Here is a 144,179-nt window from a genome sequence, read left to right as displayed (position 1 = left end):
AAAATTTAAAGATTAAGACAGATTTAGGATATAGGTACCAGACGGCAAATATTATGTTATACAGAGTTTATTAGATGAGCATGAGGGAAAAAGGAAAGGGAGAAGGTACCCCAGAGAGAGAGAGAGAGAGAAAAAAAAGAGAGAGAGGTAAAGAAGACAGGTAGAGAGGAGAGGTACAGAGAGAGAGCCATGTGGAGGGTCTGTCTTTTATATGGCCTTGGGCAGGGCCACGCCCCCGTGGCAGGTAAGCAGTAACGTCACAGGTAGGCAGCCTGAAGCAGAATCCTAACAAGTTCTCTCCTTAGGACCATTTGTTGCTCAGAGAGTGAATTCCACTCTCAGGCTGAGCGTCTGGTTGGCTCTCTTTTGGAGAATTTTGTTTTAATATTCATTTTTATTTTTAATTCTGAAGGTATGTGCATGTGTGTGCAATGCCTGCAGAAGTCAGAGGCACGGGATCCCTCTGGAGCTGGAGTTACGAGCAGTTGTGAGTGGCTGGTGTGGGTCCTGGGAACCTCGCCTCGCTGCGAGAGCAGTACCCACTCAGAACTACAAAGCCATCTCTCCAGCAACCTTTTCAAGAAAGTTTTTTAAAAAAATAAAATGTAATTGTATCTGAAAGTGAACAGGCTTTGAGAGGAAGTCTGTGGAGGCAAAGACAAGAGCCTTGGTTAGACTTCTGGCAGCTGCGGCCCTGGCCCCCAATACAAGTATCAGCAAGGAAGCCTGGGAGCTAGACTCTTCTGCGCATGTGCAGTGTACCATCTGAAGGCAATAGAATCACACTGTCTTGGAAGGAGACACTTAACCTCCGTGCACAGGGAGAGGGAAGCCCTACCAGCAGAGGTCACTGACATATCAGCTGGGAGTCTGCAGCAGCTCCTCTCTCATTTGTGCCTGAGTGGCTCCCTGCTCAGCACTTGGAAGGGAATGGGTCCAAAAGTGTGTGCACGCTGTCAGCAGATTTCCTCAGTGGGGCCCACCGTTGATACTGTCAACCTAAGGCTGTTTATTTTAACACTAACTTAATACTTAAAATAAGGCAGCCTTGGATTGTACCTCACCAAGTTTAACCTGGTCCCAGGACGTAGGTTTATGTGTTTCTAGCCTGGAACTGGAGGGAGTCACATACATTCAAATGGCTTGAATTTGTATACGGAGCCCCCTACTGAGTAAGAATGAACTCCGTGATGTGATGTGGGGTGGCACAGACACCAAAAAAGGTGTCCATCTGCGTCTGCGTTTTTCCTTTGCTAACTAGAATTGCATCCTTAGTACTCCTTGGGTAGGAAAGCCAAGGTAGATGTTTTAATGTTACTACCTTTAAGATTCCTGTTCATTCATCCTTTTCTTTTTAAAAGATTTCCTTATAGCCAGGCATGGTAGCACACACCTTTACTACCAGCGATCAGGAGGCAAAGGCAGAGGGATCTCTGTGAGTTCAAGGCCAGCCAACTCTACATAGCAAGTTCCAGGCCAGCCAGGGGTACGTGGTAAGACTCTGTCTCAAAGAGGGGGTGGAGATGGAGAGATGGCTTAATGGTTCCTAGTTACTTTTCTATTGTGTGAAGGTACACTATGGCCAAGGCAACTTAAAGAAGAAATTGTTTATTTGGAGGCTTGCTGACAGTTTTAGAGGGTTAGTCCATGACCATCATGCCAGGGAACATGGCAGCAGACAGGAAGACATGGCACCGGAGCAGTAGCTGAGAACTCACATGTTGAGTCAATAACCATGAGCAGAAAGAGCTAATTGGAAATGGCATGGGCTTTTGAAACCTCAAAGCCAAGCCCTAGTGACACACCCTCTCCAATAAGGCCACACCCTCCTAATCCTTCCCAAACAATTCCACCAACTGAGGACCAAGCCATTCAAACCTAGTAATCTATGGGGCCACTGACATTCAAGCCACTACAATGGTTAAAAGCACTTATTGCTTTTGTAGAAGACATGACTTTACCTCCCAGAATCCTAATTCCAGCTCCAGGTGGTCTGATGTCTTCTGACCTCTGCAGGTACTAGGACCATTCAGGGTGCCCATAGGCAGGCAAAACACTCATACACATAAAATAAAATAAAACACTTAGGCAGTTACTTCTTTTTTTATTATTTTTTTTTACTTTTTAAATTAAATAAAACATGTTCACGGTAGAGTGGAGATCTTGTATACAGCATGATAAATTTTAACACATATAAAACAAAATACTTGACCTCTTGGCATCCTCATTGTTGACTGAATATTAGTGAGGTGGCATAAATTGTCTTTTTTAAAAAATAAACTATCTTCCCAGCCAGTGACATCCATTCTACATGTTTTGATGTATATGCTCTTTTTTAAAAATAACTTATTTATTTTACTTGCATTGATGTTTTGCCTGCATGTATGTCTTTGAGAGGATATTGGATCCTCTGGAACTGGAGTTACAAGCAGTTGTGAGCTGCCATGTGGGTGTTGGGAATTGAACTCAGGGCCTCTAGGAGAACAGCAACTGTTCTTAACCACTGAGCCATCTCTCCAGCCTGTTGTATTTGCTCTGAAATCTCAGGCACAGTATCTTTTACCCCACACCTAGAGCAGTGGTCCCACCACAGTTGACACTGAATAATAAATCATTTTTAGACTCTAAGGGCTTCTGCTGGCCCTCTCTCCAGAGGATTCCAGCTTTGAGTGGAAGAGGAGGCTGTGACCCAAAGAGTCCATGGCCCATGGTGCACAGGATACCCAGCTGAGGGGACCCAGAGACCCCATCACCAACACACTGAGATCTGTTCACATGGAAGATGTTGATAGACCTTAGTCAGTGGAAGAGATAGAGGGAAGGAGGGAAGGTGGAGAGAGGAAGGAAGAGCGTGATCTCAGTTCTAAATCCTTCAGGAGAGAAAATGAATAGCAACATATAAGGCGCTGTTGTGGGGTAAGAGGCTGTTGACTTGGAGGAAAGGGGGCTTCTCTGGGCCTTTAGCTAGATGCTTCTCATTCACGTCGGTTTCCAGTTCCTCACCGCTGTAACAGGCAAGCCCTCTGGAGTGCAGCAACTTGCTTGCAACCCTAATAAACCACTGTGTCTATCAATGTTAGCTGAGGGGTTTGTTTTATATCTGACCCATTGAGGAAATGCTTGTATATCAGCTAGGGTGCCCTGGACAGTGAACCAGAGGAAAGGCCACAAGAGATCCCAAAGTGGGTGTTTTTCTGGAGTTATACAAGCCTTTAGATTCACCTCTCAACTCTCTCCTTCCTGTCTGCCGGCAGAGGATGGCCAACGCCAGTCCAAGCATTAGGTCCTCACCAAGACCAGCAGGAAGAAGAAAAGGGAAGCATTCTAGTGTGTTCTGCTTTCCTCAAAAGCCCTCAGTGATCCACAACAAACCAATCCTGGAAAGGCAGAAATGGATGGTCCTTAAAAGGTTGCCCTCAAGAATAACTACAAAGCCAGCACTCTGTGAGCCAGAACTGTAGGAAAAGGCATGAATTATGGGTGAATCAACATGTCTGCCCTGGAATCCCCACATTGACAAGGTCTTGGCCATCATCCAGGCCAATCCAAATTCATCTAAATAAATTAATCAAGCAACCCATTTCCACAGTAAAAAAATTGTATCCCAGCCACTGGTTAAGCAACCAAGAGCCCTGTGTGAAAAGTTCCGGTACCTTCTAGAAACTTGACAATGAGACTCTTCTTGCTCTGTTTACCACATACTCTTTGCAGCTAATGAAGAGACTTGACAAGTGTGCTTGGCCTCTTCCTGGGTAAAGGTCACAGGCAGGAGAAAGCAGCTTGTTATGTAGCTTAGCAGAACAGTCACTGTTTGTTCCTTTTCAATGGAACGCCACCGTCTAGGAGCAGAACTGAAGACCCTCCGGAACCTCTCTTGCTAGCCCCACCTCAAGCGCTCACCCACATGAGCTGGAAAAGTGACTGGGAAGAGCAGAGTGGGGGTGGACAATGACCCTGAACGTGGTTAAGGTGAGGGCAAAGGGTGACTTCCCAGGAAGTATGAAAAGTGTCACCTAAGAGGCTCCTCTACTAACAAGTGGCCTTTTCTTCCCACCCTTGCTCTGCAGTTATGTAACCCAGAGTCTACTCTGAAGCGGGGTGGGGTGGGGGTTAGGTCTGTGCATGTGTGTGAGTAGGAGGGGAGTGGCAGGGCCGAGGGTCCAGAACATGAATTGTACCTGTTATGACTGACTGCCCTGAGGGTCACTCTGGGTCCACAGGCTGCCACTCCTTCTGCTTCTTCCCATGGAATCAACAGCCTCCCCCACTTCAGACTGAAGCATGTTTATTTCCATAAGGAAAATGGAGAAACAGTCACAGAACAACAGAAAGACATCTATACTCAATGCTGTTACAGCTCCATAACAAAAAGACAACCCAATTAAAATGGAAATATCACTTAAATGAGGTGTATTGTACGTGCAGAGTATATGTGTCTATGTTCGTATGTGTGCACACACGCATATGTGCAGGGCATGTGATTGCTGTTGGCAGTCTTCTATTGTTCTTTACCTTGTGGTTGGTTTTGTTTTGTTTTGTTTTTTAATATGTTTTATTAATGTATTCATATTACATCTCAAAGGTTATCCCATCCCTTGTATCCTCCCTTTCCTCCCTCCCTCCCATTGTCCCCTTACTCCCTTCCCCTATGACTGTGACTGAGGGGGACCTCTTCCCTCTGTATATGCTCATAGGGTATCAAGTCTCTTCTTGGTAGCCTGCTATCCCTCCTCTGAGTGCCACCAGGTCTCCCCCTCCAGGGGGCATGGTCAAATATGGGGCACCAGAGTACGTGTGAAAGTCAGACCCCACTCTCCACTCAACTGTGGAGAATGTCCTGTCCCTTGTCTAGATCTGGGTAGGGGTTCAAAGTTTACTGCACCTATTGTCCTTGGCTGGTGCCATAGTTTGAGCAGGACCCCTGGGCCCAGATCTGCCCATCATAATGTTCTTCTTGTAGGTTTCTAGGACCCTCTGGATCCTTCTATTTCCCCATTCTCCCTTGCTTCTCTCACCTAGAGTCCCAGTAGGTTGTCCTCCTTCTGGTTGTTGTTGTTTTTTGAGACAGTGTCTCTCATTCAACCCAGAGCTCACCGATTCAGTTAGACTAGCTGCCTAATGAGCCCCAGGCATTCTCCTGCCTCAGCTTCCCCAGCACTAGGATGCAGATGTATCCCTGATTTTTTTTTTTTTTTTTTTGAATGCTGGGCATCCAGACTCAGATCCTCACGATTTGTGATAAGCACATTACTGACCAGGCCATCTCCCCAACACCTAATCTAAATCCACCCCCCCTCAAAAAGGTCTGCACAGAGATAATAAGCATGTGATGTTTAATATCATTTGCTATGACAATTTTCTTGAAATACAAATCAAAACTATGATAAGATGCTACCACATAACATTAGTGTGTGTGTGTGTGTGTGTGTGTGTGTGTGTGTGTGTGTGTGTGTGTGTGTGTTTAAGGACAGTATCAATGGCCAGAAAGAAGTTTAGGCAGTCAATCATAAACTTCTCTAAGTTTAAACCTTTGTGTATTGCTGGTAGAAACATTAGTGATAGATCTGCTTTGGAGACAGCCTAGCAGTTCCTCAGAAGATGAGACAAAGTTATCACATGACCCTGGGTCTCTGTCTGGAAATGTGTCTGTGTCTACACTTGCAATAATGGCCCAGAAATGTGAATAACCAGAATGTCCATCCACTAATGGAGAGGCAAGCTAAATATGTTATGTGTGTGTGATGGCAAAGCACCGGGAAATAACAACAGTCAGACGTGTAGCTCCAGTCAACTGTCAGTTCTTAGGTCTGAAGTTGTGTGGGAAGAGAGAAAGGGTGATGGAGAAAAGTGAAAGCGATTCCTGCTAACCATGGGATTTCTTTTGAAGGTAAGGAAAATACAAAATTTTGGTGATTTGGTATTCTAAATAAATAGTATAAAAAGTACATTACACAAGCCAGGTGTGGTGGCACATGCCTGTAATCCCAGCTCTTAGGAGGTAAAGGCAGATAGATCTCTGTGAGTTTGAGGACAGCCTGGTCTACAGAGTGAACAGGACAGCTACACAGAGAGATCCTGTCTTGAAAAACAAAACAAAACAAAATATTCCATTACACACTATAAATAGTGAATTGTGGTGCTGGGGAGATGACACAGCAGAGAAAGCGCTTGCTGTGCAATCCTAAAGACCAGAGTTCAGATCCCCAGAATCCACATGGCTACCTACCTGGAAACATCTGGAACCCATCAGGACCAACCATCTGGACTGCAAAAGCAAACTAACTACCCAGGCTAGATGAATCCAGGAGTTCTGACCCCAAATGAAAGAGCCGGCCTCTGTACATAAGAGGCAGAGCAATAGAGGGAGACAGGCAAGTCAGTGTCAGGCCTCCACATGTAGATACCATACACATGCCCAAAAGAAGAGCATATTTTAAATTATTCAGCAGGACTACAGGAATGGACAGTAGTCCTGGTCTTATGCATTCGTACTTGAATTTCTACCCATCTTATAAAGACTGAGGTAACCCACCTGGTTTCCACATGGCAAAAGGAGAGACTCCACTCCTGAAAACCAATCTATGACCTCCACGTGTGCACCTTGTAGAGGAATTTTAATTCAGAACATGGCTGCTCTGGTAAGAAATCACATCCAAAGACCTTCTAGGTCTGTGTAATCCAGCTGGAATACAAACACGTCTTTAATCCAGGAGACAGAGGCAAGCAGATCTCTGAATTCACAGTCAGTTTAGTACAGAGCAAGTCTGAGGTAAAGAAAAAGCTTAGGAGCTGGAGAGATGGCTCAGTGATTAAGAACACCATCTGCTCTTCCAGGGGTCCTGAGTTCAATTCCCGGCAACCACATGGTGGCTCACAACCATTTATAATGTGATCTGGTGCCCTCTTCTGGCCTGCAGGTGTACAGGCAGATGGAACACTCATACATTTAATAAATAAATAAACCTTAGAAAGAAAGAAAGAAAGAAAGAAAGAAAGAAAGAAAGAAAGAAAGAAAGAAAGAAAGAAAGAAAGAAAGAAAGAAAAGCTTAGGTCAAGGCATGGTGATACATACCTTTAATCCCAAACAATGAAGGTAAAGTCAGTCGGTAGAAGGAAGCACCCATGTTTGTAAGTGATGTTTAATTGAGTGGCAGAAAATGTGGCAAATCAGAGAAAGGTTTGACAGAATGAGATACACCCAAATCTCATGAGAACAGAGAGGAAAGGGAAGCTACTTAAGGGGGCAATGCAGAGAGAGAGAGAAGGCGGTTTTCCAGGAGAGTTTTACAGAGAGAGGTTGAAGGCAGAAGAAGCCAGAGAATGAGAAGGAGCCAGACGACGACTAGAGCAGATCGCTGGAGTTAGTCTGAGGCCAAGCAGAGCAATTCCGGAGTGAAGAGAGAGGCCAGGTTGAATAAGTCAGCTGGGAGAAGAGTTTGAGCCTGAACAGCTGAGTTGAACCAGCCAACCCCAAGCTCAGAAAGAACAAGTAAGGGGGAGCTTAATAATCAGTAATTCTCAAAGGCTGAAACATTCTAAGCCTAGGTTGGGTTGTATAGAGGCTAGAAGCTTCCGAGGCTAGAAGCTTCCTGGATGAGGCATAGGTTAGCAAACAGAGGCATTAAGCCTCAGAGACAACAATTGAAACAGGCGAATAAAAGTTCCTTTTACACACAAATACACACTAAAAGAGTAAACATAAGAAATGAAAATTGACAGCATGGTTTTCTCATTAAAATTACTTAATTTCATAGGGCAGCCATAAGAAAGATGCCCAAGCGCCCACTCCTGCCCGCAGTGGGCACCTCTATGATGAGTGAATATGTGATGGAGAGATGAGGAAGATGGAGGGCACAGATGGGAGAGAAAGCAAAGCCAAGTGGTTCGTGGACTATGGAAAGAGAACTGGAGACACACTGGGGATGAGGAACAGGCAGATATGAGGAGCCTGCACAACCTGGGGCCATGTCTGGGTCCTAGGCCTTAGTGTATCCAGGGTCTGTGCTGGATGTCTGTGGCTCATGTTGCCACCAAAGTCTATCCCGATGCCAGTGGCCTGGGCTGCTGCCTGAGACCATGTTGATGTCCGGGGCTTATGCTGACTCTAGGGGCAAAACTGATCTGAGTGGCCTATGCTGCGTCCTGAGGCCATGATGACATCTTAGCCCTGCAGCTGCTGGGGTGTGATGTCTGGGTCCATGGTCCTATCGAAGCAGGGGTCTGTGTTGATGCCTGAGGCCCATGTTACCACCAAAGGCCATGCGGATGTCCCTGGTCTGTACTTGCGCTTGAGACCACTCTGAGCACTGTGCTGAGCTGGCCCTACCCTCGCCTGCAGTGGGAGAGCTGGCTCCACCCCTCATCTGCTGTGTGGTGGTGTAATTGAAAGAGAACTGCCCTCCTACCTGCCCCTGCCACCTGTAGCAAGCAGGTGGGCTGGCCCCTAAGGCATGACAGTGGGTGAGCTGATCCTGTCACTCATTGGGTGCAGCACTTGAAGAACAGGCCTCTCTCCTTGCCTAGGCAGCACAGTAGATCGTGGTGTGGGCACAGGAGAGCCAGACCTGAGGGTGGGAGAGCAGGAGAGCAGTCCCTGCCCCTCACCTGGACAAAATGGGAGAGCTGGTCCTGATAGCACAAGTGCAGGTGAGCTGGCAGGCTGACCAACTCAGCTTCCACCCAGTCCCAGATCCAGGGCTCTGAGTTGGCCCACCCCATCTATGAATTGCTGAAGTGTGTGAAGGAGCTGGTCCTGCAGACTCAAAACTGCGGGATCTCCCCCACACAGGGTAGCAATGGGCTATCTGAGAAGAGTCCTGTGACGATCCAGTTTTAACAGTGTTTCAGAAGTCAGAGGCCTCAAGCCAGAGTGATGACTCATTGCGTTGAGCACTGCAGAGTCCATGGTGACATTTTGTTGTGGTGGTGGCTGGTTTGTTTTTTAATTTTGGTTTTTTCTTTTCAGGGTGCTGCAAGGGCAGAGGGCAGATATGAAGGAACAGGAAGATGAGTGATATTAGGATGCATGATGTGAAATTCACACACACACACACAAATCAATAAAAAGTTAAAGAAATTATTTCATTTCTCCAACAACATAAATAACATTCACAGATTATTGTGATGATTATAGACTTATGTTTAACCTCACTTTTTAATAATAAGTGTCTATTTTACCATGTCTATACTTTTTCTTTTTTTTTTTTTTTTTTTTTTGTTTTGTTTTGTCTTTTTGGTTTTGTTGTTGCTGTTTTGTTTTGTTTTTTAGATAGGTTCTGAATACGTAGTTCTGACTGGCCTGGAACTTGCATAACTGGCAATAAAAAAGATGTCTCCACAGATCCACCTGCCTCTGACTCCTGAGTGCTAGGAGTGTGCCACCACACCCAAATGCCCAGCTTTCTCACAGCTGTAAAGGAAGTTAGTATCCAACCTGGACCCACTTTCTCAGTCTGGAACATGGACTTGGGATGCACTTCTCTCCAACAACAGTTGAGATGCTACAGTCTACTGTACAATATGGGCTTAGCTAAGGAGCCTATGGGTTGTTTGTTTTTGTTTTGGGTTTTGGGTTTTATAGGCAGGGTTTCTCTGGATGGCCTAGAACTATCTATGTAGACCAGAATGGCCTCGAACTCACAGAGATCCACCTGCCTCTACCTCCCCAGTAATGGGACTAAAGACATGTACCATCACAACCCAGCTAAGTATTTTTAAGCCCATGTGTTGCCATTCCCACTTTTTGCCTTTACATTTTATACAGTGTCTAGTTTTCTGACATGAATTTAAAAGGCTTTGAATTCTAATTGTACTCAATGAGCCTGGTCTTCTTCCTGGTATATCTTGAGGAGATCTCCCCTGTTTGAACCAACCTTAATTGTCTTATGTTCAAGAATTTAGAAAATACTTGATGTGCATGCATGAGTGATTCACATTGAGTCTTTATAGTGCTTTACAGATCAAAGGAATGAGCCAGGCAGTGGTGGTGCACGTCTTTAATCTCGGCACTTGGGAGGCAGAGGCAGATGGAATGCGCCGTGAGTTCGAGGTCAGCCTGGTCTACAAAGCAAGTCCAGGACAGCCAAGGCTACACAGAGAAACCCTGTCTCAAAAAACAGAAGCAAAAACAAACAAACAAAAAAAGTAATGATATGTTTATAAGTGTAGTGGCCACTATTTATGTCAGCATTCTGTAGCTTCTTCAAATATGTGCTTTAAAATAAAAACAAACTTTGATGAACTGTTCTAAAGTCAATCAAAAAATCCCAATAATTATGCTTTAGGAAATGGCAAAGTGATCCAAATAGTTCATCTGGAAGGAGAGCAAAGAAAAATAGGTATGAAAATTTCTAAAAGAAATTGCAATAAGGAAGACTTGTATAATAAAAGATAGGAAATAAACTGGGTGTGGTGGTGCATGCCTTTGATTCCAGCACTCTGGATGCAGAGGCAGGCAGATATCTGAGTTTGAGGCCAGCCTAGTGTACATAAAGTTGCAGGACAGCCAGGGCTCTGTAGAGAGACCCTTTCTCAGAAGAACCTAAAACAACAAAAGTATGGAATAGTTAGCAGGGTTAAAACTGTATGTTATTATCTGAGCATGGTGGCACACCTTTCAACCCAGCACTCAGGAGGCAGAGGCAGGTGGATCTTTGTGAATTTGAGGCCATCCTGGTCTACAAAATCCAGGATACCTAAGGCTATATAGAGAAACCCTGTCTAGAAAAACCAAGCCAAACCAAACCAAAAAACCAAAAACAAAACAAAAAACTGTATGGTATTGGCACAATTATTCATAGGGGGCTTCATGGGACAAAATAAAAACCATAAATTTTTATTCGTGCATCTGATTTGTTTATTATAAAGGAAAGAACACAACCTGTGTGCTCTAGTTTTATTTCCATCCCTGTATGACCATGACTAAAATAGGAGGAAAGGGTTTATTATACTTACAAATTACAGTCTATCACTGAAGGAAGCCAGGGCAGGAACTCGAGTAAGAAGAGCAAAGGCAAGTACCTCAGAGCAAAGTTGTTCACTGGCTTGCTTCCTAGCTTGCGCTTAGCTAGCTTTCTTGCCTAGGGATGGGACCGCCTACAGTGGACTGAGCCCTCCTACATAATTAGCAGTCAAGAAGATAGTCCCACAGGCTTGCCTACAGGCCAATCTGATTCAGTCAATCCCCCAATTGAGGCTCCCTCAGATAACTCCGAGCTGAGTCATGTTTACAGCTGACGCTATCTAGAAGACCATGGAAAAGCAAATAGTCCATTAAGCAAAAGGTGTTGAGGTTGTACTTGGAGGAAATTTGTGATGCTTCTTTCAGTGATATACAGAAGTAAATTTCAAATGAATTAAGTTGCTTGGAAAAATTAAATCATGAAAACAAAATAAAACCAAGCACATATGTACTTGATATCTAGACAGGAAAGGAGAAGGTAGAAATTAGCGCAAAGAATGAGCCTGGTGTGGTGGCACATGTCTTTAGTCCTAGCACTTAGGAGGTAGAGGCAGGGGGAATCTCTGAGTTCAAGACCAGCCTGGTCTACAGAACAAGTTTCAGGACAGCCAGGAAATAAATTATCACAAAGAAAAAGGTTGATTATGGATACATAAAAGTTGGCTGTTTTTATTTTTAAAATACTACAAGCAGGGTGCGCGCACAAAGGGAGAGAGCTCTAAAGGCTAAGGGCGGGGGATGTAACTCAGTGGCCTAGTATGTACGTAGTATGGTTCAATCCCTAGAACCATACACAATTTCCCCCAGAGAGATCACCAAAATCAGGACCATAGGGAGATCCCGCTGCCAATATGGAACCAGTAACCAGAAAAAGGGAAGAAGAACAAAACAAATCCCAAACTACAAGACCTTTCAAAAGTTTAAAAGCCAGTCCAGAAATAAAGACAAACAAGCCAACAACTCCATTTTCTCATCACATGATAAAAGTCACATGCTAAGTCACAGCCTGAGGCAGAGATAACATCGTTTGAGTCAATGAGCATTTCTCTAAGGTAGACAAGATGGCTGAGGGACTGTTTAGAGATGGATGGACTGTGAAGTGCCATCACTCATGTCTAACCACGGTTCTACCAACTATTGTTTTCATAGTTTTTCAAGTGTAACGAATGTTTACAGTAGTAATTGCATGCCTCTGAAGTGACTGCTCAACAGTCTTACACCAGGGGAAATATGGGTGTTTCTACCACAAATATCAAGTGAGCCATACGTGGCACATAAGGTAATCTTACTACTATTTCATTCATTCCCTGCTGACTTTTGTGTAAGAGGTGTTTCAAAATTTAATGTGATTTATCTGAAAAGTGAGCATGAGGTAAAATAAAGCTGGTTTTTAAAAGAAAACTGTAAATTATGCAGCAAAAGCAAAGCCACAAATATATATTTTTTAAATGTTTTTCTGTTTTTTGAGTCAGGGTTTCTCTGTATAGCCCTGGTTATCCTGGACTTACTCTGTAGACCAGGTTGGCCTCGAACTCACAGAGATCTACCTTCTTCTGCCTCCCTGAGTGTTGAGATTGAAGGGATATGCCACCAAGCTCTGATGATATTAAAATTTTTTAAGGTCCGAAGAAGATTCTAGATGAAATTTTCAAGTGAGATTACATGTTTCTTCAAGAAGGGAAAATGTGATTGTATAAAAACCTGAATTTTCTGTTTGATCCAACAGGTGGCACTATGCTACACTAAGCCTCCGAGGGAGAAGAGCTAGCTAACTACCAAGAGACAGCACTTCCTGTCCAGGATGGGTAATCAGTTTGTAAACTCATTCTATTTACTTAAAAACGAACAGCAGGGTGCGGTGGCACACACCTGTAATCTTAACACTCTGGGAGGCAGAGGCAGGTGGATCTCTGTGGATTCAAGGCCAGTCTGGTCTACAAAATGAGTCCAGGACAGCTTAGGCTACATAGAGAAACCCTGTCTCAAATACATGCAAGAACAACAACACCCACAGGTCTCCACACAGGAAGGCACTTACTAAAGCCTTTGTGTTGTGAGTGGGCATCGCTCCTCCTAGAACCACATTCACTTATTCACCCACTTATTACTCTGTCAAGTTTATTGAGGGCTAACATGTCAGACTCAGGTGTGGTCCTGGAGGGACAGCAGAGAGGAAATTGATGATCCTGATTCTACGAACTCTGTGTTTTAGTGGGGAAAACATGAGCTACTGAAGGCTCATGTTAATGAAGTAATCACAATTTGTGGCGGTTCAAATGAAAAGTGCAAGCCAAAAGACAAAGTACAGCTAGCAAGACAGGATAGATCAAGACAGAAGAGCCGGGCAAATACAGCCCAAGTTCTGTGTAAGTGGGAAAGAAACTGTATAAAATGTTTAAAAGCCTGTCAGCGTATTACGAAATGTCTGTGACCCTCTGGAAGGAAAAAAATCACCCGTCTCTTCATGCTTATAGACTAGGTTAGATGCCAGCTTTCTCTCCCAACTGCCTTTGCTTCCTCTCTAGCCTTTCCTCCTCAACATGCAGGAATTCCACCAGAAGCTGCATGTTAGCCTGCATGCCAGGTTCAAATTTCCTGCGCATGACTGTGCTCTTGTTGGGTCTTTTCAACTCAAACGGTCTTAAAGTAGCCCTGCTGCCTCCTCATCCTGTTCCTCAGATCTCCAGAGCCTGCTCCAACTGCCTTCCAGTCCTGTCTCTCACAAGCCCTGTGGACAGAGATGGACACCTGCCACCACAGGAGACAACGGCCACCCCTCTTCCTGGCCTTTGCTCTGTGCATGTCTCAAGTGGATTTTGCACTTGTGTGTTAGTAATGTCCTCTCTCAAAGTCACTTCTTTTTTTTTTTTTTTTTTTTTTTTTTTTAGATGTTAAAAGCCATTTTTAAACATTTTATCCCTTTTCTTCTTTTCATGTGTATGTACGTAGTATGCCTGTGTACATACATATTCAACTATGTGGGGGAGGGGGCTCAAGGCTGATATCAGGAATCTTTCTCATCACTCTCCCTCCGTTCTTGCTCTTCCACCTTATTCTTTGAGGTGGGGTCTCTCAGCCAAACCGGAGTTTGCTGATAAGGCTAGTCTTGCCTTGCCCCAGGGATCCTGTCTTCATCTTTTCAGGACAGAACTAGTGAACCCTCTCACCCTCCTGGCGTTTACATGGCATTTTTACATGGGCGCTGCTGATTCAGATTCTTGCATGGTTGAGAACTGTAACTGCCAAGCCATCTCCACCACCTGTAAAGTTCCTTTCTTAATTTCTAAAAAAGAGTTATTTTGAGTCGGGTGTAGTGGCCCTTTAATCCCAGCACTTGGGAGGCAGAGGCAGGCGGATTGCTGTGAGTTCAAGGTCAGCCTGGTCTACAAAGTGAGTCCAGGACAGCCAAGGCTACACAGAGAAACCATGTCTGGAAAAAACATTTTAAAAATTATTTTTATTTTATGTGATTTGTTTTTTTGTTTTGTTTTGTTTTGTTTTTGTTTTTATTTGCCTGCATGTATTTCTGTGTGAAGGTGTCAGATCCCCTGGAACTGGAGTTACAGACAGTTGTGAGCTGCCATGTGGGTACTGGGAATTGAACCCAGGCCCTCTAGAAGAGCAGTCGGTGTTCTTAACCACTGAGCCATCGCTCCAACCCCAAAGTTAATTTTTTTAAACAACAGAAACGCTGATGATACCATAAATAGTGGTTCTTTTTAAACAGCAAAATACAAGATTATTATCCCTGTGTTATTCCTCCTTTATAAAGGCTTTGCTTTGCTAATCTTCTAAAACCGGACCTAAAGAAGTCTCTCTGGGAGGCAGAGGCAGGCAGATCGCTCTGAGTTCAAGGCCAGCCTAGTCTACAAGTCCAGAACAGCCAAGGCTACACAGAGAAACCCTGTCTTAAAAAACCAAAAAGAAGAAGAAGGAAAAGAAGCCAAAGAACCTGGTCTAACAGGGTTTGTGAGGAAATTTGCCCACACTGGAGAGACCCCTTGACTCAAGGCTCCAGACTTGAGAACAGCAAAGCACTCCTCCTCCTCTTTGTCAGCAGTGGCTCTGAGGGTTCTAGTTTCCTGTCTGGGGGATCTGTACTTCTTCCGGCCATTGCCTGGACAGATGTGGTCTACCCACAGGGCTGTGGTCTCAGCCTGCAAGCCTCGATGGAACATCTACACTAGAACATGATGTGTGGTAGGTAGATGGTAAACAGTAACGAGATGCATGGTGGCAAACAGTTTTGCAAAATCAGAATAGGTGGCCTCCTTCCTCATTTACCATATGCTGACCCTCCCTTACCCTTCTAGAAGTTTCCAGCTGCCTTGGTGATGCTTAGATTTGTTATAGAAGAAATACAAAGAAAGAGTAAATCGGAGCAGAGAAAGTTAAGATCTGGTGCTAAATAGAATTTTCAGACTTTTGTTGTTGTTATTGTTGTTTCTAAATAACTTAATCAGCGAGCTTTGTAGGAGAGAAAGTATGCTACAGAGTCACAGATTGCTTTTCCTTGCTTGTTGGCACCAGACTCAGTTAATCATGGAGATTTATGTCAGAAGTGCTGGAGCAGACAGTAAGAGAAAAGCCACCCTGCTGGTCCCTGTAAACGCCTTAGGAAGGGACAAAAAGAAAAGAGAGGTCACCATCTGAGGCGAGCATTGTCTCTCTTCTCTTGACCCTGCCTGTATCATGGGGAAGAGGGTGGAAGATCCCTGAAGGTGCCATCTTTGGGACCCTGGGAGGGAGGGGTTCCCCTGGTACGTTGCCTAGCCCCTAGGAGTGCCTACAAGGTTATTTAGGGAGAAGGGTTGAATACAAGGTCCTGGACACTCCCGAGGACCACAGTAGAAAAGTAGCTAAACTGACTGAGCTGAGAGCCAACAGGCTACCATGTGCCAGGGATCACGAGAGAAAGGTGAGTCACTAAGCAAGGTGGGGGCGGGCGCTCTGGGGGAGAGCCAGATGGAGGATGTGGGGTCAGAGTCTCAGCACTGAGTCATCGGGGAACACACGCACCAGGTCCTTCCAATGCAGGAAGGACCAGACCACAGGCACTAGAATCACAGCAGCAGCAGCAGGTGCAGGCAGAGAGTCCAGGGGCAGATGCAGACTCATGTGGGCAGGTGTAACACCGGGACCATCCAGAACACCCTGCTAGTGAAATTCAGCAAGGATATGGAAATTAGGAGTGGGGCCCAGGGAGCTAAGAATGTTGGCCATAGCTATCCCAAATCCAAACACCATCTCTTAAAAAAAAAAAAAAAAAGAGGAAGCAGATAACCAAAGACTGTTTTTATGTTTTTTTCACCTGACAAGATATTTACTTGATGTGATTATTTAAAATGTTTCTTTAGAATACCCGCCTCTATTGTGTGTTTGGAGATTCAGAAAGGAGGGAAACGGTTTTAGAAAAACAAAGATAGTATCCCATCTCTGCACATCTGTGAGTGGGGTGACAAGAAATCTGCAACCCTCCTCACACATGAGCTTTGCCAGCCCTTCCCACTCTCCTCTCCACTGCTAAATTGGGCACAACTTGGGCTGCATGATTCCTCCCATCCACCCACATGCGAGCGTGCAGAAGAGCTTAGAGGGTCCAGACCAGATCTTTGGGCTTTTAGGTGCCAAATTAAGGGAATAGGAAGGAGGCTAGAAATGGATAGATAGGCCTGGGTGGATTAGAATGGGTATCCACCTAAGGAGAGACAAAACTAGTGGTCACTGGTTCAGTTATTCCAGTAAGCTACACATGTATCCAAACTCCTATTTCTTTTCTGGCTACATACCCTGTCTTTTCTCTGAAACGCGGTCCTGTGTTTTGGAAACAAATACCAGCATCTCATCTATGAGGGCCACGATAACAGCCTGGCTTGCTTCCAAATCTCTACATTTCTCTATAGGGACACATCAAGTCAAGTGCCCCGAGGGTGGGGCACGCTGCCAGAGGACACTTGCCAGTGGGCTTGGCCCCAGCCCTGACCAACCAGCAAAAGCAGCTGTGGGCGTGGCCTATACTGCCCCTGGTGGAGACCTACCTCTTTCCTTCGCAACAACAAACAGCAAGCAGGTCTGCCCCTTGATGACTCCAGACAACGGTCCATCAGGTGATTTGTGAATGAACAACTTGGCCCTTGTGAGATGGAGTCACAGCATCAGCACATAACGTGCAAGAGTCAAAGGTGGGACCTAGAGGAGCTGCTTTGGGCCTCAATAGCTGACAGGTAGTGGCTTAGACAGAGAGAGGCAGTCTGTTCCCACCCCCACCCTCAGCGAAAGAACCGAAGGAACGCCGTCCACAGCTGGTATAGAAACTCAGTCAAGGCTCCTTTGACCTTTCTGTTGTGATCACAAGATGGCTGCTGAATTTCCAGGCTTGTGTTCTTATTTAACAAAGGGAGGTGTTGGGGCCAAAGGAGAACATGGTGACAGGCTTATGTATCCATCCTAGTGCAGACATCAAAGACTTTTGGAAGATCAAAGTGGACTCCCCCTCAAGTCTCACTGGGTCATATAACCAGCCCTAGCTCTGAGGAGACCTGAACAGATATGGGAGAAGTTTGGAGATGTTGGTTGCTTTGAGCATGACGTAAAAGTCACACAGCCTGGCATCTTAGACTAGTGTGGTCCTGACGGTGAAAGATGAGAAAACCCAAAGCTGAGAACTGATTTTTTTTTGACAAGGCTTTCAGGCCACACGGTACTACTTTGGACCTAGAAATGGAGGGGTGACCATTCTTGCCAGCTTTGCCGGCATCTGGGTGCCCCAGTGGGTTCTGAAACATGATGCTCTTGGCTTGCAACACAAAGCAGTGAGAGTCCGAGTCTGTGACAGAGGAAGCCGGAGCAGGGAAGGAAGAATAAAGCCACTCCATCCACCACACGCCATACAGCCGGGCCACAAGATGCCAACGGCAACCACATGAGCCCTCCCGGAAAGCAGGGTGGCAGGCGGCCACAAGATGGAAACCCTTGAATTCGCTTGTAGCCCCAGAGTGATAAGGATACCTGGATATTTCTTCATAAGTCTGAAAACAGCTTACAGCTTTGTACTCACCTCCCTATGTTCTGCAACAACCCACAAAAACGGAAGACATTTAGAGCTGAGCCATTGCTAACAACAGTACGTAGCCAGTGAGCCCTGGCCCTGCTCTGCCCTCTCAGCCAAAAATGAGTTGTTTATGCCACGCAGCCCAGCCCTGGGTGAGGCCTGTAAACCACACGTCTTGCCCCTTTTTTCCCTTTCTTTTTCCAAACCTGACTTCTGACACCTTGCCTCCCCCCATCCCCCCCTCCCCGGCACTCCCTATACTTTCATCAAAACTCTTGTTTGGCCCCTCGGCTTTGTGGTGAGGTCTGGTTTCTTTTTTTATCAACTTTAAGTTCAGAGTTCTGGCACATTGGTTAGCAGCTTCTCTAAGCACTCTACCTTATGCTTTTGTTTGTCCAGTCATTCTCTCTTCCTTCCCTCCGCCCCCCCCCCCCCCAGCAACAGGGTTTCTCTGTGAAGCCTTGGCTGTCCTGGACTCACTTTGTAGACCAGGCTGGCCTCGAACTCACAGAGATCTGCCTGCCTCGGCCTCCCTGAATGTCACCCATTCATTCTTAAAACATGCAGTTGATGCCTCCCACGGTCTGTTTCATTTTCCATGTCCTTGTGAGTCAAAGGCACAGAATTGCCCAGTTCTTGAGAACTGCACACACAGCTGAACAAAGAGGACCATGAGTTTGCTATGGGCACTGCAGGCGATGTCTGTATACACAGGGTATCATACTAGCCCTAAGGAAGAAGAGGCAGGTCTATGCACAGATTCAGAAAATGAGCCTTGGGGCAGTGAGAGCACCAAAATAGTTTCAGTTGAACATAGGCAATATCACTGAAAGACAAGCTGGGTGGACAGAACCCTCTGACTTCATGTATCCCCTCTCTCCCAATAAAACATTGATTTGGTCCAGACTACCTCGTAACACGCAATGCAGGTTACCTAGGGATGAAGGGCTTGTCTTTGGGCCCAGAGATATTAACCATGATCAGGCTAAGATAATTTGCATATTCAGAGTGATTGTGAGTGAATCTTAAGGATAAAATCCCAGCCAGTGTACTCTCCCATCAGATATAGGTGTTTTCAGCTACAGTAGCTACCTATGACAATGAAACAAAAGCCAAGAACATTAAAAAGATGCTGACTTCCCAGGGATACCCCAACCTCACTGATTGCCTTCTCTTTTCATCACCCCCCCCCCCCATAAAACGTGTCATCTTGGATCTGGAGAGATGGCTTATGCTGCTTTTGCAGAGAACCAGGTTTGGTACCCAGCAACCATATGGCAGCTCACAACCACTTTGTAACTCCCATTCCAAGAGACCCAACGCCCTCCTCTGGCCTTTGTGGGCACTGTATGCACTCACATATACAGAGGCAAAACATTTACACATGCAAAATAAAATAAAATTAAATTGTTTTCAAGGTCATCACCTTCATGTTGGTAGGCACATAGCTCAGTAGCTAAGTACGTTCACACTGTTGTGTGGCTTTTACCACTATCTTTCCATGTACAAATCTCTCTCTCTCTCTCTCTCTCTCTCTCTCTCTCTCTCTCTCTCTCTCTCTCTCTCTCTCTTTCTTGAGACAGGGTTTCTCTGTGTAGCCTTGGCTGTCCTGGACTCACTTTGTAAACCAGGCTGGCCTTGAATTCACAGCGATCCCCCTGCCTCTGCCTCCCAAGTGCTGGAATTAAAGAGGTGCGCCACCACGCCCAGCTCCATGTACCAATCTCAAACTCTACCCATCAGACACCGACTCCCTATTCCTTCCCTCCCCCAGTCTCTGGAGATCCCATTCTACTTTTCTCTGTGGGAACTTGAACCTCTTAGGTACCACACATAAGAAGAATGACAGTTTTGTGCTTTGTGACGAGCTTATTTTATCTAGCACGCCGTCATTGAAGTTCATCTATACTGTAGCATGTGTCAGAACTTCCTTTTTTTTTTTTTTTTTAAACAGTTGAGTAATGGTCCGTTGTATGTCTACACTACACTTTGTTTTTCCATTCATCTTTTAATGGGTGCTTGGTTGCTTCCACTTTTTCCGCCACTGTGAATGACAGTGCTGTGAAGATTAATGAACAAGTGTCTCTTCAAAATTCTATTATGCAGACGTGGTGAATTATACAATAGTTCTTTTTCTAATTTTTGGAGTAACGGTAAACATTTTTTTCTCTATGAAAAAAAGAGATATAATCATTTAAGACATTTCTGAACACTTTTCTGTTAGTTACAGCCCAGGTTGCCTAACTGTGCCCATGAGGGAATGAGACATAAAGGAAAGTTGTTCAGAGGGAATGGTGTAGACACAGGAGTGCCCTGCATAGAGACATTAGGCTCATCTAAGGGATGGCAGACAGCTTGTCAGCCAGACAGTACAAGGATGTACCATACTTTGCCTGGAGCAACTAAAACCCTTTCATAGTTCAGGTAAGAAATAACTGCTTTAAATGTCTTAGATAACTAAAAATCCCTTGGAGAGTCAATGAGTCAAAGAGTCAAACTTCAAAACTTACCAGCCAAGAACAATATCCAGTTTACACAGCCAGTGTGCACACTGTGGTCTGTGCAGGAAGAGGCCCACGGCTTTGCCTTTATTACCTGGGGTCTCCCTGAGACACCATACGAACTTCCCCTTCAGTGTAGCCTTCTCCAGCCCTGCCTTCTTCCTCATTCATCTTTCTGTGAATAGAAGTTTGGTTATGATTATGCATGCCATCTGTGAGCAAAACTTTAATCTTGACACAGCTTCTCCCAGGCTAAAAACGTGGGACAGAAATTCAGGGATATTCCACAAAACAACTGACATGAATCCATTAAGAATATCAAGCCTTGCCAGTCAATGGTGGCACACGCCTTTAACCCCAGCCAGCATTCAGGAGACAGAAGCAGGTGGAGCTCTGTGAGTTTGCGGCCAGCCAGGGATACACAAAGAAACCTTGTCTTGAAAAGAACAAAACAAAACAAACAAAAAAGAATGGCAAGCCTTGCCTAAGTAGGTGTTTCACCACTACTGCATGCACGACCCTAGAAGTTAGTGTGCAAGCTACCACAGAAGGATAGCCATCAAGCCAGCTACAAACCCTGCTGCCTGCAATGATGACCTGCCTGAAAGATACGCTGGTACAACAGTGGGGCTCAAATGTTGTAGGAGTAACTGTACAGGGATGTTAATTTAGAACATGGCTGCTCTGGCAAGCAATCACACCCAAAGACCTTCTAGGTCCGTGTGACTCGACTGGAATACAAACACACCTTTAATCCAGGAGACAGAGGCAAGCAGAGCTGGGCTCAAGGGAAGCCTGGCATAGAGCAAATTTCAGGTAAAGAAAAGCCTAGATGGGGGTACATGCCTTTAGTCCCAAACAATGAAGGGAAAGATGGTTTGTAGAAGGAAGCACCTATGTTTGAAAGTGATGTCTAGGTGAGTGGCAGAAAAAGTGATGAATCAGAGAAAGATTTGACAGAATAGCATACACCCAATGCTCAGGAGAAGAGAAAGAAAAGGGAAGATACTTAAGGAGTAAAGCACGGTGGTACATGCCTGTAATCCCAGCACTTGGGTGGCAGAGGCAGGTGGATCTGTGAGTTCGATGCTAGCCTGGTCTACAAAGAGAGTCCAGGACAGCCAGGGCTCTGTGTGACAGAGAAACTCTGTCTCAAAAAACAAACAAACAAACAAACAAGGGGGCAATGTAGAGAGAGGAGGCAGTGTTTACTGGGACAGGTTGTAGTGAGAGAACTTAGATGAAGATCCAATGAGCCAGAGAATGAGAAGGAGCCAGAAGATTAGAAAAGATTGCTGAGTCAGCCCCTGCAGCCACCACCACAGGCTGCAGCTTGGTGCCACCTGGGGGGGGGTTGTTGCTTGATGAGTCAAAAGACAGTGGCAGGTGGCCAGGAGCTCCTTGAGGCTGGGTGTCTCCATAGGGTCATGCTCCGTGAGGACGTTTCCACTGCTCCAAGGAGAACAGTGTTTAGAGTTCCTGGATAATCTGCCTTGTGAGGAGGAGCTGGCACTAACTTAATTCCATCTCTAGGTTTTCTGTAGGTACGTAAAGAAGAGTCTGACTTACCATACCCTCGAATGAAGGTTTTACTGCCAAGGATATCCTGGACCAAGAAATGAATGATCTTTCTTCCTCTAGTCATAAGGATGCTTTTTATGTCAAGGACCTTGGAGGCATCCATTCTAAAGAAGCATCTAAGATGGCTAAAAGCTCTTCCTTGTGTCTCTTCCTTTCATGCAGTCAAGTGTAATGACAGCGGAGCCATAGCGAACACTCTAGCAGCCATTATGACATGATTTGACTGTGCGAGCAAGACTGAAATATAGTTGGTGCAGGGGCTTGGGGTGCCTCCAGAGAGGGTTATCTATGCAAATCCTTGTAAACAAGTGTCTGAAACCAAGTATGCTGCCAGTAATGGAGTCCAGATGATGACTTTTGACAGTGAAACTGAGTTGATGAGCACATTCAAAGGCAAAGTTGGTTTTGCGGATTGCCGCTGAGGATTCCAAAGCAGTTTGTCGCCTCAGTGTTAAGTTTGGTGCCACACTCAAAACCGAAGGCTTCTCTTGAAATGGGTGAAAGAACTAAATATTGATGTCACTGGTGTCAGCTTCCATGTGAACAGTGGGGAGTACTGATCCTAAGACCTTCATGCAGGCTGTGTGGGATGCCTACTGTGTCTTTGACATGAGAACAGAAGTTGGTTTCAGCATGCATCTGCTTGAAATTGGTGGTGGCTTTCCTGGATCTGAGGATACGAAGCTTTAATTTGAAGAGATCACCAGTGTAATCAGCACAGCTCTGAACAAGTCCTTCTCATCAGACTCTGGAGTGAGAATCATGGCTGAGCTAGGAAGATACTATGTCACATCAGCTTTCAGGCTTGCAAGTCAATATCGTTGCCAAGAAAACCGTATGGAAGGAGCCAACAGGCTCTGACGATGAAGATGAGTCAAGTGAGCAAACCTTCATGTATTATGTGAATGGTGCAGTGTACGATCACTTAACTGAATTCTTTATGATCGTGTACATGTGAAGACCCTGCCGCAGAAGAGAGCCAAGCCATCCGAGAAGTATTCTTCACTCAGCATCTGGGGACCAACATGTGATGGCCTCAATCGGCTCGCCGAGTGCTGTAACCTGCCTGAGATGCTCATAGGTGACTGGATGCTCTTCAAGAACATGGGTACATACACCGTTGCTGCTGCTTCTACTTTCAATGGGTTCCAGAGGCTGACCATACTATGTAATGTCACGGCCAATGTGGCAACTCATGAAGCAGATCCAGAGCTATGGCTTCCTGCCGGAAGTGGAGGAGCAGGATGTTGGCACTCTACCCATGTCTTGTGCACAGGAGAGCGGGCTGGGCCATCATCCAGCAGCCTGTGCTTCCGCTAGTATCAATGTGTAGGTGCCATTCTTGTAGCTCTTACTGGGAAGCTTAGCTTGAATTAAGAGATTTGGGAGGACCATTTAACTCCATTCTTGCTAGCTTTAAAATGTCTTTGTAAGAGTAGGGTCGGCACCAATGCAGTATAGAAGGCTAGAAGATTGTTGTTTGTTTTCTTTTTTTTAAGAGAAAAAGAAATGGCATGTAGTTGGGTGGGTGGGGAGGTGGGGAAGATCTGGAAGGGACTGGGGGAGGGGAAAGTGTATTCAGAATACATTGTTTGAAAAAGTTTTTTTTTTTTTCAATTAAAAAAATGAAGCTCGAAAAGGACAAGGAAAAACATTGAGAAACTGTTCCAGATTCGAGGAAAACAAAGACACCCAGTGAAATGTCATTCAGATGCAGGGCTTTCTTTTTCTGTGAAGATGATTATCGAGTTAATAGAAAAGCGAATAAAGCCTGTGGATGGATTAGCTAGAGTGTCTTAGCAATATTGATTTTCTGACTTTGTGAATATACTAGGTGAGGTAAGAGAACTCTTTAGTTTCAGAAGCATATGCTATTTAGGGGTGGAGAGCCAGCTACTTCCAAAGGTTCTGGGACACAGAAAGAAAGAAAATGACAAAGCCAAAAAGAAAGGATTAGTGTTACTGAGTCAAGGGTGCATACATACATATATATAATTTCAGCTATATACATTCATATACACATATGTGTGTGTGTGTCTGAAATTATACTCAGATAGAAAACTCTTTAAAATAATACATTTCCAGGAGCTAAAGAGATGGCTCAGAGGTTAAGAGCACTGTCCGCTCTTCCAGTGGTCCTAAGTTCAATTCCTAGCAACCACATGGTGGCTCCCAACCATCTATAATGAAATCTGGTGGGCAGTCACCCATGCAGACAGAACATTGTATACATAATAAATAAATCTTTTAAAAGGTGATCATCCATTTCCTGGGGCTGCAGTGACGGCTTTGTGGGTAACACTCTTGCCGGGGAAAGCATGAAATCTGCAGGCTAGGTGTACAAGTGCACCCATAGACCTGGCTGTTTTGGAGGCAGAGACAGGGGAATCTGTGAGATTAGCTTTCTAACCAGTCCAGTCAAACTAGCAGACTCTGCATCCAACTAGATCTTGCCTCTGTAACTTAAGTGGAGAGCAGTAGACAAAGGCCCCTGTCAACCTCTGACCTCCACACAAAGGCACACACCTACAATATACTTCTGGACCTGAAAAATCAGATTCAGGTGCCTGAGGATGTCAGGACTCAGTGAGATTCTGGACTGACTTGCGGGGGGGGAGGGGAGTCAAGGCTTCTCCTCTGTCTTGTGAACTGACCACCTGGGTTCGGGCTATCAAACACCTACCTTTCTCAATGGGGTGACAGCAGGCCTCGTGATACCCCTGAAAGCTCGACCATTTGTCTGTCTTCTCCAGGAGCAGTAAGTTACTCAGCGTCTAGGCTCTAATGGTCTCCATAGCTCCTCGGATCTAGAGCCTTTTGGAGGAAGTGTCCCTCTGTGCAAATCTGCAGGGTGCAGGAGTGGCCTCGGATTCGATGTAGGATATACTGTGCCTTCCTGAATCGCTGGGTTCCAGCCTAATCAACTTCTCACGTCTCAACTTTCCTAGACTTTTCTCTTAGCCAGAAGTCAGACAGCGTCTCTGGGCAACCCACCGCCGTACCGCCTGACAGAACCTCCTTTGGTGGTGCTGTGCTTTCTTCTGATGTCTGGGGGTGGGGTGGGGTGGGAGATACGTGGCAAGGTGATCCTCTCCTCTTCACTTGCCTGCAAAAGAATAATGCTACAGCTGCCTCCTCTTCCCGGTGTGTGTGGAGGACCCCTGCAGGACTCTGAGGCCCACTCTGGGGCCAGTGTCATGTTGCTAGTCAGAGTAGATGAAACCAATGCATAGTTGCTCATTGTTTCTAGTTTTTCTTTTCATAGCTGTTATTTTATCAGTTGAAAGTGACGAGGAGAGTACACGGGGGGAGGTGTGAACATGTCATCATAATTCCAAAGGAAGGGAGCTGTAGGACACCTGAAGTCACTTTGATCAAAGGGCATATGCTACCTCATGTTCCAACATCCAGGCTTTTAACAATCTCCTCTAGGAGCTGAATGCATTTGAAGGTGTTTTAAATAGATAAGCTGGAGCTGGCCATTTTTGACCTGTTTCGACATGGCCTTGTTTGGTTCTGAAGTAAAATCTTAAAGGTTCTCTGAGTCTTTCATCACCTTCCACAACTTCAGCTTTGCTAAAAAGAAAACTACTGTCTGGATTTAGAGGTTGGGCGAATAACTTTAGCCCACAAGAATATTAAGATGACATGAATGGGGAAACCAGATCATCACTGATGAAAGAGATTTGGCTCCCAACCAGTCTAAGGAAGATAATTCCGCCTCCTTAGTGCCCAGCTCTATGGAAATGACCTACATTTAAATACCAAAAGTCAGCACACATCTCTTCTCCTGGCTTATCACAAAAACACCAATAACTGAGGGGACCAAGGGAGGTAGCCAACACATTTGACCCCAGTAGCCAGGAGGCAAGAACTCAGTGGTTCTCTGAGAGTTCCAGGCCAGCCAGGCCTCATAAGAAGACCCTGTCTCAGAAGTAAACTAATACAGACAGGAGAAATATCTAAGTGGTTACGGTTAAGAGCACTTGTTTTTGCAAAGGACCTGGGTTTGATCCCAACACCTGCATGGAGGCTAGCTAACAACTATCTATAACTTTAGTTCCAGGGCATCCAGTGTCTTCTTCTGACCTACAGGGGCACCAGCCACTCGTGTGGTGTACAGACATACATGCAGGCAATACGCCCATTAAACAATTTCAAAGTTAAAATAAATAAAACTTAAAATGTAGGGTCTAGGAGATAGTGCTCACAGGTCAGCTACCAGCTAGTGGGTGATTCAGAAATAGGCAGGAGCTGGCCAGCTCTAGAGATCATTTCTAGTGTCGGGATTTATTCATCTCATTAACAGAAAAGGTGATTTTCCTACATAATCCACCATGAAGGAGCTGATCCATGGCCTCGAAATGAATGAATGGGTTTAAAACTAGTAAAGAAATCAGAAAAGACAAAGTAGTGAATGGTTGTTCAGCAGGACAGAGGGGAGCAGAGATAGAGCGATAGCCTCTACACACATTCATTAACAGCATGGGGAAGGAAGTGGGCTGCAAGATCTCGTCTGGTGCAATGCTGTTCCTGTTACCAAACATGGTGAAGAAAGGACAGGAACTCGAGATGAATTCGGAACCCAGTGCAAGATCCATAGAGAAACGAGATGGGAACGCAGCCTGGCTGCTCGGATGGAAATCTTAGTCTGTAAAACTTGATTTCCCAAATGTTTTATATAAGAAAACAATGAATGACAAGTAAAGATTTCCTCAGCACCAGCTGGAAAAATTAATATCTTAAAAGTACTCATTCAGAAATGGAGTAATTACAAGTGACTTCTGATGGGGAAAAAAAAAAAAAGGGAATTTCAGGGTATTAGTCCAACAATGTGATCATTTTGAACTCTACAACAGAAAGATGTCCTGGGAGGAAAATTTAATGTTCCTTCAAGTAAAACTGTTTTTAATATCTTTAGTAACAGTTTAGTAATAGAGTTAATGAAAAGGAGGGAAATAAGAAGAGCCTTGTATAAACACCAATATTTTTCAAGGAAAAAAAGCTAGCTTTGGCTGTCTAATTAAAGGATGTTATTTAAGTCTTCAACTGTGACGCCTGCCATTTGGATGACCGAGATAACAAATTACAAATTAGAAATCTCAAAATAGGGAAGCTCCAAGTCTGCAAGGCAGAGGAAGTGAGTTAGTAGGTCACTCATTCATGCATCGAACACCCTGACATGGTTAGAATGAACGCAGGGGATGAAGCACACACCCCACCACCCCTCAACTCTCTCACAGTGCTGGAAGGGCTTCTTGTAAGACTGAACTCAAAAGAATCAATCAGTCCTATACTGACTCATGTGAGAACTATTGCCCTGACACAGGGTAGCTGGAATGGAAGCTGATTTGTACACTGGGCTGGCCTTGACCTCACAGACACCTGCCATGGCCTCCTAAGTGCTGGGTTTAAAAGCATGCGTCCCCATGCCTGGCTTAGGAAGCCACTCTTAACATTAGGCTGTTGGGGGAAAGTTGCTCAAAGTGACTGAGGTAAGAGGGGTGTGACGTAGGCTGGGTCCAGTCTCAGCCCTGAATACCTGGCTGAGGAATTTGAACTTTATTCATTAGTCGTCTTTAACACCCTTCATGACCTGAGCTGTACACTTGCTTGCTGACTGATAAGATGAACGAAGCCACTGATAGGGGGTTTGTTGTCTTTGGTTTGGTTTTTCCACACAAGTAAACAGGCTTCGTTTTTTGCTTTAGATCGAGACTAACAGGTGTGAAACGGGAATGATAGGGCTGGAAGGCCTATGTTACTCAAGCTCCTAGCAAGAGCATGAAGAGACATTCGTAAAACTAATCCTACCAGCTGCGTCACAGACACACCCTCAACATTTAATATCAACGACGATTCTTCAGAGGATTCTTCCATTCTGCGTTAGAGAAACACATGCAGAGGGTTAAACCCGCAGGCTGGTGCTGCTCTTAGCCTTTAGTCGGGAGCTTTGTTTTTGTTTTGTTTTTGCAGTGGCCAGAGGCTGATGTAGACATTCACAACTGGCCAAAGTGCTGAGAAGCACTAGGCCCTAGAGGAGCTGTCTATACCAACCACCTCTGAGGCTCAGAGAACTTCAAGGAAGCAGGAGCAGGAAGAATGGAAGAGCCGGAGGATAGGAAGGAGGGAGGAGAGCTGCGAAGGGCTGCCTTCTGGACTTGATGCGGCCTTTGTGCTCATGAACTCAGAGCAGCTGTGGTTGGTTACCTACACAAGATGAAACGGGTCAACATTCCAGGACAGGAGGAGGGGGAGGGGCTCACGAGAACCCTCCCCTCCCTGAGGAGCTGTAGGCAGTTAATGAATGGCTGGGGGGGGGATGGGAGTGGGGGAGGAAAGTCATGTTCTTCAGTGGTGCTGCCACTATTAAGTTGCTCCAATAAAGAAACCCTGACCCACAGTGCTAATTAAATTCACACACACACACACACACACACACACACACACACACACACACAGATGGGGACTTTTTGGGGGACAAAAGGGAGTCTAAGTAGGAGTAGGAGAGGGTTAAGGGAAGGTAATGGGAGTGAATATAATCAAAATACAGTGTATGAGTGTGTGTGAGTGAGTGTGTGTGTGTGTGTGTGTGTGTGTGTGTGTAAGTGAAGTTAGCAGAGAATAAATTTCAAGAAAACATTTTTAAAGATTTATTAATTATGTATCTTATGTATGCGGCTACTTTGTCTGCTTGTATGTCTGCATACCAGAAGAGGGCATCAGATCCTATCATAGATAGTTATAAGCTGCTGTGTGGGTGCTGGGAATTGAACTCAGGACCTTTGGAAGAGCAGCCAGTGTAACTAGCCATCTTTCCAACCCCAAGGGGGAAAAAAATTAAAGGAGCACTATTAAAAAAAAAACCTTAAAATATAATTATCAAATGTCATACATGTAAAAGGATGGGATCAGGTTCCATGCACGAACCTAAAAAGGCATGTCTTTTTAAAAAACTGTAATATATGGATACTCTTCAAATGGAGTTTTGGCTTTGTTTATAAAGATGTGCAATGACAGAATGGAAAGAAGGAGAGAAAGAAAAGAGGGTTCACCAGAGGGATGTGATAACTGGGGGTGCTATGAAGAAAAGATACAGGAAAGTAAGTCTCCAGGTCAGGGAGAGAGGAGGAGGGAAGGGCCAACCAACCAAAACTAAGGATATCTCAAAAAGCCACAAGCAAAGCAGATATTTGATATGATAATTAAAAATTAAATTAAATAAATAGTCTGATGGAGGTGATAAAACTTGCTCTGAGAAGCCATAGATTATTAAATGAAAGCCCTGTGCTGGGAGTGGGCCATCCCCTCTCTAAGTTGTTAGTCAGAGAGGCCCATCGGGCTTCCAAACAACATAGGCAATTGTCACTGAGGCTGGTTTGCCCACCAGTACTAGACTTGAGAAGCTGAAGGGACCATAGGACATATAGACATCAAGGTGAGACAGAGCTGGAAGCTTCCCCCCCGCCCCCGCCAGCTAGCTACCCCTCATAGTAGTGCCAGAAGGTGCTATACAGGCTGATGGTGGAGAATTGTCATCAGTAGGCTTACTCAGATGAGGGCTCTACTTGCCACCTCACTGACCTGCCAGGTGAAGTGTGCCTACTAACGCACTAGTGGTACATCTGCTATGGGGTTACCAACCACTTCCTGACTAGAATTGAGGCCTGCTCCTTAAGAGGGACTTCTCATCGGGTACTATAAACCCGTTTAAAAGCATATGGCTGGGGAGGTCATAAGCCCTAGTAGGGACAGTACAGATGCTGTTTTGCTAAATGAATGTGACGCATGTACAATATTGCTTTCCAGTATTTGTGCTTGTGCCCATGGATTAGTGAGGATGTCGTGTTTATGTAGAGAAGTTTTTGTTTGTTTTTTTCCTGTAATGAGGAATGGTATGTGCAGATACTCATAAGTGGTCAAGATACTGAGAATAAGTAACTCCTTAGTGCTCAGCCTTAAACAAGATCTCTATATTTCACCCTCTTCGAGGCTCAGGAAACATTGAGAAAAAGAGGGCAGAAAGAATGTAAGAGTCAGAGGATAGAGTGGAGTATCGTGGAATTTTCTGGGCATGATGTGACATGGCCATTTTATATATATATATATATATGTGTGTGTGTGTGTGTGTGTGTGTGTGTGTATGAGCAATTATATATGCATATTATATATATATGTAATTATATATATGAATGAATGTTTGCATGCATGTATATATACCGCATGGATACCTGGTGTCCCTGGAAGTCAAAAGGAGTTGAATCCCTGGAACTAGTGTAGAGGAATTTTAATTCAGAACATGGCTGCTCTGGCAAGAGATCATATCCAAAGATCTTCTAGGTCTGTATCAGCCATCTGGAATACAAATACACTTTTAATCCAGGAGCCAGAGGAAGCAGATCTGAGTTTAAGGCCAGCCTGGTATAGAGCAAGTATTGGGTAAAGAAAGGCTTAGGTCCAGGTGTGGTAGTACACACATTTAGTCCCAAATGAAGGTAAAGTTAGTTTGTAGAAGGAAGCACCCATGTTTGAAAGACATGTCTAATTCCTGAGTGGCAGGAAAGGTGATGAATCAGAGAAAGATTTGACAGAATAGGATGTGCACATGAAAAGAGAGAGGAAAGGGAAGCTACTTAAGGGGCAATGCAGAGGGAGAGAGAAAGGGGAGGCAGTTTTTACTGGGACAGTAATCGAGGGATGGGTTGTAGAGAGAGGACTCAGGTGAAGACTGAATGAGCCAGAGAATGAGAAAGAGCCAGGAGATTTAAGCAGATTGCTGGAGTTAGTTTGAGGCAAAGCAGAGCAATTCTGGGCCCGAGAGAGAAGCCAGATTGAATAAGTCAGCTGGGAGAGGTGTTTGAGCCAGAACAGCTGAGTCGAAGCAGCCAGCTTTGAGCTCAGAAAGAACTAGAAAGGGTGAGCTTATTAAGCAGTATATTTCAGAGACTGAAAACATTCTAGGCCTAGGTTAGATTGTACAGAGGCTAGAAGCTTCCAGGTTTGCTGACCGAAGTACTAAGCCTCCAAGAGTACAATTGAAAAGGGGAATACAAGTTCCTGTTAGAAACCATATGTAAGTGCTCTTAACCACTCAACCACCCCTCCAGCCATTACATTCCTTACCTGATAGAGCTGTGGGTGGCTGTGCAAGAGCTGTGAAAGACTGGCTTTCCACATCCTGTGCTGGGGTGGAGGGATTGACAAGGATTTCTAGGCAGTTAATGGCTGCGGGAGGAGAAAGAGGCATTTCCTTCAGTCCTGTAGCCGCTGGGAAGTTTCCAGCGCTCCGTAATTCGCCTCTCACCTACCCTTCTGCAAACAACTCTCGCAAACTCATCGGATTAAACATTTTTTTAAAGAAGTCCTGTTGGTGTGATGACTCAGTGAGTAAAGGCTCTTGATACCAAACCAAATGACCTGAGTTAAGCAAGCCCTAGGACCCAATTGATAGAAGGAGAACCAACTTCCAAAATCGTCTATTGACCTTCCTGTGGATCAGAGTGGAAGGGAGCTAACTGGAGAGAGAGGAGGGGGTTCAGAGGAAGTGGAGGATGACCAAAAAAAAAAAAAAAAAAAAAAAAAAAAAAAAAAGTAATGGCAGGACAAGTATGATGAATACACTAGACACGTGTATGAAAATGCTATCACGCTATTATTATGTATAATTAATAATACCAGTAAAGCATTAAACGTTTTCAAATAGAAAAAAAGCCAGTCTCCAGTACGTGGGTGTGAACTCTGCTTTGGAAAGGGAGGGAAATAAAATTCGGACTTATTGCTTGAAACGACAACAAAAATGCCCATAAGAGGAGGTTGTTCACTTTCTCTTAAGACTGCCTCATACAGGAAAGGGGGCATCGCACATCACAAGTTGGATCAGAAGCCTTGTTCTGCAGCCTGAGACTCCTAGCAAGCTTAGGTCACTCTGTCTGACTGACTGGCCTTTGCACAAGCGGCTTCTGCTCTTCGAAACGCTTTGCTCTGGCTTGTCTTCGGTTCACCCTTCCCAGGAAGTGTCCATTGCCAGGAAGGCTCTTCTTACTGCCAGTTTCCTCACCTGCTTCTTTTATCCTCTTTGCTGTACCTTTCCAGGTTGAGGTGTCAGGGTCTGGGGCTCTGTCTCTGCCTTAAGGCCATCCTTGTAATGTCCGACCCTTAAAAACATCCCTTGACTGACTGACTCCCGCAGATAAGCTGGCAAAGAACAACTCTGCTCTATGAAGTCAGTTTCTTCCTTCTTAGGGCAGCGCAGTTAACGACCTCGGGACCAGGAAATCATCCACCTCATTACATACCAGGGTACTATTCACGCAGTTTACACACCGTAAATAGTTCCCTTTTAGATAGCGGCAACAACTAGTTGAAGATTTACACACTTCCCAGGGCCAATCTACTTTCGAAAAAGCCTGCGTATGGGAGTGTGAAACAACAGGTCACCTTTCTGCATCTGAAGTACACACGTGGTGATCAAGTCCCAATTTCTCTGGGTCTCAGACTGGTTAGGATCGGTGGTCCTTTCTTGAAAACCAACTTTTGCAGAGCAATGTTCTTAGAGCGAAGGTCGCGTGTGTGGTGTGTCTCCGCGTGCGGGAGAGCATCTGGGTACTGGTGGCAGAGTCTCTAACACATGAGTTTAACAAGTTCGCCAAGATGCCAAACTTTTTCTCTGAAGCTGAGCTGGAGTTGTGCTGACTGAGGATTCCCATTTTTCCTTGAGTATTAGAGGACCTGGTGGTCCGTTCGTGGGGGACGCCCAACTCCCGGGGTTCCGGAAATCACAGTATGACTAGAGTTTGCCTGCCGCCCGTAGGGGCTCCGGAGACTTGCCCAGGACGGAGAGAGCTGGAGCCGGGTCTTAGGGAGGCTGGGCGAGGCGGGTGCAGGGCGGGCACGGCGTGAGGGGGCGGGGCGAGGCAGCCCAAGGCCCGGGGCTGGGCGGGGCCAGAGCGAGGCTCGATCCGGCCTAGGCCGCGCTCGGGGCTCCGCCTTGCCCGGCTACGCAGGCGGTAAGGCTGCGGTAGGGGCCGGGCGGCACCATGGCGGCGGCAGCGCCTGCTGCGGCGGCTTCTCCCGAGGCGCCGGCCGTCACGGGCACGGCTGACCCGGCGACGGGAGACGAGGACAGTCGTGAGGTCCGAGTGCTGCAGAGCCTGCGCGGCAGGATCTGTAAGCGGGGCCGGGGGCTGGGGGGTCCGGGACGGGGAGCGGGGGGGGAAGCTGGAGGGGACCCAGGGTCGCCGCGGCGGAGGGTGGACAGCGGGCGGGCGGGCGGGAGCACGCGCGCGCGGGGGTGGTGGCGCTTGGCGGCCGCCCGGGACTGGTGGGACTGGATGGGGGTGTGTTGGGGGAGGCGCCGCGTCGACCGGCCCGCGCGGGTCGGGGCTCCCTCTTCGGAGCGAGCGGGGCGGGGACCTGCACGCGCGAGCCGGGTGGTGAGGGGCGCTGCCTGGAGCGCGGCCTGGACGCGGGAGCCCCGGGCGCGGCCGGGGGCGCGCGGAGTTTCCGGCCTCCCTCCGACGCAGGCCTGCGGGCGGCCGCGGTCGACGGGAGCGGCCCGAGGTGGGAGCCCCGTGGTAATTACAAGGGAGGCGCGGCTGGAGGAGGGAGGCCGGCCCGGGCGGGGCGGGGCGGCAGGCTGAGGAGGGGGTGCGGGCGCCCTAGGCCTCCTCGGGGCTCCAGTGCCGGGGCGAGGAGGAGACGGACGCCGGGGGCTGCGGAAGCGGGCGGCCGGGGGTCGGGTGGGCGCGGCGTGGCGTGGCGAGGCGAGCGGGGCGCCCGAGAGGCGCGGGCCGGACACCTGTGCCCGCCCCACCTTACTGTGGCTGGGACTTGAGAGAGAAGGCAGCGTGCCTGACAGAGACTTCGGGCCGGATGTAGTGGCTTCCTGTGAGCAGGTCTCAAAACCCAGTCATCCAGCCCGCTCTTAACCCACTGAAGTCTTTCCCGTCCGTTTGCTACTTTTGCGAGAGCCGCGCTGATGAGTCCAGAAGCTTACTCAGTTTGATGGTCATTGCGGTCTTTAGTCTTTGACTCTTTGGTACTAGTTTGATTCCCCTCATCGTATTTAGACGACTCTCTTTTCACTGAGAGATAAATCAGTAAGTTTATCGTTACTTGTGTTGAAAAACTTTATTTATTCAGATTATTTATCCTCAGATTGGAGTCATGCTCCATGATGTCTCCTAAATAATCCCCGGCGGTGAGAGATTATTTCACATTTTGTATGTTGAAATATTAAAGTCCCAGGAACAAACAAAATGTTACGCTTTATTCTCTGATGTGATTCTGAGACTCTTAATTAAGACATTGTCGGAGCCGGGAGCAGTGTCCCATGCCTTGTAATCCCAGCACAGAGTCAGGCCTCTGAGTTCGAGGCCAGCCTGGTCCACAAAATGAGTCCAGGATACCCAAGGCTACACAAAGAAACTATGTCACGAAACAAAACAAAAAGACATTATACTTTTTAAAACTTGAAAAGTTACACCAGAGCAATGGATGTTTTGTGAGTTTTAAGTTACTCTCTTAGGGTGTAAACGTTTGATAATTTGGATTTTTGGGTTTTTGTTTTTGTTTTTCGAGGCAGGGTTTCTCTGCGTAGCCTTGGCTGTCCTGGACTCGCTTTGTAGGCCAGGCTGGCCTCAAACTCACAGCGATCCACCTGCCTCTGCCTCCCAAGTGCTGGGATTAAAGGCCTGCGCCACCACCGACCGGCTTAATTTACATTTCTTACACTTACTATTTGCATGCATATAATGTTTGGGAAAAGCCATGAACTAGAATCTCATCCCCCACCCCACCCCCACCCCCCAGTGATTTGGTTTTCCAAATTTGTACTACTTTGTATTTTTCTGTGAATTTTTGCTAGAGACTGTCTGTTGAAGCCTCACTAATCTATGAAAGCAGATTGTGTTGTGGGATGAAATGTGTGTGCATTGTTGGAGCTGAGATTTAGGGTTGGGCTGTTTCTAGAACTTAGTTCCCTTCTCCTTTGACCTGATCCATAGCCAAGTTTCTGCAAACAGTTTGGTAAAAATATCACTCTAAGTGAAGTTTGGGTCTCCAGGTTAAAAAACACAACTTGGTTTCTGTGGTTTAGACAGTCTCATTGCCAGAAATTGACCACTAGGTTCCTAGGAATGGTGTTTTTAGTTTAAGCATGGCTAAAGTATTATACTTGCTTTCGTCCTAGACAGTTTCTCTATTTTTTAATTGCTCAGCTTATAGCTCAGGTCACTGGTGTGATTGTTTCACAAAGAAACATTTAAATCAAGAATACCCCTCTCACTTCTCTGCCCTCTTTTTTGGCTGGTACAACCTAGGGTTGGTGGAGCTCACGACCTTAGGGAAAGAGACACTTAGTCTCAGTTTCCTGAAACTGACACAGGTGGGTTTTGCAAGATGAGGGCTGAAAAATGGCAGAAGCCTTCGCAGTGCTGACATCACAGAAAGGAGATGATGGTGGTCTGACATTGAAGATACCAAGCAGTTTGGGGATGCTGAAGTCCCTATGTCACCATTTCTTTTCTCCACCCCCAAGAAACCCTGGGGAGACCTGATAGCTGCCCGTTGGCCTGGAGATGTGCTGTCATATTCAAAACTGCTCTTTGGGGGCCTCTGATCTGCAGAGATCCAGACAGCTGGAGAGTCCCCCTGTGAGGGTGGGGATGGGCTGACGTTGTAGAGATAGATAGTGGTCCGCACCCTCCTTCTGGTGTCTCATTCCTGATTTGTTTATGTCCCATGGATTTCACAAGGTATATAGTATCAAGTTGATAGATCAAAAAACTGTAGGGTGGGGAAGTGGCTCTCTTGGTAAAGCTCCTGCTGTGCAAGCAAGCATGAGGCCTGCGTCCAGTCTCCAGGAGGCGGGTAAGAAGGCATGGGTGGGGGAGGAGGGCTTGCAGCACATTCCTTTAACCCCAGCTCTGGGGAGTGTTGACAGGCAGATCCCTGAAACTCATTGACTGGGCCAGCCTGGCTGAGTAGAGCTTCTGGTTCATTGAGAAACCTTGTCTCGAATAACAAAGGCGGAGAGAGTGATCCAGACACTAGATATTGGTATCAAGGCAGCCACGTACATGGGCACAGGCATGCACATGTGCCCACAAGCCACACTAACAAGTACATACACGCACGTACACACACACACATACACACATGCACGCGCGCGCGCGCGCACACACACACACACATATGCATGCACAGAAACCATTTTATAGCTGCTTCCACACAGTTTAAGGAAATCTATTATTGCAGATAGTATTTTGGGTTATAGACTGCTTAATGTCCAGTTCCTCGGGCCATTTTAGTGTCTTAACAATCCCGAACGTTTTGAATGGTCAGCTTCCTTAACTAGATCCTGGAGGCAAAGTGGTTAGATGTCTTAGAATTGTCATCTGAGTCTTTAGTAAACAAAGTTAGGAGTACTTTTGGGCTGAACTACTTTGATTTAAGTAGCATACCTACAGCTAATTTGTATGCACCCCCTCTCCCATTACACCCCTATTATCAAGTGAAAGAAAGGTTTTAGAATTTCTCCTTTATATATATCAAGATTGATAAGACTTTTGTTGTTGTTGTTGTTTTTACCACATTTTATTCAGTTTGCCCTTGTGTAACTATGTCAATTGTAGAAGTTCTGAAAGGCTCCATACTACTTTATGCATAGGCTTTTTCACTCATGGACACCAGGTTTATAAAGGTACCAACTGTGAACACTTGTGTGAAGTGTTTGATATATCGTCTAGTGAGGTCTGTGAGACAGTGATGTGACTCAAGGGCTCACTTAGAATTTTGGTATTTTCAGACCGGTGTGACTTAGGGCTGTTTGACAAAGGAGAGGTTAAGTGCTTAGGGTTAGGGGCCTGGTGTAATTAGTCAACTGTGATTGAATGTACACTTAAGGCCCAGCTTTTGTTCATTCCGTTGTGTTCCTCTATAGTCTCGTGTGTAAACTATGAATAATAGAATAAAAATATATGTCTCACAGGATTGCTGATGATACCCTCACCCCTCACACACACACACACACACAAAAAGCTGGGTCAGCTACGGGCCATCTCTTAGGAAGGAGTGAAGCCGGAGATAAAGCTTTATCGGGTGCCCTTGTCCAGCGTGCACTAGCATTTCCTGGTGTACAAAACCGATTGAAAGCAGCAAGCCTGAGTCCTGCTTTATACTTTGTTAGGTAATATTCCTGTGGCTCTAGGTAGCTCTTTTACCTCTGAGCTTATCATTACTTTTATCTTTCTCATCTTGAGAGTGGACTAGTGCTTCATCACCAGCCATTTTGCTCATGTTGTTTTCTCTGCCTAAGTTTGTGTCGTCCCCCCCCCCCATATTTATGTCAGAGAACTGCACATCCCTCAGAAGCATGGTCCATGTGATCTATCTAAGTCTTCTTCGAGCCAAACTCACCCTTATTTCTAGCTGTCTGGCTTTGATGCTAAAAAAAATTAATAAATCATAATTTATAGCCTTTAATCCCAGCACTCGGGAAGCAGAGGCAGGCGGATTGCTGTGAGTTTGAGGCCAGCCTGGTCTACAAAGTGAGTCTAGGACAGCCAAGGCTACACAGAGAAATGCTGTCTTGAAAAAAAATCATAATTCATGACCATTTTGTGTATGTCCCCTGTTATACTATAAACGTCTACTTTAAAATTCACTCTGGTTTTTAATATTTTTAAAAACAGTCTCAAAAAAAATAAAATAAAATAAAATAAAAACAGTCTCACTTGAACCGGGCAGGCCTTTAGAAAATACCCTTTCTCTCTCTCAGAGCTATCCAGAGGGTAGCTTCAGAGAACTGGATATCTGGGTTTGAAAGAATTTCCATGGTGCTGAACAGGCTAGCAATGTCAGCTATATTAAAGGAGAACTTCATGAATCTCTCAGGAAGTTCTTTTTTGTTTTTCTTTGAAAATTGGAATGTCCACTAACCTTAGGTTTGAACTGAGGCCAAAATTGCCTCCTTAGGAAAAGGATTAAACTTTTATAAATGCTGGCTTATTAATTAAAGTATTAATTGTTATATGACTATATTCATGAGTTTTGTTACTAATTGGTCCTGGAGCTTGGAAAAGAAAATCTTAAATTCATACTTTACCCAGAATTGTTTTTATTTGGCCTTGCAGATTTAATGTTTTGGTAATAAGATGTAAATAAAGATATTTTATTGACTACCCAAGAGTTGAGAGGAAGAGATTTAAAAGAGATTATTCATGCCAACAATTCATTATTTTCAGATTTTTGAAATGAGATGATGAGTACTTAATAGAGGGATTTAAAAGGGCTTACTCATGCTAATAATTCATTATTGTCAGAAATTTGAGATGAGATGATGAGTTATTTAGGACGGAAGAAGAATCCATCTTTGAGATGGATAGAAACTGAGGAGAAAGGGATCTTTGTAAAAGTTCACAGAGCATTCAGCTAATCATTTGCTCTGTGGAGGACAGGAGTAAACCTCAGTGAGTTCATAAAGGTTTGGTGTAACTGAGAACTCTTTGACTAGTCCTGAAGTTACTGTTTAAGTAATGTAGCTAGAATAAAACCATCATTTTATCCTTTAATTATAGACCCTAATCCTATTTCCTTGTTAATGTGCTTTATGAAACTATTTGATAATATCAGATTATGTGTTTTCCCTGATAAGTTTCTATACTTTTAGGAACTGGTAACAAAAGTTTTGTTGTATAGTCATGCATTATTGCTAAATTAAGAAACATTTTATGTATTAAATTTTTATGACATCTAGTTATGTGTATTTTAATCACCAAAAATCTTTAGCTAAGTTGGCCTTATATTTTCTGTGTGTGTGTGTCTTATACATTGTCTTCAGGAACACTCTCCACTGCTCATGGCCTGGAGCCCATAAAGAAGTCTAGACTGGCCAGTCAGCAGACTCGGTGGATCCCTGTCTGTATCGTTTTAGAGTTGATTACACACTAGACCACCCACACCCAGCATTTTTGCCTGAGTTTTGGGAATTAAACTCAGGTCCTCATGTTTGAGGCAAGCACTTTACTGATTTCTCCCCTTAATCCCCAAAATGGCACCTTATAAGGTTATATCAAATATGAGCTGGCACAGGCCATTAATCCTAGCACTTGTGAGGGGAGACAGACAGATCTCTGAGTTCCAGGACAACCAAGGTTACACAGAGAAACCCTGTCTCAAAATAAACAAAGAAAGAAAAACAAACAAACAAAAAAGAACAGTGAGCTATAATTGGAAAATGTATTACTATGAGTGTGTTTCCTAATAGTGTTATTAGTAGATAGATTATCTTGGCAGATTGAGGAGCCCCCTACTTTCTTACTTCAAAAATGAGAGTTTGGATGTGTCTTTAAACACCCCTTCTAGCTCTTTCATAGTTGCTTTATAAAGTATACCATTTATTTAAGATGCTACATCAGAGACCTTTGCTTTAACACTTGAATTTGTCTAATATACCTGTTTTGCATTTAGTCCAGTACTTTCAAGAAATTTGCCTAAGATTTATTAGGGTTGTTTGAATCTTAAACATTTTTTCCTAAGGTCAGCAATTAATTCAGTAGTAATGTGTAATACATATTTGAGTATCTGTTAGGGCACACCAGTCCCTTGCTCTGTAAAGTAGGTCTAAGCTGTGAGTGGGATGAGAAAGTCTTTATTCAGTGTTATATTCCAGAATTTATACTAAGCAGTAGTTTTCATTCATTCTCTGCTTAGAGGATTATAAAGCTTTAGAAGTAGAAGAAAAAGAAAACTTTTGTCTCTTCTGTTCTTGTGTACATGAAGACTGATGTTCAGGGACCCAAGTGTCACACATTAATGACTTGTTTGACACTAGTGCATTCTTGGAGTTGTCTCTAAAGTGCTATTGATTTATTACTATGAATACTCAAGATACACTACATTTAAGATATGAAGACTGCTTTACCTCACTGATGGCTTTCAGAGGGGTAGAATTTCATTGAGTTTTGTCCACGTGGTCATCTGCTCCTGATGAGAACTAGCAGTGCAACCCAGGGTGTGAGCTCTGTGGAGACTAACATGGATGTTGACTCATTTGTACCAGACTTTATCTTAATTCTTTGCAGTCCGTCAGTATCGCTTATGTATTTAAAAAGTTCTGACACCCAGACTCTTTAAACTCATCATTTGGATAGTCTGCCAGTTTAGTTTGTATCCTTTTAGAGATTATTTAAGCATTTGCAAACAATTGTTTGTATAAAGTAGCTTTTCCACTACAGAGAAATAGAAGCAACATATGTGGTGGTCTGTGTCTTTCTTTTTTAGTACAAGTTGAAGATCTTTCATACCCTTATTTACAAATAATATATTCATACTAAGCATAATCTCATCATCTGGATTATTGTATTTTATTGAGCCAGTCACCTATTGATTGACACTTCAGTCATCTCTTTGTAATAACAAATGTTGCTACAGTAAATAGCCTTGCTTATCTTGAATTTTCTTTTCAAGACAGGGTTTCTCTTGTAGCCTTGGCTGTCCTGGACTCTCTTTGTAGACCAGGCTGGGCTGGAACTCACAGCGATCCACCTGCCTCTGCCTCCCAAGTGCTGGGATTACAGATGCGTGCCACCACGCCCTGCTTCAGGGTCTTCTTTGCACTCTACCATGAAGCCGAGCTGCATGCTATACATTCATTCATTCATTCGTTCACTTATTTTGGTTTTTTGAGACAGGTTTTTCTCTATGTAGCCCTGGCTGTCCTGGCATGAGAAGGCCAGGCCGACCTTCACTTTGTGATGATACTCTTGACTTCTGCAGCCACTGAACGTGCTGGGTTACAGGGGTGCACCATCACCGCTGGGCTTCATGCCGCCCTTCAAATTAAAGAGGCCAGTAGAAAAATATATGCAAAGGCATTCCATAGAAGAAAATAAATTATCTAGTAAATATAGGAAAATGCTGGTGAAACTGAACAGAAATGAATCCGAGAAATAAAAGTGTGACTATATCACCACTGACAAAGAAATGGAAATCTTGTATTTTTCACTATTTATTGCGTGCTTAGGGAAACTTTTTGTATTTCTACTCTCATTTAAAATTTATAAAACCATGTTAGAGTGTTTGATAGACTCTATTAAAATTTAGGTGTATTTTTCTTATGTGTTTTCACTTCTGCCTTATCATCCTAAAGGCACAAAGATGTTTTGGGTTGACCTTGTTTGTTAAAGAAAAAAAAGATACAACTGAAGTGCTTATTTAACAGGAAAGTGGCTAAATGGCTTGTTCATACATATAGCCTATAGCAGTGAAACAGTATGAAATGTGTCTATGTTGGAATGACCTCAACATATATTATTGGGTGAGAAGAGGCAAATTGTTAGAGTAATATGTGTGTTTATTATCCATCCTCCATCCATCTGTCCATCCATCCATCTCTCCAATTTGTTTTTGTAATGCCTGAAGATCAAACCTGGGACACCCCAAATGCTAATTAAGTTTTCTGCCCCTGGGCTACAATCCAATGGGGTTCTTTTCCTACAAATTAATATGTAAATTTTATTTAAAATGTCTGAAAAGATGCATAATATTGATTTTTCAATGATGAGCAACAGGAATTAGTCTTGTAATGACTTGGTTTTCGGTAGGGAGTGTAAGTATGTATTGGAGATATTATAAAAAATGGCTGCTTGTTCAAATAAATTTGATGGTATTAATCACTGAGATTCAATTTAACTTTCGATTAAGTAGTGTTTGCAAAATCAGATATAGTAACATTGTAAGTACACATTGAAATGAACATCAACTTTGCTATTACCTATTTCTACTTATTAGTGTGTGTATAAAGGTATGTAATTATGTGAGGAAGGTGTGTGTGTGTGTGTGTGTGTGTGTGTGTGTGTGTGTGTGTGTGTGTAGAGGACAACTTGTAGGAGTTGGTTCTCTTCCTCCACCATGTGCCTTCTGCAGACTGAGCTCAGGTTGCGAGGATTAGCAGCATGTGCCCTTATCTGCTGGATTATCTCACCAGCCCTTCTTTTATGTGTTTTGGGCAAATTTAAAGATTTCTATTTAATCTTGTATATGTGAGTTACAGGTACCTGTAGGAGCCAGAGGACTTAGAGGTGGTTGTTAGCAGTGGCTACTGGGACCTGAACTCTGGTCTTCTTTAAGAGAAAAATGTGCCAGCCCATAATTTTATTTTGAGGTTAAAGAAAGTGAAGCTTAGAAAAATACAGTGGACTCCTGTATACTTTGCTTCTTTGATCAGTTGCTTATGCTAAGAATGTTTACTTTTCAAAAGCTTAATACTTTCAGATGAATGTTATATGATGGTCTTGAATAATTTTGAACCTGTTTATTTGGACAGTCTTACTTATACAAACCTTTCTTAGTACATATGGGGAAGTAAAGCAGTGTTTATTTAATATTTACTGGTTTCCAGGTATTGTGCTAGGATAGTTTCCCTATTATTTAAGTTGCTTCATTTTATGAGAGGATTGTTGTTCTTTAAGGAAGGAGTAACAGAGGGGCTCTTTAGCAGTGTCCGGGGAGCACCAGGTTTCTGCAGGCTCCTGTCAAGGCTCACGCCTTTCCCTATCAGGCTGCTGCTTAGTAGTGTGTTGCGATGAATTCATTTCTGTTGTAAGGACATGGAGATTATCTCTAAATTAGCAATGGTCTAATGAAGTGGAGAGTCAGTAAAGTTGCCAAATGCAGTAAGAATGAGTTTGGGGATTTGTAAAAATATTCTTTTGTATTCCTCTCAGCTGTGTGTTTTTTTCTGCTCCACCTCTTCCTCTTTTCTTTCTTTCTTTCTTCCTTTCTTCCTTCCTTCCTTCCTTCCTTTATTTTTTTCTTTCTACTTCCTTGTTGTTTTTGACATGAAATCTCATTTCTGGCTAGCCTCAAACTCTCAGACTAGTGAAAGAGTGCTTGAATTGCAGGAATGTGCTACCACACGACTGGTTTCTCTGCTGTTAAATGCAGTTTCTTGCTTTTGAGTGGTTCTCCTAATAAATACACATCTTTTATACACATATGAGGTATGTGTATCTTCTTTGTTATCAAGTGCTTTTTTTTTCTTACTTTTGAAAAGTAGCTTATTAGAATTCCATTACCAAAGATAACAGTCACATCCCATGGAAGGCCTGTCTGTGTGACCCCAGGCTCCACCAGCATCTGTCTTTTAGCCTTTTGCTTGCCATTCCAGGCTCTCTAGGTTGCCTTATTAGCCTTGCTAAGCATCATGTAGCTGTAGGGACCAATAGCCTAGCTCAGCAAAGATTACACCATAATCTGTGTTTGCTTTCTCACCTTGCAAAGGGGCCTGTAGGGACCTTAGAAGCCAGCACACATTCAAAGCTGACACCAGAAGTGGGCAAGGCAAACCACAGGAAGATCCTTTCCTGCACTTGGTAACAGACTTCTATACCCCATGGACACTTCCTGGCAATGCTTTGTGAAACTCGCCTTCTCATGTACAGTAGTTTCCTAACTTCTTGTTCTAGACTAAGTTTCAGTCAGACCACAGTAGATAACTGCAATAGTTTTTATGCATTATTTTTGAGCAGGACGTAGTGGCTTGGATAAGGGAATTGCATGCAGATGTTAATTTTTAAGAACCTCTAGCCAAGCAAGAACACCAATAGTTACGACATTGTGCCAAGAGCTTTACCACAGTTAATGTTCACAACAGCCCTAAGTATTACCTCTTTTTATACAGGAAGTTGAAACTAAGGATAAAACAGATTCTAAAGTACAAAGCTTATATTGAAAATCAGATGTCTGCCTTAAAATGCATTCATTTAACTTGCTGTATTGTTAATATTACTTGGGGTTTTAGAATTGCCCTGTTGTAGAAGTTGAAATTAAAATTAGAGGAAAAATTCAAAGACTATTATATATTACCATATCAAGGATAGGATTGTGTGATATATAATCAGGTAGCATTTAATCTTTTCTGAGCTTATCTGAGTCTGGTTTTCTCCCCCACCCTCCCACTCTGTGGCCTTGAACTGAGAGGTTTACCTGCCTCTGCCTCCTGAGTGCTAGGATTAAAGGCATGTGCCACTGCTGCCCAGCTTTTAAAATTTTTTAAGTTTTTATTTTATCTTAAGTGTGTGTGTGTTTTACCTGTGTGTATGTATATGTACTGCATGTGTACATCATACCCTCAGAGAGCGCCAGATCCCCTAGAGATGGAGTTATGGATGATTCTGAGTCATCATGTGGGTGTTAGGAACCAAACTTAGGCTCTCTGCAAGAGCAGCAAGTGCTGTTAGCTGCTGAGCCATCTCTTCAGCTCTCATAGTGTATTTTTAAGTATGTTTGACCCATTCTTTCGTTCTTTCTTTATTTTTGTTGTTGTTGTTGTACAGGCCTGCTGTCACCGTGTCTGTAACAGCTAAAGTCCTCTCCTTAGGTTGGCGGTTCTTTTATGAAGACATCATATCCTGTGTCACTTGGGCCAGTTTATACCTGATTCTCTGAGTTCTCTCTTGTATCTCTTCCATTTCTTCTTTCCTTTTCATTACCTCAGTCAAACACTTGTCAGAGTAATTTTTCTGAAGTAGACACATGACAACTTTTACTAACCCTAGTTATCTGCTAAGTTAAAACTCTGTAGTTTTCTATTTTAGGTTCTGGCTTAGACTCCATCCTGTATCCCTCTGGTTTCCCCTGTCATCCACCTTCCTTAGTTTGTATTATTCATTGCTGCCTTGAAGATGTTACTCTTGTTCCCACTTCCAGGTTTGTCCTTCTGTTGGAACATTGTTCTTCCAGTATTAATTTCTATATTTTGAAAAAAAAGTCATTTGTAAGATCTATTCTGAAAATTAAGTAAAATAACATGACATTCTTTAAAATTTTGCTATGTGTAGCATATATTTATTAAGCAAACGGTAGCTTTTTGTTATGGTTTGGTTTGGCTTTTTTTTCCCACTCCAAATCGTCTTCTTCTTAGTATTATTTTGTCCAAGACCCTGACCTTCTATGATTTCCTTTGAGAGTTAATCCCGTTAGGACCTGTGTTAGCACCCATTCTTCTTTGTATTAAAGGTATGCTTTGAAGTAGGGCTGGGTCTACCAGATCTCTTTCAGACAGGGATAGAGTCTCAGAACTACTATTTTAGAAAGACTTAAGAAGAGAGTGGAAAGACCATCATACTGCCAACTTTTCACTGTGGTTTATTCATTGATGCTGTTGCCGCTGCTGATTTACTTTATAAAAAGAAACAGTATTGCTTACCTCATAGGGTTGTTGTAAGAATCAAATGAGATATTTGAGAAAATTATTTGCTGTAGGAATATATAAGAGATAGCTTATCCCAGTAGTGTGTTCTCTTAGGACATGCATAAACACACAACAAAACCTGCTGGTAGAAATATATATCTACAGAATCACTTTCAAACATATACTTAAACACATACACATATACAGGTACATAAAAACACACACCAAAGTCTCTGCTGAGCAGCTTGATGTTTAATATCCTAGTACTAGATACAGTTTATAGGATATGCTAGGAAGGTGGCTAGTTGGTAAAATGTTTGCTGCAAAATTATGAGAATCTAAATTTGATCCCTATAACTCACATAAAACAAACAAACAACAACAAAAATCCAAACAGGTGTGGTGATATATACTTGTAATTCCAGTTTGGGGGAGATGGAACAGGAGGATTCCTGGGGCTCATGGGCTAGCCAGGTCTAGGCAAACTTGTTAGCTACAGGTTCAGTTAGAGGCTCTGTTCTCTAAAAAAATTACATGGTAGGATCTAGATTAAAAAAAAAAAAACAAAAAAAAAAAAAAAAAAAAAAAAACAAGCCTCCCTGCCCACATGAAGTTACTCTACAGGCTGCATGGAGGACAAGGATCGAAATATACAAACTGGAGCCAGAGAGGCGGCTCAGCAGTTAAGAGCACACACTACTCCTGCAGAGGACCTGAGTTTGGTTCCTAGCACTCACGTTGAGTGGCTTTCAACAGCTTATAGCTCCAGTTCCAGGGGGGTGGATTTATCTGATGCCCTGATATGGCTTCTGTGGGGGGCACTGTACTTAGGTACATGTGCATGCACACACACACACATACTATTTAAAAATTAAAATTATTAAAATATAAGGCCAGCCAAGGCTACGTAGTGAGACTATGTCTCAATAAAATAAAATAAAATTGCTCGTCAATTCTCCTTTGCTATCAGTTGATCTGCGTCAACACTTTAAAGGCTAGAAATAACTTTCCTGTACACAGTTACTATGTGGCACTCCTGGAAGTAGGAGTGGGCACTACACATAATGATGTAGGATGAGGGCAGTCTAGGAAGACTTCATTGAGAAGGTAGCTTCTGCACAAATACCCGAGGAAATGGGAGAAACGGGGAGACAAAGACGAAACAAACAGTTCAAAGCAAGATAATAAATACCAATGGAAGTAGTAGCTGATAGCAGAAATGGAAAACTAGTGCTTCCATGTAAAGGTCATCAGAATTTTTAGCTAATTTAAGATTAAAAAAATGGTGATAGCTAAGTGATGGCCCAGGCCCGCAATCCCAGCCCTGGGCAAGTAGAACTAGGAGAAGCAGGAGTTCAAGGTCATCTATCTACCCTTGGCTACCTAGCCAATCCAAAATCAACACAGAAGTCCGTGTCTGAAAACCTTCCAACACCCACGACAAAAAAAGGAAAAAGAAACGTACGCACACACATACACTGAGTAAAAGTTCCACTTTATTGGTCGTAAAAAAGATAAAACCATTGGCATATAATGTGAAGGTATCTTGGACACCTTGCAGTACATCTGTGAAAGAAGTTATGTCTAATGAAGGGTTTGTTTTCCTCATTTTTGAAAATTTGTGTTTTTGGAAAAGAGGCACTTTAAAAGAAATATAAGGAAGTGTTTTTAAAAGAAATTTAGTTAGCAGTTCAGGTCATCACGCTTTCATGGCAAGTGCCTTTACCCCCTGAGCCATGTTGTCAGACCCAAGATCCTTCAGTGAGTTCCAGGCCAGTGAGACACTGTGATTGATAGACGGACAGACAGACAGCTACTAATGATTGTTCCCTGGATTCCACACTCAATATACTCCTATGTGCATGTGCCTTTCCCTCCCTCAGGCTCCCCTAAAAGACTGAGTGGAATTCTCAGGAATGACTTCAAAAGTCTTTCAAATGACCTCAAGGACTTTGGTGTTGTTCAGTAATGCAGTGCTTGCCTAGCATGGCTGTGAGGCCCTGTGTTCAATCCTCAATGCCACAAAACCAAACAAATTCTCATTTTGTAACTATTTTTTGCTTAGAACCTTGCTACTTCTGCCATGGTTATGAATGTGCTAGTATTAAGAAATAGCCATTAGCAGGTAGCCGCCTTCATCATCACTATTGCTGGCTCTAGATCCAACCCAGACCTCCCATAACCTGTACCATAGAATGGATGCCCTGTGAATTCCTTATGTACATGAAATCTGTTACTAGTATCAGGACGTCTGCAAGTGCTGCTGTGAGCATGGGTATCCTTTGACAGTGCTTGCTACTTGAAACTGCCAAAACTCAGTGTCCTCTTTCTTCTGTCTTCCAGTTTTCTAGTGAGTGCGACTGATTAGTGGAACTTAAATTAGTGGAACTTAGGAATATAAACATAGCTGCAAGAGGGGCTGGGAAATTTAGGTAGTTTTTGTTTGTTTGTTTTGTTTTGTAAAGAAATTTAGACTCTATAATACTGAAAGGCATACCCTGATGTGTATCACTAATCTACCATATCTTGTACTAGTATAAACTTATTTCTCCTAAGGTTACTCATCATTAAATAGGCTACAGATAAATTCAGTTGCAAATAATACCACCAGTATTGAGAAACTTTGTCTATTTCTCTGCCTGCTTGCCTGCTTGTCTACTTGCCTGTCTTCCTTCCTTCCTTCCTTCCTTCCTTCCTTCCTTCCTTCCTTCCTTCCTTCCTTCCAAAAAGAGGATCTCATTTTGTAGCTTTGGTTAGCCTAGAACTCACTATGTAGACCAGGATGGCCTTGAACTTGGAGATCCATCCACCTACTTCTGCCTCTTGAGTGCTAAGATTACATGTGTGTACCACCATGCCTAGGAAGTCTCTTATTTTATAATGACATTTTAAAAATACCTAAAATAGGTCCTTCACCTCTGGTGAATTAAGTAGTGTATTCTAAGTTTCCTCACATTTAAGTGTGCTCTGTAGATAAAAAGCCTGAATGAGGGAGTAAAACAAAGACTACTTGCCATGAACTACCCAAACTGATGGTAGGTCAGTGTTAGCATATACTAAAAAGTGGCCAATAAAGTGGATATTGAAAGACAATAATTTGATTTGGTAGTGTTTAATATTATTAGTGTTCTTGAAGGTTCTAGACAAGGGTGGCGTTGAAGCTAATTGTAGAAGGTTACAGTATGAGTAGAAGACACGGACTAGAGGACGGGTTGTTTTGGCTTGGCTTGGCTAGTGATTTATAAAATTGCCTAGAGCTAGAAGGACGATCTATGAGAAAGTACAAGCTTCAAAAGTGCTTCACTTCTGCACTCTGCGTAGCTTGGTGATGTAGTGTGTGCTGCTAACACCTTCTCCTTCCGCTTCGAGATGTAGCAGATGCAGCAGTGCTCTAATGCTCTAGCCATTGCCTAGTGCTCTTTATAAGCAGACAGTCACTATTTAAAATCCTGGTCGCTTACTAAACATATTATTGTTTTGGAAAAGTGAGCATTGATTGGCTGAATTAATTTTCTTTCTTTCTTTCTTTTTTTTTTTTTTAAAGATTTATTTGCTATGTATACAGTATTCTGCCCAGATGTACGCCTGCACACCAGAAGAGGCACCAGATCACATTATAGATGGTTGTGAGCCACCATGTGGTTGCTGGGAATTGAACTCAGAACCTTTGGAAGAACAGACAGTGTTCTTAACCTCTGAGCCGTCTCTCCAGCCCCAGCTGAATTAATTTTCAGCATAGCTAATTTGAACTTCAACCAGTGGTAAATAGTGAAAAAAAAAAAATTCATGTTAGGAAAACTGTCTTTATAGAAAGTGATGCTGGGTGCATTTCTTTATACTGTATAAGGCCTGGCCTTTAATTATTCTAAGTAAATATCTGACACTTTTAATTTTGTTAGATTCTACAGACAAAATAACCCATGTTTGCTCTTGGGAGGTGGGATTGGTAGATTATATGCACATTATTGCAGCATTATTTTCTAAACAATGCTTAACATGAATAAAACAATTACGAGTCCTGAGCCACGGACCCTGAGTTAATGTTCCAAACTCTCACATTGATGTGGAGCATAATTAAGTACTCTTAATTCTAGTTTTTTTGTTGTTATTGTTATAAATATATATTACATATATTTTTTCATGCCTTGTTTAATGGTCTCCATGAACTTTGGTTTTAAAAGAAATCCATTGTGTTATGCAGAGGCAAAGGAAAGTTTGGAGAAGTTTGACCACTGAAAATAGAATTTCTTTAAAAAAAAAAAAAAAAAAAGGCCCTGTAGGGGGAGAGAAGGGATAGGGGATAGAGAATCAGGTAGAAGGGTGAGCTTCAGATGAAGATAGGATTCTGATATTTTACTGTTCTCCTTTTGGGAACTGCTTCACTTGTAAACATCATCCTTTTAGTTAGTTTGGGAATCATTTACAAGGTGAGATTCGCTGATTCTGATTTACTTGAGATGAGCATAACTTTTGTTTATGTAAGGGTTAAGCAGTGGTAATTTCATTTTTTTTTTCTGGCTTCCAATGATAAATTTAATAGTAATGAATACTTTATTGGTGCTTTCCCATTTGCTCTTTTTTTTTTTTCCCTTTTCTTTCTTTTCTTTTAGGCAGGGTCTCACTGTCCATGGTTGGCATGGAACTCCCTATGTAGACCACATTGGTCTCAAACTCATCCTCCTGCCTCTGCTTCTTGAGTGCCGGGACTAAAGAGATGCACCACCATACCTGGCCTTTTGGTTTTCTTATTTAAAGTTTTAAAAATTATTTGTTTACTGAATTTTTGTAAATGCTTCTTAAGTTTCTGGTAGACTTTAGCCACATTCTGGCTTTAGTGGCTTTAGTTCTAAATCTAAGCAGAAAGACCCAAACCTTCATCAGAAGAGCTGTTCTTCAGTGACTTTCTAAATGCTTAATTGAAGAGAAAAGAGACCTGATCTCAGCATTTTTAGGGTGATTAATGTTCTTTCCTTTACAAAGCTATACCCCACTTTCTTTCTTTGAAAGAATTTATTGCATGCGTAGGGTAGGGATGGGTTGTGTGTACCTACTGTGGCATGAATGTAGAGGTCAGAGGACAACTTTCAGGAGTTGGTTCACCTTGTTTTGTTTTTGAGACAGGGTCTCACTATGTAGTAACTGTGGGTGTCCTAGAACTCGCTATCTGTAGACCAGGCTGGCCTCAAACTCACAGATCTGCATGCCTCTATGTTGTGGTTAATTTAGAAGCAACACCCTAACAAATGTTTATTATTAGCCCTGTAATTATTATGGTGGGTATTTTCTAATCCGCCATCAATAAAAACACAGACACCTGTTATATTTTAAAATAGCCTTGATTCGCCTGGGGCAGGGCAGATAGTAATCCCCTAAACTCCCTCCCATATCTCCATGTGCTTATCCCATGCCATCTGCTTCTAATCATTTTTATTGAGCTACCGTCCGTCCATAATCCCAAATACCTGCTAATGTTCTTCATCTGGGCCAAATCCTCCATCCACGCCAGCCGTGTGTTTCTTACTCCACCTCACCCATCGTGGTAGCCTCCTTCCTTCTTCTCTTCCCTAGTCTCCTTCCCAGATTCTCTTCCCAGGACCTTCCCTGCCCTACACACCCTGAACCTTAGCCACGCCTCTCCCATTTGCCCTGCCTGGATGTGTTGACTCTTTATTGGTCAAACAGGAATAAGGCTTTAGGCAAGATTACAGACATTTTGGGGTATGTGAGTCTGCTCATTTGGGCAACAACCAGACCAACCTCCAACGCCTCCTCCTCTGATTTCCGGGAGTAAAGGCATGCACCAACATTCCCAGCAGGTCATCGTGTTTTCACACTTCTTAGTGAACAGGTTGTAGGAAAGTAGCAGAAGCAGAAGGTATTGCCATGCTTGTATTAGCAAAGAGTTGCAGCAGCTTGGATTTTGGTAATACTAGTGAAGGAAAGGAGTAACTGAATTTTAGATTTTGTCTTTTTAAAGATCTTCTGGATTTGCTAATGAGCTGGATTGTATAGGGAAGATGATGAGAGAGGGGGAAATGGTGGTAGATCAAGGGAAGAGCTTGTAGAAGAATAAAAATTTGAGATATCTACTGGATATCTAGAAGATACTTACATTTAGTATGGGTGAGGAAAGGTCAGACCCTCAGATGCAGAACTGGGAGGTAGTGGCATTAACACCATATGCTGCAGTGGTTTATAGAAAAAAGAGGGGGTGGTCCAGATCTGAGCCCTGAGACAATTGCAGCATTGAACTGAGAAAGCCAGAAATAGTATGTTGTGGAATCCAAGAGACAGGAGCATGTAAAACGTTCACTTTGTTAAATTATGCTGCAAGGGTGGGTATAGTAAGAACAGGATTGAACACTGGATGTTGGTGGCCTTGATAAAGCAGTTTCAGTGTCACATTGGAATTAGAAGCTGATTAGAGAGGGCCAAAGAATGAATGGGGAGTGAGAAATCGAGGAAGTTTTGAAGAAGGAGTTGTGAAGTGGAGGTTCAGCAAGGGAGAAGAGGTGGGATCAAGGGTGATTATTTGCTTCTTTTGTTTGTTTGAATTGGGAAGTATTGTTTATATGCTCCTGAGAGCAGTCTGGTAGAAAGGAAAACTAAGGCTGATTCAGTAAAGGGGGCGGTACTGGTGGGACAGGATGGGGAGACAGTACCTTTTCATGGAAGAAGATGCAGTGATATAATGTGGCCCCATGTAGACGCCTCAGAAAAGGCTCATCACTTTTCAGTCTTCACTAGTTTCCTTTAGACCACCTTGACCTCTCTGATCACTAGTTGTTTTTTTCTGTGCTCTATATTATACCTTCTTCCAGACTGAATTTATATATAAAGCTCTGGGGGATATGAGTCAAGATACTTAACATCAATTTAAACTTTTGTACCAACAGATGAAGCAAAAAATTTATTGCCATATCTTGGACCCAACAAAATGCGAGATTGTTTCTGCACTATAAATTTGGACCAGGAAGAAGTTTATCGCACTCAGGTTGTTGAAAAGTCTTTAAGGTTGGTAGAAAAATTAGAAATTATCACTTATATGATATACATTCATAGTTTTATGTATTTTCCAGTTTTTTCCCATTATACTGACTTTCTTGATTTGAAACTGATATTTTTATTTAAAAAATTTCTATTCTATATGAATTTACTTTTAGAATTACAGAATGTAAGCACTTGAAGAGGCTTTGAATGTTCAGTAAGCTGAACTGACAACGCTGGGCTCCTTAGCAGTAGTTCTGGCAAGAGGTCATATGGTACCTGCCTAATAATGTTTTGGTCACCAAGAAATTCATGCTTCTTAAGCAGTCTGCTTGGCTTTTGAACTGCTCTGACTCAGAAGTGCTTATGTTTAATTCATTAATGATTATTAAGATGACATCCAATCATGTGTGAAGCACTTGCTCAGTTCTGGGTTCTGCTTACTCATCTGTCTGAGAATGACATCAGTGAAGTACTTATTTTTATGTGGCTTTTCATTGCCTTCGAAAGTATTTTTTCTTAGTTGTCCTAGCTCTGTCCTTTAGATTTCTAGAGAACAAATCTAGTCCATCTTTTATGTGATGTTATTAAATGTTTGAAAACACCTATCATAAGATTTCAGTCTGTTCTCTAGACTAAATATTGCCTATTTGTTTGAGCTTTCCTCAAAGTGCATCATTTTATTTCTCCAAAGAGTAAATTTGCTCTGAAAGTTGACACAAGTTGAAGCTAGAGAGAGCTTAGTTGATAAAGTACTTTCTGCACAAACAGGAAGACTTGTGTTACACTGTGAGAAAGCCAGATGCAGTGGCTCCTACCTGTAGTTCCAGTGCTGGGATCATGGAGGGAGGGAGGAGGACCCAGGCACTTGCTGCCCAGCCAGTGTAGCCAAATTGTTCAACAAGAGGCCTTGTCTTAAAAAATAAGGTAGAAAATGATTGAGAAAGGTATCTGATGTCAACCTCTGACCTACATCTCCCCTTACCCTGCATTTGCGTATATACAAGAACATAAACACACACTCTCACTCACTCTTCATACAAGTTAATTACTAGTGCATTATCAGGGAGTAAGCCCTTGGTAGATTTTTTTCATCTTTGAAAGTCTACTTACCCTTTGAAAGTATCACAGCAAATTCTTATTTGCCTCTTCTGTCAAGTAGCAGTGTTTGTGGATATAATTCTGATATAGAACTGTGCTAAAACCAGGTGTTATGACACATGCTTTCAATCTCAGCACTTGGAAGACAGAGAGACAGGCAGATCTCTGTTGAATTTATGGCCAGCCTGATCTCCGTAGCAAGTCCCAGGCCAGTCAGGGCTATATAGAGTCTGTCTTGAAAAAGAAAGGAAAAGAAAAAAAAAGGCAACAAAACCAAATCACCACCACACTGCTGAAGGGACAGTTTCCCGAGACTGAGGAGAGGATTCTAGGAGTTGTTGGAGCAGACATGGTGAATGAAATAGTTGCCACAGCTTTACTCCATTGGGGTCTGGAGTGTGTGTTGGTACTTTGTTACTGCCTCCCCCATCCTTGCCCGTCTTTTCCTCTGAAGTTTGTCTCTGTCTCCTTTCCTGTTTTCTTTTTTCTTCTCTTTGCCCTTCCTTCTCTTTCCTTTCTTCCTGTCCACACAGAGTCTTGTTACATAACTCAAATTGACCTTGAACTCTTACTCCTCCTCCATCCAGCCTTGGAAACGCTGCTGATGTGGCATGCCTCTCTATAAGCACCTTTTATGTCATTGGTTCTTACAACTTTGAACTCTTCATAAGAAAAGTATGTAACACTGAAAGTAGCCCTTGTAGTGGCTCGGCCAGGGTTAACAGTGCCAGCTGTCGAGCCTGAAACTTGAGGTCAGTACCCAGAGCCCACATGGTGGAAGGAGTGAACCACGGCCCTAGGTTGTTCTCGTCACATGTGTACCTTCCTTAAAAAAAAAAAAAAAAGTACACACAATTCAAAACAAAACAAAAAACTAATGGTTCCTTAGTAGCCCCAAAGTATTGAGAGTAATAAACTTAAAAGATTTTATTACAAGTCACATGTCCATATTGATTTAGAATCTTGATGTTTTTCACATTTGTGCATACAAATTCACAAATGGCTTTTAAATTTACAATTATGAATGATGGAATCATGTCACTGAAAGGCTGAATGATTTGTCACATAATGAAGGAAGTTAAAATTACAGCTGGACTTTGACCTGAAATTATTTAAGTTTCAGTTTGTTACAAAAATTTTATATCACAAGGTAATAAATGATAACAAAATTAAATAGCAATTGTCCATAAATTGAGTACTTGTAGTTTGTAATATGCAGCCATATATATGAAAATAACTGGAATTAGCCTATTTTTTTTAAATCCTTAACCTTTATGAATGTTTGTGTAGTGGAAAGTGGTGAACCCAATCTTCTTTATTTCTTTGCCCACCTTTAAAAACAAGAAAATAATTTGAAAGATAATTTTAAGGTAGCATTGTTAGTGCTTTAGACACTTAAGGGTATAACTAGCTAGCTAGACTAGATATTTCTTGGATTCTGAATGCCCCTTAGTTTTCCCTTCTAGAATAGGGCACAATAATCTGTAGTAAAAACAAAAACAAAACAAAACAAAACAAAAAACCTTCCTCATCTTGATTTTCTTATAATGTTCTTAAAACTTGTGTAAATTGTAACCAACCATTGAGCTAAAAGTAACTACACTATAGATCTTTCTAACTTTTTCCACCTTCTGAATTTTTTCTTATTGTCTTGATTTTCAGTTCTTATAACTTTGAATTGTAAAACAGAAAATACTAATTCTAAAAAGACTTAAGAGATTTTGCTTCTAAACATCTCTAAAAGCAAAACCCTTAATCACTAAGGTTTCTAAAATACGAGACTACCCGGTTATTTCGTAAAGGATATACAGATGTCTCAGAGACACAAGAAAAGAGATCCAGCACCATTAATCATCAGGAAAACACAGTTTAAAACTATTTTTCTCGCTATTAGGATGTAATCTGTAATGCCAGCGCTTTCCTCAGTTGACTGACTGTGTGGTGGGTGGTTGCAGAGGGTACAGGGAAGTTCCTGGGAGATAGGTTTTATTTTTAATCCGTTCTTTGTAAATCATGCCCTTTCTTATCTTCCCAAACACACTCTCTGAATTCCTTCCAACACGTTCTACTATTTCTATGTGTTTTTTGTGTGTGACCCACTGAGTTTCATTAGGGCTGCTTGCTTCAGCACATGCAGCTAACCAATGGCTGCTCCACTGAAGAAAACACTTTCCCTTTCCATTAGCCGTTGACTGCTGGTGGGGCTTCCTAAGCCTCTTCCCCAGCTTTCCTTGGAAGCGTTGAGAACTTCAGTTTGGATACTTGCCACCCATGTCAAAGTGGAACATTAGTGGTGTAATCCCAGGACTGAGGATGTGGAGCCAAAAGGATCCCTGGGGTCTTGCTGCCCAGTCAGTATAGCTAAATCATCGAGCTGCTGGTTCAGCTAGAAACATTGTGTCAAAAAATAAGGTAGAGATAGATGGAAGAAGATGCTTGACATCCACTTCTGATCCCTATGTTTATGCGCACATGGGAGTACACCATACACTGGCACACACAAATCACATCACTGAGGTTGGCGAGTTTGGATCCTTAGCACCCGTGTAAAAAGCTGTGTGCAATGGCATGAAAATGAGCTGGGCCTCTAGGAGCAGAAAGATCTTGGGGGCTAGGTAGGCACACTGTAGCCAAACAGTGAGTTCCAGGCTCATGGAGAGACCCTGTCTGAAAAATGAGGTAGTGACATTCAGCATTGACCTGTGGCTAAGAATATAGCTGAGCGGTAGAGCGCTTGCCTACCTGCACAAGGCCCAGGCTTTAGCCCCTGGGCCCCACCACCACCCCTCACAAAACTAGTTGCCTGTGACATGTGTTAGGTGCTATTGGGAGCATAAGGGAACTTTCTGAGGTGGTAACAGCGGTCTGTATTTTGATTGGGGTGGAAGCTACACATGTTTGTATATTTACCAAAGGCCATCAGCCTCCATAGATCAGATTTGGTTATATATAATTCAAAAATAACCCAGGAAAGATAATGTTAATACTTAATATTTAATACTTACAAAACATTGTTAAATATTTTATATAGCATTACCCATTTTAGATATTAGGTATTTTTGTGAGCTATACAACTTTATATTGTCATGGTTCTCATGTAGGTCTACTTGAGGTCAGGGTGGCCCAGGCAGTGACTAGATCTTCTTCTGTTCATAGGACTTTGTGAAAAGCGCTGTGTTTAGAATTCACTTGGCACTTGAGGTCTTTTCAGTTCAGTTTTATTTGTATAGAATTTGTTTGAGAATAATTTTGAATTTTTGAAGTTCTTTTATGAAGAATTTTAGTTTATAATTTTATTAATGTTTATTAAAAGTAAAATTCGAGTGATTTTATTTAACAGTGCCATTTTAATAGTAGTAGTTAATGAATTACTTAACAGCAGTAGTAAAGTGTATATTATCTGATGTAATGAGCTTTCTCTTTTCTCTCTAGGCCGTATTTCAGTGAAGACTTTTATTTTGAGATTCCACGAACTTTCCAGTATTTGTCTTTTTATGTTTATGATAAAAATGTTTTACAAAGAGATCTTCGTATTGGTAGGTACTATTCATAATTATTTTTAATTACAACATTGGTGTTATGTTCATTCTTTCTAAAGTAAGAAGGTGTTGAAAACTGCAGGATAATATATGTTCAGCATTTCTAATCCTTTCCTAGATTTTATGTTCATTTGATTTTTACTTTATGTATTTACTTTAAATGATATCCTGTGGGCAGGCCTTTGCTGGCCAAATATTATATATTTTCCATACTAGCTATAAATAATAAAGATTTTCCAAAGTTGCCTTTGATACTTGCTTGTTTTTCAAGTAAAAATCACCAGGTATAGAAGTTCACACTTGTACCAAGAGATCACGGCAGAAGGATTGCTATGGGTTTGAGGCTATCTTGGGTTCCAGAGTCAGACTTGCAATCTAGAAAAAAAGAAAATGAAACAAATACTTTTATTAAAAATCAAATATTAATTTTAAGAAAAACATTTTGTAGTTTAAAAACATAAGACATAAGATAATTTGCTTCTGAATTGTTGTATGCAGGGCCTGGGAAGACCGTGTCTTTTGGGAAGACCCCTGTATCAGGAGTATTTCCTGTGATCTGAAAGATGTGGTGGGAAAGGTGAACTCCTGTGTAGCTTTCGGTTAAATGAGCTAAAGTTGAGGCATCATGGAAATTGAATCACTGTATATAACAATACCAGTGTGCTTTACAGGATGTGGGCATGAGGTTCCAAATGAAATAGGTTCCAAAGCAATAAGGTTCCAAATGAAAAATAATTAAAACCCTTCCTTTAAAAGTTGAGGACTTACTCCCCCCCCCCCACCCCGTGTGTAGGACAACTTCATTAATTCATTTATATATGAATATATATAAACGAGAGACAGTCATATCTGTTTCCCTTCCTCTCCACCCCACCCCACCCCACCCAGGCTGGCCTTGAGATCACAGGTCTCCTGCTTCAGCCTCATGAGTGCTAAGGTTGTAAGTATGTATATTGCTTCTTTTAGTTAATGCCTATATTCTGTACTTAGCTATCAATGTGCACATTCAGTTTTAGAATAAATTCAGTTTTCCCTTCATTTATCATCTGAAAATTGAACAACAACAACAAAAACCCCTGAAGTACATTTTCCTAGTGGCACTTTCTAAAGTTCTAGCTATCACAAAGATTTTTTTTAAAAGAGATTATTTATTATGTTTACAGTGCTCTGCCTGCATGTCTGCTTGCAGGCCAGAAGAGGGCACCAGATCTCATTAGAAACGGTTGTGAGCCACCATGTGGTTGCTGGGAATTGAACTGAGGACCTTTGGAAGAGCAGACAATGAGTGCTCTTAACCTCTGAGCCATCTCTCCAGCCCCACAAAGATTTTTTTATCTTTATATTTCACTCAAAATATTTAAAAGAAAACAGATTCAGAAGTTTAAAGTTTTATGTTTAACTTTCCTGTGTTTGTAGGTTGATTGGATTTTCAGTAGGTCTCCTTTGCATAGAATTAGTACAGTTGCTTTTCTAATAAAGATCTAACTGTATATTTAAACTTTTTCCTTAAATTATACATCTGTAGGTTGAGTTCTAAGTTATAACTATAGAGATAAACATAAAATTGTAATACAGTCTTAAAAAGTTACAGTAACAACTTTATTAAGGTGTAAGGCACATATCATAATTTTTTTCTTTTTTGTTTGTTTTGTTTGTTTTTATTTTTGTTTTTTGAGACAAGATTTCTCTGTGTAATAGAGCCCTGGCTGTCTTGGACTCACTTTGTAGACGAGGCTGACCTCGAACTCACAGTGATCTGCCTGACTCTGTCTCCTGAGTGCTGGGATTAAAAGCATGTGCCACAGATTATTTGTTTTAAAGTGCATTGTATTTAAAACCTATTTTTTTAATTGCTCAGAGAAAGAGTCTGTCTATTTATTGATAGATATATATTAATTACCAATATATATTAATCAGAAAGAGAAAGAGCAAAATATGATAAAAATTATAAGATTTTAGAAACTCTGGACAAAGAAAATAGAAGTTTTGTATATTGTTCTTGGCAGCTTTTCTCCAAATTTATTTATTTGTTTATGTGTCTGTCTTTTCCTTCTGTCCTGTCCTCTTTCTTTCTTTCTTTCTTTCTTTCTTTCTTTCTTTCTTTCTTTCTTTCTTTTGGGTCTTTCTTAGACCAGGCTGGCCTTCTGCTGGGATTATCAAGATAAAATATTTGTGAAAATGAGAAAAGCACAAAGTGTGTTTTTTAAGTATATCCTGTAATTGTATAATCACCACCTGCTTTCTGAATAAAGTTAAATATAAGTTGTTCTGTTTGTTTTTCTATCTTTTTTCCCTTCATATCTAAAAGTTGATGCATCTTCACATGAAAATTTCTTTATAATTTCCTTAATGTTTTCAACTGTTGAACTAAAAGCAAGATATGTCATAAGCAAAAAGATAAAACATACAATTGGCATACTTAAAAGGAAAGTAGTTATTTTTTAAATAAGGGGAAAAATGAGTTGCTTTTAAAGTACCACATATCTCCTTTGTTGGAACTTTTGTGCAGTCTTTGAATGGTTAGTCATATGCAAAACTGTATCTGCTGCTTAAGGCTTGCAGTGAGGAAGGAAGTGCTTTGCACCAACATGGCAAATGCTTTATTTGAAGATCATTTGTTTCTTCCTTGCTTTATACTGCTTTGTTCATGGTGCATTCATTATCTTTCCCTGAGAGACAGAAATGCTGTAGGATCTGTCTTGATTTTTAAAAAACATGCTAATTTAAGCAGTATAACCAGCTTAGTAATGTTTTGATAAAGTGAAATTTTAATAAGATGATTTTTGAGGTGCTTTTCATTTTTGTTACTAATAGGTGATACTGTTTGTCCTTTCACTTAATTGGGACATAGAACCTCTTGCTAAATGCAGATGTAACTGCTCACAATTAGCCAGCACATACACTTCATCCAGAGTGTGCAGAACCTGGAAAATCATAGTGCATTGCCATTTTCATTTTGTTTTTTATACTGAATGTACTAGTAAAATACTAATCTAAGTACTAAAATCCATAGTTATATTAAAGTCCAACTGAGTTTTTGTAGTGTCCTGATTTAGGATGACCCACAAAGGGGTCTGCCAATGGGCAAGCAGAAATAAGACATTTCTTCTTTAAGGTATAGGAGGAAAAAAAACTTTATAGAAACAGATTTTTAAATTCTATAATCTCAGCACTCAGAAGGCTGAAACAGGAGGATTGCCATGAGTTCAAGTCTATCTTGGGCTATACAGCAAGTACTAGGCCAGCCAGGGCTACCTAGCAGCATCCTGTTTTAAAAAAAAAAAAATTGAGTGGTGGAGGATTTTTATTCCAACAGATACAAATTATTCTAAAGTATTTTCCACAAAATAGATAACAGGGCTTATGAATTATAAGAGTATATAAAATATGTTTTCTCATCATTTTATTTATTTTCTGTAGGAAAAGTAGCCATCAAAAAAGAAGACTTGTGTAATCATAGTGGTAAAGAAACTTGGTTTTCACTGCAGCCTATTGACTCAAATTCAGAAGTTCAGGTAAGGTAAATAATACAAGAGATTGTACCCTTACAGAAAAAAGTGAAAATCAACCAATTATACTAGTTTATACTGTCAGAACTTGTTATACCTTATTTTCAATTCTAATACTGAACTCTGCTGACCTTTGAGTAATAGAGAGCTGGGAGGAAAAGGTTTTTCCATTTGGATGGAGATATATATATATATATATATATATATATATATATATATATATATATATGTATTTTTGTTTTTTTTTTTTTTTTTTTTTTTTTTTTTTAAAGTATGAACGGTGGGATGGCTCACTGGGTAAAGGTGTTGCTACCAAGCCTGATGACCTGTGTTCGGTTCTCAGAACCCCTGTAAATGTAGGAGAGAACCAACTCTCACCTCTGACCTCCATACATGTGCATGACACCTATACACATACATGTATATACATTTGTCCATAGAGAAGTTAACCACAAAATAATAGTCTAACAAACATATTTAAAGAAAGTAGCTATGAGCAAAGTACAATATATAAATATATTGAAATGCCATAATGAAATCCATTAATAAGTTCAATTGATATACATTGATACTTATAAGAAAAATAATGTATATATATATATATATATATACATACACACACACATACATATATATATATATGAGTTTAGGAATTTAGGGTTTTTTTTTGGTTTTGTTTGTTTTGTTTTGTTCTGTTTTTGAGATGAGGGTCTCTTAGTCCTGGCTGTCCTGTAACAGTATGTAGCCTAGGTGGGCCTAGAACTTGTAGAGGTCTGCTTGCCTCTGCCTTCCAGTACTGGGATTAATGCTGAGATTAAAAGTGTGTACTACCATGCCTTGCCTGAAGTTTTGTTTATTTATTTATTTATGAGGCTTTTATTGGAAAGTTTGTTGTAAACAAGGTCTTTTTGTGTGGCCCAGGCCATCCTAGAACCTTTTATCATCTTGCTTCTGCCTTCTAAGTACTGGGATTATACTTGCCATACTCAGCAAGAGGACATTTACTTCACTTCTGAGTCCTAATTATGTTGTTTTTTTTTTAAGAGGTAAACATTAAAAAAAAAAAAAAAAAAGATGTGTTCTATTAACGCAACCTTAGGGGAATACTGGAAGTCGGATTTTATTCATTCTCATTTGGATGTTTTTATTCCACTTCTAATAAACTAGACTTGGGAAAAAATGCTACTTAGTTAAACCATGCCTGAATCTGCAATGCACAACCTTGACTCCTGCCTCCCCTTTCTGTTCATCTCTTCTTATTTGAAAGGGCATCGTTATGTTTCTTAATCTATTCTTTTTCTGCCTGCCAAAATAAAAGGCCTCGTATAGATTCTGTATGTGAACAGAAATGTATTTTTAGCCAAGTAGTTGAAGTTTCTAAAAAGCTTTTCTATGACTTAGAAATTATTTCTAAAGAAATCTTTTCTTTTTGTAACCCTATTTATTAAATATGTAGATTGTGAACCCATTTGCAAGGGCATAAGTGCATGCAGGATTCTTGGCTTCCTGAGGAGGCTATAATTTGACTTTAGGACTCAAGCAGGAATTTAAGACAAGGGGAAAGCATACCCACAGATCCTTTATAGATAGTGTGTCTCCATTTCTTCATAACGTCTTATGTAATCTCTATGATTAAATTCTCCAAAAATATTAGTATTGTGTATTAAAATCCCTTCTTAAGTACAATGTATAGCCAAGAACTTTTTCTGTTTTATCTTCTGTACCACTTTATAATGTTCTTTCTTCCATTTGACAGTAAGTGTCATTCAGACCCCAACAGTAGAACATTGTCAGTGACCCAGGTGCGCACTGTGAGGAAATAGAGTGGGCTGCAGTTAGAAGTCAGACATCTTTGGTGTTCTTATATGGTTACTTTAATGACTTTGAGCTTCATTTCTGTAAAATGCGGATAAAATTCACCATACCTGAATCATATGGATTGAGAATACTTTAAAACTGTGGGTTGTAGCTCAGTTGGTAGCGTTTGGCTAGTGATTGCAAATCCTTGGGTGCGATCTCCAGTACCACAGAAACTGAAGTTTGTGGTGCAAATTTGTAATCCCAGCTCCTAGGAAGTGAAGGCAGGATTTTAAGGCCAGCCAGGCTGTATAAACTCTTGTCTTTGAAACAAACAAACAAACCAAAACCTGTTAGTTTCTATACAAATGTAAATTTATTATCACCAGTCTGGTGGTGTCCTAGTTAAGGTTCCTATTGCTGGGATGAAACACCATGACCAAAAGCAGGTTAAAGAGAAAAGGGTTTATTTAGCTTACACTTCCACTTTGAAAAAAGTCAGGACAGGAATTCAAACAGGACGAGAGCCTGGAGGCAGGAGCTGACTCAAAGGCCGTGGAGGAGAGCTGCTTACTGCCTTGCCCCTCATGGCTTGCTCAGCCTCCTTTTCTTAATAGAACCCAGCACCACCAGCCCAGGATGGCACCACCCATAATGGGCTGGGCCCTCCCCGCACCAGTCACTAACTTAAAAAATGCTCTACAGATGGGTATTATGGGGGATGTTAATTGAAGTTTCCTCTTTTCAAGTAACTCTAGCTTGTTGACATAAAACTAGTCAACACAGGTGGCTTTCTAATATAACCTTACCAAATTACCCATTTACTTTTTAATTTTAACATGTGATTTAATACATTTTCCATCTACAACCCACGTGAGAAACTAGTATGGTGTTAACCGTTTTGGAGATGGTGCTCACTATGTAACTGAGGCTGGCTTCTACCTTACAAAGCTCCCTAGCATTGGGATTATAGGCACACACCACTGTACCCATATGATGTTTCTAATAATTTGAATAAAAGGAAAGATAACAAAAGGCTTTGAGATTTTCATCTGAAATGGAATTAGAAGGTTCATTATAGCTTATTTATTAAGTGCAGTCTTAATAACCAGCATAAATTTTTCTGGAGGATTTAAGGATTTGATTCAAAAATGTAGAATTGTGTATGTAATTCTTGGAGATGATATTAGAAAATAATACTGTGGCACAGACTTTTATTTGACAGTGTATATATAAAACTGTCACCTCTGCACTATGAAAATATTTGAAGTAGCATTTAAGTTTTCTGTATAGTGTTGGCATTTAAAATTTTAGTCCTATTTGCTTCATGACCATTAGTCATTAACCTTTCAAGAACTTTTATCTTAAGTGGTAATTAGAAAGATTTACTCAGTATTTAAAATAGGTTTTAAAAGAAGAATGCTTTAGGAGGTAGGAGGGATGGATAATACTTTTCAGAATAATATGCTATCATTGGAAATATTATTATTTAGCTACAAACCAATTTCACAATACCACATTAACCTTGTGATATAAATGATATGAAAACAGCCCTCAATTAATACAGACCCACTCTGTAAATGTTTGTGTACCCTGCATAAAAATAAAAGTAGATGACAATTTAGAAAGCAGTAAGATTGAATTTAGCTGGAACTCAATCTAATAACTATTTTTTAGTAATTATGAAAGCATGTACCAAGTATAGTAGTGAGTATTTAATATATATTATCTCATTTAAGGTCCATAGTAGCACTATGTAATAGTAACCTCGTTTTACAGATTATTTTAATAGGATTAAAAGATGTAGTGACTTCTCCAGTCACCAAAACTGATTGTGTTGGAGATCTGTCTGACTCCTAATCACAGTGCTGTACTGTGTTTCAGTGCTGTGTACTGTCAGTTATAAAAAGAATTCAACAGATTAGGAGAATCCCTTAGGTAGCATCAAAATATAAGAACAGAAGCCTACCCAAATTAGTGGGCAAGGGGGTGCATTGGAAAGTTCCTAGACAGTGTCCTCTGCCTTACAGAAGCTTCTCAGCCCCATGAAGTTCCATTTATTAATGGTTGACCTTAGAGCCTGGGCAGTTGGTGTTCTGTTCAGGAAGTTGTCTCCTGTGCCAGTGAGTTCAAGGCTCTTCCCTACTTTTTCTTCTAAAAGATTTGGTGTATCTGGTTTTATGTTGAGGTCTTTAATCCACTTGGACTTGAGTTTTGTGCATGGTGATAAATATGGATCTACTTGCATTTTCCTACATGTAGATATCCATTTAGACAGGCACCATTTGTTGAAGATGCTATCCTTTTTCCATTGTATAGATTTGGCTTCTTTGTCAAAATCAAGTGTCCATAGGTGTGTGGACTTATTTCTGGGTCTTCGATTAGATTCCAGTGATCAACGGGCCTATTGCTATGCTAGTACCATGCTGTTGTAATTGCTGTTGCTCTGTAGTACAGCTTGAGATCAGTGATGAAGATTCCTCTGGAAGACCATCAAGGCTTATGGATCTGGACCCAGGGGGCCTGCACAAACTGCTGTACCAACCAAGGACAGTGCATGCAGTAAACCTACACTCCCTATTCAGATCTAGCAATGGACAGTGCACTCTCCACAGTTGTATGGAGAATGGGGACTGACTCTGATGCCCCCTATTTGACCACTTCCCCTTGGTGGGGAGGCCTGGTGGCACTCAGAGGAAGGGGAAGCAGGCTATCATATGGTGGGGGAGGAGGTCCCCTTCTGTCACAGGCCTAGGGGAGGGGAATAGGGTGAAAGAGGGACGGAGGCGGGAAGGGGAAGATACAAGTGAGGGGATAACAATCAGGATGTAATCTGAATACATTATTAAAAAAAGAATGTGCCTAGGGAGCTTTTTGAAGTCAAATCACAGGAACTTCCCTGGGAATGTGAGCTCCAATAGTTACTCCAATAGCATTGGAGGTTAGGTTCTAACAATCCCAGACAAGATAAAAGTTTACATAAGTTAAAAATGATCTTGGGAATGACTTTAAATTCTCATAAGATGGTTGACTGCCACAGAAAATGTTAGTTTTTATTTGATGAATGAACACTGTGTGTAGCTGCCACCCTTAGCAGTAGGCCCCAGCTCGGCCGCAGAGCATATTATAAAGGTGGGTGGGAGCTAAGGTCCACTCATTAGTTTCTTTGTTTTCATGTTTATGGCTTTGTACCTTTTATTTTGCACAATGAATAGTTAATGTTTTCTTTTTTCATTCTCTTTTAAATAACTATATACATGAAAAAATTTGTTGGGGGAGGGAAGGGGGAGGATTGTGTGTGTAGATGCATATGTACATGTGAGCTTGTGCATTCAGAGGCCAGACAATAACCTTGAGTATCATTCCTCAAGATACTTCATCTTGCTTTTTGATACAGGGTTTCATTGGGGCCTGGATTTCACTAATTGCTAGGCTTGCTAGTCAGTGAGTCCCAGGGATCTGCCTATCTCTGCTTCCCGAGCATTGGGATTACAAGAGCACAATACCACATCCATCTTTTTTTTTTAATTCTTTCTTTCTTTTTTGAGGTTAAAATATAATTATATGATTTCCCCTTTTCTTGTTCCAAGCCCTCCCATATATCCCTCATTGCTCTTTTTCAAATTCATGGCTTCTTTTTTCATTAATTGTTGGTAGGTAGGTAGATAGGTAGGGGTGTGTGTGTGTGTGTGTGTGTGTGTGTGTGCGTGTGCGCGTGCGTTTGCGCATGTGTGTGCATATGCACGTGTGTGTATACATATATTCTTTTTAAATGTATATACATATATTCTTTTTTTTTAATGTATGTATTATTATGTATACAGTGTTCTGTCTGCACGCCAGAAGAGGGCATCTCATTATGGATGGTTGTGAGCCACCATGTGGTTGCTGGGAATTGAACTCAGGAACTTTGGAAGAACAGATAGTGCCCTTAACCTCTGAGCCATCTCTTTAGCCCTGTACATATGTTCTTAAGTGCATAACTATAACCTGTTCAATTTATATAATGCTGCTTTTATGTATATTTTCATGCCTGACCACTTGGTGTCAGATAACCAATTGGTACGCTCTTCCCTGAGGGAGACTGTCTCTCTCCCTGTCAGCATTCCTTAGGTGGCTCTAGTTCTTTGTGAAGGATTGTGGTCTCCAGGACTACCCTTACCCTAACTTACAGTAGCATGTCTATAGTCATCCTTGTTCCACTTTTATGTTTAGGGAGTAATGTTGGTGAAACTTTATGGATGTACCTTCTGACATTACTAGGAGACACAATTTAATAGCAGAGTCCCTGATCCTCTGGCTCACACTCTTTTACCCTCCCCCTAATAATCCCCAAGCCTTTAGTGTAGGAATCATTGTAGGTGCATCTGTTGGGACCAGGCCACACAACTTTGCATTTTGTTGGTTGTGGTTTCTTTAATCATCGTACTCCATTGCAGAGAGACGTTCCCTTGATGTCCAGGATGAGCACTACACTTGCTATGACTATAAGGGCAAATACTTAGAATGTCATCAGGCACCCATCTTTCTACACACCCGTTTTCCTGGGTAGCTGGTGAGGATTAAGCTCATCCCCTTGCATGCGTGGCAGATACTTTACCAACTGAGCTGTCTCCTCTGCCACATTTAAAGAGTCTGAAAGATAAGATCTCACCCATTCTTTTTGTATGTCTAATGAGAGTACATATCTCTTCCTTTGTTTCTCTCTGCGCGTTTACTCTCTTAATGACTCTTTAAAAATGCCATCCATATTCATCTCTGAGCCCTGTGTCCCCATAGCCTCCCAATCCTCCAAGATCTGACTCACAATTTGCAGAGAGAAGTTGGCTAACTTTGGGTCACTGTCCACTGAAGTCTGATTTGATGTGGTTGGAGGGAGTATTGCAGGGTAGTACAGTCTAGAGTTTGGTTTAGGCCTGTTTGTCTAGGGGATTGAGTGGATGAAATGATTGGTATCTTTATCTCAGGGCAGGGAGTTGTTTGATTTTCTTTCAGTACCACCAATTAGTATTTGTAACTCAAATTACTGATAGTTGTTGCTGGAGGATCATTTATGAATAGAGCATCTCAGTATAAAAGATTGTCTTTGCCTGTAAAGATACAGGAAGTGACATGCATAAATGTAGTTTAGTCTTCAAATGAGAATATCCATACTAGAACTTGCTATTTATACCAAGAGAGTTGAAATATTATTTTAGCTCTTTACTTTGTTGCTTTCTTATTGACGTTACTGTTTTCTTCTCAGAAGTTCATGGTAACAGTATTTAATGAGTACATTTTCTACTTTTTAGACAGAATTCTAACTAAAAAATCATTTTATGTGTATGGATGTTTTGTCTGCATGTATGTGTGGACCATATGTGTACCTAGCCCTTGCAGAAGCCAGGTATTGGACCCCCTGGAACTTGTGAAACACCATATGGGCTCTGGGATTTGAACCCAGGTCCTCTGCAAAAACAGCGATCTTCATTGCTGAGCCATATCTTCAGCTCCTTGACAGAATTTTTAAAAATGTTTATTTATTTAATCTGTATGTGTCTGTGCCTGAGTGTATTATATGCAACACTTGTGCAAAGCTCGCAAAAATCAGAAGAGAGCATCCAATCCCCTAGGACAGAGTTGCAAGTGCTTGTGAGTCCACCATGTGGGTGCTGAGATTCAGACCTGGGTCTTCTGCAAGAGCAGTGAGGGCTTATAACTACTCAGCCATTTCTTTAACCCCATTTCTACCTATTTAATAAGACACAAATCTTTTTTCTTGCTTCTGGTTTTGTTTTTTGGTCATTTTCTCCTCTGAGTTGAACCATTTTCTTCTTAACCCATTGTAATGTGCCTTCTATCCCCACAGGGTGGCTAAGGGAGAACAGTAATGGTGGCTCTTCCTACTTATGACATGCCACTAACCAACAGACATGTCCAGTCCTTCCTTTCCTTGACTTTTTATCAGGTCTTGATTCTGGCTGACCGCCTCTTTGATTATGAAGCACTCTCTTCCTTAGGTACCAGTCCTGGTTATGGTGCTGGTTGTCACTCGGCTACACTTGGTGTCCTTTTCCTGTATTTTCTTCTATACAAGTAATGTCAGTACAGCCACCCTCTTAGCTGTAAGATACTGGAATTCACAGGTTAAAGCATTGTTTCATTCTTTCTTTCCTGGGTACTGTGATAAAGAGCATACTTTACATAAGACTTAATTATGGGTGGTGTTTCACACAACTTGTACAGACAGCAAACCCAGATGTTATGCCAGATGTAATGTTAGTTATGTTTTCCTGATGCAGTTACTTAGTAAACCCTAACCAACAGGATAATCTGGATCACACCATAAGTTATTGATTGGTGCACACCTTTTGTTAACGGTCTTTGTTTTATTGTTTCCAACAGCCATGTAAAGGCATCATTAATACAAAAGCATAATTTATTTTTATAGTTGATCTTAAACTTCATTCCATTTATAAATTTGTATATTGAAAATAGCAGAAATAAGCCATTCTATCTTTTTAATTTTTTTAAACTTTTTAAAAAAGATTCATTTATTTATTATGTATACAGTGCTCTGCCTGTATGTACACCTGCAGCCAGAAGAGGCCTCATATCACATTACAGATGGCTGTGAGCCACCATGTGGTTGCTGGGAATTGAACTCAGGACCTCTGAAAGAGCAGTCAGTGCTCTTAGCCCCTGAGCCATCTCTCCAGCCCTGTTTTTTAACTTTTTTTATTGATTCTTCGTAAGTGTTATATCATATATCCCATGTACATCATGGCTCCTCATCAGGACTCCTCGCAGTTATCCTGTTGTTGCCTGGTGTCATGGAGATCCTGTAGCTTTGGGTCAGCAGGACTGGCCTTTTCACAAGTCCCAACCATTTTCAGATTATATAGATTTGGGGGTGGCCCAATTAAGAGTCTTAGATCTGGGCCTGGGTACTAGCATGCCAGGTTTCCCTTATCTGCAACACCAGGGTGAGCTCCCCAGCACTGCTCTAGCTAGGCCATCAAATGCCACCATTGGCAGGAGACAGGGTCATCTCTACTCTTGTCATGCCCTTGGGGGTGGCTTATCCACACTCATGCCTACAGAGCCAGCTCCACTGTGCTGCCCAGTCAAGATGCAGGGCCCAAGTGCTGCAGCCTCTGAGGGACTGTGCCAGCTCTTTCACTCTCACATTTTCAGGCTGGCTCACCAGTGCCTTTGCCATCAGCTACACCATGTTGCCCAGGTAAGGGGCAGGGCCCACTCTCCCGATTGCCACAGCTGGCAAGGGGCAGTGCCAGCTCTCCCGCCCTCATGACCTCAGGGCTAGCTCTCCCAACTATGCAGGTGGTAAAAGGCAGGAGGGTAGGGCATCACTCCTGCACCCACACTACCTCACAACAGATAAGTGGTAGGGTCAGCTCTCCCACACTCAAGCCCTCAGGGCTGGCTCACCCCCACCCCCATCACCAGGGCCAGTTCCACTGTGCTGCCTAGGTGAGGTGCAGGGCTCACTCTCCCAAGTGCTGCCACTGGTGAGAGATGGGGCCACTTCTCCAGAACTCTGCATCCAGAGAAGAGCGGGCCAATTATGCACAGCCCCTGGATATCTCTGTGGTCCCCAGTGGCTGCCAGGGATGCCTCTATGTTCTCTAGTGGTATTATGTGCTGTGGACATCTACCCCAACCCCTGATGCTGCATAACTACAGACTTGACATGGCCCTAGGCAGCAGCTTGGACTTGGACTCACCAGGGACTAAACACTCACAACAGGCTACTCCCCTCCACCCCAGAGTCTCCAGTCTCATCTATTCATGATGCTTAAACTGCTCCACTTCTCCTTCTCTCCCATCTGATCATCACACACTCGCACATTGGGGTGACCCCCACTGCAGGCTGGCCACATGGCTTGGGAGCTGCTGGATGATATCCTCCATTCTTGCTGTGTGGGATGGTGGCAAGTGGGTGGCATGGTGGTCCACAGGTCTGTCTGTCTTCCAAATCCTGCACTGCGCTGCCTGGATTTGAGTTTGGTTTTTATGAGTCCTAGGCATAAGACAGATTTGACCACCATGCTAGACATCAAGCTACGATGAACAAATGACTACCATCTGCTCTGGCCCCCACTGATGATAACGCCAACAAGATGTCTCTTTGCCCATTGCCAGGGGCCTTAATTTTATTTTTTGAACTAAGGCCGCACTATGTAGTCCTGACCGGTCTGGAACTCAACTGTGTGGACCAGGCTGGCGTCAAACTCAGAGATCTGCTTGTTTCTAGTGCTGGGACTAATTATATGTGGCATCATGCCCTGTTCTTTATCTCGTTATTAAATTGTTTAAAGAGAAGAAAATCTTTTTTGTTAAAAAAAAAAAAAAACCCATTAATATGAGTTCTTAACCACAGAGCAGTCTCATCAGCCCTTAAACATACTGAGTTTTTTAAATGAGGAAATTATTAATATTTAAATGTCTTATGATTTAAAGACTATATAAATGTGAGATTTTATCTTTATGCATTGTGTTTTGCCTGAGTATCTGTTTTTCCAAACTGTGCACAAATTTCCATGCATTCTTTTGATACCAGAATGTGTGTGTGTGTGTGTGTGTGTGTGTGTGTGTGTGTGTGTGTGTGTGTGTGTTGTAGCTGCTTTAAGGTTTCTTTTTATCTTTTCACCTGTCTTACTAGTGCCTTTATATGCTTCTCTTTTTATTTATCCGACTTACGTGGTTTTGAAGTTTTTGAATCTGTGACTTAGTCTTTCATCAGTTTTAGAAAATTAAAAGCAATTTATCTTTTGATTACCCCTCCCCTGACTTTTATTTGGAAATAATCAGGGAAGACTTCATTTTTCTAAAATGATCACAGGTTTGCCTTTTCTTTCTTTCTTTTTTTCTTTATTTTTGAGACAATGATTAATTATATAGTGTAGGTGGATTTCAGACTTGGACCTTTCTGCCTTGGCCTCCAGGGTGCCAAGATTACAAGTGTATGCCACTACATTCAGTGCAGATTTGCCTTTTTAACACTGGAAAAACAGCTTTGTGTAATTTAAAATTTACATTCACTTTCTTTACTAAAGCAAAACAGTAGTAGAAACATTTCAAACAGTAGAAAATTTCAAAGTCTAGGTTGGTATCCTACCAACCAAAGGTAAATACTCAGTATTTGGGTGGATACTGGTGTAGTAATTTGCACATATATTTATATATTCAAGTTAACATTTTACACCACATCTTTGTAATTTTTTTTTTAAAGCCAACTATCATCTTTTAATGAAAGTAGACAATGAGGGCTGGCAGGATGCTTTCGGTGGGTAAAACATTTTATGATACAAATCTTACAACTTGAGTTTTATCTCCAGAACCCATGTAAAGGTGACGGAGACCACAGACTGCGTGTGGTTGCCTTCTGACCCCCACACAGCACCATGGCATGCCTGCGGCCACACATTTAGTAATAATAAATAGATCATTTCAGTAGACAATTATTAGGTAGGTTTATTACTTATAAATTATAATGTCCTTAATAGATCATTTCAGTAGACAATTAGGTAGGTTTATTACTTATAAATTATAATGTCCTTAATTTATACCAAAATGTCCTTTAATTCTAGTGTTCCTCCCTAGTAATACGTGTCTGCTTGTTCTGTCTTCAGTATTTTTTTGACCAGATTAATGTGCAAATTGTGTTACTAATACGAAAGGAATGCTCTCTTGGCCATTTAGTAGGAGTAACTAACACGCTAAGATGACTTTGAGTCAATGATAATAATTCCTGGTAGAATTTCATTAGATATCTTTTTATCTCTAGGACTATGTGCTGTGGTTTTAATTATGAATACTTTTTTCTCTTTTATTGGTTTTTATTGCTTTTGGAAGTGCTATAAAAATGTGTGTGTGTTAAAATAGTGAAACTGCTTTAACATGCAGAAATTGCTCAGTTGTGCAAACTGCCTTTCTAGCTAAGTACCACACATATGCTGGCTTGACCGGAAAAGTTCCAGGTGAGGAATACTAGAAATGAGTACATAGTTTAGACCTTCAAGGCCAATCATGAAAAGCAAAAGTTGTGGATGCTAAATGCAGGAACAGTGAAAGACATAGTTTGAAAAACATGTATAATTTTATCAGTATTTATACCTAGACTTTTCCTGGACTGTTTCTCAATTTAGTTTCAACTCTACATAACTACCAGTTTTACTCACTGATGCCTTTTATTGCCTTAGAGCTTAACTCTCTCATGTAAAACTTTGTGTTATGACTCATAACTGTCATTGTTCATCACATAGTAGTCATCTAACCTGAACTAATGGTCCTAAGATTGATTCTTGTAAGACAAGTCCCCATAGAGTAGTAAAGCTGGTTCAGGTTGGATTCTCTGAACGAATGTCTACAAGAGCTCTGAAGAGAAGCTGTTAACTAGAGAATCAGTTTCCCGACCTCTCAGATCACTCAGTTCACCTGCCCTAGACATTACACCTCAGGGTCTCCACTCAGACTATGGGAATTCATCTCGTCAGCTGGATGCAGGTAATGCAGCACTAATTGTTAACCATCTTAGAGTTGCTCGTTGCCAGAAAAGGGACGAGATAATTAAGTTCTAGATTACATTGTTCCTAAGCACTTTCTTAAGGACGCTGACCACTTGAATTCCTTAAAACTTATTAAACTGTGCTTTAAATCCATCTCTTAACAGCTGTGTGCCAGAGAGAACTGTTTTATTCCAATCTTTCTATCATGCTTTTCGCCATATGTTTTATTGTATCCTTGGCTAGGTTGTGAGCTTCTACTAAGTGGTAACTGTTGTCTTACACATCTGTTTGTTCTCATAGTGCTTCCTAAAACATAGAAGATATTAAATCAGTCTTTAGTAGTTGATAGAAATAAGTTGTAAAAAAAATTTATTCTTACTGTCTTTAATTTTATAGGTTTAGAGATTAATTTCTTTTTATTTTTCCAAAAACATAAGTGCCACCTTTTTTTTTTTTAAAGGAAAGACTGTGGTCATTGAGGTACATAAACATTTATTAAAGAGGACATAAAGAGCTTGAATTTTTGCATGTCATAGTTGATACAAATATTCAACTGTTTTCTTTCAGACTTTGATCTATACATTGCTGACTATTAGCCATTTAACAACTAAGCGTATGCAGAGCCATGTGATAGTAGTAGTGACTAATTCAATATGTGTGCCATTTGGACAAAAATACATTGCAATATTTTGTTAGCCAAATAAAATAGACTGTTGAATTTGAATTTTTCTTTTGTCGTAGGGAAAAGTTCACCTTGAATTAAAACTGAATGAATTGATAACAGAGAATGGAACTGTGTGCCAGCAGCTTGCTGTACAGTAAGGCTATCTTTTTATTTCTTGCCAAAGTCGCCTGGAAATAATTCCCTGCTTTATGTTCTTAGACTAATTCCTTATTTTAAACATTTCAGAAATTGCAAAATGAAACTCTCATATATTATTTCTTTACCAAGCTGATAGTCCCATCTAGTCCACTCAGGTTATGGAGAGTCGTTAATTATTGAACTAATTTTTATTGACCGTGGGTTAAATGACATGTGTGTATAAATACTAAGGTATGGCAGGGCTGTAGGTAAGAGCCCCTGACTTCCTGGCAGTGGAGCCTTGGAAAGTGTTTCCAGAGAATGCCTTCTTGGAGCATTCAGTCTGGGAGGAGACCACATGGCATGGCACTCAAACTGAATGGATGCCCTAAGATTGCCAGCACTTTTCCTGCGGGTTTGCTGTTCTTTATCATCCTAGTTCTTAGTAGTCTGTGCTCGGAAGTCTCTATTCTAGCCTAGTCTTCTACTTCTTCCCTCCAAAAGCTACCAAGGATCCTTCATTCTGGAACCTTCTGTGCCTTTGCCTCAGTTGGTATCTGAATGTCCATGCCCACATACTCAGGGCAAGGAAATAGAGAAATGTTACTTTCCTATTACTACTCCAGACTGTAATTCACTCTCCTAATAAGGAAAACCCCAATTCTTTGAAACATTGCCTTTCTGTATTATATATACTGACAATATATATATAATCTGAGGCATTCAATTTTTCTGCTTTTTATCCTCTATCTCGACTATGTGTAAGTAATAAAAAGAGTCTAAGTGATTGCTGTGTATGAATGAATTGCCAAAACAGTATGCTTATTAAGGCATATTTCTAAGAGTTTTATAATATTGGTAACTTAATAGATATAATAAAGTAACGTTTTGTTGTTACTTGCTTATAGTTTTTAATCTTATGTATTTTCAACTTAAGTATACCTGTTAAAATAGTCAAAAGCCAGGTGTTGTGGTACGTGCCTTTAATCCCAGTACTCAAAGCAGAGTATGTGGATCTCCATGAATTTGAGGCAAAACCATCTCTACATAGAGAAATCTGAAACATCCATGTCTATGTAGAGAGTTCTAGGACAGCCAGGGCTACACAGAGACCCTATCTCGATAAGACAAGAAAAAAAATTCCAGGATTTGTGTGCAGACTGTACCCCAGACTGAGTGCCTATAGTGGAATTCTTTGGATGAGGCACTACTGTTACTTCCTTCCTGCTTGAGTATAGGCATTTGAAGGACTATTAGTTGGATTAGTTTATTTTATTTACATACTAGTTTAGGTTTCTTAGTTTAGTCCTTGTTTGTTTAGGTCTTTTTTTTTTTAAAGATTTAGTTTTTATTATTGTGTGTTTTGTTTGTGTGGGTGCATGCCATGCATGTCTTAAGTGCTTGCAGAGACCAGAGGTGTTGAATCCTCTGAAGTTGGAGCCACAGGCTGTTGGGAGCCACCTGATATGTGTACTTAGAACCCAACTGGGGTCCTCTGGAAGAGCATCAAGGGCTCTTAGCTGCTGAGCATCTCTCTGGCTCCCTGGTTTCATTTTTGAGAGTGTAAAATATTAGCATGTTTTCAAAAGAAGAAACTATATCAGAAGACATTATTCATAGATGTGGTTCAAGCCGCCTTCCTCACACCCAGCTCTAGGCAACCATAATTTGATTTCTATGTCTGCTGTTTTTTTGCTTTTTCTAAATTGTCATTTGGATAGACTCATGATGATATATATAGTCTTTTGTGTCTGGCTTTGTTTACTTAGTATATGCCTTTTGATATTCACTCTCATTGTTGCCTGCTGTAGTAGTGATTGTTCTTTCTAGTGTTCTGGTCCCCGATGTGAGGCATACACAGTTAAGTTCTACCACTGAGCCAAACCCCAGCGAATTCTTTTTTGCCATAACTTGACAGATTACTCAACCAATGTGCGTGCTGGTTAAATAAGCCCAACTTCAACTCTTAAGTTTGAGGGCTAGATTTCAACTTCGGACATTTAATTTTTTTTTTTAACTTGAGATTATAGATTTACAAAACTAGTGCAAAGAGGAGGTACACTTCACAGTAATGAGACATGTAGTACCTCTTGATACCATGTACTGAAAAGGACATCAAGACACCTAATTCAGTCTCGTCAGGAGCAAATACCAGACAAACTCAGACTAGGGAATATGAAAGCAAGTATTCCAGTATGACATAGACTAAGAAGACATGGCAACTGAATGTGGTATAAGACCCTATACTGCAACCTGGATCTTGGCAAAATTTGAGTGACATCTATAGATTAATGCAGAATGTTAACATTTGATATTGGTTTTACAGAAACTCTGTATGTTATTTTTGCAACTATTTCAAGATCTGCAATTACATTAAAACAAAATTTTTAAATTGTCTGTACTCTGTATATTCAAGCTATTTGCTTTCAGTCCTGGTTTCACACATCCACTGCACTGTCATATATCATTGCAACTTTTACACATCTAAACTTTTACATGTTTTATTTTTTGTTCAGCTCTTTTCCACAGCCTCAGCAAATGTTTGAGTTTACTTGTGTTTTTATGTTAGTCCTTACATTTTCCCATCTCTAGACCTTTGTTTTTTAAGGTTTTCTCTATCTTTCCACTATGTGAAGTAAAATATTTAAATGTCATTGCCTGCAATTATATTTTCTGTCATTTCTGCTTCTGTTTTTGTTGGTTTTCTTTTCACAATAGGCCATATTTATTGATTGTTTACATGGGACATTGAAGTCACTAAGTACCTTGTGTAGCTGATTTTAGCTAGTTCATGGGTTCTTTGTCCACTCCTTTTCTTCTTTCCTTTCAACCCCTAACACTAGCTATGAGAGAGAGAGGGAAAAAAAAAAAAAAAGGATAGAGAAGAAAGGAAAGAGATACATGAATAAAATTAGGGTTTAGGAAGGGGGCAGTGTCACCATTAGACTACTTCCTGGTGGTGAGGGGCATTGAGCTGCTTGGGCAAGTTTGATCTTCACTGCCAGGGCACCTAATATCTTCTTGTTTCCTCTTTGCACCCTGCTACTTAACAAACCTCAACCAACTGATAACCTACACTGCCTCTCAGGGCCCTAGCATCTATATACCCTCTGTAAAGGCCCCAGAAGCCCAAATGTCACACAATTGCAGAAACTGTCTGCAGCTGGCAAAATCACACCCCCACCAGAGCATGAGGCAAATCATAGTCAGCTGCTGTGCAGCAGCCCCAGATCCTCACACCTGGGATTAAACTAAAAACATGCCATACTATTTCTGTGTTTTTAAAGAAAACCAAAATTCTAAAATTCTCACTACAACTGTATATTCTTGTAGTGCACTTGAGTTGTTCTATAGGTATCGGTTAAGTTGCTTAGAAACAGTTTGTTCTGTTTATAATTTGCTTTTAAGCTTTGTCAGACAGAGAAGAGCAGCATATGTCATAGAGCTAGCAAGAGGCCCGCAAGCCACAGAAAGAAAACTGGTAGTTGATGAATAATACCTCATTAGTGGGCAAACATAAACCCTAAAATATTTCCTTGGACTGTAATTTTTAGGTTATTTTCAGAAATTTTTGAATTGTTGATGCTCAGTTTAGTAGAAATGAGTCTTACTTTCAATTTTCTCTTGTACACTGTTTGCATTCACCCATGAGTGAGTTTTCGAGAGAAATAGAGGATGTTGCTCAGTAGCCTTTAGTCTTTAGAAAAGAAACAAAAACAAAAACAAAATAAAACAAAAAATACTTAGCAGCATTCATGAGCTTCGTGAGGGAGCAGGAAATGAATTCTTAGTCATTAAAACAACTAACTTAGTAGTAATTCCTGAGACACTTTGACAATCAGATCATTAGATTGTGTTATGTGCCTTCTATAAATACAACTAAAATCCATAAAGTAGATTGCATGGCCTTGATTTTTGTAGTGTAGAATATTTTCTACAGAATGATACAGGAACTGTTGTTGAGAACCAGCATGAAAGACTACACAGTTATGTGAGGTTTGCCCTACATTTATGAATCAGATTGAAGTAAAACCACAACCATTTCCTTGTGTGTCATTCATGCTTTAGCAGAGGATGTGGTGCCATGGAGCTGTCCTGGTTTGTAGTTTCTCATGTAAGGCTATACCACTTTCTTCTTTTTTTTTAGAAGCCACAGCAGTTTTGATGTATTATCAAACCACAAAATGTACCTTGCGCATTTACCAGAAAGAACTGTGTTTGGTAGTCTGAGTGCCGATTATGTCATTCCTGTTTAGTTCTCTTTGGGAAATAATCCTGTAAATATAAGCAAATGCATCCTTTGGAATAGTTGATGTATTAGAATTACCAACGTGTTAAACGATGTTAAGGTCTTTGACTATGTTGATTTCTATTTAGAGATAATGTCTTAGGGTTGGGGGTGCAGCTCAGTTGCACAGCACTTGCCCTATGTATATGAAGCCGGCAGGGTCTGTCCCCAGTCCACAAGAAGGCAAAAGTCAGGGTGTAAGTTGTTAACTTGACTAATATTTTAAAAATGTCTTTTATTCTACCTTAGCATCAAGGCATGCCATGGGTTGCCTCTTATAAATGGACAAAGCTGTGATCCTTATGCAACAGTTTCCCTGATGGGCCCTTCTAGGTAATGTTTATTGAATTGTTACTGGGTTTTCAAGTTTAAGGTTGGGTTTAACAATTGGGAATGCAAAGTTCTTATATAATGCTGAGTAACTATGACATAAAATAATGCTTTAAACAAATTTTTACTAAGTTGTAGAGTACACTTGGTAAACTACTGAGTTCTGTTTTCACAGAAAGATATTGGGTGTCATTTAAAATCTGTTATGTATTTATTAGGCTGCAGGGAAAACCTCATTCTTAAACTATTGTAAAATGTGCTTTTAAAATATATTCTTGGGGCAGGTGTAGAGGATGCATGCCTTTAATCAAAGCACTTCAGAGGCAGAGGCAAGTGAATCTCTATGAATCTAAGGCCACCCCGAACTACACGACAAGTTACAGGCTATCCAGGCTGTAGAACAAAAACACCAAATCATATACACCTGTTTGCCTTTATTCACTAACATTCTTATTTTCAAATACCATCAATTTTTATACAAATAAAAATCACATTTTAGTGAATGACAACTCAAAATAACAAAGCAGTTTCCATACTAGTATGGAAACAGTATCTGGAAAGCTTCTCAGAACTGAAAACTGCCCTTTCTATTCATGATATCAGCGCTTTATGGGGAGATTTTCAAGCTCTGAAAGAATTACTGAAGTCCCAAAGTATGGTGAAGTGTGGCGTAAAGTTGATATAAATGGTCTATAATTTTTGAAAAACTGATAGCAGTTTGTAGTGTCTGTATTAGATAACTTCATTGTGGTTGCTTTACAAGGCTGACTAGTCTCAAGTTTGTCTGCAACCTGAAGCTGTTTGAGTCACGAAACAAAAGCACGAGGTTTTTACACACACACACACTCACTCACTCACTCACTCACCCTCACTCACTCACTCCCCCTCACTCACTCACTCCCCCTTATCACCTAAAGCGCTATACTTTTTTTTGTAGTCACAAAGTCTTAAAAAGTATGTTTGTGTGTGTGTGTGCATGCGTACGTGTTCATGGTGTGTCTGCATGAGTGTGTATTAAAGTACCTGATACTATGGGAGCTGAAGTGCTGGTGTGTATTATTATTGCACATTGGTTTTAAATTTAAAAGCAGAAATTTATATAGCATTTAGTGCTGTTAGAGGGTTTAAATGTTAAAAATGTTCAACCTTGCTAGATATTGGAAGCATAATGATAATCCCTGTACCTGAGAGGTGGCGGCAAAGGATCACAAATTCTGTCCAGCCTGAACTACTTAGTTAAGCCCCTGTCACACAGAGAAATGGAAGGGAAACAAGTCAGCCTAGAGGAGCTGCTCGTTTTGTGTAAACTTTTTGTAGTTCTGTATTTGAACCCAGACTATTGATGCTAAGCAGTTACTCTGCCAATGAGATACATCCTCAACTCTGTTTAATGATTAAAGTAACATGCCACAGAAACTACTTTTAATGATTTATTTATGTTTATTTTATGTATATTGGTGTTGTGTCTGCGTGCATGTCTGTGTGAGGATGTCATATCACCTGGAACTGGAGTTACAGACAGTTGTGAGCTGCCATGTGGGTGCTGGGAATTGAACCGGATGCTTTGGAAGAGCAGCCAGTGCTCTTAACCACTGAGCCTTTTTTTCTTTTTTTTTTTTTTTTAAATCACAGTTGATTTTGCTATTACTGTAGTTGCACAAGACATTCACATTGGTTGAGTCTAGCTAAAGACACAAGACTGTATAAAGACTGTACGTTTCTTTATAACTGCCTCTGAATTTATACAATCACTTGAAAATTAAGAGATTTCTTGCTGTTTGCATAAGTCGCTGTCTTGCTGCAACCCCAACAAGTACACTGGGTTAAGAGTCACTTTTCATGTTTTTCAGGTATGTCCAACATCCTTAAAGGCACTTTAAATCTCACTGCCTTTCTTCTCACCACTTTCACTGCTTATGTAATAGGATATGTTTAAAACTTTCAAAGAGAACTTAGTAATCAGCTTCTCGCAGCCATGGAGACAGTAACCCAGTCTACGTAAAACTTCTATCCTGTGTATGGATATTCATCCATTTAAGTTTGTGAGGACACTCTAGCTTTTTTCTCTTGCATAGTATATTAATTATTGTCCTTTCTCAGTCATCCTAACATCTAGACTGAGGTCAGGCATTCTGGTTGGAAATAGCTTGTTTTATAATTGTGTGCTATTAAGTTCTACAAGGTAAAACTCTACCACATTGGAACAGGAATGACCAAAAGAAGACTAAAGTAAAGAAGAAAACGAGCAATCCACAGTTTAATGAAATCTTTTATTTCGAGGTAATTTCTTATTTTATATAAATGTTAATATTTAATATCTAATTCTAGTTTATTTAATTGTGTAAACCACAGCCATAGTAATTATTGTACTGATTAATGCAGTTGATAGTTTCCGGAAAGCAATAGAACTGTGATGTAACACATGCAGCTCTGGTTGGTTTGGAAGCTAAAGCCATACCCACCCTGTAGTTTCCTCATTGTCACAGCTCCCCTCAGACCCTCCTCACACTCCATTCCACCTAACACGTAGTGACTCTTCTGAGCACATTTTTTGAAAACCTTAGAAAAATAAGTATCACCACTCAGAAGATCTGGAATCTTTTCCCAGTTAACTTTAATGATCAGCTAAACAAAGCCTGCATTTTCATACCCTGTCAAAGGACAGTTTTATAAGGGAACACAGTAGCAAATTAGTCAAATCGGAGACTCCTTTGAGAACTTGAAGCACTTCATGACTAGACCTTTTTATCATTAAGTTCTCCATAATTAATTTATTCTGTAGATATATCTTGTTCATGAAGATCTTCAGCTGCCTTGAGCGAATCCTAACCACTAGACCACCAAGGTGCGTCTTCAGCTGCCTTGAAATTGTCCCCAGCACAGTGCTTTGGCAGTCTTTCAAGAATTTGATAAATTTTTAAATATTAATTGAAGGCTATAGAAAAATTTAAAAATCAAAATCTCTAAAAGATTGTAATAACAGAACAACTTGTAATTGATATTAACCTGAGAACAGTTTACAAAAGTAGGCAATTATATCTTGAAGTTTTTCTTTTGTATTTCTCTTCTGTTTTGGAGAGAGTACCCCTGCTCATGCCTGATTGCTGTACTTTAATAAAAAGGATCATAGGCTGAAGAAAATGCCAGTAGTGAGATAGGAAACTGGTGAGGGATAGAAGCAAAGGAAAAGAAAAACATACTAATGCAAGAGACTTCCTTTCCTGGCTAAGGACTTGGTACAGTTTCCTACATTTGTTAATATGAAGAGGATAGCAATTGTTAAAGCTGCTGTCAAAATCACTCACTGCACATAGTTCACACACTAGGTGGCTTCAACTCACTATGCTCAGGAAGACCTCTTGGCAAGCAAGTAAGTTTTTGAAAGTCAAGGTTTGAACTGCTTGCTGTACCAGTTTACCTGTCAGGCCTTAAGATATGTATTCCTTGAGCCCTTTCTTAGATTGGTTATAAAGATAGGTATGATCTGGTAAAACCAGAGCAAGACATAAGAAAGAACATACACGGGAACATATATATACACAGCTGTGATGTGAGCATACAGTGCTTGAGCTCAGGGTCTGAACAGTCTGAAGAAAGACTAGATTTTCATAAGTAAGAACAAAAAAGATATTACAGAGACAGAACATTTTGGGCACAGAGACAGAAAAACTGAAAGTTAAACCTAAAAGAGCGTCAAGTAATGATTTAACTGAGTTTGGTAAGAAAGTCACGAGAAAAAAGTAAAAAAATGGATAAACCGGCAAATGAATCCTCCAGTTCCTGGCTGTAGGGCCCTAGTTTTAGCCATGGAATATTCTTGAACCTAGAAAGAAGTAACTATGATCTGTTAGCAGGTGCCTAGAGAGCTGTGTTTTCATGTTTAAACAACTGGGAGAAGGGCAAATAAAAAAAGAAATGAAAGAGATTGAGATAACTGATTATAGAAGAAAAAGGGGGGAATCAAAAGCTCCCACGGAACCATGTAAAAGTTCTCCATCAGACGTCAGATCCGGTGCATGCCTATAATCCCAGTCCTTGAGGGGTGTGGGCAGGAAAACCACAGCTTCAAGGCCAGTCTCAGGCCACCTTATCTCGGGGGGAAAATCTGCTAACAGAACAGTTTATGACTGAGACATGGTAGGTGATAGCTATAGAGCACAATACAGGATTTGTTGCGGAGTCAGGAGAGCCAAGGGAACGAAGAGATGCAACAAGGAAAACCACAGAAGTGCTGCTGCTAACTAGCTGTTCAGCTTCAGACGTGCTGCTTAAGTTTGTGCCGTAGCTTCCTCATTTTCAAAACGAGGATAGTCAATACAGCCCTGCCTGCCTCAGAGCAGCATTCATTCTGAGGGGAAAGACAGATGATGGACATGATAGCGGTTGTAAGCTGGGCAACAAGGCAGGACCTTGGAGAGCTGCCTGGGCAGATGCTGAGGAAGAAAAGAGAGCAGCCAGATGTGGCAGGGTAGTCCCCAGGTAAACCCAAAGCAAAGAGCTCACCTGGGAATAGGTAAGAGAGAGAGAGGCCAAGGACACTGAGAAGTACAAGACCACCAATTTGGTGATGAGAAGAGAGATTTTAGGAGGGTGATTTGTAAAGAAGCCAGAGATAAAGTGGTTACTGTCTTGAGTGGGTGGTGAGGAAGTACCTGCTGGGAGGAGTTAGTTTTAAGGTAGTTGTCTAAAAAAGAAGAGACAGGAGGACTATGATTTAAGGAGAGGATTTTTCTTAGACTAGAAAGAAGCGATCAAACTAATAAGGACAGCTGTAATTAAGGTACACCAAATGCTTATAGCACATGCTTGTTAAATTCTGTGGGGGAAGGGGTTGGCTTGAAATCATCACCTCTTCAAAAACAAGTGGGCCTGAGGTAGGCGGAAAGTGTGTGCTCAGCTGCGTGGCAGTTGAGGAAGTTCCTGCCCAGTGGCCTTTATATTTTCAGTAAAAATGTGAGAAGGAAATATGAGTAGGGTGATGTGTTTTAAGAATGGTGGGAGACTTTAAGGTGTTTTACAAGGGCAGCTCTTTGAACACAGTGCCACTGCCAAACACCTGCAACCAGTGAACCAGATGCTGCTGCACGTCGCTATCGTAGAGGTGCTGTCGGTTTTGTGCTCCCTTCCTTGCTTTTCTGTGCATAGTCAGTGTTCTTTCTGTGCTTTGGAATATTACTTTCACACTTGACTCTTTTTATTTGTAATCAGATATTTTTGGAATAGTCATTTTTGAACTCATGAAGGAAAAAGATGATTTTAAATGTTTTTCTATAATATTTCATTAATAGGTAACCAGATCCAGTAGTTATACTAGGAAGTCCCAGTTCCAAGTGGAAGAGGAGGATATTGAGAAGTTGGAAATCAGGTTTGTGTCTTGTGCTTTTACTACAGAACGGCTTTCTTCTGTTTAAATCTTGATAGAATTCTCTGTAGCAAGTTAATGGATAAAACTTAGAGGAACAGGCATCTAATTTAATCCAAATTGTCTATTCAAAATCTGTTTCTTTTCAGAAATACCAAAGTGTATTTTTTGTGTGAGCAAAAACAACCTAATTTCACCTGTTCTGTTTTTTATTTTCCCTCACTTTAATTTGCTCCTTAGCTATCTGGATTATAGTATAATGAATGGAAAAGCAATTATATTTAAGCCAATTTAGAAATAATTTTTTTATTCTTCTTAACATATCTGCTGACTATCAGAAATTTCAGCGAGGTAAGGAGATAACTGCACAGGTGCATGTGTTTGAAGTTTGTGATATTTCCCAGGTCTTAAATACCTATGCTGTTTTGGAAAGGAAACTTGTGCAAATGCATGTGTAGGTGTGGTGTTAACAGTGTGCTATATAAAAGGCGGATTAATCATGTGTTCACAGTGTTAGGCAATAGCTTTTAAATCACTCGTCTTTACATATTAATTTATCATCAAAAGAGAAACTGTACTCCTGAATTGGTTTGTTTTCTCAAATTAAGTAAAATAACCCTTTTTTTCTACTGCTAAAGATTAAAAAAACAAAACAAAAACCCCTAAGAATCGTAAGTTTTTCCTTTTAGACTGTTTGGAATTTGGCCAGGGAGATGCTCAGTTGGTAAAGGCACTTGCTGCCAAGCCGATCTATCCAAGTTCTATCCCTGGGACCCACATGATGGAAGGAAAGAACCAACTCCTGTAGATTGCCCCTGACCGCCACATGAGCAGTGACATGTGCCCCTCCCCCAGAATTAATTAATAAAAATGTAATCTAGAATTTAAATTGTGATTTTTTTTTTTTTCCGGTAAAAGTTACTGTAATGCTTTGCTTTCAAAGTCTGATTAATGTGTTAAATGATAATGCTAACATCTCTTTTAAGCATGTAAAATTGATGCTACAGTACAGATCAAAGTCACTTGAAACAACCCAGTGTGGTTTGCAAAAACTAAAGCTAGGTTTTCAATTTTCAGGATTGACTTGTGGAATAATGAAAACCTAGTCCAAGATGTTTTCCTGGGAGAGATTAAGGTTCCTGTGAATGTGTTAAGAAATGATTCTTCTCATCAAGCCTGGTAAGAAGACAAATACTCTAGTGAGCCGATTTTAATCCTCTTTTGTAAAGAATATATGTGCATGCTTCCTGGAAATAAGTCAGAAGTTACTGGCATTTATTTTTGCTACGAATCTGTTAAAGAAAAATAAGTACTTTTTTTTTTTTTTTTTTTTTTGAAAAAAAAGTACTTTAATGTCACTTGATCTGTGATACTGAGATAAAAGTACTTAGTTGTCTAGCAATATTTTTCTGTTTAAGAATGAAATCTTGGGGGTGTAGAAATGACTGAATTCACTGCTCTATCTGGACTGGAGTTCAAATCCCAGTATCTGCCTAGGACTACTCACAAAGAAAAAAAAATGGCTTTAATCCATATGCTCTCTTTGGTCTTGATGGACACCTATGTGTACACTCATAGACACACACAATAAAATAAAAATAAATCTGGGAAATGAGAAACAGTAAGACACCGCATGAACTACTCATGAGAAGACCCTTAATCACATGTCAGCTTCTCCAGTGCAGATGCTTTTTGGTCACAAGAACTGTGAGTGAGAAGCAAAGGGCTTACTAAGAAGATGCAGCTGTGGGGGGGTTGATGTATGGTTTTCCTTCACACACTATTAAAAATGCAGATGAGTTTGAGGTATTTTCTGAGTGTAGGTGTTGGCATTGAACTGATTGACGGTTTAGGAGCTCTGGGGGCTCAGTATTGACTGTTGTGTTATTTGACCTTTTCATTGCTCTAGTAGTGATGTTATTAACTTGATGTTAATAAATTAATGTTTAAGCATTAAATTCATACTTACTTCAATGTGAAACTCCTTGTTTTGTCTATAGCCCTTAAAAACGACTGTATCTTCTAAGTGTGGTAGAACATGCCTTTAATCCCAGCATTCAGGAGGTAGGCAGGTGGGTGGATCTCTGTGAGTTTGGGGCCAGCCTGGTCTACAAAGTGAGTCGAAGACACCCAAGGCTACACAGAGAAACTCTGTCTTGAAAAAAAGCAAAAAACCCTACTGTATCCTATCTTTTCATGTAAATCTTTTCTTCCTATATTTGTATTTCAGCTGAGTATGTAGAGGCGTACCTTTCTCAACTTCGATGTGTGTGTGTGTGTGTGTTTGTGTGTGTGTGTCAGGGAAGCCATACTTGTTTACATTGGTATGTGAACATGTGAAGGAAGAGAATGGAGCTTGACACCGGCTATCTTCATCAGTCACTCTCCTCATTGTTTGGAGAGAGGACTTCTGAACCTGTAGGTCACTGATTAGTTAGGCTGGCGGGTCAGTGAGCTCCATGGACTCCACCTATCTTTACCTCCGCCAGTGCAAGTATTACAGATGTGCACACCACTTAGCCCAGCTTCTACATGGGCACTGGGAACCCAGCTCAGGCCTCATGCTTAATATAGCAAACACTTTACCAACTGAGCCATTCCTCCAACCTATCACTTCCCTTTAAACATCACTTTTTAAAATGGAATGTAATATTTATGCTTGCTTATTAAGTATAATAGTATCACATGTATATATGTTGTTTTTAATTAATCAGTATTATTAGTCTTACCAGCTATCAATCAAGACATTGATACTTGATATATTTTAAAATAGCCTTAGTTAACCTGGTGCAGGGCAGATATCAATCCTCTAAACTACTTCCCATAATGGAGCAGGTATAGGATACCCCCCAATCCCATGCCTCCTGGCTCTAATAATTTCTATCAAGCTACCTCCCATCCATAATCCCAAGTACTTGCTAATGTTCTTCATCTGGGCCAGATTCTCCATCCACACTGGCCATGTGCTTCTCCTCCATCTAACCCATGGTGGCATTCCTCTTCTTTTCTCAGGACCCACCAGTCCCTCTCTTTCTCCTTCCCAGGATCTTCTGTCTCTCGCTAAGCCCAGGAACCTTAGCCACACCTATCTCCTTTGCCCTGCCCAGGTGGGATGGCTTTTTATTAATTAGCATCAAAATACATCAGACCGTCCCCCAATGTGTATATATAGTGTAATGGTCAAATCAGTATAGTCAGCATTTCCATCTCCTCAAATACCATTTCAAATATCATGTTGGGATCCTGGAAAATAATAAGCTGAAATGTAACATTAATTGTTAAAGACCATATTTAACCTATTGCATTATAAACATGAAAGCTGCTACGCCCACAGCTGCATTTAGAGCCCACTGCCTACTTTTTCTCTGCCCCTCTCCTCTCCTGCCTTCTAACAATCTGTATACTACTTTCTTTTTATGTGGATCAACTTTAGCTTTCACAAATAAGAACTTGTGGTCTTTGTCTTTCTGTGCCTTAATTCACATGATAAAGTGACCGCCAATTCCAGACAAGTTACCACAGATGATAGGATTTCACCCTTTGATAGCAAAATGTCAGCTCGTGAGTGAATATATTTAAATAATGTGGTCTGTACATTACTGTGGAATGTTAACACACAAGAACCACTTTTTCAAACTCATTTTCTGCCTAAAGAGTTGACATTGAATATTTAGGGGTTGTTTTTCTGTTGTTTTACTTCATTTTCATTGCTTTGTTTTCTGAGACAGGGTCTTACTATGTAACCTTGGCTGGCCTGGATCTTGCTATGAAGACCAGACTGGCCTTGACCTCAGAGATCTGCCTGCCTCTGCCTTCTGAGCACTGACATTAAAGATGGGCACCACCAAGGCTGACACTGAGTATTTTCTTGTTGGTCTCATTTGCCTTTAAAAGAGCCTGCCTCTTTTTCTAGAGATCAGACACTCCTCTTTGGAGTGTGCTAGTCCATAGCCTCCTTATGGACTGAGTTTTAGACTTTTTTTTAAGCTTTATTTTTAGTTCTCTAATGCAAATCTAAGATATATTGGTCTCTCCAACAACATTTTGTATATTTTAATTTCTAAATGCATTCAGAGAGGGGGAAGTTTATCATTACAAAAAATTTATTACTCTTAATGTTTGCCTTCCCTGAGTATGTCATGCTTTTGTCCATCTCCATGAACATTTCTGAACTCCGTGTTGAAGTCTTTAAAATAATATTCCATACCCTTTAGTACAGAAGAGAAAAATGAACTTGAAATCTGCCCCATATCATGTGCTTTCAGTGACTCTATCTCTCCATATACTTTCCAAATTTAACGGATTTTTCTACCTTGGCAGACTAGGGAATGTTACCAGACAATAAGTAATTTCCTTTCAATTTCTTCTGTCAGTAGTATAGATATGTTATGTGCACTTAAGTGCTGGTGTCGTTGGGTCCTCCGGAGCTGGAGTTACAGGTGGTTGTGGCTACCTGATTGTGGGTGCTGAGAACTAAACTCAAGTCCTTTGTAAGAACAGTATATGATCTTAACCACTAAGCCATTTCTCTAGCTTCTAGTAATCTGAATATTTTAAATGCTAAAATTTATGTAGCATAAAAGAGAAGAATCTGCTAATATTAATGTAAAGTATTAATGTACACTGTACAGAAATGTAAAAATAATGCCATTTTAACTCAAGATTCTTAGTCTCCTTCATCACTTGTAGACCTGCAGCATCCTCTAGTGGTGTTAACGGTAACTGCACAAAACCTCATTTTTTCATTCAGGCACAATTTCTAATTTTGATATTGCGAAGATTCATAATAACTTATCAGTAGATAATAATATTGTTTGAAGTTTTTCACTACTTTTTCCCAATAATTTCCATTAGTACTTGCCTATTATATTGGACTTCTAAAAACTTTTTTGATGGTTCCAGTTTATTTAAGATTTCTTTTATTTTATGTATATAAGTGTTTTGCTGGCATGTATGTCTGTTCACCACGTGTGTTCTTGGTGCTTGTGGAGGTCATAAGGTGTCAGGTTCCCTGGCACTGGAACTACAGATACTTATGAGCCAACATGTAGGTACTGAGAGCCAAACTTAAGGTCCTCTGCAAAAGCAGCAGGGGTTCTTAACTGCTGTGCCATCTCTCTAAGTTCAGTTCCAATTTAATTTTATTTGCAGATTATAATATGACTCAGTTTCTTTTCCCTTTCTTTCTAAAACTTTCTTATTTACTTATTTCTAAAACATTACTTATTTACTGTGTATGTGTTTGTGTTCCTTCATGTATATAGTATGTGAATGCCTGTAGGAATCTTTGCTGTTTCCACCATTTTGCTTCTGGTATTGAGCTAAAGTTGTCAGCTAATTACCTCTCTAGTTGGCTCTTGGTTATGGTGGTACCCGAGAGAATGGAGCCTAAATGTAAGGCAACCTAAAGGCTCATGCAGTCTCCAACTACATTCAGAGCCACAGACAATTTATACTCTGAGGATTGAGAATCACATGAGTAAAATGTATAGTCACAAGGACGAGCTGCACATGGCAAAGCAAAAAACAAAACCAAAAGCCCATGCTTTCCCATAAGGCATTAGACAAATAACAACAACCAGTTGTAACAAATGACCAAGCTCACACTCACTCGTATCTGCTACACCTGGGAGGAGCATGGACACACACCCAAGAACAAGTCTCAAGTCTGTGTTTTTTAAGAAACAGATCACAAGACTCTTGTCGTTTTCTCATGAGCACACAGAATTCCCCTTGCACAACTCCATTCCATGACTGTGTTCTGACAGCCAGCAAGTGCTGTTACCCACTGAGCTGTCTTGCAAGCCCCCCTCCTTTTCTGACTGATTTACCCCCTTGACATGGTGATAATTAGGTCACATGTTGGCATTGTCTTGTTCTTGAAGATACTGGCTAATTGCCACTTTGCCCTTTGTAGGTAGATAGATAATAGAATGTGATATGAATTTTTAAAGTAGGTTTTTAAAATAGGTATCACACCATTCCTAGGTAAAAAGATTTAAAAGCAAATCCTGTGTCCTGCCCCCCACTACCCAACTAGATACTATTTCCAAGACAGCCACTGTCCTCTAGTTTCTGGGAATATTTTCTGTACTTATAGGCAAATTTATTTGTTTTGTTTCATTGAAACTGGGTTTCTGTGTAGCTTAGGCTGGCCTGGAAATCACAGTCCTTCTGCCTTAGCCTCCCAGGTGAACACACGCCCACACACCCATGGCACCATACTGTTATTTTTACTTAACAATGACAGTGCATAAGGACTTGCACTCTGGACTCCAGCTGCCTGAATTCAGACCCGTCTTTGCCAGTAACAACGTCCTCTGTGTATGTACTCACTCACTAACATGCTGAAGACTGAATGGGCTGAGAATGCATCTCACACTGGGCCTCACTCCAGCTGCTAGTTTGTTTCTCAGCAGCTCAATGCTTACTTACCCACTTGCTTGTTACTACCATCACATGGTGTCGACTCTATTTTTACTTTAGGTACTTGCTCCAACCAAGAGACAATGGAAACAAGTCATCTAAAACTGATGACCTAGGATCTCTTCGATTAACTCTATGTTATACAGAAGACTATGTGCTTCCATCAGAGTACTATGGCCCGTTGAAAACTTTGCTGCTAAAATCACCAGAAGTTCAGGTACTTTAAAAATCGTACATGTATGACTCAATATGAAAAGGCTAGATTAATTCTGTAAATGATAAGAAAAGACTTCATAGTATCAGCTCTTAACAAAGCTCTGTGTATTTTATTTCTCTTAACCAGGCTTCAAATTTTATCTGTTAGAATTTAGAAAACTAAATACTATTTTATACATAATTTATAATAAGATAATTACATCCACAGATTAGTGCTTGAGCATGTAACCATGTTTCCTTGATTCTGTGCTTGTTTTCCATCATTCTGTATCCTAGCCAGTATCCGCCTCAGCTGCTTACATTTTGGGTGAAATATGTCAAGATCAAAAGGATGCTGTTTTGCCTCTTGTACGACTGTTGCTGCATCACAATAAACTTGTTCCTTTTATCACTGCGGTAGCTGAACTGGACTTGAAGGATACTCAGTAAGAATTGTATTTCATTAAATGTTAATAATGCATTGTTGAAACTGAACTTTTAATTTGTCAGGTTGTTTTTATAGTCTCAGTTCTTTTGTATTGACCAAGTTTACTATGCAGCAGGTTAAAAAGAACTCCTTAGTCAGTAACAAAAGAAACAGAGTGGAGCAGTAAGGACCAGTTACTGAGGGAATGAGTTTTAAGTGAGTGGTGCAGTTTGCTTTTTACTATTATTGTTTCTGGATGCAGTGATTCACATATCACAGTAAAATAGTAGCAACTGTATAAGGCACACTTGGAGGCACACGTAAGACATTATAAAGAGCAATCAATAGGCTTTCCATTCATCACAGTAAAACAGTACTGTCATTTTTTGCACATCTGCCCACACTACCTTTTTTTAACTTATAAGCATAGTTTCTTTTTAAAAATGATTTTTAACATTTTCAGAAAATAATTTTGTAATTATTTAGTGTAGTAATACTTAGTAATCCTTAAGGCAATGAATACTGTTAGTAATAAAAATCACTAAAATATGATCAAAGTCAAATATGTTACTGCTTTGGAACTTTTTCTTCCCTTTTGCCATATGTGATTTTTATCTCTTTCTATTTCTATTTCAGAGATGCAAGCACAATTTTTAGAGGAAATTCCCTGGCTACCCGGTGTCTGGATGAGATGATGAAAATAGTGGGAGGGCACTACTTGAAAGTCACATTAAAGCCTATTCTAGATGAGGTACAGAGTACACCTCAATGCCAGAGTCTGACCATCTAGAGCAGCAGTTCTCAACCTGTGCATGGCAACCCCTTGAAGGGTCAAACAACCCTTTCACAAGGGTCATCTAAGGCCATCTGCATATCAGATACTTACATCTCATAAATGTAGCAAAATTATAGCTATGAAATAACAACAAAAATACTTTTACGGTTGGGGGTCACCACAATTTGAGGAATTGTATTAAAGGATCCCAGTATTAGGAAGGTTGAGAACCGCTGCTGCAGAGCTTCTCTTTTAAGCAGTAAACATGTTGCCAGACGGTGGTGGCGCATGGCCTTAATCCCAGCACTCGGGAGGTAGAGCAGGTGGATCGCTGTGAGTTCAAGGGCAGCTTGGTCTACAAAGCAAGTCTAGGACAACCAAGGCTATACAGGGAAACCCTGTCTTGAAAAACCAAAAAAAAAGGAGGAGGGGGAGGAGGAGTAAGAAGTGTGTTGATGAGAAGGGTCTGCCCATTATTGGGCTACTGAAGGAATAATAAGTATAGACACTTTTTATAGGGCAATTACTTTGTCCTCTGTCGTTTTCCTCACAAGGCACATCAATCTATAGTATTGTTTGTTAAATTTTTATTTTACTAGGAGTTTAAATATATAAATCATTTTCATACAGTTCTTTGGGAAATTGTTTACATTGTACATGTTATCTCCCGGTGAGGGCTTTAAACTTTATTAGATTTAATTTTTCTAATATCAGAAGAAGAGTTCCTCTCATGTTGTTAAATTACCTAGAAAAGAATAGTAACTGAAAAATACACCTATTTTTCAGATATGTGACTCCTCAAAACCCTGTGAAATAGACCCTGTTAAGTTGAAAGAGGGAGACAATGTAGAAAACAATAAGGTAAGTTTATATAATGTAGCTTATAATTACATTATTTTTTGATCTTAATATTAAGTGGTTTGTTTTCTGTGTATAAATGTTTTGGCTGCATGTATGTCTATGCATCGCATGCGTGCCAGGTACCTGTGGAGGTCAGAGGAGGGCATTGGATCATCTGGGAATAGAGTTACAGATGGTTGTGAGCTACCATGTGGATGCCGAAAATCAAACCCAGGTCCTCTGCAAGAACATATATATTCTAAACCACTTAGCCATCTCTCTACACAACCCCCACACACACACTCAGAAACACACACACAAATTTTAGTGCCATGTATCTGTAAACAATGTTATTTATTCTTTATATTAGCCCTTATTTTTCAGAGTGTTTCATGGTGCTGACTTTATTTTTATTCTTAAAATTTTAATTTAGCAGTCTTAAGTGTTTGGAAGTTTGTGTCTAGATATGTGCGCATGAATGCAGAGTCCTGAAGAGGACATCAGATCTTCTGGAGCGAGAGTACAGTGGCCATGTAGTACTTAAAAAATTGTTGGGACAGTCACTCTTTCCTCCTAGATTCTCTCTGCACAGTCTTCAGTGGTGGTCCCTGAACATTGAGGGAGATGCTTAGACGGCTGGCTAAGCACTTAAAGGTCACTTTGTCTTAAGCACTGTGAGCCTCTGCAATGGCTGCCACCCACTGCAGAAAGAAGCTTTTCTGACTAAAGTCAACAGCATCACTAACCTATGGGCTTAAACATAAGTATTTAGAAGGTAATTTGATAGGCATATCCATTTAGCAAATCAGCAGCAGCAGCTTCCCCGCCACACCGCTATTCTTCCTCCCAGCTATGGGTTTTTACCAGGTTTACAGTGTCAGGTGAGAATTCCCTCCTGTGAAGCAGGCCTCAGATCCAAATCAGAAAATGCTTGTTTATGCCCATAACATCAGTGCCCGTTGTCTGGCAGGTCAGCAGTGTAGGACGCAGGGTTGTGGCTGAGCGCATTTTTAATGCCAGTTCTTCCTTAGCAGTGTACATAAACTTCTAACACCATGAAATCTAACCAGCAGGGAGGAAATTTCTAGACATGTTGTCTTCAGCAGCAGAATCTTAGCATCTAGTTCTAGGAGCCACCACAGCAGAAGCAATGGCATATAATAATAGTGCATTTAAACTGCAGCTAGTTGCAGCCTCCATTCTGACTAGTCCTTTCTGATCAGACTCATCAGACTAAGTGACATAATGATCTTCATTGCCTCTGAGAAATCTTTAATTGTGTTGGGGTCACAGTGTACCAATGCTGCTTACCACGAATTATTTCCCTGCTTTCCATTTTTATTGTCTTAACTGTGCTTCTTGTGAAAATTACTCATATATGCATTCATCTGTCTAGAAGTCTGAATTTAACTTATTAAATTAAATTAAATTTGAGGAATGGAAGCAGCGCTTTAGAAAACTGCATAATTTCCTCTAATAAATCTCATATCCATTACTTTTTCATAAAGACTGTTGGAGATGTGTGAAAATAAAAATCTTAGTGTTTACTTTGTTAAAACCTGCAGGAGAATCTGCACTACTATGTGGACAAAGTATTCAATACGATTGTAGGATCAAGCGTGAGCTGCCCCACTGTGATGTGTGATATCTTTTATTCTCTGAGGCAAATGGCGACTAAAAGATTTCCTAGTAAGTGCCTTATTATACTCACATGCTTTCTGTTTCAATATATTTTTTTCTACATGCTGTCCATTTGGTTTGCATGAAATATTTGTGCATAAGTATAGTCTTGTGTTTCAAAATGGTGCTAGCTTCTAGGTGAGACTTAATGGTTCATTTTTCCTATCATCTCAAAGCATACAGTTCATTGTATTTCAACATAATGGCAACTTCATAAGTCAAAATCATTAGTTTTAAGAAGGAAAATTTGGGATTTATAAGATTTTCTGTAATATGTAAGTAAACTTTTATGTATGTGTCATAATTTAAGGGATGGTGGCGCACCAGGCAGTGGTGGTACATACATGTAATCCCAGCACTCAGGGGTGGAGACAGGCGGATCTCTGTGAGTTCAAATCCAGCCTGGTCTACAGAGAGTGCTCCAGGACAGCCAGGGCTACACAGAGAAACCCTGTCATGATCTTAAAACAGGGAGCGAGGGAAGGAAGGAGGGAGGGAACGAAATAAACGGGGAGAGAGGGAGAGAGAAAACAATAAATGGCGAGAGAGAGAGAACAAAATAAACAGGGAGGGAGAGAGAAAGAGAGAACGAAATAAACAGGAACGCCTTTGTATATGCCAGATTTTTTTCCAATTGCATATTTTCAAGCAGTAGTAATCATTAATTTCACACAATTGTCTAGATTTGACAGCTTGGAAATGCTAACAATATCTGTGATGAGTTTGTTTGTTTGTTTGTTTGGGTTTTGTTTTGTTATGTTTTTGTTTGGTTGGTTGCTTTTTTCTTCCAGAAACAGTCTTTGACTTTACAAACATTTGTCCCAACATAGGATCTTTAGGAATTACCTATTCCAATTGAATCCATTGGTGTACTAAAGCATCGATTAGATCATTCTACAGAATGATCATTCTTACAGATCTACTCCGAATGGTGGTTTGCTGGTCTCCCAGGCATTTTCCATCCAATGAACTGGACAGTCACATTTAACCATTATAGCCTTTGATACCATCAAGATTTTTAGGGTGCAGTTGAGATGTAATCTGAATAATTTATTTAAATAAAATTTTTAAAACAGATTTTTAGGGTGAATTTGAAACACAAATGTAAAGCTGAAAGCTACTTTTTGGTATTCAGTGTTGCCACTACGTAGTGCTATATACTGCTTTTATTTTTTTGTCATTTCAAGAATCTCTCTTAAAGGAAGAAAAATGGCTCAGTGGTTAAGAGCAGTGGCTGCTCTTCCAGAGGTCATGAGTTCAATTCCCAGCAACCACATGATGACTCACAACGATCTATAAAAAAAATATATAAAAATAAAATAAAATAAACTTAATCACAAGAAAAAGTTATTTTTCAAATTAAAAAATGTTTCTTTAAAAGCATAACAACTTTGCCTTTCATTTTATTTGTTATTTTAAGTTACAGCGTTTTTTTTTTTTTTTTTTTTTTTTCTTTTAGTTTAGCCACAATCATTAGTATCACTTCACAAGCTCAGTTTTTACTTTACAGATTACTTTCTTCTCTCCGACATAGTTTACATGATGTTGTTTTACTCATCATCTTTGGGTTTTACGCAGGGTTTTGCATGACATGTCACCATTTTGTCCCTGCAGATCACCCTCACGCTCAGTACTGTGCAGTGAGCAGCTTTGTGTTCCTCCGTTTCTTTGCTGTAGCGATACTGTCACCTCATACTTTTCATTTGCGACCTCATTATCCAGTAAGTGTTTGTTCCTCTCAAAGCTTTATTCCATTTTTATTTATTTTTAGTAAAATGAAGAAAAAAATTAAATAAGCCGCTTTTACTTTGCTCTGCTAAGATATCTCACAAGCGGTAAAGTACTGACGAGGTGAAGTCTGTGGTGAGCAGAGGGGAGGCGTGTCAGGTTTCCCTCTGTGGTTGTACAGTGCTGTTGGTCCTTAGTTACAGCTGCTTGTGGTGGGTAGGTGCTGTCTGTAGTTCTGGATGCTTGTTAACAGACCCTTTCCTGGTTTATTATAACACTTTATTTTTTTGTATTTTGAGGCAGGATGTTGTTACATAGTCCAGACTGACTTTGACTCACAACAGTCTTCTGTGTCCGCCGTCATAGTGCAGGAGCGCCAGCAGACCCACTGCACCCAGCTTATGCTAGTTTAATCAAAGGAATGTTTTTAAATCTCAGAAATTTGAAGAAATTCATTTCAAAAGTATATAGGAACCTATCTTATTTGGTATCTTCATACTTTTGCTTTCTGTTTACCTATGAGATTTAAAATTCTTCAAAGCACTTAGTTTATTTTTGAAGTTCTACTCATTTACCTAAATCTAAATCTTCTTTGCATATGTATTCCTTCATATTTAAAGGTTCCCTTTTTCTTTTAACCTATTTCTAGTCCTCATCCAGCATATTTTTAGTCATTCTTTAGCCTTTTCTGTTCTAAATATTTTATACCCTTGATGCTTTCAGCTGCTGATGTGTATAACAGGATAATAAGAAGCTGTTAGTGATTGCTTTGTTTTAATCGCTTTATATGTTTAACTCTCTTAGGTCGTCCTAGTCACTGTAGAAGTAAATTATTTTATTAGCATGATGATTGGATCCTACCCGTTTAGATGAGTTCAGTCTCCACAGTCTACAAGCAGACTGGCATTGAAAATCTTACAGCAGTCACTGTTACAGTGCTCAGTGCTGGAGACACATGCCATCTGACTTGATGTTCCCGTAATGTGCTCATGGTCCATCAAGTAATGCAGTGCAGGGAAGACACGAGGGCTTTGCAGTTAAGCTAGATTCTGAACGCCCGCTGCTTCTCTGGATAGCCTCACAGTGTTAGCAGTGCAGAAGATGGTTGTTCTGTGTAGCCTCTTGTTCACGGAGAACCCTTCCTGTGCCTGTGTTAACTAAAGCTGTAAAGAAGTGGGGCAGTGAAAGCTTGCCAACAACATTTTGTTCATAATCAGAATTCCCACCTCTGAACTGGTGACTGCTTTGTATTCAGAGTTGGAATTCCTAGATTGAATGTTGAAATAAAATCTCTCTAACCACAAACACTTTTAGTTCACTTTTCATGCAATTTTATTATTTATTCCAAGTTTTCCGTCTTTTCTTTTGGTCCCTTTTTGTGGTTGTGTGCCCCCATCCCAACCACCTAAGCACCTCCAGCAGGTCTTAAACCATTTTAAAGAAACTTTGAAGTAGTGGGAATAGAGAAAACACGTAACACTTAGCATTGGTGATACAGGGATGAGCATAGCTGCCTTCCATTAATCTAGAACTGCTTGCATCAGTTTAAAGTTAGCCCTTAATTAGTACCAGGTGGAAACTGTGAGTAAGCAATACTGTACAAGCTGAGAATACAGAGTAATCTCAGAGAACTAAGGGCGATGATATTGTCAGGTACTGAAAGTTTCAAAATTATTCAGGAGCAGAGTTGATGAAATTATACTGAATTTTCCATTTAGAAAAATCTTTGAATTTTTAGAAACTAATTATAGAAGATGGTTTTAGAATAGACAGAAGAGTAGATTAAAGAACAAGCAGCTAAATAGTCACAGCGAAAGCACCAGATATGAGCCATTCTTGCTGACAGACAGATTCAAGGAAGTATGTGTCCATATACGTGCGTAAAAGCTTGAAGTTTCATAAAGGAAAACAATTGGACTATTTTCATTATTTTTCCCATTCTCTCCTTGAAACCCTTAAGATCCTCCCAGTGGAATCTTCTTTAACCCTTTAGTTTTGTTTTATGTCTCTCGTATATTACTGTAACACCCTATGCACTCTCTGTCATGGCATATTCTATATTCTGTTCTAGTAACATCTGTGTATAACAGATCTCTGCACCCAGACTGTCGGTACCTCAGGAGCCAGGCAGGACCTTGTCTAAATATGTGTGTATCCAAAGCACGTGGCAGTTGCTAGGGCAGTCACATGCTCAGTGAGTGTCTAATTAGTATAAATGGAGATACAGAGAAGGAGCTCATTGAGTGAGTGAGTCTTTCTTAACCAGGAGATAGATTCATGGTTTAAATACAGGGAAGAGATGAGCTGCCTCCTAAATGCAAGAAAAGAGGGTCTCACTGCCTCAGGCCAGAGCCCTAGAAGATTTAAAGAAAGGTAATGAAATACTAACAGAACAACTGCTCTTTTGAAAGACTATAGCAAACCTGTGACATTGTTCTTTTAGACCAAAGACAGTCAACTGGCACCATTTCCATGCACCAACATAAGAGAAAAAAGAAGAGAATGTATGCTAAGTTATTTTGAATTTTTTAAAAAATTCAGCATTTCATTTGAATTTAATAAATGTTCCATAGTGCTTGCTGAGTGATGAGATCAAGCTGTGTACCAAGAGCCAGGTGATGAAGGTCCTAGGTAACAGTGAAGGGGAATTTTTATTTAAGTTTGTGTGGAGATAGTACCAAGGAATCAAAGCAGCTGAATGACAAGACTATTCAGTAGTAGCCACAGTAACGTGGATCCAAAGCCCAAGGTTGAATAAAATACACTTTATTCTCTTTTGCTAGTTCAATAAAACATAACCTAAAATGCTAAATTTAAGTCGGGCAGTGATGGCACATGCCTTTAATCCCAGCACTCAGGAGGCAGAAGCAGGCAGATCTCTTAAGTTCAAGGCTAGCATAGTCTACAGAAGTGAGTTCCTAGACAACAGAGAAACCCTGTCTACACAGAGAAACCCTTCTACACAGAGAAACCCTGTCTTAAAGAACCAAGAAAACAAAGAAATAAATTTAAATGGAGGAATCTTGTGAAATTCAATTCAACCTAATTTTACTAGAATTTCTAAAGAATATTACTTTCTTCAAAGGTAGGACTATAGTTAGGACCTCTTACAGAAAAGATGGAGTCCTGGATGCTCCAGATAAAAAAATTTTTTGCGTAACTGTAATCTGTAACTTTTTCCAGCTATCCTATAATGATCACATACCAGATAGTCCTTCTTCAGATTTCTTCGTCATTTCTTCCCCGCCATATTCATTGCCTATTTTCAATGTGAGGATAATAAAAACTAACAGTATGTTTCCTTAACTATATTTTTCTGGATGTGTCTTTTAATAGTATTGTTTACTGTGGCAGCATAGTTGGTTATATAGAAATGCAGATTAGTAAGGCACATGGAAGAACCCTGTTCCTGTCCATTTTATTTACCTTTATGTCATTGGAGTTTACATTACTGTCTGATAGACAGACCTGAAAGATAACTTGGATAAGAGACCCAAATATTTACACTCTAGTAAGATCCTGTGTAAGCAGGGTGGCTTCATTCCTGATCTGAGTTTGTATTCTCCCCGCACCTGCACGGTGGGAACAGTTGGTTGCAGAAGTCATATATGTTATTTGAATATGAGCACTGAAAGTTGGAAACACCCATTTTAAGTTATACGGTAGACAAAAAAAGTAGATAGCTCTGCTATTCCAAAAGTGAATAAAATTTATAGTGTGATCTTGTCTACAGTTGACTAAATTATGCATTTCAAAGGGAACAAGTCATTAAATCTTTAATCTCTCTCTCCCTCTTTCTCTCTCTCCCTCTCTCTCTCTCCTCTCCCCCCTCTCTCCCTCTCTCCCTCTCTCTCTCCCTCTCTCTCTCTCTCCCTCCCTCTCTCCCTCTCTCCCTCTCTCCCTTGCTCTCTCTTTTTAATAGTTCTGAGAATGGAACCTAAGGCCTCCACTCTACCACTGAGCTGTACCCCCAGCCTTCTTTCACTTTTTATACTGAGACAAAGCAATATCATTAAGTTGTCTAGACTAGATTTTTTGTAGCTTAAACAGAGTTTGCAGTCTTTCTGTCTGAGCCTCCCAAGGAGGAATCACAGACCTACACCACCAACTCCTTTAGTCTCCTAAACCCAAGTTCTGTAAGTTATCCTAGGCTTTGCTACATCTTAACTGTCTTAGCTTGAATGAACATTTTTAAGCCACTATTTTAGAGTCATATAGCTCATTCACTCTATTGTGCTTTTTATATAAATTCTACTTCTTGAAAAATTAACAAAGATTTTCGTCATTTTTACATTTTCTAGGATACACAGACAATTAGGACATTAACTCTCATCTCAAAAACCATTCAGAGTTTGGGAAACTGGGGAAGTCTATCCAGAAGAAAGGTGAGTCTGTAGCTTTTTCCTTCTTTTCTTACTTAGCAGATTTAATATGCTCTTAAGGTTTCTTCTTCACTCACCTCATCCCATAGTAAAATAAAACTGAAGAGAATACATATTCAGAATCAATAATTGTGTTTTAGTGGATGTTCTGCTGTAGTCACCTATTGAAGGAGACAGCTGTACTTAACTAATTAGGAAGAAGAGACACAACAGAGCTATCTGCACCATAGTCACCCAGCAGCATTGAAAGACGTCTTTAGCCCCCAAGATGAGTAACTCATGGCAATGTAAGACTAGCTTAATCTGCAGCCTCCCACCATTTTCTTCATAAACTTCTCCACTCATGAAGCTTTTTACCCAGGAAACTTTTATGCAACCTTAGGAATACAGATATATAAAATAGGGGGCTGGAGAGACGGCTCAGAGGTTAAGAGCACTGGCTGCTCTTCCAGAGGCCTGAATTGAATTCCCAGCAACCACGTGGTAGCTAATAACCATCTGTAATATAATATAAGGCTCTCTTCTGACCTGCAGAGTACTGTATACATAATAAATAAGTAAACAAATAAATATTTTTTTAAACAGACACAAAAACCAAACATTTACTGATAATAACTTGTTTTAGCATTTGAAATGCCCAGCCCCCACGGCTGAGGAGAGAGTTTTTCCTGCCATTTGCTTCTATAACTGCTATCCTGGGTTTTTCCCTAGTTTGAGATCCAAGAGGAAAAACATCCAACAGTGACTACAGGCTCATGGCAGTGGCACAGGCTTTGAGGGGCCTTGATTGCTCCTCAGTACCTCTCTCATCAAGATGTTCAACAAAGAGGGGATAAGAGCCATGCTCTGGCTAATAGAGTCACTGACTCAACAAAAGAATAGGCTTTGCTACCACCCAGCATCTGATCCAGCATGAGGAACCTTTGATTATCAGCAGCTGGGAAAAACAGAATGTAAACCAAGCCTGGCCATGTTCCTGGAGCGGCTGAGCACAATATACCTTGTGCTATTTGGGGGAAAGCTGAAGACCATGAGTGCACAGTAGCCACCATGCTGGAACATTCTGGGTTCACTGACTGACTAAAGGTTGGTCCCTTGGTGGAAAGCACTCTGGAAGTGCTGTGGGATTAGAGCATACAGAGTCCCCAGCCCTCCTGCTCGGCCCCACTTGGAGAAGAGTTGAGGAAGCTCCATGGTCTGGTCTCCTTTATAGTTGCTTTTGTACCAGTACCAAATCTGCGTCTGTAACACAGGTGTGACAGACTGTTGGACCTCTGTCGTCTCTGGCTGCAGAACTGGCTCCATGACTAATTAAGACTGATTAGCCGAAAAGGGAAAACACTGCCATACTTGCTGCCTGACATGAATGGCATCTGCAGATGTCAGTGGTTTGGGGAGCCGCCATAATGGATAGGAGTTGTCCTTGTGCTCTGTCAGTGTGGAGAAAAGCATAGTGGCTGGCTACTTCCCTACTCTGTGACGAAAGTAGAGTTGAGGTCCTTTGGGAAAATAGGCAAGTTGTTAGGAAATGTAGAAGATGGAAGCCTTAAGAGTAAAGGCTTCATCGTGCACAGCCTGGTCCTGAAACCTAAGCGACTGGGACACCGCAGGAGTGAAGACCTGGCAGACACACATAGAGAAAAGCTAGGGTTGGGTGAGCTGTGCTTGCTCTGGTGGGACACCAACTAACTAACCAACCAGTAAACTAGGTGCCTTTGTTATGTACAACACAAAAGGAAGGGGTTAGACCTCTCAGTGGGATGTCTCTGTAGGAATAATCTTAGACAGGAAACTTCCTTGAGGATCAAGTTGTATTTGGTAATTTCCGGTTTTAGATTAAAAACCAGTCACTCCTAACCACAAGTACTTGGATCAGGGGAAGGTTTGCCATTTCCAGGGGTCTGAGGCAGCTAGGGCCCTGGACATAGCTGTGCTCGTGTCTGTGATACACATTTACTCAATGCTTCATCGGTTGCCCACATTAGAGGGTTTTAAGTATAGAGAAACTTGCTGAAGAAAGGAGTTCACACCTTTTCGTTTGTGATAAGCATGTTTGGACACTTCTAATCTGGGTCCATTCCTGTTTGTCTAGTGGCGTGTGGAGGCCTCGCCCTTATCTTACTGCCTTTCCTTGTCACTGACCCTAATTGCTAAGGGTTTTTTTGTTTGGTTTGGTTTGGTTTTGCTTTGTTTTGTTTTTGTTTTTTAATCTTTTTCTACCTTTTTTCTTCCTTTCCCATGAAACTGGAAATTGAAAGGCTGGCCTGTAGTTAGTGGTAAACCCTAGGTTCAATCCTCACTACTATCATTAAAAAAAAAAAAAAAACCTAGAAATTGGTTGGCACAGTTTCATCTGCCCGTCCAGGCCTGCACACCTACACTGTACTACTCTGTGCCTCAGGAAAGCCTAGGACCCCGTGAGTTTGCTCCGTGAGGCACAGCAAACTGGTAGTCAAAGAAGAGAGAGGCCAGAGAATTTATTTTTTAGTCTTCTCTGTCTGCTTGTTCTGTGTGGGCTGTTCTGTCTCCTAAAGGTAGTTAGTGTCAGACCTGAGGAAAAACATTTCCGCAACTGTCTGATTAAGAAAGCTTTATTTAAGCCAGGCAGTGGTGGTGCACACCTTTAATCCCAGCACTCGGGAGGCAGAGGCAGGTGGATCACTGTGAGTTCTAGGCCAACCTGGTCTACAAAGCGAGTCCAGGACAGCCAAGGCTACACAGAGAAACCCTGTCTTGAAAGAAAAGAAAAGAAAGAAAGAAAGAAAGAAAGAAAGAAAGAAAGCTTTATTTAGACTCGCCAGATGGCTGCCTCTCCCTAAATTAGGATTTCAGAAAGCAGCCTCAATCTGGCTTTGAAGGTCCACTTTATGGGAAAGGGTTAGGATTGATAGAAAACAGCTGTTGAGATATTGGGAAAAGATCTTCACCAACCCTACATCTGACAAAGGTCTAATATCCAAAATATATAAAGAACTCAAGAAATTAAACACCACCAAACCAAACAACCCAATTGAGAAATGGGGCTCAGAACTAAACAGAGAATTCTCAACAGAGGAATAGCGAATGGCTGAGAAACACTTAAAGAAATGCTCAACGTCCTTAGTCATCAGGGAAATGTAAATCAAAACGACTCTGAGATTCCATCTTACACCCATCAGAATGGCTAAGATCAAAAATTCAAGCGATACCACATGCTGGCGAGGATGTGGAGAAAGAGAAACACTCCTTCATTGCTGGTGGGAATGCAAACTAATACAGCCACTTTGGAAATCTATCTGGCGCTATCTCAGAAAACTGGGAATAAGGCTTCCTCAAGACCCAGCTATTCCACTCCTTGGAATATACCCAGAAGATGCTCCAGCACACAACAAGGACATATGCTCAACCACGTTCATAGCAGCCTTATTTATAATAGCCAGAACATGGAAACAGCCTAAGTGTCCCTCGGTAGAAGAATGGATAAAGAAACTGGTGTACATTTACACTGTGGAATACTACTCAGCTATTAAAAACAAGGAATTCCCGAAACTTGCAGACAAATGGATTGAACTAGAAATGATCATGAGTGAGTTAACCCAGAAGCAGAAAGAGTCAAATGGTATACACTCACTTATATCTGGACACTAGTCCAAGGGGCATGTCCCATGAAAGCCTTCACTTACCAGGAAAGTGGGACAGAGGGGAGAACATCCTATTAGGACTCTAGGTGAGAGAAGCATGGAAGAATGGGGAAATAGAAGGATCCAGAGGGTCCTGGAAACCTACAAGAAGTACATTATGATGGGTAGATCTGGGCCAAGGGGTCCTGCTCAAACTATGGCACCAGCCAAGGACAATACATGCAGTAAACTTCGAACTCCTACTCAGATCTAGCCAATGGACTGTTGAGTGGAGAGTGGGGACTGACTTTCACATGAACTCTGGTGCCCCATATTTGACCATGTCCCCTGGATGGGGAGGCCTGGTGGCACTCACAGGAGGATAGCAGGCTACCAAGAAGAGACTTGATACTCTATGAGCATATACAGGGAGAGGAGGTCCCCCTCAGTCACAGTCATAGGGGAGGGGAGTAGGGGGAACACGGGAGGGAGGGAGGAATGGGAAGATACAAGGGATGGGCTAACAATTTAGATGTAATATGAATAAGTTAATAAAATATTTTTTAAAAAAGAGAGAGAGAGAGATAATTGGCTGTTAGCACCTGACAGAAGAGTGGAGGACTCGAGGCTCAAGGCTGCCTGTGAGGTAGATAGGTGGAAGGGTGTTATCACACGTGTTCAGGAGTTTAGCAGGACAAAGGAGTGGCTGCACATCATGGGATTACAGATTCAGCATAGATTGGAAACACTGTTTACAGAATACATTAGGGTTAGGAAAAGTTTTTATAAGGTAGCTTAATAACAATGTGGCTCCTTCACAATAGTATGGCTCTTGTTTTGGTTTCACAGTAGCTCTTGTCAGGGGACACCAAGTAGATTGCCATTTTTCACTTGTCCTTTTAGGGCTATACCTTATTGTGTGCTAATAAAACCCTGTCCACTCATTTGTAAGTACATTTTCAAATTCTCTATCAAATTTCTCATTTTGTCATATTATAATTATACAAATGTATATATCCAATGTGCTTTGATACATATTTATATTGTATATTGGCCAAAAGTATTTAAACTATTCTTTGTATATATAATCTTACCATTTATTAAAGACAGAATGCAAATTTGCATACTAATGATGAATATACTTGTTTATGTTTACATAAAGAAATACTAGTTAAGTATTTGATACTGTAGAAATATAGAACATCTTGGCTATTTTTAAAGTTGTAATTTGATTTTGTAACCATTCAGTTTGCATAAACACATAGTACAAAATGACAGAAGTATATTTAAGGCCGTTTTTAAAACTGTTGGAAATTTTGTCCTAATCTCAAGCCAGAATTTACTTAATGTTTTTTGGGTTTTGGTTGGTTGGTTTTGGGATTTGTAGTGAAACTCAAATCACATAGTTCTGTGAAACTTAAAATTAAACATTCTAAGGTAATAAAATCCAAAACTACTAATTTGATACATGCTGACTATTTTAAGTTTTGTTTTCTGTAATCAGGCCATTTATGTTGTTGTAGGGGAAAAGCCTTCGTGGCCTGTAAAAATAGCTCAGCTCCTAATATACGGCAGCCCAGAGCTGTGTGCTGAGGTCCTGCAGGGCGCAGTGACTGGTGATGCATGGTGTATTGGCATGCATAGTGCAAAGCATGAGTGTGGTATGAGCAGAGGAAAAGCTACAGTGGTGTGGTGCCATGCATCGTAGGCGGCACCACTGGAAACACCTCAGAGTCATGGCACTTTTGAACTAGTTCTTGTTGTTTGTGCTTTCAGAAACCATTTACTATTGACCAGCTTCTCGTGACCCCCTGCGGAGTCACATTAACAGTTTAATAAGATGTGCGTATCTAACATGCTTAAATCTTCTGGGTTTTTTGTTTCTCTCTCTCTCTTTTTTTTTTTCCATAGTCACGTTTCAAAAAGTCAGTCATGTCTGAATTTCTCAAAATGTTTCAAGAAGAAAGATATTTTACAGATGTGAAAAAGGTATGGATGTTTTATTTTTGGGAACAGGGAACTTGTCATCTAGTCTAAAGGAATTAACACCTCATTCTTCCTAAGAGTCAGTCTCCAGTTTAAAAAAAAAAAGTTTAAGTTGTCAAGAAGTCTTTTTCTTCCAATTGTCCTGTCAAATAAAGCTGTGAGGTAAGCAAGTCTTGACAGTTACTACTGTTACCGTTGTTGCCTTAGTAACAAAAATACAGACCTCTATGGTTAGGTTTCCCTGCTGCAAACACTACTGACGCATAGGGCTGGGTAGTTCTTGATTTGAAGAGCTGGGCTTTGCACTGTAGGGTGTTTAGCGACATCCCTGGATTAAATGCAATAGCACATCCCAGCTTTTGAAGACCAGAAGAGCTTTTAGCTATTGCTAGATGTCCCTTGGGGGGCAGAGTGATCTTTTAGTCCAAGGCTAGACCCTAATAGGCCTTGTTGTGCAGTAGACTGCGTGCCCAGTTGCCATATAAAACAAAGTGGGTTAGCAGAATGCCTCAGTAGGTGATGGCACCTGTTATGGAGTCTGATGACCTGAGTCTGGTCTTGGAGATGATTGGGAGGAGGGAACAAACTCCCACAAGTTGTCCCCTAGCCTCCATATGCATACTGTGACACTCGGCACCCACACAAAATAATATTGAGTACTTATGGTAGTAATTGGAGGAAAATAACTAAAAATAAAAATTTACAAATGCCTACAGCATATAGCATGAAAACATAATACCTACAACATGTAAAAAGGACTGTGTAGAAGCTTAGAATATTTTTAAGTTTTTAATTGGTCCTTGAATATATAAAATACAGTATTATAAACATGAAAAACTTGGAAAGATTATTTTAGAATATATCTAAACTAAACTTGAATAAAGTACTGTGTCTTTATTATCACGACCCTAACTCAGTGAACAAGTTCTCAAGGCCAGTCTTTAAAGCCCATTCAGTTTCTGTACATAATTTAGCAGCTGAGGGCCAAGCACTGAAGTATGTATTTGGACTTTTAACATAACTTTCCCAGGGCTTCCTAAGTGAAAATGCTGGCATCACATAGATTTTTGTTTTATCGTTTTGCTTTTTGATACAGAGTCTCAGTATGTGGCCTTGGCTGTCCCAGAACTTAGTATGTAGACCAGGCTGTCCTCAAACTCACAGATAGCCACCTGCTTTTACCTCTTAAGTGCTAGGATTAAAAGTATGCACCACTATGCCGAGCCTAGTTTTCTTTTTTATCTAGAATAATGCATATTCAACTAAAACTTTTTAAAGCAATTAGAGAAGGCTCTTGAGAAATTTGGGGACAGTAGAGTTAGACTTCAGTTAATAAGATTATGATGTACTAGCCTTTGTTTTGAAGTTATTTTTCCATGTCTAATAACCTAAGCCATGGTAATACCTGCACCCACTCCCCCGTATAATCTGAATGTATATAGTTGATGGTACCAGTGGGGAGAAGATGTTAGAGTGCAGGGACTTTAGTATGTTCCTAGTCTGCCTCTGAGTCACCTACCCTTATTCAGATAGATTCTCACCATAGTACATGTGCTGCCTCGTTTATATCTGTAGCCCTAAGGTAGCGTAAGACAGTTTGCCGTAAAACCTTAATTTTCTCTGTGTCTGTGTGTGTCCGTGTGTCTTTTTCTGTCTATAGATTGGACCCGGGACCTTACATATCCTAGACAGCTCTGCTTAAGATTGAGCTCTGTCCCCAGCCCCTATAATTAAGACTAGATACAATCAGTGCTAGAAATGACAGGCGCCCATGGGGCTCAGCTCCTTATTCATCCTGGCATTTGTACTAGTGACGTTAAATGACTTGTAATTACATCAGCGCCGTTCCCCAAGCAATGTAGGAAAGGTAACCAGGAGAGCTCTGTATGCACGGTGATTATATGATGTGGTGACAGGACTACAGCACTGTGAAGAATTAAAGATAGTTATGGGCCTGTGTAGGCTGCACCGGAGCCAACTGCTTACCTACAGTTACCTCACTGTCATCTTCACGATTTTCTAACGTTTTCACATTCACACGTTTGTTTTTACCTTATACCTCTTCATAAAAATGCTAAGGAGTGAGATATTCAAATAACTGTTAAACTCCACTGGTGGATGACCTGTGTCTTAGAACTAGAGACAAGACAGGACACTTTGTTAACGTCCTTGGATTCTTGAACCTGCATCACCCACAGGACAAAAGGAATTCTGTTCTTGTTTGTTCACTTACCCAGATTTCCTTCCAGCAAACTAGAAGGAACGCATTGGGAAGCCTCCTGAGTGTGTACTCAGGTAGGTGAATCACAGCATTCTTAGGCCCAAGTAGCTGTGCCTTCAGTTCTATAGAGGAAGCACTAGACCCTCGGTGTTCTTGGAAAACTACATGCTTGTTTAATGTACATCCTAAAATCTTTAACAAAATAAGTTAGAAACATAAAAGGGAAGAAAGCAGTGAAATCCAGACATCTTAGTTCATATTTCTCCAGTAACCAAATGGATAGTTGACTTAGGAGGCAAAATAGGATTCCTCTCTAAGAACAAGAGTTGCTTCTTGAACTGCTAAATTTCCCTTTTCCATGAAGAGTCATCCACATGCTGGGAAGCCCTTGACTAGACCAGGTGACATATTCATAAAGCTAAATGCTTTTCACTGGTAACTTCCTGTTTCTAGCAATGGGTATCAGAAATTTTCTTAAGCCACATTCTCATATTCTGCATATGTAAAACTCTTTGGAACCAGGAATCTTCAGAATTCAAGTTTTTAGAATTTAAAGAGGTAGTGGGAACAAACTATATTAAATAGCCCCTTTGGTAACATCTAATGGTCCCACATATTGGTGTTTATTTGTCACAATGCAAAATACACTGTAAAATAAATCCAGATCATGATAGTGTGAGCTAGTTGAAGGTTACTTACATGATAAAATGAGTTTGCTGCAAATCAAAGACAACATTTTTAAATATTCAAAATACATTCTTTGTATTTGAAGCCTTATGAACACCAAAAAATGGATAAGGAGTAGATGTGGTGGTGTATGCCAGTGTGGAGGCTAAGACAGGAAGATTGCAGTAAGTTTAAGTCCAGCCTTAGAAATGTGAGACATTGTCTCAAGAAAAATTCCAGTTAAGGATTATAGATTGAGTTGTTTCTTTTTTGTTATTTGTTTTGTTTTTTGCGACAGTGTTTCTCTGTGTAACCTTGCCTGATATGGACTTGCTTTGTAGACCAGGCTGGCCTCGAATTTACAGAGATCTTCCTGCCTCTGCCTCCCCCAGTGCTGGGATTACAGGATTGGGTTATTTCTATAGGGAAATCCATTCAGAATTTGAATAAGTTAAGAATAGTTTTTTTTAGAATTCCTTTCATTTGTGAATTGGGAACTTTCTATAACCAAACATATTTTGTTTTATAGATTACTGTAGAATGAGCCTCTTTGATCCAAGATGCTCTAAAATCTGAAATATTGCAATATTTAAACCTTCTTGAATGGGTATGATGTCATAATGGAAAATTACACGCTCAACTTCATGTGATAGGATACAAAGTGCAGGTCTAGCAGAATACTGTATAAAATTGCCCGTAGGCTATGTATGTGAATTTTGCTTAGACATGAGTCCAGTTCCCAAGACTTCTTACTGTATATGCAAATATTTCAGAGTCCTAAATCTAAAGCACTTGAGTCCTGAGCATTTTGTATAAAAGAGATTCTCAACCTGTAATTTCTATAGTTCTTAGTAATGGAGAATTTCCTAATAAAATCAATGACGTATAATTAAAACATCTATTATGATATACCTTATTTATTCACATACTGTATGCTTCCCCATCTCTCCATTTAGTTCTTGGATGAAATTTCATCTACGGAAACTAAAGAGTCCAGTGGTACGAGTGAACCTGTGCACCTGAAGGAAGGGTAATTAATTCAATGAGACATAGAAGTCACATTTCACTGTAGATAGTAAGTACAAAGAACATGGGTCTGGGAGTGAAGAAAGCAGAGTTTTCATTCTGTCCAGAGCTGCCTGCGCTGCCTCAGTCAGGTAAATCAGCCGCACTGCCCTGTCGGTTTGTGTCCTAGGGCAGCACTTACTGATGCGCAGTCCCGGGCTGTTGTGCCGTCAAGAGATAGTGCCGTTCAGCCTAAAGAGGAGAGCTCAGGACTAGGGCATCGTAGGGTGGAAATAAGCTTGTGTGGCCCTTTTCCGTTCTGTATAACACACTTTTAAAACAGCATTGCTTAGGGGCTGGAGAGATGGCTCAGTGGTTAAGAGAGCTGACTCAATTCCCATCACCCATACAGTGGCTCCCAACTGTCTGAAACTCCAGTTCCAGGGGATCTGATGGCCTCTTCTGATTTCCATAGACACTGCACACATGTGCATAGACATCATGCACCCTAAACACCATACCTAAAAGTAAAATTAAAACAGTCTACAGTAACTAAAGACTAGTCCCTCAGTGTGGCCAACGTAAAATCAGTGGAGTCATCAGTGGAAATCGCTGCCTACACTAATAATTGTACATGACTACCAATGTCATCCAACAGTAAGGGTCAACCCTTTGTTTAATCTCGGGTTAAATTTTTAATTTGTCTGTTATGTTGGCAGTGAAATGTATAAAAGAGCTCAAGGAAGAACCCGTATTGGAAAAAAGAATTTCAAGAAACGGTGGTTCTGCTTGACAAGCAGAGACCTCACGTACCACAAACAGCAAGGTAGAGTTGTGTTTATGCTTTGTTATGGCTTGACTCTGCTGGTTCTTGGTGCTGCAGTGGATCATTGCACAATGAATGGTTCAATTTCTCACAGGGACATAAAAGCCTAAACTGGAATGTTCATTTTATCATGTTATGAAAGTATATAATAAAACTATAATGTGAAAGCCTGGGATAAATCAACTTGAGAGCAGAATAGCTGGACATGGTAAGTAAGGCAGTATAACAGTAAAAGCAGAAAGGCATAGGCTAGCAGTAGCTAACAACCACAAGCACTCAGCGTAACGTGGTACTCAGTAGGCTTTTGAAGTCTCATCAAATCTGATCAGTAAATACTTACTAAGAGCCTCTCCTATAAATTCCAAAATGATGACATAAACACCTGACATAGGGGACTTTAAGAGAATATAAAGTGCTTCACTGGAAATTGCTGAGCAGTAGAATGAGGAGAGGGATATTTTAAGAAGATGGGGTCTTGACCCAGAACTCTGAGCTTAAGCAGATAGCCTCCCAAATAACAGGAACTATTGGCATGTACTACTGTATCAGCTAAGAGAAGGTGTGTGTGTGTGTGTGTGTGTGTGTACATGTACATGTACATATATGCACTGTGTGTGTGTACATATGTGCAGTTTAACCAGAATGAATATATATGTGTATATATCTACATATATATGCATACACATGTATATATCCAAGAATATTAGTAAGAGATATTTTTCAATGTGTTGTATTTTAGGTATCCAGATAGTTGGTTATAGTATAAAAATATATAACTAAAGATTAATAATAGGCTTGCCTTTACAAGTGTTTTTAAAGCTGACTTTGAATGTTCTAGAATTCTGGCTTATATGGAGTTTTATATAAATATTCTCACCTGTGGACACCATTGTTGTTTATAGTGTTTATTTTAATAGTACAATTAAGCCAAGCATGGTGGTGCATACCTTTAATCCTAGCACTCAGGGTTGGGGAGCTGTGGGATAAAGGCAGACAGATTCTATGAGTGAGCTCTAAGACAGCCAGGGAGAGATTGTCTCAAAAAAAAAAAATTCCAATAATAACAACAATAGTGCAATTAAATAAAATGTAAGCTAAATTAGTCGTCATCTGTGAATAAACAACTTATTTTTTCCTCAGTTAAAGCACTGTCTAACCCAAATCAGTATTCCAAAGTCAGCTGGTTCTAAAGCCCTTTAAGTCACATGGTAGCTACAGTGCCTTTCTTCTGAGAGTCCTACATATGTTACATAGACACGGAGTTTGTATAGGAATTTTATGGATCCCATAGGCCCAAAGCACCTGCAGTTGTCGAGTTTAGCCTGTGTCCTATCCGGTGATGTGAAAAGGATAGACTTTCGTAGAATTAGAGTATTGGAACCATAAGATATATTGGAGTTTGTGTTGTTTTTTGTGTTGGAGGAAATAAATACATAATGAGTTTGTGAGGTTATTTGTCAAAGCCTACAATTCTGAGCATGCATGCCTATTGTTTTAATTATTTAGATGGATTTTTCCAAAATGTGTTACATGTTTTCCTACCTTCTAAAACAGAATTCACTGAACATACGCTAACATTTTCTGATTGACTTGGGGTAGTCACTGATGATGTTAGTTATGTACAGTGCCCTAGTTAGTGTGTTTTCAGAGTGCCAAAGGGTCAGTGCAGCTGCTCCCCAGCTAAACATCTTAGACTGCTGTGCTTCTTGTGTTTATGTGTTTGCTTTGCTCAGTTTATCCTCACCTCTTTTAGTCAGGCTGTCACCTTAAATTTCCTGTTCTGTCAGTGAAGTGTCTTACTCCCATCTCTGTCTTCAGCCTTCATCTCTCACTGCTAATGTACTATGAATTAAGGTGCAGGTACTATATTTGCTAAAACTACATATATGACCAAAAGCTCTGAATGAAGATGTAGGACTTTGCCTCATAAATAAAGTATGCAGACTTCATATGTGCTAGCTGCTCAGCAGTTTTGCTTACTTCTGTCATCTAGCTATTTTCTTGGTAGCCTAAACTGGTGGCTATTTTCTGTTGCTACAGCTGCTATATTAAATTTTACTATACAATAAATTTTGATGTCTGAAATTTTTTCTGTAGCATAGTTTTGAATCATTGTCTTTTATTTTCTATTCCTGATAGATAAGTGTATTCTGAATCAATAATAAGGGTATCTTCCCAATTTGCTGTATAAACAATTAATAGAATTTTCTCCACTTTAAATATTTTTTTTCCTCAGATAAGTTGGGATGCTCACTTAGGAAGTTGCTGAGAAGCAATAGTAAGCAACTGATAGTGAATACAGACATTGTGTGTTCTTGAGACCTATTATATATAGGCACATACAGGCAATTTATATATCTTCCATAAACATACACTTTCAGTGCATTTAGGTCGTTGACTTGACATTTCGCTCATGTTTTCCAGCATGAAGCTCTCCAGGGTTTTGTTTGTTGTTTTTCTTTGATTGCTAAAGAATCAAAATCATTGACTCAATTATGCAAATATTTTCAGCTAAACATATTTTACTGGGTGCCTACTATGTGCCAGAGATGCAGGACAGAGCAGTAGTGAAGAAGACATATTAAACCCAGGCTCTTACTCAATTTACAGGTTAGTGCTGATACATATAAGCCAAAAATATTTTTAATTACAATAATCCAAGGCACAGAAAGTACTGGCTTGGACCAGTAGGTAGCAATAGGGGTAGTAAAAATATACCACATTCTGGATCTATTTTAAAGGTAGTGCTCAGAGGATCTGTTCAGGAATTAGATATGAGGAGCGGGGGAGGGGGGAGACAAGGAAAGAAACATTTCAAGAATTTATGCAAAAGCAACTGAAGGGATGAAATTGCCTTTTCATGAATAGAAACTTGACTGAAGCCGTGGGTATAGCTTAGTTGATAGATCGCTCACCTAACATGCATAAAGCCATGGCATTATCTCCAGCAGACATAAACTGGGTGTGGCGGCCACATCTATAATCCCAGCACTTGGGAGATAGATCTAGGAACATCACAAATTCAACGTAATCCTTGGCTAAATAGTGAATTCAAAGCCAACCTGGGCTGTATTAGAGCTTATCTTTTAAATACATACACACTGAGTTCGGATAATAATAATTTAGTACTAATCTAACACCCTCATGAATAATAATTAGAAACATTGCCCAAAATATATAGACAACTCTGGAGAGAAAGTGCAAGAAAGAAAATGCAATGGGAGTGTGCATGTTAGAAATAGACTACATGAGAAAATAACTGGATGGGTTTGACAGCTGGAGGTACGAGAAGAAAAGTTCACTAAACTTAAAAACAGATCAATAGCAATTAACCAGTTTGGGAAACAAAAAAGATGTGGGCATTTATGAGATGAAGGGAATCAACAGTAAGTTGTGAAACCATATCAGGCATGATGGGTATCTCATATAGAGAAACAGAGTGGGGATTTGAAGGAATAGTGGCCTAAATAAATTCATAAATTCATTGAGAGAAATCATCTTAAAGAACCAGGAAATTCAGCCGGGTGGTGGTGGCGGCGCATGTCTTTAATCCCAGCACTAGGGAGGCAGAGGCAGGCGGACATTGTTTTTAAAATTACATGTATTATCTGTAGGCCTGGCTAGAAATCAATTAAGACACAGACACTTGTTATATTTTTAAAAAGCCTTAGTTAACCTAGGGCAGGGCAGATATCAATCCTTTAAACTGCCTCCCATAGTGGGGCAGGCATGGAGTCCCTGCCTTGATCTCATGTCATCTGTTTCTAATAACTTTTATCAAGCTACCTCCCCATCCATAATCTCAAATACTCAAGCCACTGGACATGTGCTTTTCCTCCAGCTAACCCATGGCGGCCTTCCTCTCTTTACTTTAGGTCTTTTCCCTTTTCCTTTCTCATGGCGGTCCTTCTTTTTCCCAGAATCTCTCTCTCTCTTTGCCCCACCTATTGCCTCTGCCCTGCCAGGTGGGATGGCTTTTTTTTAAACGAAAGGTAAGTCACAGCCAGAAAACAGTAATTAACATCAAAATACATCCCTCAACCAGCAGATTGCTGTGTCTTCTAGGCCAGCCTGGTCGACAAAGCGAGTCCAGGACAGCCGAGGTGCCAAGAAAAGAACAAGGTGTATGGTAAACAAAGATAAAACTTTGTAAACAGAGAAACAAGGATGGATTGCTGTACATAAAGAAGAACAGCAGTACATTTCACTATTTACTTTTCCTAGAACATAAGCAGGTTCAAAGCCAACCTGGTCTACAAAGAGTTCCAGGACAGCCAGAGCTACACAGAGAAACTGTCTCGAAAAGCAAAACAAACAAACAACAAAACCAAGCAGAAACAAAGACAATGGAATGCCATTTTTGAAGTACTGAAAATTTTTTTCAACTTAGAAATATTCTAGTAAAACTTTCTTTACCAAATATGAAAATATTCTTCAATCAATAAAAGATGGGGTTGATTGTGAACAGCCGCACTGCACAAAATTCTAAAGGAGACCTTTTCAAGGTGACAAGAAATAACACTAAGTAGAAACATAGATATGTAAAAATTAAGAGCACAGGACGTGGTTGACACATGTATAAATGTAGAATTATTTGTTTCACAAGGTAACTGCTTAATATAAGATTTATAGCATTGAGCTGTGACTTTATAGCATATCTAAATGTTTGGCAGGAGTGTCATAACAGAAGGGATGAAGGAAAATATTCTGTATCTTAGGCTAGAACACAAGAATAATTTTAAATAGATTGTGATGAGTTAATGCCAGCTGCCCAGTGGTGGTGCACGCCTTTAATCCCAGCGCTCGGGAGACAGAGGCAAGCAGATCTCTGTGAGTTTGAAGTCATCCTGGTCTACAAAGTGAGTCCAAGACAGCTAAAGCTACACAGAAAAACCCTGTTGAAAAAAAAAAAAAAAAAGACTATATGATCCCAAGTGTGGTGGTGCACATCCTTAACCCAGCACTGGGGAGGCAGGAGCAAGCAGATTTTTGTGTGTTCCAGCCCAGCCTGGTCTACATAGCCTGTTCCAGGACAGCCAGAGCTACACAGTGAGACCTTGTCTCTAAACAGGACTATATATTATAACAAAGCTTAGAGGGAAATGGATGGAACAGCCTGTACCCTTTCTCCCATTCAGAAAGTAGCTAAAGATGTCATGGGGAGAACAGCAAAGCATCAGAAGTCAGAACAGATAGCAAAATGGTGGCTTAAACCCAACAATATCAATAATTAGACTAAGTGTAAGGAAACTATTTTAATGGAAACTGCCAGACTAGATGTTCTAACAAACAAAGTCTTATGAGATACTTTCTATAACTTTTGTGTCTTAACTATAAAAGCACAGATAGATTGAAAATAATTGGGTGGAGAAAAAGATAGTATGAGATGAGCAGTAATCACAGTAAACCTCAGAACAGCTGTTACCAAGTAAATAATCCAGAACGATAAAGAGCCTTCACAGGCAAAAGCAATGTTCTGAGTGTTTGTATATGTTTGTTTGTTAATGTGTGTCTGTGTCAGGGGAAAAACAGTTAAGATAGACAAGTCCGTAATTACAGTTGAATATTTAAGTATTTTAAGTAGTTATCAAAATAGGCAAGAAAAAAATCAACAAAAATATAGAAATTTGAAGTATCACACTCAGTTACCTTGCTGTGATTCACATGTATGGAATATTATACAAAACAAAGAGAATACACAATCCTTTCAATCATATTGGAATATTTACCAAACTAAACCAAACACTAAGTTACAGTACATATCAAAAGTTAATATGGTACAAAATGTTCTCTTATAACATAATTAAAATGATATACAGCTAGGTATGTCCACCCCCTGCACATTTGAAAGTTAATGTGCTTCTAAATAACCTACAGGTCAAAGAAATTCAGAACTACTTTTAAGCTATAAATGATAATAAAACTCATAATAAAAACATATAATGACAAACTCAACAAAGTTTGTAGAATATGCTTAAAGCAGTACTTAATGAAAATTAATTGCTTTAAGTATTTCTATTAACTAGGAAAGGCTCTTCTGTTATTTATTTATTTTTAATTTAGCATGTTACGTGTGTGGCTGAGTGTTTTGCGTGTGTGTGTGTGTGTGTGTGTGTGTGTGTGTGTGTGTGTGTGTGTAAATAAAATCTGGTACCTGGTGTCCAAGGAGGCCAGAAGAGGGCACTGGATCCTCAGGAACTAGAGTTGTGTGTGTTTGTGAGCTCCCACTTGGGTGCCAGAGGGAATCAAATTCCAGTTCTCTTAACCATCGACATACCTCTCCAGCCCCAATAGGAAAGTTTTTACAACCAAAGGTGTCATCCATGAAAGAAAAATATTAACAAATTGGACTTCATCATTATTCAAAACAGGCGCTTCCCCAAGGCAAGGTAGCTAACTAGACCAACTGGAACTGCTGAGCTCCAGACTCAGTGAGGAAACCTGCTCAGTGAATAAACTGAAGAGCTGTTGAGGAAGATGTGCTGTGTCAACTTCAGGCATCCACACGTATGAGCCTATACATTTGCCTGCACACACACACACACACACACACACACACACACATGCAGACATACATATGAGGGAAAAAAAGATCATTAAGAAAATAAAAGATTTATCCATGTTCCCTTGGACCCTCCTCATTATTTAGCTGCTTTGGGTCTGTGGATTGTTGTATGCTTATCCTGTACTACATGACTAATATCCACTTATAAGTGAAGATAGATCATGTGTGTCTTTCTGGGTCTGGGTTGCCTCACTCAGAATGGTCTTTTCTAGTTCCATCCATTTGCCTGCAAATTTCATGACATCCTTGTTTTTAATAGCTGAGTAGTATTTCATTGTGTAAATCTTCCAAATTTCTTCATCTATTCTTCAGTTGGGGGGCATCTAGGTTGTTTCCAGTAAAAATGGCCATCTTACCAAAAGCAATATACAGATTCAATGTAATTCCCATCAAAATACCTACACACTTCCTTACAGAACTTGAAAGAACAATTCTCAACTTCATATGGGAAAACAAAAAACCCAGAATAGCTAAAACAATCCTACATAATAAAAGAACTTTGGGAAGTATCTCCATCCCTGATCTAAAGCTATGCTACAGAGCAACAATAATAAAAACTGCATAGTATTAGCATAGAAACAGACTGGTGGATAACTGGTATTGAATCGAAGACCCAGAAATGAACCCATAAGCCTATGGACACTTGATTTTTTACAAAGAAACCAGAACCATAAAACGGGGGTGAGGTAGCATCTTCAACAAATGGTGTGCTGGTCTAACTGGATGTCTACATGTAGAAAAAATGCAAGTAGATCCAAATCTATCACACTGCACAAAACTCAAATCCAAATGGATCAAAGAACTCAACATAAAACCAGATACACTAAGTCTATTAAAAGAAAAAGTGGAGAAAAGCCTTGAACTCATTGGCACAGAAGACAACTTCCTGAACAGAACACCAACAGCTCAGGCTCTAAGATCAACAATTCATAAATGGGACCTCATGGAACTGAAAAGCAAAGGCAAAGGACACCTTAGTAGAACAAAATGACAGCCTACAAATTGGGAAAAGGTCTTCACCAACCCTACATCTGACAAAATATAAAGAACTTAAGAAATTAAACACCAACAAACCAAATAATCCAATTTTAAAATGAGATATAGAGCTGGGATGGTGGCACACACCTTTAATCCCAGCACTTGGGAGGCAGAGGAAGGGGATGTCTGTGAGTCGAAGCCAGCCTGGTCTACGAAGTGAGTCCAGGACAGCCAAGGCTGCACAGAGAAACCCTGTCTCAAAAGGAGGGGGAAAAAAAAAGCACAGAGCTAAACAGAATTCTCAACAGGAATCTCTAATGGCTGCGAAGCACTTCAAGAAATGTTCAATGTCCTTAGTCATCAGGGAAGTGCAAATCAAACAACTCTGACATTCCATCTTATACCCGTCATAATGGCTAAGATAAAAAACTCAAGTAACAGGGCATGCTGAATAGGGTGCAGAGTGAGGGGAACACTCCTCCATTGCTGGTGGGGGTGCACACTTGTGGTAGTCAATCCTGAGATTTCTCAGGAAATTGGAAATAGATCTGCCTCAAGACCCAGCTATACCACTCCTGGGTATATACCCGAAAGATACTCTACCTTACCACAAGGACACTTACTCAGCTATGTTCATTGCAGCCTTATTTGTAATATTTCTTCTTCTTAAGGGCATTTAGTCACTTCTCAAACCTAGAAGTCCTATGAGCCTAAGCTGGTACATTGTGTTTATATGTCTTTCTGTGTTGTTATTGAAAACTTCTTGGGAAAATCTTCTGCTTCTAACTCACGTAATTCACTCTCGTTATCATGGTTAAATGAAATTCGCCCTCGTAGTGTAAGAACTGTTCTTGGGAGTATCTAACATTTACAGTATTAGATTGAACCGAAGACCCAGAAATAAAACCAAAAGCCTATGGACACTTGATTTTTGACAAAGAAGCCAAAACCATACAGTGGGCGGGGGTGAGGTAGCATCTTCAACATATGGTGTGCTGGTCTAACTGGATGTCTACATGTAGAAAAATAAGTAAATACAGCAACATTAGGGTATGGGCATGTTGAATAACAAATATAAAGAAAGAATAGTTTTAAATTCTCTAGCTAGACCCTCTGATGTCCTGTGAAGGTTGATACCCAACTCATTACACTCTGACTCCCTCAGATGTTACCCTGTATGTGTGTCTCTCCTTTAGAAAGCTGGTTTTTCTTTCCTTCCTTTTCTTTCTTCCTTTCTTTTTCTTTTTCTTTTCTTTTTTTTTTTTTTTAAGACAGAATTTCTCTGTGTAGCCTTGACTATCCTGGACTTGCTTTATAGACTGGGCTGGCCTTGAACTCGCAGCAATCCACCTGCCTCTGCCTCCCAAGTGCCAGGATTAAAGGTGTGCGCCACCACCACCACCCAGCAAATGCTGGATTTTCTTACCTGTTGGGTAACTGCCTTGGCAATTTTGCTCATCTGTGTTTTACAACCCATTTACCCACCTTAGCTTTCAGTAACATGCCTACAATGATCATGGGAGGGACAGGGACGTTGCACTGCTCTGCAGCCCTGCTTATAGCCTGGCTGCATTAGCCTGTGGATGTTTGGCCCAGCTATTCCACATGGTGGAGATCTGTTAATCATCCTGATATGTCTGAGTCTCTCCAATTCCAGCCCTCTGTGTCCGCTGATGCTAGCTTGCAGCTCTCCCTAACCACTCTCCTACCTGTGGCTTTCATCAGTACTCCCTTCCTGCCTTAACCTTACATCTTCATAAATTTTGTCTTGTCTGTTTCCAGAATACTGCTGATAATCTTTTCTTTTGTTCCCATGTAAGACTGTGATACCTCCACAGTCTTTCTAACTGCCCAATATCAAGTAACTTTGCAATTATGTTCTGTTACATCACTTCAATTTATTTTCATTGTAGTTTTCATATCTAGTTAATATTTATCTACCAGTCTTTTCAGAACTCAATACAAATTCCACTAGGGACTTGATTTTTGTTTAATGTTCTGTCTTAAATTATTAGAACAGTACCTAACATATAGCAGACAGTCAGTATATATCTTTCAAAAAATTATATGTCACATCTGCCAGGCAGTGGTGGCGCACGCCTTTAATCCCAGCACTCGGGAGGCAGAGGCAGGCGGATCCCTGTGGCCGGGCTCCTGTAACAACACCAAGTGTGGACTGGCTGCTTTAAAGAACAGAAGTGGGAGCTGAGGACAGCCAGGGATACACAGACAGACCCTGTCTCAAAAAGCCAAAACTAATTAAGAAGAAATTAAAAATAAAAAAAAGAAACCCACTGGGGAAGTTGAAACTTGGCAGCTTGAGTTCCTGACTGAACTTTCTCTCCAAGGCTGAGCTTCCATGGCAGAGCTTTGCTTCCCTTTCCCATGGCAGGAATTTTATATTACAAGGTAAACAATAGCCGTGGCTCTTGGAGATGGTGTGTTTCTAGCTGTCCTCAAAGTCACATGTTTTACCTTTTGGGCTGTTTCACTCTTCTCTCCCCTCCTTGTCACGGAGTTAGGACTTCGGCCATCCCCAGGCAGGGGTCCTGTCTGCTATAGTACATGTGTGTGCACCTACACACACACTAAATACTAAACTAATAGACACAAACACTAAAATAAAATGTAATTTTAAAAATTTTAAACAAGGCTGGGCATGGCCTTTGATTCTAACACTCGGGAGGTAGAGGCAGGTGAATCTGAGTGTGGGGCCAACCTGACCTACATAGTGAGTTCAAGGGTAGTCATAAGAGACTTTGCTACAAATAAATAAATAAATAAATAAATAAATAAATAAAGCAAGCAAAACTTAAAAATTTAGGACTGGATAGTTGTGTCAATAGGTAAAAGCACTTATTTTTTGCAGAAGACCTGAGTTCAATTTCCAGCACCCACATAGTGGCTTGCACTCATCTGTAACTCCAGTTCCAGGGAATCCAAATCCTCTTCTGACCTTTGAGGACACTAGGTACACGTGCGGTGCGGCATGCATATATACATGCTGGGAAAGCACGCACACAGACAAGGTAACACAAGCAGGCATGTTTTAAGAGTCGAGATGTAGGTCAGTGCTAGGGCACTTGCCTAGCACGCATCGTGTCTTGGGTTTGGTTCCCCACATACCTGCACACACAAACGTTTGTGTGTTTGGGTTTGTTTATTTTTTCAAGACAGGGTTTCTCTGTGTAGCCTTGGTAGACCAGGCTGGCCTCGAACTCACAGCAATCTACCTGCCTCTACCTCCCCGAGTGCTGGTATTACAAGCATGTGCCACCACACCCAGCTAAGGACTAATTCTTTAGCTAAATGTTAAGTTGACAAAGCAAAAACAAAAAACAAAAACAAAAAAGAATCTACTTTAATAGTTGCATTCACTGCTTAGGTCGTAACCCCTGGGCCTGGGCCTCTCAATGGCTCTTCATCACTAGGTGCGTTAATTCTTTCAGCTTTATATAATTAGTATTACAAATTTCTAATAGCATAGAAATTTTCTGTATGAAGATCAAACTTATTCACACACTTTTCCTTGAAAATGTTTTCATCTACATGGAAAAAGAAGAGGATATTGCTTTAGAGAAAGCAATCAAAATTCTTGTCCCATATTATATACAAACCACTCAGAGGCTTACTATAGATACATATGCTTCTGTCAGCAAGCGAATTAACCTTACAGAATTAGCATCTTACCTTTGTAACTATTAAAGAAATTCTCTTAGTTTTTACAGTAATTCTTTTAATTTTGTCATCTTTAATTATTTAGGCAAAGATGCTATTTACACTATTCCAGTGAAAAACATTCTTGCGGTGGAAAAACTGGAAGAAAGCTCTTTCAGCAAGAAGAACGTAAGTCATATGAATGTGGAAAGCATTTTAAGTCAGCATGTGTGAGTTCTTTCAGTATTTGCCATTCAGGTCTCAGTAAGGTCCCAATTTCTGTCAACTCTTGCCACTCAGATGGTGCAGGACCCTTCAGTCACCAGGATGGCATCCTAGGTCCTCACTCTCTCCTCCCTGCTTTGCCTTTCCTCATACTTCTTCCTACATCTAACATTACCTCTCTGTTCTTACTCAGACAGTGGCCCATTCCTTTGGACATGTATGACATCCTCAACTTCTATGGTTCTAGTGCTTAGAACCATTAACTAAGCTTAGTGTAACAATTCAGTAAGGCACATTAGCGGTCATTTCTTAGCCAAACAAACTAGGTCTCCTTCTAAATGCTTTCTCTTTTTGTGTACTGTGTGTTGCTTTTAAGGCTTTTCTAACTTTTATCTTAATTGCCAATAAAGATGTTCCAGGTGATACACACAGAGAAAACACTCTACGTCCAAGCAAATAACTGTGTGGAAGCTAACGAGTGGATAGATGTGCTGTGCAGGGTGAGCAGGTGCAACCACAACAGGCTCAGTTCCTTTCACCCTTCAGCGTATCTCAATGGGAACTGGCTCTGCTGCCAGGAGACAAGCAAAAACACACCAGGCTGCAAGCCGTGCACTGCGTAAGTTCCATTCTGAGGAAAGAAGTAGTGATTCAAAATGTCTGTCCATACAGTGGGCATGGAGATGAAACACGCCAAGTAAAAGTAGCTAGACATAAAGGCACATATTGTTTGAAAGCATTTGTATAAAAGGTGTCTAGAAGGGCTTGGGTTGTTGTCTAGTGGTAGAGTGTTTGCCTGACATATACACAAGTACTTTGGTTGGGTCCTAGTACCACAAAAAAATAAAGAATATACAGTAAGTAAATTCATAGACAAAAAATGTAAATTAGTGGTGGCCAGAGTCTAGATGGATGGGAGAAAGGAGACTGATAACGAGCGAGTAAGAAAATATTCTGAAATTAGCTGGGCATAGTGGTGCACACCTTTAGTCCCAGCACTCAGGGAGACAGAGGCAGGCAGATCTCTGTGAGTTCTAGGCCAGCCTGGTCTACAAAGCAGGTCCAGGACAGCCAAGGCTACAAGGAGAAGCCGTCTCGAAAAGAAAGAAACAATAAGATAAGAAAAAAGGAAAAAAATCTGAAATTAATAGTGGTTGTTCACGTGGAGGGAAGGGATTAGATAGTAACACAGGTCCGAAGGGCCAAGTTAAAGCTTGATGGTAGAGCATTTGCCAAGTATAAGCAGAGTCCACTCTGTGATCCACACTATTAAAAGAGGAATCAGCATCTCAAACCTGTGCAAGACAAAAAGATAGAGATGGCTCAGCAGTTAAGAGCTCTTACTGCTCTTGCCCAAGACCCAAGTTTGGTTGCTAGCACTCACATTAGGCAGCTCTCAACTACCTCTGTCTCCAGCTCCAGGGTATCAGGTGCCTCTGGCCTCCTCAGGCATCCACACTTACATGCCCATCCCCACACATAGAAATAATAAAGTTAAAATCTTTCTTAAATTGGATCAAAGAAGTCCACTAAACATTCTGTTTTTTAACCATATGGATTAGCATTGTTGCCCTATAGATTTTCTTATTAATGTTTTGTGAAAAACCGTAGATTATATGAATGTTTTTATTGGGAATAAAAAGCGTAATAAATGCTTCCTGCTCTTGTAGAAGACCCAAGTTTAGTTCTAGAACCGATGTAACTAGCTCCAGAGCATCTGGTGCCCTCTTCTAGCCTCTGCACACACACACACACACACACACACAAAATAAAAAATGGTTTTAAAATTAATTTAATTCAAAATCCTCTTCAAGACTTGAGTCCTTGCCAGGTGTGGTGGTGCACATCTGTAATTCCATCACTTGGGGAGGCAATGGCAGGCAGGTCTCTGTGAGTTCAAGGCCAGCCTGGTCTACAAAGTAAGTCCAGGACAGCCAAAGCTACCCAAAGAAAACAAGAAAAAAGAGAAAACAAACAAACTTGAGTCCTTAACAATCAAACCTTATGATCCTGTTGAACTATCTTGGAAACTGATTTCTAAGGTCCCTTTTGCAAAATTCTAATTTTAGTCTCAGTTCCTTCAAAATCTTTCTCATGTTAACAAAGAAAATTTTTTCCAATCTCTTTAATTTTCTTTTTATCATAGAGGTATCCCAGCAGACATCCAGATAGATATTGATGAAGACAGAGAAACAGAAAGAATTTATTCCCTTTTTACCCTCAGTTTACTTAAGCTGCAGAAAATGGAAGGTAAACACACATTCTACTTTTATAAAACCATGACCTTTCATTACTAATTTCTGGGTTATTTCATTGACTTTTTAAAAAGTTGAAAATATTTCTAGATTCGCTAAGTTTACAGGCCCTCAAAGAAGGCATTTATCTTACCTAGTCATGAAGTAAGCATGCTATTCTTAGTAAATGTGGTTCTGTTTTGTGAAATTGTTCTAATACAGCCACCTGTGCTCTAGTCAGAGAAAATCTATCCCTTAGAACTTGATGGGTTGTTGTTGGTTTTTTTTGTTTTGTTTTGTTTTGTTTTGTTTTGTTTTTTTAATTACACTGCAGATGGCATTTGTGGAGTTTAGTTTTCTGATGAGAGGTTTCGCTGCTCCTTACAGAGGCATGTGGGTCTATAGCGGTGTACCAAGGGCCGCAGAAGGAACCTATGGATTCTAGCTTTACCATTGAGGATTCCGTAACGACCTTTAAGACAATCCAGCAAATAAAGAGCACCATAGAGAAGCTAGATGAGCCTCACGAGAAATACAGAAAGAAAAGGTCGAGTAGTGCGAAGTACGGAAGCAAGTAAGTATCCTAAGTGACCGCTTGGCGCGTCTGCCGGGCGCCTGTGGGGCGTGCTTCCCTGTGCTCGCTGCTTGTCTTGTTCAGGTCAGCTGCCGTTGCGTTATGTTGGTGTGTACTTCATCACTGCTTCAAACGTCACAGTCAGTCAGGAGTCACTTCTTGAATAACAGGAGCGTTTTCATGTTTTTGTTGTCTCCTTTATATTTCCCACATTATATTGTGATGAATACCAGGAAACTAAGCTGTGGCAGTACGTAAAGCATTTGCTAGTTGACCTCAGCTGCTTCATCACAGATGAAGAGGATGGGTGGGTAAGGGCAGCAACAGCTGGCATGCACTGGGACTTGGTCCTCTCAGTGCTACACCAGCACTGGACACCTGGTCAGTTAGATGACCCCCAGCAGCCAGCCTCAAAGAAGAGCAAGCTTATACAGATAATGCAGCGACTAAGCACTGTCACTGGGAACGGTATACAACTAAGGTAGTCTAAATCTTGAGCCACAATAGTTGAGAACCCCACTCTCTTTTCTTAGTGTCCATAGGCAGAAAAGTAAAGTATTTCCTCCCTAGTAAGAGCAAAGAAACTTGTCTAGAGTAACCCCCAGCCTTCCCCGACACACAATACTCAAGCGTGATCAGGGTCCTCCTGGTGGTACAGTGGGTGGGAAATGTTTATTTCCTGGACCAGCAAATGACAATAGAGTTAGCCCACCGTGTGTGCTCCTCTGTTCTTGATCCTCACACCAGCCTAGCAGAGTTTCATTCCTACTTTATAGGGAGAAAAATTTTAAATGCAAGAAAGATGAATGCCTTGCCCAAGATCCTACACCATTAGTGGGAGCACTCTGAAGCCTTGTTGTATTATTTTAAATGGCTTTTGAAAATTATGTCAGTTAGTACTTTTATATTTCTGAATTTTAAAACTCAGTTTTACTGGTATAAATGCATTCTTCTTGGTATAAAACTTAGCACATTGTAAGGTTGTAAACATCCTAATTCTGTATTTTTTTTTATTAGTATAGTTTGAGTCTTTTTCAACAAGAGTTAATCTCACTTTCCTGGAGTCCTTCAACGTTCATAGCCAAGGTTTGACCATCCTTAACTAGCACCTCATCCATGCATACCATATCCAGCCCAGCTTTAGTTTTCTCTAATAAAAAACACCAGCTCAGTTTCTGGTAGTACTCTTGCCTACTGCCCCTTACAGTGTACTTCATACATCTGTTTTCTTTCTTTAATTGTGGGGGCCAGACATGAGCTAAGAAAATAGCTTGGTGTCAGTATGGTTGCCTAGCACTGGGGAGAGAGAGGACAAGAATGAACCAGCAAACCCTCCTATACTAAATAATTTGCTCATGTGTCTGTTTTGTTCAGTATTTTACCCTTGGCTTCTAGCATAGTGTCTGAAATGTGATAAGTGATCAGTAATACTTGTTGAATTAATAAAATAAGACTCAACATTTCCATGATCGGGGAAAATTAAAGTGCTTGATGGGTTCTATATATGTCACATTTTTAATTTTTGTATTTCTTTTAAAGAAAAAAATTTCTTTTACTGTTTTGTAGGGAAAATCCAATTGTTGGGAAAATATCATAGTTTGACCAACTGATGGAGAACTGGAAAATATATTTTTCGTGGAGTTTTTCAATTCACCCTGTTTTGTTCTTATAGCATGTACGAGTGGACATTGGCTCTGATGACACCTGCTTTCACATTGTATTTAATTGAAATTAATTGTTTGGGAATCCTGATATTGTTGAGTTTATTACTAGAGAATTTGAAACCCAAAATTTCTTTTATATCCAAATTCATGCATCCATGCATCCAAATCCATGTCTCAGCAACTTCCTTTTGATAGAAAGAATCTTTCCGACGAAGGTTCCTAAGAAGCTTTGTAATAAAGGGAGCACTTCATAGTAAGAAACCATCTCTACTTGTAGCACTCTGTTGTGTGGATGCATTTTCACTACCGTTAGTGCCTGCTCTGTACTGCCAACATTGTGGTTCACTAGAAAATTCTAGTTCCTTATCAATTCAGAATTTTTCATTGAGTTCATCTGGACCCTCCATCTTTAAAAAGGAAAGAGAAGAAAAACTTTTTTTCCCTCTGTCGTGGCAGCCATTACAGGTTAGAGACAGAGATGAAGACCTCAGAGCACCTTTGAAAGCTGGTGGATGTTTCACCTCGTCCCAGGTGTGAGAGTACTTGGATAGACATCAGGGAATATGTGCTCTATGTGCACCATGTTTACATTGGAATGAGTGATGACAAATGAAACAAAATGAGACCACTAAGATGTTTGTCATTGTTTTAAGTATCAGGTACTCATCCTCTTAATTTGAGAATTCAGTTTCACATTACTCCTGAGGGCATCTCTTCCCAACCAGAAGAAAGAGAGCGAAGAAGGTAGTGAGATGATCACTTGACCTTGTCTGCTGTTTCCTGTCATAATAAGGGTGTGTAAGGATACCCTCCATAGAGTGTTAGGTCCTGCTCTAACTCGAGAACAGTCACTTGGCGCACTTTAATAATCTGGCACATTCCAGATTGTAGTTTAGATACTCCATGGTATCTGTCTTTTATGATCAGTTGAATGATCAGTGTTTAAATCTAGAACAGTGCTTTCCAGAAACTGTTGATATTTTATTGCTGTTTCCTATTGCCTGCTAGCCACATGTTTTCCTTATTCTACTTGGGTCCTAAAAACCATAACTGTAAATAAGCAGTTGAAGCAAGTGCTACCCTGAAAAAGAGTGATACACTTGGCTTCATCAGTATTAAAAACCATGGTACTTACTTGTCTTTTTAAATTCAAAACATTTTCTAAGTGTGGTACTTTGAACCTTGGGATATTTACATATGTTCCTGTTGAGAACTGTGACTTATTGGTGTGAGTCTAACTAACTGTAGTCTTCTGTTTCTTTGAACTTAAGCTGTATTTCAGAATATATTTCCCAATTATGTTGTTGCTGGGTAATTATTTTTGCCTTATTATTGGGTAATTATTTTTAAAGATCATTAAGACAGAGAGTTGTCCCATTAAAAATCATGACGGAAAAATGTATTTTTCTAAATGACCTTTTAGAGTCAGTACTGGCCTGCATCTCACTAGGGACTCCTGGCCCATACTAAAGTTTAGAAGAGTTCTTTAAATCTGACAGACTTATAGATCCCATTAAATATGCTGTTACAGGGGTTTTATTTTTCTTAAACTTAGCCATTTAATAAATTTCTTATGAACTTTGTATTAAAATTCCTACTTAGATTCTTCAAAATGTCTACCTAAAAAGGACATGAGCCAGCCAGATTAAAGAATTCAAGACTCTTGAGTGGTTTTGAATCTTCTGTTGGTGGTTTTGTTGGTTTGTATTTTGGTTTTGTTTTTGGTTTTTTTTTTACTCTCAAAAGGAACTATTTGCTGTTTTGAGACAAGGTCTCACTATGTAGCCCTGGCTGGCCTAGAACTCACAGAGATATCTGCCTGCCTCTGCCTCCTGAGTGCTGGGATTAAAAGTGTATGTCACCACATCCAACTCCCCTAACATTTCTAATATTACACTCCAGTTACAAATATTTTTAATGATTGTACAATCAAAGGGGCCAAAGCTGCATACATGTATAACTCAGTGTTTGAGAGCTAAATATTCTAGTTCTTTTATTCACATTACTTTTTAAGCAGCCAGCTTGACTGGAATTAATTGGCCAGCTTGGTACAGTGTAAAAAGAGAAATATAAAACTAATTTTCTTTAGATGAATTCTTCCAATCAGAAATCATGTCCACAGGACCCTAAGACAATCAAGGCTCTCCTGGGGGCCTCCCCTTTCTATGCTCTTGAACACTTTGGATCTTAAATCCATGATCTCCTTTCTCCGCCTTTTACTAAGAGCATTTGAAAAAAGAAAAAACATGGCAGCTCACCTCTCCCTAAAACCTAGAGTACCCAGAAAGAACAGAAGAAAACGATTGGGAGAGACTTACCATAGACGCTTACTAGCTCTAACTCTTGGTGGAGCTGTGTCCACCCATTGAGACTGTGGGATCTGTTGTGTGTTTTGTGTAGCTTTGTTTTAAGTCATCATCTGATAACCCAATGGACAATAGCAAAAGTTTTTACTCCCAGGAATATAACTTATCAAGTCAAACTATTTTGTTTACCAAAGAAACATGTTTTTAATATCACGGGTAATAATGGCTAAGGGTCAAGACTGGGCTCTTATTTTACCAACAGAAAATATCATATGACTGATGGCCGTGGCTTTTGTTTGTGTTTCCAAGGCCTGATTTCATTCTTTCACTAGAAAAGCTCTTGCAGCCATGTTTTTAAAAAACAGATTTCTTTTAAGTGAACTCACCTTCTAATTTGCTTTAAAATGCTGTTGGATAGCCCATAAAGACAGACTCTGCAGAGCTTTCTAGTGTCCTCACATATGTGACAAATGCAAAACTCATTCTAGAGTTAAATTACTGATCTTAATTGGTGTTATCTGCTTCCATTTTTAACTCGGGAATTAATATGTTGCTAGTAAATACTGGTTTCTACAGTCTCTAGTTTGAAAATGTAAGTTATCAAAGTGTAATATAGTGAATTTGTGTAACCATGTTGTATTGTTGAGAATGTATTTTTATTTAAATTTTATTTTCTTATGAAGAGTATTATAAAAATTAAAAGCTTTTGTAACTGTCATTTGAAAATAACTCAAATAAAGTACAAGAAGCCTGTTATTTGTGAGACCTTCCTTATACTTAGAGTTTCTGTGCCTCGCCTGTCTGTGGGTGAGGCACTAAAGGAAGACCCAGCAGCAGCAGCTGGGAAGGCCCTGGGCTGTGCTTGCACTGGCTGCTGATTCCTTCACTTCGCTCTGTGGCCTTCAGTACTCTTCATCAGTGCAGCCTCATCACTCCCAAAAGGAGGCATGGAAGAATGTACTCCACCCTGTTTGGCTTCCTGCTCTTTAAAAACAAAACAACCCAGCATTAAAGTCTCTGATGACTCAGATCCTACACTGACCTATGCAGGTACCCGTAGCTGACCATCTATATTACCTCAGCACCTCATCTTCTGGATGTTAACATCTGACCATGTTCGGCCATGTTGACAAATTTGCTTGAAGATATAAATGGAAGCACCATAGACTAGGCTAGAGATAACTGATGCCCACATAGGAGAAGCAGATCTCTCCCTTTATGGCTCCATAGGAGTTTAAGGTTAACAAAGAAGAATTGGGGGATCGAAACCTCTTTCATACTAGCCATGTGTGGACTAAAACTTGTAATAAATGCCAGTATTCTTTCTGATGGTTTGTTAGCGGGACAGGGTGGGTTGGTTGGTTTCCATTTTTTTAATTCTCATGTAGCCAGGGTTGACCTTGAAATCCTGCACTCCCAGTGCTGGGTTAAAAGTATGTGCCACCATGTCTAGCTCTTTATCCTGATTACACATGTTGTTCTTTAAAGGAGAAGAGCCATAATTTGACTTTTCCCTCTGTAACTTACAGGACTCCAAAATTTAAAAAATGCCTAAAACCAAGCTGGGTAGAGGTGATGCATGTTCCTAATCTCAGCACTCGGGGAGGCAGGGGCAGGAGGATCTGAGGGTTCAAGGCCAGCCTGGACTACAGACTGAGTTCCAGGACAGTCAAGGCTACACAGAGAAACCCTATCTTGGTGGAGGGAGTGGGGAGTTCCAGCCAAGTCCCTTTCTCCTGAAGTGCCAACTACTACACTCGTCTGCAAGCTTTTCACATGATGCCTTTTTTTTTTTTTTTTTTTTTAAATTCTTTTTGTTGTTGTTTTTGGGCTAGGTTTTTGATTTGGTTTGGTTTGGTTTTTCAAGACAGGGTTTCTCTGTGTAGCCTTGGCTGTCCTGGACTCGCTTTGTAGACCAGGCTGGCCTCGAACTCACAGCAATCCACCTGCCTCTGCCTCCCGAGTGCTGAGATTAAAGGCGTGCGCCACCGCCGCCCGGCCATTTTTAATAATTCTTAAGTAAACTGACCAGTATCCTTTGATCTTAATTTTTTGTATGCATCTTTACATGAAGTTCCATCATTGGTGACGGTTAGGTCTGAGATTTCAGTACCAAGTGTCAGGGTGCAGTAAAAACACTGAACTAGTGCACTCCATGGCTAGAAAGAAAGGTTCGTTGGGAATCAAACTGCTAAGACTATCAGGGAGGGGTCAGGGGGCAGAAATAAGAGAGAAATAGCAGAAAAGCAAGAGATTTGTATACGGATAGTCAATGAGGGTGGGCGTGTCCTTGAGTTGATACTGGCTGTTCATATTGACAGATGGCCTTGCCCAAGGTAGTTGACCTTTGGGAGCGAGATTAAGATTCTGTTCATCAGAAACCCACCTTTAAGCCTCTGTTTACCCAGTAACAATCCTTGTGTACCCAGCCAAAGACCTGTTTAAGACATTGTCATCAGTGCTCTCATGTTTAAGGGTAACTTTGGGCTAACAGTGAAAAAGCTCATGTCTTAGGTGTGCCTTTGTATCACGTGACTTCTTTAGGGACAGCACCTGTACTGGGCCTGTGTGTCACACTGACATGTAGAAGGTAAAACCTGCTTAAAGCTCTATTGTGTTTTGTTTAGTGCCTTCTGTTTAATAATGTTATTGTTCCATTCTATTTGAGCTTTTCTCCTAATGGGTTTTTGAGATGGAGTTAAGTCTCTGGAGCAGAAACAGCATTGCCTTCTAAATCAAATACACTTAACTCTATCCTGAACTACTGCCTGCAAAGTTAAGGAGCCCTAGTTTTAAATGGATGCTCAAATGCATTATGGGGTCTATGGCTCCGCAAGGCAAATCAGAATCTGCCAGCGGGAATGGAGCTGAGAGAAGAGGTGAATTGAAAAGATAGAATCAACATCATGATTTTATAGGCAGAGATGGAAATAACTGATAAACCAATGTGAAAGCCCTCAAAAAGAAATTGCAGGGCTAGAGAGATGGCTCAAAAGCTAAGAGCACTGACTGCGCTTCTGGAGGTCCTGAGTTCAATTCCCAGCAACTACCTAGTGGCTGACAACCATCTATAATGTGATTTGATGCCCTCTTCTGGCAATGCAGGTGTACATGCAAGCAGAGCACAGGATACATCATAATAAATCCTTTTTAAAATTGCAATATCCAGGCTTGGTGACACATGCCTAAAATCCCAGTACTTAGTTTCAGGGTCATCTTCAACTACTTAGTTCAAGGCCACCTGCAGGGGTGTGTGTGTGTGTGTGTGTGTGTGTGTGTGTGTGTGTGTGTGTGTGTGTGTGTGTGTGTGTGTGTGTGTGTGTGTTAAAAAAGATCATACAGCATGGTCAAGTTGGTCTCATTCCAGAAATTCAGCAAATACAGTACAGCACAAATAGAACACCAGCTAGTGCAGAAGAACATTTCACGCGTGTTGATAAAGTTCTCAAGCAAAGAACAAATGAAAGCCTCATACAACACACTGACAACTGTCCGTGCTCTGAGTAGGGAAACTGAGGTAAGCATGTGTGTCCTCACTACTCTTGCTTCAAAATGGTGCTTGAAACCTTTGCCAGGGCAACAAGATTGAAGAAACGGAATATAAATAGGAAAAAGATGAAGTCAGGTGAAAACATTAGGAAATTAAAAATGAACCTCTAGTAGTGATGGATCAGAGTTTCTAGTGTAGGAATAGCAACTGAATTTATGTAATTTACACAATCAGCACAATCCCTACTCAAACTCCTATGAGATTATTCCAAAAATAGAAGGGAAAAAAAAAAAAAAAACAATTCCAAAATGTAAACCAAATAGCCAATGCAATTAGAAGCAAAGAGAAAGAATGCTACAGATAGAATGCTACATTTTACCTTGTACAACTGAGCTGTATTAGCCAAGGCAGCATGGAGCCTGGCACAAAGCACAAATGCAGACCAGTGAATAAATGGCTCAAAATAAACTCATGCAAAGATGCCCAAAACATTAGGGATTTTTAAAAAAAAGACAAGTTCGGTGCTGGGCAAACTGGATAGCCTGCAGCAGGAGCCCAAGGGTAAGGCTTCAGAACTGCATGGCACCTAGCGAGTGCCCCTGTCCTCAGTGGGCGTGGCTACCAGCCCCACTGTCTATCCCCAAAATGGGAGACACCTAAAGAAAAGCCCAGAGAGTGAGAATGAGGAAGCCAATTACAGGAGTGGAAAGCAGTTTGTGGGCCAGCCTTTTCAGGGGACTGACATACATCCCAGCTCAAAGCCACCATCTAATGCTAGACAACCCAGGAATGTTCCTCTATGGTTTCAGTGGGCCCAGTAGGAAGTGTAGAGGACAGCCTCAGCAGTCGCCAGTAACCTGGGGCACGTGTGGCCTGAAGTGACAGATGCATTAAATGACAGCTGTGGGCCTAGATCACTAAGATGAGTCCTGCCTGTGAGTAGCACAGTGCTTCCAGAACAGGGCCACAGTAATGCTGTCACTCCCGGCCTTGGGCTGCAAACTAGGACAACTGTCCTCACATGCATTTCCCTACAATCTGCTCAGCTCCCTTCTTAGTGTGCTTGCTGATCGTGGGCACTTGGCCTCGGGCCCTCAGCCGTGATGTACTTGTTACCAATGCTTTATTCACTCACAGGGCCTTCCCCCATGCTCTGAAGACCCACTAGCCTGTGGACATCCTCCCAGGCCACCTGAACAGAGTGGTCCTCTGGCTCCTCCTTTCTCTAGCTCAGCCTTAGGCACCAGGCTTACACACCCAAATCTTAGCAAGTTCATCCAGGCACAGAAGAATAGAATAAACAACCTCCTTATCTGGGTCCTTCCAGAAAGTGTGGTGCCAGGCAGATTCTTGATCCCTGCGTATAGCACTGTGTCTAGCACCTAGGAACTAGCCATGATGGCCTTTTTTGTTGTTTTATTTGTTTGTTTACTTATTCTTGACACAGTATCTTATTAAGCTTGGCTTGCCTAGAGCTCATCCTGTAGACTAGGCTGGTCTCCAACTCACAGATATCCTCCTGCCTCTGCTTCCTGAATACTGGGATCAAAAGCATACACCACCACACCTGGCTTAGAATGGCCTAATTAAAGTGCAAATGCGTCCCTTCTCCAACCTTTGCAAGCGAGTTTCCTAGGCATGAGTTAAATTTTTTTAGAAGTTTTGGAAAGATGGGTTAAGCTAGTTTCCAAAGTGAGGCACCAATGCCTGGGCACTTATTAGCCAACCCAGACACCCTGGACCAACAGAGGGTTGCCCTCCAGAGGTTCTGAGGTTCCTCACGTTGGAGAGCCTGTGTGAGCCATGCGAGCTGGTCTGGATGTGGATGTGACTGTGCATGGCGGACCTTGAGTGACCAGCCTCCACCTGATACCCACTGAGGAGGGAACCCAGCCTTGTCCTCATTGCCTCACTGGGGGAAGGTAATTCCTGGAAGAACAGGTTCTTCTGACTTGGAGGTGTCGGCGCTGGGAGAGAAAGCTGAAGCTGCGTCCACGTGGCAAGGAGCCATCCAAGAGAAGAAATTAAAGTTCCCCAAATATTATTGTTGAGCGTCCTTAGGACAGCTCTAGTGTGGTGCCTTTTACACAAATATTGTGGATCACAGTAAGTGTGTTTGTCTTCTTTCACCTTCGGCAAATAAGGAAACATCTGTGGGGCTGCTGCTATTTATTTATTTTTGAATGAGCTTCGTAATGGTGGAAATATTTCGTACAAGATTATAGAACCCAGGGGGCTAAAGCCCTGCCCCTGAGGAGGAGTAAGCATTAACTGGTAAATAATCCAGACGTCCCCTTCTAATTAAGACCTCAATGCATGAATCCTTACGTTTTAAGTGTCAAGACTACAGCCTTCTTGTGTCTCAATAAAATGCAAGGTCAGCGAGTGGAAAAAGAAGCCAGTTTTGACAGAAGGTGCCTGACCCGACATCCTCAAATCACACTGCGTCTTTCCCATTCTTTCTCTGCTACAAGGAGGTGCTGAGAGGAGCCAGAGGTGGCTGTGGACTCAGCCTTGTCTCAAACCAGCCCTGTCTAGCTGAGTTTACAAGTGAATTTTGTTCATGCATATGTATTTCTAAAAAGTTTGGTTGGTTGGTTGGTTGGTTGATTTTGTTTGTTGTTTGGTTGGTTTTTCAAGACAGGGTTGCTCTATGTAGCCTTGGCTGTTCTAGACTCACTTTGTAGACCAGGCTGGCCTCGAACTCACAGCAATCCTCCTGCCTCTGCCTCGCGAGTGCTGGGGTTAAAGGCGTGCGCCACCATGCCTGGCTTTTGTTTTTGTTTTGAGACCTGGTTTCTCTGTGTAACAGCCTTGGCTGTCCTGGAACTGGCTTGCAGACCAGGCTGGCCTCGAACTCTCAGAGCTCCACCTACTTTTGCCTCCCAAGTGCTGGGATTAATGGTGTGCACTACCATGACTGGCATTTGGTGGCGGGGAGGGCGAGAGTGTTCTTTTTTTTTTTTTTTTTTTTTTTTTTTAATAGAAGTATCTATGATTAACCAGAAGTATCTTTTCTTTAAAATGATTATAACCACTATGTGGTGATATTTCAGCTCTCACGTTGGCCCAGAAGGTAGAAGTGAGACCCAGCAGGGCTCAGAGATGGCAAAGGAAGGACGGAGAGAGGTAGAGGCTCAGTTCTCTGGTTCTCTGGCTCTTCAGACCCAGAGCCACAGGCAGCAAAATGCCTCCCTAACCTCTCAGCTTCTGAGGACGCCTCCCATTCTCGGACACACACACACACACACACACACACACACACACACGGCTAGACCGGCTGAGGTCCTATTTATTTTTCTCCTCTTCAAACTATTTGAAGAATATTTTCCACGGTCCCACTTGAAGATTTTTCCACACGCAGATAGTCCTTTAAAGACCCATGGGATGTGCAGCTGACATTTTATGGCCCTTCTCTCCCTTTTCTACAGTTGGTGAGTGAGCTTTTTATAGAAAACAGTGCAATTTGTCAAGGAGCCAAAAAAAAAAAAAAAAAAAAAGCACCAGTTAGCTGAAACTCCTTCCAAAAAAAAGAAGCAGAGAACGCATCAGTTGGGGCAAAGAAGCACTGACACATTTCACTCAAAAAAAAGAAAAAAAAGGGGGGGTGGTGGAGCATGGTGGAATTAACTCCTTCATGCTTGGAAGGAAGAGCAGGGCCCCATCTGCACAGGAGCTCCCCCACTGAAAAATGGGAGCACTGCATATTCAGCTTTAGGTCGGCCTTTTCATTTACTGCGAAGCAAACATTTTCATCTAACCCTTTCCCTGGGGCCTTGTGGGCTTGTGTCTCATCACATGGCATTTGTGGCCATCTGAGTGCTAGCGAAGGTGGAGGCTGACTCAATTTTCCAAAACAGGGTTGGCCAACCACAGCACAGGCACCTGTTTGTGTCCTCGGCACTCTGTAGAACACTTAAGTTTTTCCGTCTTATTTATTTTTATTTTATGAGCGTGGGTGTCTAGTCTGCATGTATGTGTGTGTCCCACCTGTATGCAGGATCTGTGGAATCCAGAAGAGGGTGTCAGAATCCCTGAAATAGATGGCTGTGAGGCCACAGGTAAGTGTCATCTCAGCAGTCCCATTGTACAGTTTTTTTTATAATTATGATAAAGTACACAGAGAACCAACACTTACCACGTTGACCACTTTTAAATGTACAATTCAATGGTGTAAAGTATACATTGCTATTCACATGGTCACACAATCATTTTCTAGAATATTCTCATCTTGCAAAACTGAAAGTCGGGCTGCTAAGATGGTTCAAGGGTGAGCCAGTTGCCACACAAACCCAGTGACCTGGGTTTGGTTCCAAGAAGTAACAGGGAAATGTAGAAGAAGAAAACTGACTCCACAAAATTGCCCTCTGGCCTCCACATGCAAGCCTTGTATGGGGGTCTGACTGTGGACGGCCCCCCATAGGCTCATGGGTGTGAATGCTTGGTCCCTAGTTGGTGGACCTGTTTTGGGAAGGATTGGGAGGTGTGGCCTTAAAGGAGATCTGTCACAGGGGTGGTTTTAAGAACCTATCACCTGAAGTCCAGGACATTCTCCACAATTGAATGGAGAGTGGGGACTGACTTTCACATGAACTCTGGTGCCCTATGTTTGGCTACATCCCTTGGAAGGGGAGGCCTGGTGGCACTCAGAGGAAGGATAGCAGGCTACCAAGAAGAGACTTGATACCCTATGAGCATATACAGGGAGAGGAAGTCCCCCTCAGTCACAGTCATAGGGGAGGGGAGTAGGGGGAAAGTGGGAGGGAGGAGAAATGGGAGGATACAAGGGATGGGATAACAATTGAGATGTAATATGAATAAATTAATAACATATTTTAAAAAGGACCTATTTCTCCTCCCTCCTTCCCTCCCTCCATCCCTCCCTCTCCCCGCCCCCCCCCCCACCCTGCCTCCAGCTTGAGATAAGTAAGCTCTCAACTGCTGCCCTAGCACCGTGCCTGCCTGCTGCCATGGTCCCTACCTTGGTGGTCATGTACTCACCTTCTGAAATGCTTTTTTCTGTAAGTTGCCTTGGTCGTGGCCTCTCTACACAGAAATAGCAAAGACACTGTACTACACTCGCAGTGGCACACAGGCCATGGTATGCACACTGTCTGTCTGTCTGTCTCTCTCTCACACACACACACACACACACACACACACACACACGTTGCTGCTGCTGCTGTTACTGCTGCTGCTACTACATCTTCCTTTAATACACTGAAATTCTAATCTTATTAAATAGTTGTGAGTTCAAGGCCACCCTGGTCTACAGAGTAAGTTCTAGGACAGCCAGGCTACACAGAGAAACCCTGTCTCAAAAACAAAAAACAAACAAACAAACAAAAACCCAGAAAAAAAAAAGAAAAGAAAGAAAGAAAAATAAATAAGTAATGTACGTGGACTCAAATAGTCATTTGCTGGACCGTTCTCTACAGTTAATACAGTGAACTTTTTATTACTTTATGTGTGTACGTATGTGTGGTATATGAACTTATGTGTGTATGTGGTGAACTTATGTGCAGCTATGTGGGTCCCTGAGCAAGTGTGGGGGCCAGAGGAGGATGTCAGGTGCAGGTGCCCGGCTTTATCATCTCTGTTGTATTCCTTTCAGACAGGGTCTCTTGGTGAACCTGGGACAAGTCTGAAAGCTGCTCCTGTTGCTATCCTCCTACAGCACCGGGTTTACAGGCAGGCAGAGTCAAGCAGGACTTTTTACATGAGTGTCAGGGATTTGAACTTGGGTCCTCAGGTTGAGCCACCAGACCCTGCGATGAGCTTTTTATTGACTATGGCACTTGTCTCTTCTGAGTGGCTTATTTCACTTTGTAGTCTTCTTCCAGGTCATCCATGTTGTATGTGTGTCAGAATTTCCTTCTGTCACATCTGTTCAGTGACTTGTCTGTCATTGGCATGTGGGTTGTTTATACTCTTTGGCTCTCATAAATATCACCAGGATCATAGGGGAATGAATGTCTCTTTGAGATCCTATTTTCAAGTTCTTGGAGCTATACCCAGAAATGGAATTACTGGTCCATATAGTAATTCTATTTTTTTTTTTAAATCATTTTAAAACTGTCACTTTTTATGTCCTCTCTCTCTTCCTCCCCCCTTCCTCATTTCCTGCCTCCTCCTTCCCCCTCCCCCTTTCTCTCTCTTCTTCTGTATTTAGTAGTAGTCATCCTATATTTTTTAAAAAATCCTCTTCATTACAGTTATTTTTCTTTTCTTTTCTTTTTTTTTTTTTTTTTTTTCCCGGAGACAGGGTTTCTCTGTGTAGCCTTAGATGTCCTAGACTCACTTTGTAGACCAGGCTGGCCTCGAACTCACACTGATCCACCTGCCTCTGCCTCCCAAGTGCTGGGATAAAAGGCGTACACCGTCACCACCACCACCACCCAGCCAACAGTTATTTCCTTACGTGTATAAGGGTTAGAGACATGTGTGCCATGGGACAGGTGTGGGTGTCAGAGGACAACCTGCCAAAGTTTTTTTCTTTCTGCATGGAAGTCCCACAGATTGGACTCAAATGAACTCGACATCTTTCTAAGTCATCTTGCCAACCCAGCCCTTAAAACAAAACAAAACAACAATAACAACAACAAAAACAAAAGGAAAAATCCAAAAAACAAAACAAACAAACAAAAAAACAAAACAAAACAGGGTCTCACTATATCACCTTGGTTGGCCTGGAACTCTCTACATAGGCCAGGCTGGCCTCAACTCAACAATCCTCCGGCCTTTGTCTCTGAGGGCTGGGATTAAAGGCATGCAGACAGAAACATTTTTGCTTGGTTGGTTTGGTTTTTGTTTGGTTGTGGTTTTGTTGTTGATTAAGACACAGTCTTGCGATGTAGGCCAGGCTGGCTTCAACTTTGAGATCCTCTTGCCTCAGCCTCCTGAGTTATAGATGTGGGTCATCATGCCTACTGCTGATGATTCTTTTTTTCTTTTTGGCACAGCCATTTTGCTATGTAGTTCTGAATGGCCTAGAACTCACCATGTAGCGAGGGCTGGCTTCAAACTAGCAGCAGTCCTTCTGCTTCTGCCTCCTGAGGGCTGGGATTACAGGAATGCTCACTATGCTCAGGAAGAGAATATATATATATATTGTTATACACACACACACACACACACACACACACACACACACACACACACACACTTTAGTTTTTCAAGACAGAGTTTCCCTGTGTTAGCCTTGGCTGTCCTGGACTCACTTTGTAGCCCAGGCTGGCCTTGAACCCCCAGAGATCAGCCTGCCTCTACCTCCCAGAGTGTTGGGATTACAGGTATGTGCCACCATGCCTGTCTGGCATCTATATTTTGAATTGCTGAAAGTCAGAAGAAAAAAGTAAACACTTGTGGCCCTTGAGATTCTGTGCTCGCAAATATTGTCTTCCGGGAACACACTGGTGTTCTTTCACTCACGTGTCGTTTGCACCTCCTGCTTATGCACTGCATGCCAGAGTGCAGTGGTTTCAACAGACATCATAAAGCACTTACCATCTGAGCACGTACAGATCGCCAATGCTACTGTAAGGTCAGTCAGCCTGGATGGAAAGCCACCTACTGACCCACTAGCAGCCTTGGTTTGTGAACTCCCTCCCAACCCTAGGTTCTCCCTACCTCTGCTCTCAGGCCTGCAAGCTCTGGAAATGCTGACCCCTCACCTCCAGCCTCCCTCACCTACAGCCTCCCTCACCTCCAGCCCCCCTCACCTCTAGCCCTCCTCACCTTCAGCCTCCCTCACCTATAGCCTCCCTCACCTACAGCCTCCCTCACTTACAGCCTCCCTCACCTCCACCCTCCCTCACCTCCAGCACCCCTCACCTCCATCCCCTCACCTCTAGCCCCCCCTCACCTTCAGCCTCCCTCACCCTCAGCCTCCCTCACCTCCAGCCTCCCTCAGCTACAGCACTTGATGCATCTGAGACCTGCTCCCTAACCCACAACCCTCCAGCCTACCAGAAGACTTAAAAGTGGCCACCAATGAGGCCGCAGTGAGGAAGTACCTCAGATTCCAGGCTTTCTTCCCAGGCAGGCCTGAACTCCCACAGTTTCTGGGCAGTGTTTCTGTCTCTGCCACCCAAATTAGAGATGCTTAAAGATCTGACTTTTAACCTGGCTCCCAGGATGGAGCTCTGTCTGTCAGGCTTGTGTGGCTGGTTAACATCTGTACTCAAAAGCCACCTCCCCGCCCCCGCCCCACCCCCATCAAAGTTCCAACAGAACTTTCTGTGGGTTGCTCGCAGCTGATTTGAAATTCATGTGAACGGTTGGGGCTGTAATTCAGTGCCATCAAACAAACAAACAAATCAAGTGAATGTGAAAGTAAAAAGGACCAAGAATAGCTCTTGTCTGTGAGGGACAATTATTCTGTACATCAAGACTAAGTCCACAGGATGGAAGGGGACAATTAAGCATTGTAAGGAACTTGACTCAGTCCTCTCAGATGCATCTATACCACACTTTTATTTATGTCTTTGTTCATCATCATCATCATCATCTTGCAGTGTTGGGGATGGAACACATGCAGAGCAAGTGGTCTCACCCTGACCTACTCCAATTACTACAGTTTTGTTTTTTGCCGAAGGCTGAAAGCAAAACGATTGGCTTTGTTTTCTCGAGCCGCGCGCCACCAGCACGAGCCCATGGAAGCTGGAATCCACTCTGTGATAAATGAGGCTGTGAAGAAGCAACGTGAAGCAGCCCAGCAACCATGAGCAGCACGGAGCATGTGCAATGAGCTGACGCACCCCCAGCCTCTGCAGCATGAGTCCCTGTGTAGCCTTGCTGCAAAGCAAACGGAGGAGCCTGCCAAGACTCTTACAAAGCCTGCAGGAGTGCTTGTGGTTGTCCTGGGTAAAAAGGAGCGCGGGCCTTGAGGGAAAAAATAAGAGATGAATTTTGATCACCCAGACTCCTGTTAGTAACCCCAATAAACTCATAGGTTTAACAAGTTGGAAGAAAAGAGAGAGAGAGAGAGAGAGAGAGAGAGAGAGAGAGAGGAAGAGAGAGAGAGAGAGAGAGAGAGAGAGAGAGAGATGAATTTTGAGATCTGTCTACATTTAAGGTTCTTTATAATCAACCACATTTCAGTTAGAAAAAAAATCAGTAGTTTTTCCTCTCCCCCAAATCTTAACCACAGAGAGTAACTCAGATTCAATTTTTACCTTAACTCACGCATAGCGCGTAAGGGAGGATCAGGGGAGAGGGAGGGTGGCCTGAGAAATGTAAGCAGGCAGCATGGGTTGCAGCCTGCACAACTGGTCAGTCTACATACAATAGGAGACTGACATCAGGGTGGACAGCTTAAGAAGAAAAAAGGAATCCTTAACTTCAGAGCTATCTATTACTGCTGGAAAGTCACTGCACTGCCATCCAAACTGCTTCTCTTCCAGCCATCCCTTCCACACACCCTACCTACCCCTCGCTGAAGGGTTTGGGTGCTTTAAGCTGTCTGGATGTGACCGACTGCTCTATGACACTTGGTCCAGCAAAGCTGGCTGAACCCAGGGAAAGCGTTAATGTTAAAACTTTCAGTTGCTTTGCCCTTTCGGCAGGAGGGCAGGAGTTGAGCAAAGGACCTCACTCAGAAAAGTCTGCAGATCAAAAGCAACAGCTGAGGGCTGGGGTGTGGCTCAGGGGTGGAGTGTTTACTTAGCATGCGCAAAACCCTGGTTCCGTCCCCAGCAGGGTCGAAGGCTGGAGATGGAGCAAGAGAGGTGTCTCTCCACTGGTCCAAGTTCTTAGAGAGAAGAGTGCCGTGGTGCTGTAGGCGGGTTTCAAAGTGGTGCCCCGCCCCCCGCGGGGGGTGCTTTCTGTTCTGCTAGGTGGTTGTTGTTAGTGGTTTTGTTAAACTCTGAGGAGGCTTAGCCAGTGACAATGTGGGCCCAGAGTCAGGCCAACCTTGTAGGAAGCCAATTCTCCTCCTTTTTAATTTCAATGATCCCTCTCCTTCAAATAAATGCGCCGTCATTTCTGACCCGCGTAGTTTTCATTTTTATATGTATGAATAACACTCTATTACATGACTTTAAATGAAAAATATGGCTCCCTGGGGCAGGCACAAGTTGGTTGTTTACTCTCGGCCCCTCACCCTCCCAGCTCCCTTCTGCAATACCCGATTGTGGCTCAGGAAGCCATACACCCTAAGCGCCTCAATGCCTACCCCACTGCAGCGGTTGCATCTCTTAGGAATGGCGCCTCACCGGTGTCTCTCCGTCAGACAGCGAGATAGAAGACACGCGTTCCCGAGATACGGGATAGCTTTTCTTGCTAAAGGACCCTTCTTTTCTGACTGGCTAACCATTGTCAAAAGACAAAGAGAGCCTGGCCTACAGCATCTGACAGTACCTCTGTACGCAAAGCTGTCAGCAAGAGCCGTGTTCTTGTCCACCATTGGCCCAAGAATGGGAAGAGTGAAGAATTTTCAGACAGGAGGTGCTTTATTACTAATTTGGGAGTAAATGACTTGAGATTAACTAATTTTTTTAAATTTAATTTTATTTATTTATTTATTTTTTATTTTTTTTGAGACAGGGTTTCTCTGTGCATCCTTGGCTGTTTTGGACTCGCTTTGTAGATCAGGCTGGCCTCGAACTCACAGCGATCCACCTGCCTCTGCCTCCCGAGTGCTGGGATTTATAGGTGTGCGCCACCATGCCCAGCTCAAGATGAACTAACTTTAAGTAGACTGTCAAGTAGAATATCAGATTTGCGCTCTTGGTAGCAGGGGATGCTAACCCTGAGCCACTTGCTCTGAGAAGTGTCACAGCTCTGGGAAGCTCTCAGAGGACTTGGGGTGTCAACCAAGAGAGGTCCCTTGCAGAGCAAGTCTTCAGAAGGCAGATCACTAACAAGCTCTCCAGGCTGGCACATCCCCTGTCCCTGGCAGATTTCAAAGGCCGGAAGCAGATGCAATAACAAACTCCTGTGTGAGCCTCATGGCCTGGCTCCGGTGAGCTCCCTGGCCAGGGTAGAAGCTTCAGGTGCAGGGAGCTTCCCGGAGAGTCTGTGTCCCCAGTCTTCCCTCTCTTCCTCCTCTATCAAACTCTCATCACGGTTTCCTTTCCTGCAGCCCCAGAACCTCTGAATTACCGAAAGTCAGCTGGACACTGACAGACTGGAGGTGGGTATGCAAATAAGGTTAGAAATGGGACCAATCAGGGAAAAGCTGTCAAAAATGACTGTCCTGATTGCTCTGATGATCCCTGCAGTCCACCAACTGCTGCTTTTCCAGCTTTGTAGCTATGCTCCAGGCAGGCCCTGTCAAGAAACAGGCCTGAGAGACGGCGGATCAAGAGTTGAGAATGCTTTTGTAGAGGACGTGAGTTCTGATCCCAGCATCCACGTTAGCCAGCTCACACCTCTAACTCCAGATCCAGGGAGATCTGATGCATCTATGGGCGTCTGCACTCATATGTAAGTAGCACCAAAAGATACACACACACACACACACCACACACACACACACACACACATACACACACACACACACACACACACATATACATTCTAGAAAAATAAGGGGGCTTTTGTTCAGCTAGTGTTTTTGTTTTCCTTACAGCTTCCAGGGCCTTGGGGCTTGAATTTCCATTCCACTAGCGAGCCCTTCATTGGAGACCCCTTTGATCTCCATCAAAGGAGGAAACTGTGTTTCCCTGCCCGCCCCCACCCCAACCCCCTACTCCCTACCTCCCACCCCAGTTAAGGATGGCAGAGTGGGGCCAGAGAAATCCTGCATTCATTGTACCATAGAGTCACCAAACTACCAGCACTTCCGACTACCAGATGTCTAAGCAGTACATGTCTGATCACTGCTGCCCATTGGCTGAGAATTCTGTGTGCAAGCCATCTAACTCTTAACTTTCAATTACTTCCTGGTGTAGGAGCCAAGGCGAGGGAAGTTGCATGACATCATTCTTGGGGAGATGTGAACAAATATTTACCCAGCACAGATAGGGAACCAGCAGCTACCACCACCAACGTCCAGTTTGGCGAACTAGTGCGTTTACTAGGGTTACTTACTCGAATGTGAATGAGAGGTTACAGAGGGTCCACTCAAAGACAGCTGCTTTCCTGAAAGCCCACCGAGGCATGAGGTGCAAGCTTCATGACCTGAGTTCAGACACCCAGCTCTCACATGAAAAAGGCCCGGGGCCAAGCTGTGAGTCTTGTAATCCCAGCACTGGGGAAGTGGAGGCAGGAAGAT

At 41.3% G+C, this 144,179-nt stretch overlaps 1 protein-coding gene and 1 pseudogene across 3 annotated transcripts; both read left to right on the top strand.

Moving 5' to 3' along the window:
• Positions 1–22,103: 22,103 nt before the first annotated feature.
• On the top strand, positions 22,104–23,502 carry LOC127184339 (ornithine decarboxylase-like; annotated as a pseudogene).
• A 9,594-nt stretch (positions 23,503–33,096) lies between these two features.
• On the top strand, positions 33,097–126,222 carry Rasa2 (RAS p21 protein activator 2). Of its 3 annotated transcripts, none has more exons than XM_051140654.1 (24): positions 33,097–33,259; positions 52,184–52,301; positions 56,808–56,911; positions 60,335–60,429; positions 73,473–73,549; positions 78,071–78,154; positions 80,359–80,431; positions 83,440–83,516; positions 84,591–84,692; positions 90,000–90,156; positions 90,432–90,580; positions 91,198–91,312; positions 92,123–92,197; positions 93,742–93,865; positions 95,471–95,577; positions 99,886–99,969; positions 105,477–105,554; positions 109,395–109,468; positions 110,163–110,269; positions 121,576–121,658; positions 122,105–122,313; positions 123,841–123,944; positions 124,316–124,502; positions 126,069–126,222. In XM_051140654.1, the coding sequence occupies exons 1-24, from the start codon at positions 33,130–33,132 to the stop codon at positions 126,097–126,099; spliced, it is 2,544 nt and encodes an 847-aa protein (XP_050996611.1). In that variant the 5' UTR covers positions 33,097–33,129; the 3' UTR covers positions 126,100–126,222. The 3 variants fall into 3 exon arrangements, with proteins under 3 accessions (XP_050996611.1, XP_050996613.1, XP_050996612.1); XM_051140655.1 differs by having other exon boundaries at positions 33,204–33,225; XM_051140656.1 differs by lacking the exon at positions 126,069–126,222 and having other exon boundaries at positions 124,263–124,371.
• The last annotated feature ends 17,957 nt before the right edge of the window (positions 126,223–144,179 follow it).

The sequence above is a fragment of the Acomys russatus genome, chromosome 32 (assembly GCF_903995435.1).
Source record: "Acomys russatus chromosome 32, mAcoRus1.1, whole genome shotgun sequence".
Taxonomy (NCBI): Eukaryota; Metazoa; Chordata; class Mammalia; order Rodentia; family Muridae; genus Acomys; species Acomys russatus.
The sequence above is the reverse complement of the archived record's forward strand: the minus strand, read 5'-3'. Positions and strand labels throughout refer to the sequence as shown.

What these genes read in the sequence shown, in the direction of transcription:
- Rasa2 (XM_051140654.1), top strand. Translation starts at nt 33,130, where the DNA reads ATGGCGGCGGCAGCGCCTGCTGCGGCGGCTTCTCCCGAGGCGCCGGCC. An exon ending in TAAAGCCTATTCTAGATGAG is followed by an intron (nt 91,313 to 92,122) that starts GTACAGAGTACA and finishes CCTATTTTTCAG; the next exon opens with ATATGTGACTCCTCAAAACC. An exon ending in ATTTGCGACCTCATTATCCA is followed by an intron (nt 95,578 to 99,885) that starts GTAAGTGTTTGT and finishes TACATTTTCTAG; the next exon opens with GATACACAGACAATTAGGAC.